Genomic DNA, 128,751 nt, shown 5'->3' with positions numbered 1-128,751 from the left:
ATGTGGTAAATTGGCCCATTTGACCCTTGGGAGGGGACCAAGTCAAGTGTGGTGATGTGGCTCCCGTGAGCTGTCCATTCTTGGGGTGGGGTGGGTAGTAGGGTGAGGTTGGTGGGCAGAAGAGGGATGGGACAGACACAGCTGCTACGGGAACAATACAATGAGACCCAAATCTCCTGGTGATCACATTACTCTGGTGTGTTTCCGTCATAACACCACTATCTGAGATTTTCTTGTTAATTGCACACTTCTTTACTATCTGTGCTCCTCAGTCAAGCACACACAAACACACGCACATGCATGCCCCACTCTGTGGAATTCTGGGTCTTCCTGGAACATAGCTTTGGAGGTGCCTATCTGCCTGGGTTAAGACCCCAGATTCTGAAACCGCAAAGCAAACATTTGTTCCAAACCACTGACCTGACACCTCCAAACTGTCCCATGGGAAACTTATGCCTAAAATCATCTCAAGTATATTTATTTAACAAACAATTAACATAGTACTTACTATAGGCCAGTTATAATTTCAAACTTTTTACAAATATTAACCTCATCCTCATACCGATCCTATGAGGTGGGGATATTCTTATCTTCACTTTATAGAAGAGGAACAATGGCAAAGAAGTCAAAGAGGTTTTCAGAGCCAGGAAATGGGGAGCTGGGATTTGAACCCAGGCCTGTGGACTCTAGTGGTCACACTCTTTAACCCTACGCTAGAGCCCTCTGCATTACAGTCAAGGGAGTAGTGACAGGAGCTGTGTAATGAAGGCCACTGGCTGTGGCTAGTGGGCTCTGAGTCCTTGGTCTGTTTTCTCCATAACTAGACTCTCACCAGCACCGGCTGCTAAGTGCAAAGCTCATCCTCTGGTCCCAGTGGTGGATCAGAGGTGAGACATCCAGAAATTCCGAAAGCACACACTGATCAACTGATATATTGACAATGATCAGAAAGGGGGCCTTTCAGAGCAGAGGATGAATCCATAGTGAGAAAGTTCAACCCTTTACATGTTCATGTATAAAATGTAAAAAATCTGACCCGAGGAAAATTAAGGGCTTATTAAAAAAAAAAAAAAAAAAAAAAAAAAAAAGGAACACTATATGGGTAACAGGACAAAACACAAACGTATGGGGTTTAAAAAAATGGTTTTTAGAAATAATTCCAGTTTATCTACTTTACTTCACAAATGAGGAAAGTGAGGGAGTCAAGAGTTGTTAAATTTTAATGTTCATGAAAAATGCCCAAGGAACTTTGTTAAAAAAGCAGATACCGAATATTACCCCTTACCCCCTACCAGACATCACAGATCAGTAAATGTATGACTCATGAATTCCAGTGTGGTCCAGGAATCTGATATTCCCAGATTTTAAGGCAGGAGTTGGTCTTTAGGTGACTCTGATGCGGGAGATCCAGGAATCACACTTAGAAATACACCAGCCTGGAGAAGAGAGACCTTGTCAAGCCTCGTATCTAGGTGCCTCCAAGCCGGCACTAGCAACTGTTGGATTATAGGCTATATTTTTTTTCATTAAAGATTTTATTCATTTATTTGTCAGAGAGAGAGAGAGAGAGAGAGACAGTGCATAAGCAGGGGAAGCGGCAGGCAGCGGGAGAAGCGGGCTCCCCACTGAGCAGGGAGCCCGATGCAGGACTCAATCTCAGGACTCTGGGATCATAACCTGAGCCAAAGGCAGACACTTAACTGACTGAGCCACCCAGGCATCCCTAGGCTATCTTTTAAACATCGTTTGCAGACCCAGAGCCACTTCTAAGAACATTATCTATAGCATGTATAACTTAGTTATCATACCATTACTTAATTCTTTTTCCTATGTTTCTGATTTAGAAGAAAGCTCAGCACACACGCTATTGTACTTCAAGGAAGCTTCTGTACTTTTTTTTTTTTTAACCATGTTATGATTAGCACTGAAAGGGTGAGATAGAAAGCATGAGCACATGGGTCAAACCCTTGTTCTCTGACCTATCTGTCCTTCCACAGAATTAATCTGAAAGGGAAGACATCTATTTCCAGAAATGGGGAAAAGGGAAAATAAGAGCCCAAACTCAAGTATTAGAATTTGTTCCATCTAGAACATTTTTGGAATCATTTTTAAATTTTTTACAACTTTATTGACATTTAATTTACATCCCATAAAATTCATTTGTCCTAAGTGGACATCCCTGTGAGTTTTAGTAAATTTATAAAACAATGCACCACAATCCAGTTCAAAATATTTTGTTCACCCAAAACTCCTCTTGTACTCATTTGCATTCAATCCTGCTTCTACCTCCCAAGGCAGGCAACCACTGATCTTTCTGTCTCCCTAACTTTGACTTTTCTAGAAATGTTCTGTCCGTGAATATAATAAGTAGTCTTTGTATCTGGCTTTTTCACTTAGCATCATATTTTTGAGGGATGTCAATGTTGTTGCACAAATCCCATCTTTTTATTACTGAGGATTATCCCACCATTTGGATACTCCACATGTTGTCGATCCGTTCACTAGTGGATGAGCATCGAAATATCTCCAGTATTTTGCCATCATGAAATATGCTGCTTGATCTTACTTATATGTGAAACCTTAAGATGTTGAATACTGTACATAGAAAGAGGGGGTAGAAAGTTACTGGGGTGGGGAGGTGGAGGGATTTGGGAAAATGCTGGTCAAAGCGTGCAAAGTTGCAATGATGTAATGTAGAACAAATAAGTCTCCAGATCTAATGTAGAGCATGGAGACTATAGTTAAGAAAACTGTATTGAGTGCTGGAAATTTGATAAGAAAGTAGATTTCAAGTGCTCTCTTCATACACTAAAAGATTACATGAGGAGAGGATAAGCTAATTAGCTTGGCTGCAGTGAACATTTCACTATGTTATACAGATATCAATTCATCATGTTGTAAACCTTCAATACATATAGCTTTTATTAAGAAAAGAAAGGAAAAAAAGAAAAGGAAAGAAAGAAAAAGAAAAGAAAAAAGAAAAATGCAGCTAGAATGATCTGTGTACAAGTCCTTATGTGGACATTTTTTTCATTTCTCTTGGGTCAATTTCTAGGACTGGTATTGCAGGGTCATATGGTAAGTTTAGGTTTATGTTTAATTTTTTTAAGTAAGCTGCTAAACCTTTTTCCAAGGTGACTGAACCATTTTGCATTGTCACCGGTGATGTATGAGAGTTTCAGTTGTTCCGTTGTCTCATCAGCGCTTGGTATTATCAGTCTTTTTAAACTTTTGTCATTCCAGTTGGTATGGAGTGCTATCTCTGCAGTGTCATTTTTCACTGTTGGAATAACAATGTTCTGCATCTTTTCTTGCACTTATTGCAGCCCATGTGTCTTCTGTGTGAAGTGCCTGTTTCAAATCCGTTGGCCATGTTTAAATTAGGTTGTTTGTCTTCATATTGAATGTAAAAGTTCTTTATATATTCTAGATACAGCACCATTATAATATACATTATTTGTACAATTTTCTCCCACTCTGTGGCCCACCTTTTCATTTTCTTAATGGTGTTTTCTTTAAAATAAATAAATAAATAAATAATTTATTTATTTGACAGAGATCACAAGTAGGCAAAGAGGCAGGCAGAGAGAGAGAGAGGGGGAAGTAGGCTCCCCGCCAAAGCAGAGATCCCGATGCAGGGCTCGATCCCAAGACCCTGAAACCATGACCTGAGCAGAAGGCAGAGGCTTAACCCACTGAGCCACCCAGGTGCCCCTTAATGGTGCTTTCTGAAATGCAAAAGTTTTTTATTTTGATGGAATCCAGTTTGTAAATGTTCTTTTCTTTTACAGATTGCGTTTTGATGTCATCTCTAAGAACTATTTCCCTAATCCAGGGTCACAGAGATATTTTCCTATGTTTTCATCTAGAAATTTTATACTTTTAGCTCTTAAGTTTAGGTCTGTGATCCATTTTTTATTAATATTTTATGTGTAAAGTGAGGCAGGGTCTAAGTTCATTTGTTGCATATGGATATCCAATTATTCCAACTTCATTTTTTGGGGAAAGACTATCATCCCCCCTTCCATTGAATTACCTCAGTATAAGTGGGTTTATTTCTGGACTCTGTATCCTGTTGCTTGGTCTTCATGCCAATACTGCACCATCTTGATTGCTGGAGGTTTTATAATAAGTCTTAAATTCGAGTAGTGTACCTTTGTCTTTTTTCAAAATTCTTTTGGCTATTTTGTGTTCTTTGAATTTTTATATTAATTTTGGAAATAAATTTCCCAATTTACACAAATAAAACCTGCTGGGATTCTGTAGGATTTTATGTTGAATCTATAAATCAATTTCAGTAAAATTATTATTTTTTTAAAGATTTTATTTTATTTTTTTTGACAGAGATCACAAGTAGGCAGAGAGGCAGGCACAGCGAGAGGGGGAAGCAGGCCCCCCGCAGAGCAGCCCCCCACCCCCATGCGGGGCTTTATCCCAAGACCCTAAGATCATGACCTGAGCGGAAGGCAGAGGCTTCAACCCACTGAGCCACCCAGGCGCCCCAGGAAAATTATTATTTTAATACCAACTCCTTCCAATATTGCTATGAAAAGGGTATGGATTTCTATTTATTTAGATCTCCAACTTCCCTCAGCATATTTGGTTGGTTTGAGTTCTCTCTCACTGCTTATGTTAAATTATTCCTAAGTATTTTTATGCTATTGTGAATTACATTATTTTCTTAATCTTATTAAGATTTTTGGATTGTTGTGTGCCTGGGTGGCTCAGTGGGTTAAGTGACTATCTTCAGCTCAGGTCATGATTCTAGAGCCCTAGGATAGGGTCCTGCGTTGGGCTCCCTGCTCAGCGGGAAGTCCTGGTTCTCCCTCTGACCCTCTCCCCTCTCATGCTCTCTCTTTCTCTCATTCTCTCTCTCAAATAAATAAATAAAATCTTTTAAAAAATATTTTAAAAAGGACTTTTGGATTGTTAGGTATTTCTTCTTGAGCAGTTTTGATCATTTGTGTCATTCTAGGATTTTTTGTTATTCTATATTGTTCAGTTTATTGGCATAAAGTTTTTCAAAATATTCCTTATAATATTTCAATGTTTAATTTCTGTAGATTCTATAGTGATTATAGTATAGTGACCTTATTCCAATTTTAATAATTTGTGTCTTCCCTTTTTTCTTGGTAAATCTTAAGATTTATTAATTTTGTTGATCTTTACAAAGAATCTACTTTCAGCATGACTTTTTTCCTGTTGTTTTTGATTTCATTAATTTGCACTCCAATCTTTATTTTTGTCTTTCTTCTATTGACATGGATTTTATTTATTCATCTTCCTTTGTTCCTTACTTCTTCCTTAAAGCTTAGATTATTGATTTTAAGTCTTTCATTAGAATATAGGCATTTAATGCTATGAAATTTCCTCTCAGCACTGCTTTAACTGCGTACCATAAACCTTGATATGTTGCATTTTTCTTTCAGTTAAAAGGTATTTTCTGATTTTCTTTGTAATTTCTTATAGCCTGAGACATTTACAAGTGTGTTAATTTCAAAATAGTTGCAAATTTCCAATTTTTTTCTGTTGTTGATTTTTTTTACGGAAGAAACAATTTTTATTTATTTTAGAATACATAAAGGTACATAGCTCTTTAATAAAGACTTTTAAAGTTGTTAGATTTTAGTAATTGAGATTTTAAGTGTTTGGGCACCTGCTTATTTGAGTCAATTAGGCAGTCAATTCATGAACTATGCTATAGAGTATGCAGGAATACATTTTATCAGTGAATGATTTGTCATACATTTATGCAACTGTAAATGTTATTTTGATATCTTTAAGAATTTTAATTTTTGCATTCTGCAATATACTAACTCTATAGACCCAGAAGGTGAAGTCAGTATCTTGGGTTTAGACATTCTAAACTTGCTCGATTCTCACATAGCCTAAGATTTTGATTACCTCTGCTTTTGTTTTTGATTTCAGACTTGTCTTGAGAAATTACAAAATTAGTGTGCCAAAATAAAAGTGTCACTACTTTTTCTAAAAATATATAAAAATATTTGACCATTTCATGTGATTAATAAAATGCACTGGAGATCAGATGTTAGAATATTCTTTCTAGAAATGAAATAAATTATCTAAGCATTCTAAAAGAAATTACATTTTTCTCATGATCTCAGGGTGCCGGGATCAAGCCCTGCATTGGGCTCCCTTGTTTCTCCCTCTCCCACTCCCCCTGCCTGTGCTCCTCTCTCACTGTATCTCTGTCAAATACATAAACTAAACCTTAAAAATAAATTTAAAAATTTTTTAAAATAAATTAAAAATTTCTTTCAATAATATGGACTTTAAACACTGTTGCTTCACTCTTTACCCAGTAAAGTTTAATCAGCCTTTTTTTTTTTTTGTCTATACATGTATGTGCAGTTGTATTGTATGTGTGTATGCATCTTTTTTTTTAAGTTTTTTTTCTTTTCAGTGTAACAGTATTCATTGTTTTTGTACCATGAGAGACTATGGACTCTGAAAAACAACCTGAGGGTCTTGAAGGGGCAGGGGGTGGGAGGTTGGGGGAAAAAGGTGATGGGTATTAGGGAGGGCACGTATTCATGGAGCATTGGGTGTGGTGCAAAACCAATGAATTCTGTTGTTGATTTTTAATTTAGTTATCTTGTACATTTATACTTTTACATTTATTGAGAATTTTTTTATGGCCTAGAATTGGTCTATCCTGGAGAATGCTCCATGGGTGCTTAAAAAAATCTACTTCACTGATGTTGGATAGAGTGTTTTATGAAACTATGTGTGTTGGGATGAAAGGTAGGAGAATGAAATGATGAATAAGACATGATTATTGCCCTTTAAAAGTTGAAATCTTGCAGGGCAGTGGTAATTTTGTACCCCAGGAGACATTTGGCAATGTGGGGAGACATTTTTGTTTGTCCCAACTGGGGGTGTGTGCTACTGTTATCTAGTGGCTAGATGATCTGCTAAACGGCCTACAATGCACAGAATACCTACAACAGCAAAGACTTTTCTGGCCCAAAATGTGACTAGTGCCAAGATTTAGAACCCCCGTTGCGGGGGATATAAAAGGCATTTTGTTGCAACTTAGAGCTTGAGACAGTAATCTTCATGCTATAGCAATTACTACACTGTGGCTGAAATCAAACAATACCTTAGCAGTTGCCACATCTCTCATGTGTTTGTTTGTTTGTCTTTCCCACTAGACTGTGAACCTCATGAGTGTTGGGATCCTCCCAAGTCATTACGGTGGTTAAAAGCAAAGAGAGGATCAAGAGTCAGACAGACTTGGATTTCAATCCTATATCTATATTCGCTAGATGTTTGACTTTGGGCTAGTTCTTTGACCTCTTTGAGCCCCAATTTTCTCAGTGGTATAATGTGAATGATATGCCTACAATAGAATTACTGGGATAACTAATAAACTAATCAAGGGAGGCAACTGACACAGTCCTGCCACATACAATCATTACCTTATTATTGTTATTATTATTGTTATCTCCAGCACCGAGCCCAGTGCCCTGAAAATATGTGTGAATACATGAATAAGTAATTGAGTCACCATCTCTTGCCTTCCTTCCTCCACCATAAGGCACTAGTTCTACAGTATTATTTTTACTGAGATGAAGACTGTCCTGTTCATTCCTGGACTGAGGCTCAGTTTCCACAGAGGAAGTTGTGTATGCCCACAGAACATGGGCAGGAGTCCAATAAGAGAAGCAAGTACAAGACAAATATAGACTGACCTCAGTTCCATCCTTGAGACCCCTTTTGGCCCCATATGAAATAGTCATATGGGGAGGCAGCAAGATTCATTCCCCAAAAAGCCCCCATGATACTGTTCAGCCAGTACCACTCCAGGCCATCTTTCCCAGTTTTGCTTCAGAGAAGAAGTTCTTTTTTCTTAAAGTTCATGCCCTGCCATGACACTCTCTACTCCATTCCTGAGTCTTGGACATTTCTTCCACACTAGGAACCTCTCCCATATATTCCCAATACTTTTTGATCAATGTTAAAAGCCTTTGGACCCCTCCCTAGGCACCTCATCTCCTGTCACCATCTACCTCTGAGAGACTCGGTAAAGATCACATCTGTGAAAGAGTTTGCTAATTTTTAAAATGGTAGGAAAGGGCATCTGATTTTTCCATGTGTTTACTTTTAAGGAGGAAGTTCAGGGAAAACAAAAAAACACCTCAAGCTTCTAAAGAACCCTATGGTATATAAAGCAGAACTCACATGGTTCCTTAACAACATGGAGGGCATGAGTCCATTTCACTATCCAGTTCCTACTGTGCCCTATCAGGCAGACAAAATCTGGAGCCATGCCCCTTATTAAAATTGGTTTATGGATCATTTATTGATCCTTAATATTCATAACCAAAAAAAAAAAAAACCCATTACTTCCTCTATGGAGTTTCTTTATATATTTATCTAGAAACTTGCCTTGCCTGATGACCATATACATCAGAGATCAAGGCTAAATAAGAACAACACGGTGATCTAAACCCAAAGGAGATAAAGCTAAGAGCAGCAGAGAGCATTAAGGACAGAGTGTCTTATTTAAAAAAAAAAATCATGAAAGGAATTTCCAAAATGGTTTAGAACAAGTATTTCTAATTTGTTAACTCCAAACATAACAAGGAAAATAGTAAAACTAATACTTTTTCTAAAAACTAACATTTTTGGATGCCGAATATGTAGTAGATTCTTTTCTAAATCCTTTATACATTTAAATTAATTTCATTCATTCATTCAACAAATATTTTTTGACCACATATTAGGGCCCCAGCACTGCGTTATGTTCTGGGAGTATAGCAATGAACAAAGTCCTCAAAGATCTCAGTCTTCATGGACTGTACACTCCCTTGGGGAAGTCAATAAATAAAAAGACTATAGAGTATGTTAGAAGGCAGAAATCAATGCTATTGAGACAAACAAAACTGGGCAGAGGGCTAGAGAAAGTAAGGTGTGGGGTGCTACAATTTTCAATCAAGCGTTCAATGAATGCTTCACTGCAAAGCTGTTATTTGACCAAAACCTTACAGGAAAACCAACAATTCATAAGACCAAATCCAAATAGTGTTGCTGTAGGGAGTTCTTGTTTGTTTGTTTGTTTGTTACTGAACCTTGGACCAACACCCTAAGCCCGGAGGCAATCTATATGAACCCCTACATTGTGTAAAATGACCAAGGCATGTCCAGGCACCACACAAGCAAACATGAAGTCACTCGTGCAGTCCCTTGTCCCACTTTGTGAGGATCTAAGAGCTGTTGATTTTCCAGGCTGCTTGGAGGAGCCAGAGGTCTGCCTCTGAGGGGGCATTGGCATCATGCGCATCTGGAGGGGTTTTCTGAAGACCCTTCTTCCCGAGATGGATCACAACATGTCTCCCCTTCTTGTAACCGCCCTATTCCCCAGAATTGGAATTTCTTACTGCTATATCTGGATAGTAATCATCATAGAGCCTCCTTGATGTAAGAAAAAAGAAAAGGATCAGGCCTTTCAAGGATCTGGGAAGTCCCAGTCCCTGAGCCTGTGAACTACCTATGACTTTGCTTCTGCCACTTTGTCTGCCTTCAACCTAAACTCTTGTTTTCCAAGTTCTTTCAGACTCCTTCCCCAAGTTTCTCAGCTGTGTCCCCTCCAACACCACCTCACTGACTGCCCTAAGCAAAACCAGCTTTGACAGATGTGAATTAGTCATGTATGTCTTAGTTTAACCTTCAATCTAAGGATCCTCTCTACCTTAAAGCTAATTGTGTTTTAAGACCCATTTTCAACTCTGTGAGTGTAATTTTAAAGTATCCAGAGGCCAATAAACAAATGAGAAACAATGGCCCTTGGGCAATTTCTGAAGTATTTCATGGATCATATTGACATTTTGTCTCTTTGATTTGCATGATGTGATAGTTTCTCTTTCATGCTAAAAAGGAAGACCCCAGTGCCCTAATCTTGTGCATGTGAATTGGACAAAAGTGCTGGAAGTGTACTCCATTATAAACAGACTAAATGGTGCTTTGTGGATTCATTTCTAGGTTTCTCCTGTAGCTTTGTGAGTCAGGGTCAAATTCAGCTTTTCCCCATCTTTCCATCAATGAGGAGTCTTTAAATAAATGTTCCCCATTCTCTGTTATTTAAAAGATTTTGCCTCTCAAACATTTTTTTCAGTAATAATCATATTGTAAGTTCCCGGAATGGAGTAAATACTCAATAAGTAACTCAGTATAATGGATATCTCCCTTTTTTTTTTTTTTTGTCTTTTCAGCCCCTTTCTTCCTGGGAATTACTCCATCTTATATAATAGGTAGCCAAAAATATGGTTCACTTCTCTCACCCCAGGCTGGGCAACTAAGTACCTGATCCCTCTAGCCCAGTAATTGATTTGGAAAGGTCATTTAATGCAATGCTGACAAATCAGAGCGATCCCCAGGAAGTTGTTGGGATTATTAGGATACAGGTACCCTTTCTTTTCTGGGTGACTAGTAGTAATAATTGTGCAAGTCAAGAGCTGCCAGTGATCATCTTTGCTATCAATTTACTTGAAAGTAAAACCAATAACCAACACAGAGAGATGAAGAGAGGGAATGATGACCAAATATCCCAGTTTTGCCAAAACTAAGTGGTTTTCCAAGATGGGGGACATTCAGTGTCCCACAGTAATCAGAATGGTTGGTCACCCTAGGCTGGAGTCCTAATGATATTTTTGGAACACCTGGATTTTGATGGGTCTGAATACAGTCTACCTTTGGACTGCTTAGCCACAGGAATCAATAAATTAACTTCATTTCTTCAGCAAGTCGGAAGAGGTTTCTAGCACCTGCAGTTTCTGGCTTCCCAAATAAAAGTGAAGTTGCTATTAACTTGTATTGTTTTATTACAATTTCCATTAGATACAGTCACAAGAGCTCAATGACCACCATTATTTTTAAAATTGATGGGACCCTAAAAACTCAGAGTACTCAAGTTGGAAATCACTGAAATGATTTCACCTTCTCCTTTTATAAATGTTGAATTTAAGTTTTACTCTACTACTGAGTCTTACAGTTTAAGTTCATTTACTTCCCTATAAAGGAAGGAAGGAAGGAAAGGAGGGAAGGAGGAAGGAGGAAAACATGGAGAGAAGGTGGGAGGGAGGAAGAAGAATTGAATAAGCTTTCACAAAAATATCTAGGAATAGAAGGCCAAAGTATTTTGGAGGAAGAAATCTGGAAGTAGAAATGGACTGAATAATTCAACCTTTCCTTTAGAATAAACACATATGGACTCTCCATCAAATAATTTAGCAAAGGTAACTACATCCAAGGTGCAGTGCCTAAGGCAAATAGTTCAATGGATGCCTAGTGTCCTGGGAGTCCGGTTCAAAGCAAATAAGTCAGGGAGGGATTTGAGGAATGTAGGTTCCACCCAGGGGCATTACCACCATTTTATTGTTTTTCTATCTCTCTCATTATTGCTAAGCACTGCTACTTATCTGGCTATTTCCCTAGGTAGGGCAAATACTTCAACAGATGTGAGCCATGATAATCATTACTTACAAAGAAGAAAGTAGAACATCCTCACCATAGTGGGAAACTTGAATGCATGTACTTTGCTAACAGAACAAGCAGAAAAAAATTTGGTATGGATATAGAAGTATGAATAAAATAATAGATAAACTTGACCTAGTTGAAGTATAGTATATTGTACCAGACAGACACAGAACACACATTCTTCTCAAGCATACACAGAATGCTTACTACAATTGACTATATGTTGTTGGGTCATAAAGGAAGCCTCAAGAAATTTCAAATGGTTGAACTACTATAGAATATATTCTCTGACCAGAGGTTGTAAAATGTTTTTAAAAGAAAAAAGAAAGGAAAAAAAGATAAAATGCCCAAACTGCTTGGAAATCAAACAATTCTTTCCAAATAGCACACGAAACAAAAAGTATCACAGTGGAAGTGAGAAAATAGTTTTAATGGAAGGATAATAAAAACAGTATGCATAAAAAACTTTCAGGATATAGCTAAAAGAGTGTTTAGGGAAAGATATTATCTTAATGAGTACTGTAGAATATAAGTATGGCTAAAAAGCAGTGATCAAAGTTTTCATAGCTGGAAAAAAGCTGGAAAAACAAATTAAACTCCAAAAAAGTAGAGAGGAGGAAAATTTTAAAAAATTAAAGAAGTAGAAAGCAAAAGTACAGTAGAGAAAATTAACACAATCAAATGTTGGTTTTAAAAAGATTAATGAATTGAGAAATTTCTAGCAAACTAAGAAAATAAGAAAAAAAACAAAAATTATCAAAGTGGGATTGAAAAGGGGTATATCATTATAGACATTAGAAAGACAATAACAATATCTTATGAACCACTCTGTTTAAATAGATTTGACAATATGATGGACAAATTTATTGAAAAACACAAGTTAGAAAAAACTAACAGAAGAATAAATTAAAAATCTAAACAATCTTATATAAGAAAATTGAGTCAATTATAAAAGCCCTTCCTTCTCATTAAGAAAACTTGGTATTGGGACGCCTGGGTGGCTCAGTTGGTTAAGCAGCTGCCTTCGGCTCAGGTCATGATCCCAGCGTCCTGGGATCGAGTCCCACATCCGGCTCCTTGCTCTGCAGGGAGCCTGCTTCTCCCTCTGACTCTGCCTTCCACTCTGTCTGCCTATGCTCGCTCTCGCTCGCTCTCTCTCTGACAAATAAATAAATAAAATCTTAAAAAAAAACCAACCAAAAAACACTTGTTTAAAAAAAAAAAAAGAAAACTTGGTATTAGTCTAAGTTGGTTGACCAATTTATTCTTCCAAACATTTAAGAGGCAAATAAACTAAACTTACAGAAGCTCTTCTAGAGAAGAGAAAAAGAAGAAAGTTTTCACCTCTTTTTAGGAGTTCAGAATAACTTTAGCGCCAAAATCTGATAAAAAATTTCTAACAGTTGAAAAATTACAGATTACTCTCTCTCTTAGACATAACTGGAAAAATTCTGAACAAAATAATCTCTTAGAATCTAATATTATATAAAAAGGATAATATACTATCACCAAATTGGGTTTATTGCAAAAATACACATGTAGTTTAATATTTGAATATGAATTTGTGTAACTTACACACTGTTAGAAAAAAAGGAGGAAAAGAAATCACATGATCATCTTGAAGATACAGAAAAGACTGATAAAATGTAAAACCAATTCATGATAAAAAAAAATCCTCAGCCCACTAGGAAGAAAATGAAACTTTCTCAATTTACAAAGAACACCTAAAAAGCCAATAGTAAACAACATAATTAGTGGTAAAATAATAAAAGCTTTCCCCCACGAGATCAGGAATGAGACAAAGATGCTACCAAATTTTTCTACTCAATACTGTATAGGAGAGGGCTATAACCAGTGCAAGAGAATTCCTACACGCTCACCACCAAGATATAAAAAATGAAGCTTAAAAAAAAAAATCACCCTTAACATTAGCATAAAAAAATCAAGTATCTACAAATCAATCTAATGACAGATCTCTAAGACTTCTAAATTAAAACTTGCAGAACTTTATTAAGAGAAATCAAAGACATAAATGATGGAATATAGCTTACTCATTAACTGATTCAATATTGTAGACATGTCAGTTCTCAGATCAATCAACAGATCAAATATAATCCCAAATCAAACACCAAAATGATTCTGAAATTTATGTTGAAATACACTGGGCCAAAAATAAACAAGACAATCTTAGAGAAAGAGAATGAAGATGGAAGCCTGACCCTACCAAATACTGAGACCTATTTTTAAAACTAACTGGTATTGGTAAGAGGGTAGCAAAGAGACCAAGGGTAAGGAATGAAAAAATCTAGAAATAGCCCCATAGATAATTGTCCAAAGGTGACAAAGTTGTTACTACAATGCCAAAGGGGAAAAGACGGTCCTTTCAAAAAGTCATGCCACATAAAAAGTTGTTAGAGAGCCAGATACATAGACAAAAATAAATCTGTCTCCAAGTACAGACAAAAATCACTTCCAGATAAATTTTTAGATCAAAATATGAAAAAGTAAAACAATAAAGCCTTTGGAAGGAAACAGAATATAATGTCTTCACAACTCAGGGTAAACAAGGATTTCTCAAGTATGATATAAAACTGCTAATCATAGAAGGAAGAATGTTTAAGTCAACATAGCTTAAAATTAATAACTTGTTCAAAAAAGACACCATGAAGAGTACAAAAGATAAGCCACCAAGTGGGAGAAGCATTTAATATACACACATACACAATACTTGTATTTTGATATGTAACAAGACTGCATATCCAGGAAATATCCACATCCCCATACCCGGACCGGGTCGAACAGAAACCTCATAGAAAAATAGGACTGGTTTACACAAATTAATTTTTAAAAGACAAATTTAAAAAAATCAAATAGGCAAATGAGTTGACTAGGCTATTCTTAAAAGAAGATATCAAGGAGGTTAATAAACACATGAAAATGTGTTCCATACTGTTCATCATCAAAGAGATGTAATTAACATAGCCATGTGACTCACTTGCATATCCACCCACAGAGATGAGCATCGAGAAGCTCATGCAGTCACAGAGGGCTCACCCTGAAAGAATCCTGTACTTGGTTTAAAGCTTTATGGTCACTGTATTGAACTTTCCAATAATTTTAAATAAAGGGTTCCACATTTTTATTTTGCAATGGTTTCCACACACTATATATCCTGTCTTGCCCTCTCTAATGGCTAAAATCAAAAGACAGACATTGGTGAGGATGAAGAGCCACTGGAAAGCTCATACACGTCTAATGGGTGTAGAAAGTGCTTCAATTACTTTGGAAAACTGTTGATCAAGGTCTATAAAAGTGAACCCAGATACCGCATGTAAGCCGGCACTTCCTCTCATGGACATGTATCAGACAAAATGTGTGCTTGTGTTCACCAAAAGATACGTCCAAAACAGTCATCGTGACACTATGCACTAGAGCCCCAAACCGAAAACAACCCAAATGTCAATCAATAGTAAAGTGGATAAATGCATTTTGCATATATATATATGTATATATATACATATATATACATATATATATACATATATATATATACACACATATACACACACACACACACACACACCGGATACCATACGTTATCAAGACAGCACAATAATATGGATGAATCCTACAACAATCCTCAGTGAAAGAAACCAAACACACAAAATATACAGTGTAGGATTCCAATTATAAAAATTTCCCAAACATGTAAAAATAGTTGGATTGCTTTTAAAAGTCAAAACACTGGCGAAGGGTAGATATTGGAGGAGGACTCGGGGAGGAGAGCCTCTTGGTCTGGGTACTGATTACACGACGCTGGTCACTCGGCAACGCCTCACTGATCTGTACAAGGGATTTCTACACTTTTTGGTATGTCTGAATGTTATAATGCAAGCTATTTGGGAAAGAACAGGTGCAGAAACACTAAGCTCCCCTCTATCTCCCCTGAAAGCAGTAAACAATCTCCCTTATGAAAAATACACTCTCCGTGTTAAGAAGCAAAAAAGACATCCTCATGACCAGAGATAGTGACTTGAAAGTCCAGAAAGCTGTAACATAAACCCAGCTACTCTTATATTAATGTCAGTCCAAATTCTGCTTAGAATTCCTCACTAATTAAAGCTCCCAAACACCTGCCTTCCTTATCCTGTAGCTTCCTCACAGATCTCCCATTTCTTTGTCTAAAATGTCTAAAAGACTGCCTGCCTCAGTCATTTCTCTGGGTCTTGATTCCATTAGTGGGCCTCGGTGTGTATGTAATTCAACACTGGGTTTTTTTCTCCCATAAACTTGTCTCGTGTAATTTAATTCTTAGCCCAGCTAGAAGACCTTGAGTGTAGAGGAAGAATTCTCCCTCCCCGACAAAATCAAATGCTTTTGTTTTCACTGCCATAAACCTAGTTTAGAAGACAAAAGCTGAGCATCCAAATCTCAGGCCTCCACCTTCCCAGCTCTTTGTTCTTGGCTAAGTTACTGACACTCTCTGTGCCCGAGTTTCCTGATCAGTAAAATGGGGATAATACTAGAGATCCTCTCATAAAGTTGTTGAGAATTACATGAGATGACAGGTGGAAAGTGGTCAGAACAACAGCAGGCACCTAGGAAAGTCTCAATAAATGTAAAATATTGCTGTTTCTGCCCATTTTGGTCCAACCCTCTTCAGACAATAGAGAGCTGTTGCTTGGGCAAGTAGAAATAAGAAATCATAATATATTTTTAAAAAATCAACTTGCTATATATCCTTAGAATCCAAGACCTGATTTTTATAAAATCTTCTTAGCCCTTAGTTTTGGAGATATCAACATTCAAATGCAGAAGAAAATAGAGGAGACCAAATGCTTGTGCCTTGGGGGAGTTTCCTCTAATCAATCAATCAATCAATCAGTAAGGTCCTAACCAACTGAATCCTAAATTAGAATGAAATTTGCTTTCCAATGGTCTCATCTTCAGAAAGATGGCTCTAAGTAGGCAATTTAGAGGGAAGAAGTTCTCTCATCCTTCGTGGAAATTTTTGTATCTGTGATGCAGTATTTTTCCTGGGGTAATTCTGCCCCTGGGATCACACCCTTTCTGTACTCTACCTTTTGGGAATTCCAATACCTAAAAGCTAGCCCTGTTCTTCTCTTCCTGGACATTTGCTAAGCTAATCTCCTGACATGGAAGAGTATTATGAAAGTTAAGCTGCATGAAGAGGAGTAATAATTCTTTCCTACCTATATGGCTTAGGGTCAGTACTGCCTTCATAAATTTGTGTATTTTTTTTTTTTGGCAACCGCCAAATACTTTATCTGGCCACCATGACTTTACCCCAGTGTTACCACATCATTGAGCTATTTATTGAGTTTAGTTAAATTGGCTGAGGACCTGTGCCAAAAATTATTAGGAAGCTAATCTTATTACCCCTAAGCAACTAAAGGATTCTCAGAGTGGCTCGCTCTCTCTCTCTCTCTCACACTCTGAATTTTTTTAAGCTTGCCTGAAGAAAAGTCTCATTTTTCCTTCTCTTGTTGAAGCAAGATAAGGAAACAGCGTTCCAAAGAAGTGAAGTCACTCTGAGTTGATGATGGGGCCAGAAGTAGAATACGCCATAGATCTCTGCATCTCTCATATTTTTAGGAGCTGAATTTAAGTGAAAAAAATTACCCAGTGAATGAAGCATCAAGAGTCAGAGGTCTGTCTTCGCTGTGAATCACACAGGAGTAAATTTGTTTTGCGCATGATTTGGTAATATTTCATATCCAGGAAAGGGGACGCTCCTGGATGCAACTCGGATGAGGGAGACAGACCATGACTGGCTGAGAAAGGAAAAGTTCTCCCTAAGCTGCTTTGAATACCAACATCACATCCTTTCGTTTGAATCCATCTTCAAAAGCAGGTTAATAAAGACTGTTCAGCTTCAGGGGTCAGATTGGAGTTGTGTGAGACTCCTTGGACCTGCCAACAAGAAGCTGTTAATAATTCCAGTAATTTGATGAGCATGCCCGAGGGGCTCCGGGCTCCTGGAGTCAATATGTATAAGGGCTGGAGACAGTGTTTCTCTCGCCAGTATGATGCCTTGATGTCATGCCAGCTCTGGTGACTCAATTTCTCTACATCATGGTACCTTCTCCTTTTTCCCTCCCAAGAGAAGACTTTCCTTTCCTTATTCAACCCCACTTCTCTGTGTATTAAAAAAATGTCCAGGGGCGCCTGGGTGGCTCAGTCAGTTATGCATTTGCCTTCAGCTCAGGTCATGATCCCAGGGCCCGGGAATGGAGTCCCACTTTGGACTCCTTACTCAGCAGGGAGCCTGCTTCTCCCTCTCCCTGTCACTACCCCTGCTTGTGCTCTCTCTCTCTCTCAAATAAATAAATAAAATCTTTAAAAAAATGTCCAAAAGATATGAACTATTGTTTTTCATACATGGCCTTTATCATGCTGACATACTTTTTTTCATGCCAAGTTTGTTGAAAGTTTTTATCATGAAAATTGTTGAATTTTGTCAGGTACTTTCTCCACATTGACTGATTTTTAAATATTAGATGATCTTTCAACCCAACAATAAATCCCACATAACCAAGGCATAAATAATCTTATTAAAATATTTGAAAAATTTTTTAAAAAGTCCCAAAAGTTTTCTTGATATTTGTTCCTATTCCAATCAGCAAAGATTTCAAGTCTGAAAGTGTAAATATTTCCTTAAAACTGAGGGGAATAGGTGGGTTAGAATGAGGGATGTTGATCATGTTTTGTCTTCTAGAATATCATTCCGAGCAATGGGGGAGAATTGATCAACTAAATTCACTTAGAGGGTCAACAGGTGTCCTAAACCATGAACTCTAAAGCAGAGTAAACCTTGATTTATTAGAAAATGTGTAACTTACAGCAAGTACTGAATATCCTGTAGTCTCAGTTTTCTCATCTGTAAAATGGATATACTATTACTACTAGTATTACCACTACTATTAATAATAATAATAATACTTGCTTCATAGGGTTATTGTAAGGAATAAATGAGATCATAGATACAAGGCAAATGAGTGAAGGCTACCTCTTAGTAAGCATCAGTGTCAAGTAACTATTACAGTGTAATTGTTCATTCTTCCTGAGATGGCTGGTGGGAAAAGAATAGAAATGTCTCCAGCTTCCAGGGGCAGAATAGACTGTGCTAGAGCTAAGTGATTTCGATTAACCAGCCCATGGAGTCTCAGATCAGGAGAAAAAGCTCACATCTTCAGATTCTTTATTCTTTTTCCTTTGATATAAAACCAAAAGCTGGCTGGGGCTTTATACTCCTGCCCATGACAGCTCGGACCCAAGTCCCCGAGGGCCCAACTAAACCATTTTTCAGCTCTAAAGCCAGATCACATTCCTCATTTCCACGTTTTAAATGATCAGAGAGCCAGCTTCTGCCCTTTTTTTCCCTAGGAATTGGCAAGACCTGATTTTAGATAGTCCTGCCATGAGGAAGGGATTTGCCTATAGAGTCAGGGGCCCAGATTTCCTTCTGAGAGGCAGCATAGCACAGTGTCTAGAAGCCAGATGTGACAGTCAGTGTGCTGTGTGTCCTGGCTTTTCCAGCACATTCTAGTGTATGTGTGTTCACTAATTAGTAGAAGCACTCACTTCCACTCTCCAAACTGTCCTAATTTGAGTTTTTAAATAAGATAGCGCCTTAACTCTAGAGTCAGAATCTCCAGACTCAAATCCTAGATTGACTACAAAGGATTTGCATGGCAAGTCACTCCACTGTGCCTCAGTTTCCCCTGAGGTAAAATGGAGATGATGATAGTAATAGGAACTACCCTTGAAACTGTCATGAGATTTAAACGTGTTAACACTGATAAAATGCTCCGAATTGTCATATACTACGTGCTACATTGGGTTGAGGCACTTTTAATCTCTTACCAGCAAAACCACCGGATACCCCAGTCCCATTTAAAAATATGTTAAATGAGAAGTGTGACATCTGCTGTCCTTATATTACAGAGTCCTTTAGGGGTCGGAGGAAATATTGCTGTTAAAAAGTATGAAACAATTTACGATTTATGGCATCATTGTTTTTCTAGGAGTACGAATGACACAAGAAGCAATAAAATAAGAAAGAAAAAGCACTGAACAGTTTGTGAGTCGCTGTGGATCCCTTTCCCTTGTTCCTTTTTTTTTTCTTTCCAAATTCTCTTTAACTTTTTTAATTGATAGGACATTTAAAGATTCTACTGATGTCCACATCCCACTCCCATTCTCCTCTCATTCCTAGACATCATGCTAACATCTTCTTTTCACAGGTTTTGCATTTTTGTGAAATATGTAGTTTTGTGTAGTTTGCGATTTTTAAGTTCATTGGTTATACATGATACTATTTCTTAATATTTTCATGAAGCACTATATATTTTTTTCCATGTGCCCTGTTTTGTTTCTTTATTATGTTCGTTAGCTAACATTTAGTACAACGTTAGTTTTGATGTCTTGTTCCACGACGAAGTAGTGCATTTTTAAGGTCCATCCCTATTTTCATGTGAATGTGTGAGTTTTTGCATGTTACACCTGCTTAACAGCCCACAGTGCCGGCCATGTTTTAGCAGTGATGGACACTGAGGCTGTCCCTGACTCTCTCCCACTATGAACAGCCCTGCAATGAACAATTAGCTCACAGATCCCCGTATTAGTCAGTTTTGCTGCTACAATAAAAGGAAAACAAAATACCTCAGTGGCTTACAACCACAAAGGCTCCTTTCTTGGTCACGCCACATGTTCCAGCTGCTGGCAACAGGCTCCTTCCTGTTCCACGTATCTTCATTGCAGCATCCAGGCTGAACGAACAGCCCTTATTTGGGACAAGTCCTACTCCTGGCATTGAAAAAAAAAAAAAAAAAAATAGCAAGAGAGCTGGAGAAACAACCGCATTTGAAGCATGTGCTCCAGTTGGCGCACAGAACTTCCACTCCTGTTTCATTGGCCGAAGCAAGTCACGTGGCCGACGTCCCCCCCCCCCCCGCCCGCTCCCCCTTAGGCTGAGAAGTACAGTGTCCTAATGAAAATCACTCAAAGATGGGTGGGAGTCCTTTTATGGGGAAAAGGGAGCAAATAATTGCAAACAATAATAAAATCTACCCCTCTTAGAGCTCAATAAGAATTTTTTCGGGATTTATGCCCAGGAGCGTGATTGATGGGATGATAGGGAAGCATGCGTATTCTCCATTGCATCAAATAACTCAGATTAATGTAGATACATTCTTATCAGTGTACCTCAGTGCACGTGGGTCCCTTTATCCCTGTACCTAAACGACACCTGCATTTTATAGTTTTCTAATTTTTTTTAGACACTAGGTTAAAGGGGCATCTTATTGCTTCAATTTTCATTGACTGACTATTTGTGATTTTGAGCATTTCTTCATTTATCTATTACTTTGTAAGGTTTCATCCTCTTAATTTTTGTAGATATTTATTTATTTTAAAATTTTATTTATTTATTTGACAGCCAGAGATCACAAGTAGCCAGAGAGGCAGGCAGAAAGATTGAGAGAAAGGAGGAAACAGGATCCTTGTACAGCAGAGAGCCCCATGCTGGACTCGATCCCAGGACCCTGAGATCATGACCTGAGCCGGAGGCAGAGGCTTAACCCACTGAGACACCCAGGCACCCCATCCTCTTAATTTTTTTTTTATTAGATTTTCTTTTCCCATTTTCCAGTGGGGGCTGCTTTTTCTTCTAGTTGGGTAGCAGGAAATCATACCTGCGATCTCTAAATCATACGTGTCTTTTCAATTTGAGATATTACAAATATCTTTATCTTTGCTCCATATACTATATAATCTGGTCTCTCCCTACAGAATTGTGGTGGCTCCTGTGTCATATATATTAGGGTCTAGATGCACATAGCTCTGACTCTTCTCTCTATTAGGATTTGCCAATCCATCTGTCTATTCTTGTGCCCATACCAACAACTTTTTCTTACTATCACCTTGTAATATGTCCCCACAGCTCCTAAGGCAATTCTCCCTTCTTTTTCTGTTCTAAAATTAACTTAGCTATTCATGGACTTATCTTCCTCCAAAGACATTTTAGAATTCATTTTTCAAGTTCCTCAAAAAGCCCAACTGGTCTCTGATGACATTTAATTTATTAATTAACCTGAGAATAATTATTACCATTACAATATGAAATTGCCCATTAAAGGGCAGAGACTATCTCCATTTTCTACTTATTCAGATCGGTTGTTACGTTTTTCATTAGAATTTCAATGTTTTCTCCATAGAAGTCACAAATATCCTAGGTTAAATGATTTCTAGTTTGCCCTATGATTTTTGTGGGTTTTGGTAGGTTCCTGAATCTGGATGAGACATGGGTTCTGATTTTGATTAGATATTTTGCTCTCTATACCGATTATGTTGTATGATTTTAGGCAAGCCAGTCTCTGCTCTGTGATGTCAGGGCTCTCATTCATTAAAAGATTAGATGGAGATTGTTGGCCCCATTGGTACCCCAGATAATACTAACAATGACAAACCCAGATTAAAATCTCAAAATGTGCCAGTCTTGGGATGCCTGGGTGGCTCAGTTCATTAAGCGGCTGCCTTGGGCTCAGGTCATGACCCCAGCGTCCTGGGATCGGGTCCCACATCAGGCTCCTTGTTCCATAGGGAGCCTACTTCTCCCTCTGCCACTCTGTCTGCCTGTGTTCACTCTCTCTCTCTCTCTGACAAATAAATAAATAAAATCTTTTTAAAAAAAAATGTGCCAGTCTTTGCTGATCACATGTGCATGGCTTAACATGCCTGATACACGTAGACACTGAGTGTCTGTTAGCAACCACTGTTGTCATACCCATATCAAAAGGAAGAAGTGGACACTCAGAGAGGTGAAGTAACTTTCCCAGGCTCACTCAGCTCATCAGGGGCTGGTTTGGGGTGCAGGAAGCACTACACCATGCAGTGGCCACTCCTTGGAATCAATGACGTGCCCTTACCTCATGAGCCTTCCAGCCTCTGAGGATCTGAGTTAGCAGCTCAGAACACCTGTATGTGAGCCGGATAGCTCGTGCCTCCTGGCTCCTGATTACCACGTCCATCAATAACGTCTGGGGTTTCATTGTGGGCACGGCTGCTGGAGTTCCCGTATGCTCTGGCCCTGTGCGTTTGCTCTTGTAGAACATTGTCTTTCCTAGAAGTCCGAGGTGTTCCTGGATGCCACCGGCTGATAGTGGAGTCAGATAACAGCCCAGGAAGGCAGCCCAGGTTTGCAGGACAGGAAGTGGGTGCCATCCAGCCAGCTGGGTGAGAATCAGTGCCTCTGTCAGGCTGCTCGTGGAGACGGAGATGGGAACTCTCCCAGGAAGCTATACTTCTCTCCCCAGAGGCCAGGGCAGTTAGCCCCGAGGCCCGTGAACCCCAGCCTGCAGCCAGGTATGGGAAGAGAATGTGGCGAGAGCCTCTTGATGGGTCATCCTGCTTCCAAATTATGGCCCCTGCATCAAGATCCTTCCAGCTGCAAGAGATAAGAAACTAATTCGAACTAGCTTAATAGAAACTAGCTTCAACCGGCTTAAATAAAAACAGAAATGTTACTAGCTTAGGTTACTCCTGGTGGTTTTAGGTCCGTTAGATCCGGGAAGTTAGAATGATTCCACCCGTCTCTCCCCCATCCCACAGCCCCATTCTCCAGGCAAGCTCTCTCTACAGGAGGAGAATATGGCTACCAGCTCTCCAGGTTTGCATCTAACTTAGGATGGAGTCTTATTCAGCATCTGTATCAATGCCCTGCAAAGGACGCTGGTGGCTCGTGGGTTGCAGGAAATGGAAGGTTGGGCAATGTCATTGGCAGACCTGCAGAGTGAAAGGCGCAATTTCCTCGATTCACATATTCTCCATAGAGCTAGTGGGCATGCAAAGCCCTAGCTGACTCCGTGATGTGTTCTGTATCCTTTCCTGCCATCCCGGTCCTCCTGCCATCCCTCCTGTGTTCTAGTCACCAGATCATGTGCTACTCAAATCATGTAATATATTTTCCTTCATATCTCCAGGCCCCCCGTGCTTACTGTTCCTCTCCCCGGATGCCTTTCTTTTACAGTGTGGTTAGCTGCTTCCCAGAACTTTCTCTGAACCTCTCAGGTGAGTCAAGTAACTTCCTACAGCTACCTGATAGATATCTCTTGATCATTTTGTGTAGTAGTCAAAATTTTGGAGAAGGTAAACATTTGTCTCTGGGTTAGACCTGAGGTGACTGAGAGCAGGAATTAATTCCTGTCCTACTGATCTTTGTATGAGGTACACATGACTCTCTAGTAGGTACTGTTTGTTCACCCAAAACCCACCCCTCCCCCTTGCTCCTGAGCCCTGACTCGGGGCACTTTGTACCCAGCGACCTGCTGACTCTCTCAGCCTTCCCTGCAGCCGGTGATGGACAGATGACACCGTTTCTGGCCCCGGAGATCTACTGGGGGACATCTTTTGGGGTGGGAGGCCATCTCTGAAATTGCTTTTGCTACCTTGTTAAAAGGGATGAGATGCGTGTGGCGCGACGGTCTCCTCCTCTCCTGCTTTGATCTGATACTTGGGACCGGAGCAGCCATCTTACAGACAAGAAGGGAAGGACTGAAGAATCACCTTGACAGTCTGAAGTTTTGAACCAATGCCTGCAACATCCTATGTCAGGATATTAGGTCAGGAGAGTTTCTTCCCAGTTCTGTGGTCCAGCATCCATGTGGAAGACCTTAGGGTGTATAATGGTCTCAATTGTGTGAAACTCACTGTGGAATAGGGAGTTAGGGCAGCGGCTTCCGATCGGATTCCAAAGCCTGAGAGATTGTGCAGGGCCTAAAGGGCACATACATCTCATTAGTAATTCATTACAATTATTTAAGAATGAAACTTTTTTTTCTTTCGATGTACGTGTATTATTTCTTCGAACAGCTGCTAGGTTGCTGTATGCTTATTAAATGTCTATTAAGTTGTATGGACCTAACTACTTAGCAACTGAACTGTGAGGTATCTCTCTAGGCTTAGGGCACTGAAAAGTTTGCTGAGACAGTAAGGGTCCCTTTCATGGAAGAGTTTGGGAACCTCTGACTTATGAAAGAAATGAATGAAGATACAGAGAAGGTGACGTGTGCAAAGTGGAGTGAAGAGCTTGTCTGAAGAGGAGTAGAGGGATTCTCTTTCTCCCTCTTAAAAAGGAGAGTCCTGCTCTTTGAAAGGAATCCTTTATACTGACCCCATATTATGAGCAAGACATCAAGCAGCTGAGTGACTTGCTCAAGGTCACCCAGCAGCAAGGGACTGGTGACTGGTGACTGGACGGGAGCAGTATTCACTGCTGGGTAAATATTCATTCAACCCCAACCACATGGTGGGGCGGAGCTAAAGCTTGGGACTCAGAGTTTCAGGGAGCAGGGGGAAAACATACCTCCTGAGGAGGCAGGTGAACCGTTCATTTTTCTAGTTCAGTTGGAACTTTCTGCTGGAACATTGTCTGGAATGGAACCAGGCACACAGAAGCACACTGTCAGGGAAGCAAATTAGCTCCTGTCCATAATACCACCAGAATCAGATCTATGATTTTCTTGATTTATCATTTGTTCTTATCTTTCTATGGTGGTTTTGGAACTACTTCTCCATTTTAACTATATCCTCTTTCACGTAGCTATTCAACATAGATTTATGAAGCCATTGCCTTAAAACCTGAATGTCAAAAGAAAGAAGGAAAGAAGGAAGGAAGGAAAGAAGGAGCTCATGTTCTTTGCACAACATGTGGGGGATCTGTATGTAAAACAGCCATTATGATCACACCATGGGAGGAAATCCAAAATCTCTAGCCAAGACCCCTGGGTACGTGATGACACAAGCCTGAGCCCTGACCCCAAGTACAGAGGTGCAGAGTTTGAATGAGAGCGCAGGTGCTGGAATCAAGCTGGCTGGGTGTGAGTTCTGACTCTGCCACTCACAAACTTGAGTGAGTCACTTAAGCAGCCTGGAATTTATGTAAAGTGGGATCATAAAAGTAAGTAACCCACAACAAGGACGAAGCTCTCAAGCATTATGCTAAGTGAAAGAAGCCAAAACAAAAGGCTACATACTGTACGATTCCACTTGTGTGACATTCTAGAAAGGCATCAGTGGACACCTGGGACAGTTGAGTGGACAGGACTGACTACAAAGGGCCGTAAACATACTCTTGGGACTAATGGAAATATTTGGTGTTTCGGTTGCCATATAGTTGTATGTATGTATTTATCAAAACTCTATATATGTACATCTGTAGAGTGTGAATTCTACTATATTTAAATTTATCTCAATAAAACTGATGTGAAAAAAGAAATAGGGGTGCCTGTGTGGCTCAGTTGGCTAAGCCTCCGACTCTTGGTTTCTGCTCAGGTCATGATCTCATGAGTGGTGAAACTGAGCCCTGTGTCAGGCTCCATGCTCAGCGGGAAATATGCTTGAGATTCTCTCTCTCTCCCTCTGTTCCTCCCCTCCCCCATCCCTCTCTCTCTCCCTAAAAAATGGTTCATGGATTCTTATTACCATCATATTAAATAATACCTACAAGGCGCAAGGAAGAGCACGAGGATAGAGTCAGCACTGGGTGTGCATTTGGACTTCCTACCAAGTCAGTTCAGCCCATCTATGGAAGCCAACAAGAATTCTGCAGAATGCAGCACGAGAAAAAAAAAAAAGAAAAATTTTTCATGAATTCTTGAAATTTGATATTTATCAAGAGGGATTTATTATTTATTATTATTTATATAAAATATAAATAATATATTTAATATATTATATATACTATATAATAATAAAATACAAAAATATTATTTTTATAAAAATAAATATACATAAATATTTATTTATTAAGAGAAGATGACAGAGCAAATCCTGAATTTGCTGGAATAACTGTATAACCATTTAAAGCACCTTTAAAAGACCAGCATAGAGCCCCAAAGTGAAACATACAGATGGGGAATGGATTAAAATGGCAATTTACCCTGTACTGCTTTCTGGCAGTGCACAAGTAACTACTTGTTTACCGGGGGGAAAACATATGCTCGGGCTGGTCACATATGCAGGCTACTCTCTCCCTTTTCCCAGAATCAGCTGCAAGTTGCTTGATTTCTAAAATTTCTTTAATTGCTTTTGTCCCCAGACTCTGGGGGACAAAATCACTCCAGGCACATCCACCTGACCCAGATGCTATAGTGGGATGGCTTTTAACTGCTCAGGAACCTCACAAAGCTGAGCTCTCAACCTGAGGTTGAATCCCACCTCCCTCCACCATCACCTCCTGGGTGACCCAGGACAAGACTCCCATGTCTCTGAGCTGAGTTTCTTCATCTGTTAATTCAAGGAGTAAGACTAGATGCTCTGTGAAAACGCTTCACACTCCAACTCTAGAATTCTACTGCCCCTGGAATGGAAAGGCAGACATGATTTGGTTAGCTTTCGATGTCTACCAGCTATCCAAATTCTCTGGGCCAGAATTCCTTATGTGTAAGATGAGATAACAGTGCCCACCTCTACAGGCTCCTTCTGAAGAGCAAATGAAATTCTACATGTGAAATCTAATAAAGTTTCTGGCCCAGTGATTTTGATCTTTCCTCTCTTCTATTTTTTTTCTTTCTTCCATCCTTCCTCCCCTCTTCTCTGTATAACAGACTTCCATGTAATATGGAAAAACTTATATTCTTGTTCTTTGATGTGGAAGCATATTTGATCTTGAACTTGTATGTTCATAGTGTTGTATGCCAAGTACTTTTGCCTGTGTTGGTGCTTGTTATTTATTAGAAGAGAGTTTAAATGAATTTGCAATGATAGCAAAAGTTATCATAATTCAATGCCAAAACTGGCTTATTGCTTTTGTAGATATCTCAACAGATTTTCTGAATGTTTCTTTACTCCTATTATGTACTTCACTCATTCATTTATTCATTTGACAATCAATTTTTGATTCCCTCTGTGTGACAGGCACAGTGCTAGGTATTAAAGACACAGAAATGAAACAGATATTGTTGTTAAGCTCAAAAGCTTCCAGGTTGGAGGGCCTGGGTGGCTCAATGGGTTAAGCCTCTGCCTTTGGCTCACGTCATGATGTCGGGATCCTGGGATCGAGCCCTGCATAAGGCTCTCTGCTCAGGGGGGAGCCTGATTCCCCCCTCTCTCTGCCTGCCTACTGTGATCTCTCTGTCGAATAAATAAGTGAAATCCTTAAAAAAAAAAAAAAAAAGTTTCCAGGTTAATGGAAGAAGGCATAGAGCTGTGAGGTAAGTCTGTTCTGGATACATTCGAGGTCTAAAGGAAGGTGTGGTGGGTTTTTTCAGGGAGGAGTCAGGAAAGGCTGCATGGAGCCAAGGGGCCTAGAAGATGTGTAGGTGTCACCAGATAGAGGTTGCAAAGAGAAGGACGGCATCCAGAAGGAGCAGCATGCACAAAGGCCTGGGTATGCACAATTGTCCTGTATAATCTGGAAACCACACCAAGGTCAAAGTGCTAGGAGTGTAGCATGCAGTGTAGTGACCCAATGAAAGTAGGAGCTGGAAGTCCTAGGCATGTTTTCTTTAAGCAAATGCTGATCTGCTTGGGAAGGAAGGACTTCAGATGCTGCACAATTGTTGGGGACAACAGAAGAGGAACTTGTTATGTCCCAACTCAATTGCCAGCTGCTCACGTTGGCAGATCATAGCTCTGTTGTGTGTGATGGGGTGGACGTGGTTCTCTAGGGCTTTCCAGGGATTCAGCTCCAATTGGATTGATTTCTTTCCAAATCAGGTCATAGTCATTACAGAGAGCAGAAGGTGAAAGCTGTCTGGTCAAGTTTTCCTTAGAAATGGCGTCAGATTTTTGACTGACTGTACGTTCATTGCTTAATTGCAACATTAGGAGTTAGAGATTAAGAAATTAAGGGGTTTTGTTTTGTTTTTTGTTTTTATAGGATGATGATCCACAATTTTTTTAGTGTGATAAAATGAGCTGTCAATAAGGGAACCAAGAGTTATCAAATACCTACAATGTACTGGGTGCTTTTTAAAGACCCCAACACCCACGTGATGTTCAGGTGTACACCTCTCTGAGTCCAAAGTCGTGATCTTCCCGCTACACCACCTTGCCTCTGAGTTATGTTCTCAATGAGCCTAGGGTAGATAGGTCTTAGTATTTGCTTCCAAGGAGCCAAAAAGGAAGGAAAGCGATGAGGAACAAAGTGGTCGTATCCTCCTCTCCACACATCTCATTGAGGCCACGGAGAGTTCCAGGTTTAGATTTAGGTGAGGAGAGAAGTCTGGGTTTGGGAGCTGAAGACAGAGCATTGCTAGACTATTCCAAACCTCCAACACTGACAGCAGCACCTCAGACATTTTGCCTCCTACTCTTCAGTGGGAAGAAGGACAGAAAAGAGCACACTTAGAAATGCAGCCATGCCTTGGAAAAAAGGCAGGAAAGAAAGTTGCAAATAGAGCAAATACATTTCATCTCTTTCCAATTTACAGAAAGACCCTTCCCTCAGTAAATGGAGCTATTCTCTTCCTCTTGCCTCGGTTCTTCTCCATATTCCTGCCTTCCATGCCTCTCTGCCCCCTCTTTCTTTTTCTCTCTTGCTATTGCTCCGGTTCTTTCAGTCTCTTTCTTAAAGTTCAAATTGAAATACCAGCCTTAATCCCTGAGAAACAGCTCTGTTTTCCCTGCCCCTGCCTTGCACAATTTGTGGTATGGCTCTGTGCCACCATTAGCTACGCAGCGAGGTCTGACGTGGCCAAGGGACATCTTGTACAATGCCACTTTTTATCAAAACCAAAGAGCATAACGATGAATCCAGGGCCCCGTTCACATCAACCTCACAAGATTTCATTAGGATAAAAGCAGTGGGGTTGAAATCTAAAATCCAGCCCCAGTAGAGTCTCTCCCTGCCCCATGCCCTTCCCAGGCCCTCTCCTAAAGCCCCCACACCTCCTCCACTGGTTCACCTCCCCACCCTTTTGTCATCAAGTGCTTCCTTTGGCCTCCAGGTGTTCAGGTTTCACCAGTCTGGTGACCCACTGGGATGGGGTTGCACCATACTGGGGTGGGGCATAAGGGGAGGGAAGGAAATGGCTTGAGTCGAAAGCCCCACTGAAGCCAGGCTCCCCTCCCCTACTGTCGTGGTCCCCATAATCCTGGCAAGGCAGGAATGTCTTAGAGATGAGTGTGCTCGTTGTGGGGATCAGAATACAAGAAAGGGAGAGGAATACCTCCACATGTAAGTTTCAGCCCTTTGTGCAAGAGGTGTTGGCCTTGCTCATCAGCTTAGAGGTACCCTTAGCCAGAGACCTCTGAAGAGAAGAACAACAGTCAGGAAAGCACTAAATGGACAGCCCAAGATCAAGGACACAGGGCACGTTGTCCCAGTTTTACATGGACATTAGATTAGGGAGGCATCCATGAAGGACAGCCTTTGCCCCCATGGACCCCCTCCCAAATCGTTCCCCAAAATAGGACTAAATGGGATTCAGATATCCCTCTGCCTACATATAATCATGGCCTTAATCCCCCAGAGGAATCATGGGTTCCTAATAAGAAGATTTCATGCTTTCTCCCTGAGCACAATGCAAGGATTTCAATGTTGGGTAGGTAGAAGAAAAGACTGGAAATGGGGATGACAGCTGAAGTCTAATGAGAAAAAGAAATCTCCCGTTAGAGTCCTTGGGCTCAAGACTGAGCCCTCCTACCTATCTAGTTTGTGCACACCATTCATTCATTCATTCATTCAAGAAACAGTCACTGGATTTCTACTCTATTATCAGCACTGTTCCAGGCTCTGGGGCAATGAAATTTACATGAGATAAAGTCCCTGCTTTCATGGCCGAAGAAGATGTATATCATAAATAAATAAGCAAAATAAAATAATAAGTAAATTCAGCCTGCATTCAGTGCTATGAAGGTTTATTTTTTCCAAAAACAGAATATGGGAAAAAAACGAGTGTGGAAAGTATGTGGCTACTTTACATTGGGGTGGACAGAATGGCTTCTCTGAATAGGTAAAGTTGAAGTGAGATGCAGGTGAGGAAAAGGATGCAGGGGAGGAACGTTCTAGATGTAGGGAATGGCAGGTGCAAAGGCTTGGAGGCAGACACAAGCCTATTATGTTGGAGAAATACAAAGAGGTTTCATTGAGGCTGGAGTGAGAGACAGGGGCGTGGAGGTCATGCCAGGAGGTTGTGGAGGCACAACCTCCTTCTTGCCACCCGACCCCCAGCCACAGTGCACTGCCTCTTACTGTGTGCCTGGGTCTATCTAGTTAAAGTCCATCTGGAGCTGAGTAGTGAGTCTCTGACTTCTGCCTCTGGAGGGGCTCTTGGCTTCCAGTGGCCTCCCCAGGAGAAACCCAGCCCCTCATATCCTTGCCCAAACACCAAGCACAGAGATTAGTGAGCGATTTCTCTGGGTGTCAGCCCTTGGGTGTGAGACTTAAACTCTTAATTCCAAGCCATTACGACATGGGTGTCCAGTTGCTGCGGATGACTCCGAGTGGTTTGCTTGTGTGTGCCAGACATTTTGTCAATGAAGGGTTTCTCTCCTGGCTTTGGTTTTAGGTGAGTCCGATGTTTGCTGAAGCTCCAGTTTAATTAAAAACAAACCAGAAGGATGAGAGCATGAAAAGGGCAGAGAATACCTCATTGAAGGTCTCCGGGAGAGGGCATATAGGTGCATTTAAGGGAAAGGGATATTCGAGTGTGTGTAACAGGGAAAGGAGTGAAACTGTTGGGAGCATGAGCTCTGGGCTTGGCTGCAGAGTTTCAAATCTGTCACTTGCCAGCCATGTGACTTTGGGTGTGCTACATTTCATCTTTGTGCCTCAGTGCCCTCCATCTGGAAAATGGGAAGAGAAACAGTACTTTTAGTGTGGTTTTGATGAAGAAGGGAGTCAGCGCAGGTGAAGAGCTGAGAACATTGTCTAGCAAGTCACAAGGATGCACTGATGGCTGGCTTTGTGTTGCCGAAGGGGTGATGTTGGTGAGCTCCTGGGTTTGTGCTCACAGAGGCTTGGTTCAGCCCAGTAGGGATGCTGGGGTAGAATGCGAGCGAGCTCAGTGTCTGGAATCACACCACATTCCCGATTCCAAATCTTTTATCTCACAGCCACAGGACTTTGGTCCTAGAAGGGAACAAAAAAAAGATGTAGAGAGTTCATCATGAATCCATTCTTCCTTCTGGATAGAAAAGCTCAAGGCCATTGTGGTGAGAGAGGGTCCTTCTCTTGCATGAGGGACAATGCGTTACCTCTTGTAAGGGAGTCCTCGGGCTATCAAGAGAAATCTAGTCCCTGGAAAATGATGTCCAGGTCTGTGCTTTCAAACATTTAAAAAATGTACTCTTGAAGCAATTGACCTTTTAAGTAAAATGCAGTCTCACCAGGAGCCCCAACACATAAAACCAATAAAAATGTTGAACGGCACTGCCTTCTTGGTTACCCCTTTTCCCTCTGTGACTGTCCCTAAAGCAGTCCCTAAAGCATTTTCCATAGAAAATATGACTTAAGTAAAACCAAACAAAACAGTACAAAACACAGGCATAGCTATCACTTCTCTCAGTCACTCTTCCTCTAGCACTTTTATGAATTTAATTTTTCAAAATAATATAGGTACATCATTTTTAAAAAGTCAGTCTTGGAATGAAAATCAACAGTGCCCTCTCTCCTCCTTTCTCCCCTTAAGTTGCTCTCCCGAAGACAAGAACTTTCAGCCTTTTTAGCTCTTTCTTTGGAATTTACCTCTCTATCTTGAAATGGCAGGCTTATCCTGCTCGTTCTTGATTTTTCGACCTTAGACATTTATCTTTGGTTCTTCTCTCATGGAGGAGCAGGACCCAGGCCTTTACACCTCCTTTCTTCTGCTTCTCCTGTATCCCTCGACAACACTCTCTTCCCCTTGCCTGTTCACTCACATAAGACTACACTGATATTTTGTTAACAAGCCAATACTAACTGTTTACCTGGTAACGTCGATGAACGTGTTTTTCATTGGCAAGCCACATAATATAACGTGGCTCTATTTCCTTTCTTGTGTATTTTTTCCCTATAGTTAACAATTGTCTCGTTTTTCCATTGCAGTTTTGTGTATCTAATATTAATTCAACCCCCAGACTCTCACACAGAGCTAGAAGCTTTATAGCTCTGTAACCAAAGGGCTTCATTTTCTTTGTGGAGAGCAGGGAGTGGCAGATATCTCCCTCCTGGAGACCCTGGGTCCTCCTCCAGTCTAGGCAGATGGCTCCACAAGTCCTCTGTGTTATCACAATTATGATTGTTCTTTCATTGTCATCTGAAGAATTCCCTGTCTCCTGGTCACCTGGGCTCCATCCCTGGATTCTAAACTCTATGGCTTGGTTTGTGCCGCCCTTTTTTCAGTAGAATGCTTCCTACTGTAGCTTCCCAAGAAAAGCTGCTTGGGAAGTGACTCTTTTGAGACCACGGATATCTGAAAACTCTTTTTTATTTTATGCTCACACAATTCATAGTTGGCAGGTCAATCTTCTTCTTTACCGCAAACCTAATGGTACTTGTTAGGACCATGCATTTTGCTCTTTGTCTGCCCAAGAGTTGAAGAATGGGCGTGTATTTAACTTTGAATATGAGGCATTATCTTCTATCTCTCTTTTGAAAGGATTTCTGGAGACATAAATATCTGACTCTGGGTGCATGACATGCCATCTATAGCAAGATAAGGCAAGAGATAATTACCAGTATCCTTCATTTACCATCCATATTTTCATTTAGCAAACCCTTGCAGAAAATACCTTATAGTATGTGCCATGTACTGTGCTCAATGCTGGGACTTGTTTTGATTTGGGATGATTAATTCATATGGATTTATTTTGACAGGTTCACATGGAGCCCTTAGGCCATAGAGCAACACTAAGACTTTTCTTTCAAGCTAGTCTCCTCAACTAGGTCAGCTTCCCTGACTTTAGTCAGCAGAAGCCAAACCCAATAGATGAGCTTGCCAAGAGAAGGGCATGATAATGAACACCAGACTCTTGCAGGTGTCACTGTGCAAACAGTATAGAAGACTTATTGTCTAGAGTTGAGGGGCTCTGTGGGGTCGAAAAGCTTACCTCACCTGCTTAGACAAGGAAGGTACTGGAATCTCTGTGTTACACTCCATGGGAGGGTCTGTGGGGCTCTCAGCAAATGGCCCGCTTCTCTCTCAGGAACCCAGCCAGAGGGGATCTCCGAGGAGGACAACAGCACAGAAGACAGTGATAATAGCAACAACTACAATAAAAATACTAGTCGTTATTGTTGCCAATGAAGGCAGAAGGGAAATACCACTCAAATACGGTTATTTGGAACACTAGAACCGTGCTAGAGGCTCAGAAACATTAACTTACAGCCGTCACTTCTGATTTCATTCGCAGAGATGTTTTTCATGATCAGTTAGTGAAATTACAAGAAAGGAAACCCACCAAAACTCAAGTCTACTGAACTTGAAAACGTATTTCCTTCTAGACCCAGCAACAGCATTGCTAGAAATTATCCCAAGGAACTAAGATATGAACTCTTGCTATTAGAAGTTATGAAATGATGAAAGACCTGAGAAATGATACAATCTTAAAGATATTTACTGAAACACTACTATAACATTAAAAACTGGAAATAGCTTAAATATCTCCCTGATCAAAAATTTGAGCAGCACACCCATTCAATGAAAAACCAACCAGTCAAAAATTTTTGAAAGATATGTGTGCATTGATGTGGAACAATTTTTATCACATATATTTTTGCATGTATGTGTACCTATACACATATGTTTATGTACATATATATACATGTATTCAGAAAAAAGATTGATAGGGAAAATACCAGTTGAGAGTGACTATCTCTGGGCTGGTGGAATAGTGTTTGGTTGGGTCTTCTTCTCCTTTTCCTTCTTCTCCTCTTTCTTCTTCTTCTTCCTCTTCTTCTTTCACTTATCTGTATTTTCCACCATAATCTTACTTTACTTTTAGAATAAGAAAAACAACAATAAAAGGTATTTTTTGAGTATCTTGACCAAAGAAGAAAGGGTAAATCTTCAAAGAGGCTTCCCCAAGAGGCACAATTTCCCAGAAGCCTCCTCTTTGTACTCATCACTCTAGAAACTTATGGTTTCTGGCTTTCTGTAGCGTAGGCTTGAACAAACCTGGCTGCAGGTGGCCAGGAGATTAAGTGTTGGCTGTGGCCATCAGGGTCCTACCCACCTACATAATGTTGGTGAGTCAGAGCTTGCTTGTGCTGTTGCAAGAAGCATCCAAGCATTGAGCCTGGAGGTCACAGAGAGGTCATCTGCCATTAGAAGCCCTTACTAAAGGTGCTGATTTGATAGAGGAAGATTTTCCCAAGGACAGATTCTGGAAACCACTCCAAGGTCCTGAAGGGCATTTAACCTGCCTTCCACAGTTGGTTCACAGCTTATGTGCAACCAGGCTCAAATCTGTGCGATGTGACAGATCTCTCTGCCCAAAATTAACTGCTCATTCTCTGAATGAGATGTTGTCACTGCCATTTTTAATCACCTACTCTGCACCATACATGATATTAGACTTTCTATTGGCATGGATCCCAATCCTTGGAATTCTGCAAATAAGACATTATTATCTCTGTTCTTCAAAGGAGGAAATTGAGCTCATTAATTTGCCCAGGGTCTCATACGAAGGAGCAGAGTTGGGGTTTGGACCAGGTCTGTGTCACTCCACACCTACCAGGCTACCTTTCAACCCTTCCCCCTTCCGTCGGTAGTCCATATTCGAGCATCAACCTTATACTACCCTGTGATGGGTACTACAGTTCTTAGCTATGTCAGAAGCTGTGTCTTCCTTCCTTTGGTTCTCACTAGGGGCCCAGCAATATACTCAGCCATCATGAATGAACGAAACTCAAGTTCAGTGCTAGTCAAACCACCTTAAGGGAGAATTGTAACTTTTCTTTCATCTCCTCCCACCCTTTGCCCCATCATCTCATATCAGCCTTGGAGTAGGAGTTGAGTTACTAACTGCCCATGGGAATATTCAAAATTTTTCCCCAGCTGGAGGTTGTTCGTAGGCTGTGATGGAGGAAGACACCAAGATCTCCTCTGGTTGTTTCCCTACCTGTCTGTTCTGCCTTGTCAGCCATCTTTCCTCACCTCAGTCCTCAAGGCCAGTCAGCCAGAGCTGCCTTTTGTTCCTGAACATTCCTACCTCCAAGGCTGTGTCCCCACCATGCACACTGTCTGCAGTGCCTGACTCTGAGGAGGCATTTAATAAAGAGTCATTGATAAATTAACACATGGTTAAGCGCTTCCCTTCCTCCAAGGTCAAGCTCCAGCCCCATAAGCTCTGTGAAGCCTTTCTCCCATTGCACACAGAGCAAGCTCTTCTCTCAGAACACTGGAAATGCACGTGATCGAGGCACTGGTTTGTTGCTCCTCGTGGGCTGTCTTACACGAGTAAGGTATTTCGTGTTTTCTATTTCATGACAGTATGGAATGTGTTGCATTATTCCGTGACTCTGGTGCCAGAGAGACCTGAGTTCAAGTCCCACTTCCACCACTTGTAACTGAGGGACCTTAAGAAGGTTGCTTCAACTCTCTGAGACCCAGTTTCTGTTATAAAGGGGCAATGCCCACCTTCTCCAGCATTACGAGAGCTAACTGCCCTTTCTCACAAATGTCACAGTCAAATAATAAAATAATGTGTAGAACATGATCCCATTTTCCTAAAAAGAGGTATCTTTTGGAGACTTATGTATTTATAGGTGTTTATGTTTGAATATATGCACAAAGTCTGGAAGGATGTACACACTAAGCTATACACACAGCTCATTCCACCATGACTATTGTGCACAACATTTTGTGTGTGTTTTTGACTATTTTGTGTGCATTTTTTTTATTTCCTTCCCCAACGATGGTAAGGATCAGAAAGGCAAAAACAACCTTTATCCATTCCTATGGGCTAAATTATGCTGGGATAAGCATCCCCAAATCCCAGAGACTGCACCAGTGTCATCTCTCTCTTGGGCTACAAGACCATCGTGGGTCTGGCCAGCTTTGCACGTCAAAATCGCTACTGGCTGCCAGCCGCCAGACCACCTTCCCCTCACAGATCACCAGGGAGCACGCTGAAAGGAAAAGAGAGGGTATTGGCTCATCGCTCTCGACGCCACCTATGATTTTTTTTTTTTTCACACTACCAAAGTGACAAGTCATAATTTTTGAATATACGAATTGCTAAGCAAGAAAAAAAATAAGGTTCACATGTAGACCCGCTCCCTCAATAAAAGCACAATTAATGTTCCCTAATGTCCTTTCTGTTTTATCTCCACACACACACTTTTCAATTTAGCCAAAATGCAATGACTTTGCACATCCGATCTCGAGAAAATGAATATTCATGAAGCACCTGGGTGTTCAGTCCCTGAACTCTTGTTTCCTTCTCTATATCTTACAAGCTATCTGTAAACTGGTATTATAAATGTAAACACATTCAGTACACATTGACAATTATCATTATCATAAACAAGAATCATAATTACTATTATCTTGCTTAATCATCGCAGCAACGCTGCCAAATTAACACAGATGAAAAAAAACCAAGGCTTAGAGAATTAAGTCATTTATCCAACCTACATAACTTGTAAGGGGGGAATTCAGGATACGAACCCATGTTTATTTGATTCAAAAACCCAATCCCAGCACGGCCCCCAAAGATGAACAAGGGGAGAGAGCAAATTTCCCACAGAAGATTTTTAGTCTAGGATAGACTGTTCGCTCCAGAATCTTCTCAGTTCATTAGCTGAACTGATTTGTAGCCAATAGTTTCCACCCAGATTCCTCCCCCTTGGATAAGAAGCAGGAAGGAAGCCACAACTATTCAGAATGGCTTTCCCAAACCCTGGGCACCCCCAGTCTTGCCTACTCTCTTGATTTCCAATTACAGCCAATTGCGTTTCAATAGTAATAGCTCCAGCGCAAATAAGACATCTTCCAGTAACCAACTGGCTCCTCTTAAACCCCTTGTAAATGCTTTGGGATTAGCCACTGCATCCCCGCGCCTCCCTAGCCCTGCATCAGAACCTGTGAGAACCGACTGTCACCGCCCTCTATCCACATCTGCCCTTTACTAGACTTCATTCATTTGGTTCCTAACAGCTTGGGTAGGATCCATGCCTTGGGTGGTCGCCTTTGCCTCTCTGCCTCACACACGGGCACACACGTGTACATGTGCACACATGCACGCATGTGCTTACACACACATATACATGCATGTGAGTCATGTGTTAGAGTATCCCGAAATCTGGCACCACACCTGGGCCGGCCCAGATCACACTAGGGTAAAGGGTGGCTTGGCACACAGCTTGGCTCGTGGAGGGATGTGACTTCAGCTGGAATTAACTAAGTGAGAACTGGCTTCCAGCTCTTAGTTTATGTGCTGCACCTGCTCCTTTCTAGTCCCTCCAGAGTGTGCCAATGACCAAGCCCCGGCATGACGAGGGGTGTTGGGGGGCAGCGCCAGCAAGACCCTCCAGCTTACCTGACCTGCAGGGTTGTGTGAGAATCTTCTGCCCCACAAAGCTCCATTGCTAAAGTGGCTTGTCTACCAATGGGGACAGGTGCCTGGAATTCTACCACCAGAACTTCATCTCTGTGGATTCAAGTTTTGGAGCTGCAGAAGACCGTCTCTTAAGATGCACATACTTGGGGCACCTGGGTGGCTCAGTGGGTTAAAGCCTCTGCCTTCAGCCCAGGTCATGATCCCAGGGTCCTGGGATTGAGCCCCACATTGGGCTCTCTGCTCAGCGGGGAACCTGCTTCCCTTCTTCTCTCTCTGCCTGCCTCTTTGCCTACTTGTGATCTCTGTCTGTCAAATAAATAAATAAAATCTTAAAAAAAAAAAAAAGATGCACATACTTGTGAGGGAGAATAAAACAAGGCCTATTAATTAGTAATGCAGGAATGTAAATGATTGCATTGGACTATTTCATTATTTAACATGACCCTCAGGGGGCCAGCACGTGTGAGCGTAAATGGGAGGCTTCACTGGGTGAGGGAAATGGGGAACAAGGCAGACCAGAGCACTGGACCCTGGGGAGGAGAGTGTGAGCAGAACTGACTTCATAACCTTGATTTCTACAGCCTGGTGAGGTGACTGGGCTGCAGACACTGTTGGGTGACCTTAGATCCCTAGCCTGACTTAGTGACTCAGCCACCCCCTGAAGGTGATCAAGGTGACCTACAGCTCGGGGCAGCTGGGTGCAGAATTAATTAAGGACATGTACAGCGTGCTTATTAAGTCATTAGGAGGAATGATTAATTATCATTTCAAAAGTTGCTTGTGGAAGGTGATGGGGAGAGCCTGGAGAGAGAGCTAAGAAAAAGTTTGGGAAATATGGAAAGGACACAAGGATAGCCCTCATCACTTGCTCTCAGTCCATCCTGGAAAACTGGGTCTTTCTATGTCCAGGATACCATCCCGTGGGACAATGATGGCCAGTGGTGGAGGTGTGAGTAGCAGCAGTCCAAAATGGCTTTATGGGCTTCTGGCTGGGCTGTTGTCTTTTCGCCAGGACCCCACATGGCCATTAGTGGCCCCAAGAATCGGGAATACCAAGCACTAACAAGAGGAACTAGTCTGTGATAACTCTATACCTCCCATCATTTCTTGTGTGGCCCCGGTAGCAGGTGTGACCAAGTGCTCTGGCGACCAGGAAAGGAAAACGAGTCCAAGAAAAGTGTGGCTAAACTCAGCCAAGAGAGGTATCTAACCTTGGGTGAAACCTCCTGAGCTGTAGCTTCTTTATCTACAAGACTGGGGATAACACACACGAAAGCTCTCTGTGCAGCATAAAATGCTAGTTGCGTATTATCTCTATTCCTGTGCTCTTCAGGGTCAAAATCTGAAACTCTCATCCATTTTTCCAGAAGCTTTCTCAAATTTTGAGGACAGAGAAGTCATTAAACTTCACAAGGAATAAATGAGGAAGAAGATATGTCTGGGTTGTCATGTGAGGAAGCCTTATTTGGTAAAGGGAATCTCACCCAACACACAGCCACAGCACCTAAAATTTTAAGCATTTGTCAGTGTTTTCACTAAAAGATTTTTCCCTCCCGAAGGTTCATTTTTAAAACACCTACATGATAGCCAACACAACAAGTGGATGGGAGAGGAATGGGGGAATCCATGGTGGTCTATAGATAGGTCAATATACATTGGTCCACCAAATCAGCTTGCTTTCTAGCAAGACCTTGCTAGACTTGGGGTGGGGGGTAAATTTTGATGAATGCGGGGGATGGGGACAGCTCAAGGAGGCAGGAGCCCTGAAATCAACCATAGAATGTTGGGTTCCAAAAAGTTGCGGAGTGGGAGGAATTGTTCCAAGAGAAGGTGACAAGTAGAAAGAAACATGGTGACTATTGATAGTAAGACTTTTTTGCATAACCCTTTGCAGTTTGGGGCTTTGGTGCATATTTTCTCGCCCGATCCTCACAGCAGCCTGTTTCATGATTATTTTCTTTTTACAGAGAAGAAATTGAGACCCAAGGAGCTTCAAGGACTTGCCGAAGTTCCAGATCCAGCCTGGGGTAGAGGCAGGACTCAAAGGAAGCTCTGAGTCTCCGCGCTCTTTCCGCCACACCCCCACTCCCGAGCTTCACATCTTACCTGCAGGGAATACTCTTTTCTAATTTGAATTTACCCAGCCCAAAGATTTTATCTTCCCTTCCAGAGTGCCTGAGATGTTGGATGGAGATGCTCCATAAGTAGTTGGCTCCCTTCCTCTCCTCTCTGCATTTAGTGGGTCCCTGTCCAGTCTGTTCAGTGGAACAGTCACACTAGCTGACATCCAGGGCACATTGCTGTGTACTGGGTGTCTTGCAAATCATATACCTATTTCTTGCTGTAATCTTTAAGATAGTCTCCTATCCACAGTCTACAGAGGCAAAGACCAAGGCTTAGAGAGTAGAAACAGCTTGCCAAAGGTTACTCAGGTGGTCAACAGGGAGTCAGGATTCAAATTCAAGTTGCCTGTCTGAAGCCCATGAAGAAGCATTGTCATCAACACACAAAAGCTACGAGTGGTACCTTTCTCCTTTTTATTTTTTTTTAAAACTAGCTATTATTCTCAAATTCCCATTCATATAAAAGTTAAGCCCTTAGGAACCATCCTTACTCAAAAATACTTTCATTCATGTTTTTGTAGAACCTATGAACAAAAGGTTCACTATATTATATACCTGGAAGTAGAATTTCTGTTTCCTGTAGTGATGGACACTTTCAGTTTTGTTAGGTAAAGTGGTACCAACATCCACAGCTCCCTGTGGCATATGGAAAAACCATTGCTTGCTCTACTTCCTACCCAAGAATTGGCATTGTGAGAGCTTAAAATTTTTTTCTAACCTAGTAATGTGAAATGGTATCTCATTGTGGTTGTAATTTGCATTGTTTTGATGACTAATGAGGTTGAGCACCTTTTTATAGGCTACTGGCCATTTGCATTCCCTCTGTGGTGAAATGCCTTTTCATAGCTTCTGACTCTTTTTCTATATTGGTTTATTTGTCTTTCTTCTTGGGTTTTGGAAGTTCTTTGTAAGATAGTCTGGATACTAACTCTCTGTGAGTTACATGTATAGCATATATTTTATCCTGATTTGTGGCTTGATTTCCACTCAAATGCCCTTTGGTGAATATATTTTGTTTATAATATACTGAATTCATCAATTTTAAAGGGTTCTACTTTGTTTGTGTTTTGTTTTAAAAATCCTCTGCTACTCTGAAATTATAAAATATTTTCCTTTGTTATCTTTTAAAAGTTTTAAGTGCTTACATACAGCAATGTTTTCAAACATTCTCATTATTTTTAGTAATTTGTTGGTAAGTGCTTTGGGTTTTCTAGTAGGCAGTCATATTGCCAATTAATAACATTCGTGTTTCTGTCTTTGAATATTTATATTTTATGTATGCATTTTTACCTACTGTGCTTTGCAAGATCTTGGAGCAGAATGTTCAGTAGAGATGGTGAGAGTGAGCACGCTTGTCTTATTCTTGATTTGACCATTGAATAAGATGTTGGCTGTAGGTTTAGATGTGATAAACTTTGTTTCAGATAAGGAATTTCTGGGATGCCTGAGTGTAAAGGTTGGTTTGGCGGCTGCCTTCGGCTCGGGTCATGATTCCAGCATCCTGGGATCGGGTTCCTTGCTCAGCGGGGAGTCTGCTTCTCCCTCTGCCTCTGCCTGCCACTCTGTCTGCCTGTGCTCGCTCTCTTTGACAAATAAATGAATAAAATCTTAAAAAAAAAAAAAAGATAAGGAATTTCCCTTGTGAGCTAAGTTTAATAAGATCTTTTACATGAATATATGTTGAATTATATCAGTGCTTATTCTGTGTCTGAAAGTCTATCTGAATTTCTTGGTTTTTAATCTGTTAATGTGGTGAATTACATTAATAATTTTCCAATGTTAAGCCAACTTTGCATTCCTGATATGAAGTCATGTCAATTTTATACAGGTGCTGTCCTGAGACATTACATTTATCTGAATGAAATTAGTTGTACTGCATTAATCTGACTGGAATTAACAGTTATACCAGCTACATAAAATGAATTGACAAGTATTACCTTTTAGCCTTTTCTCTAGAAAAGTTTGTGTGAAGATTAGAATGATGGGTCCCTTGACTATGTTTGACAGAACTTCCTATAAAGTCAACCTATATCAGATGTTTTCTTTGGGGGAGATTTTAATTCCTGATTTATTTTCTTTAAAGGTCATAGAGCAATTCAGATGTTTCATTCTTGCAGAAACTGGTTTCGTAGGGGCACCTGGGTAGCTCAGTCGGTTAGGCATCCAACTCTTGGTTTCAGCTCAGGTTGTGATCTCAGGTTCATGAGATTGTAGGGCTCTGTGCTTAGCAGGGAGTCTGCTTGAGATGCACTCCCTCCCTCTTCCTCTACCCCTTCCCCCACTCTCTCTCTCTAAAATAAACAAATAAATCTTAAAAAAAAAGACATTGGTTTTATTATTTGTATTTTTTTGTTATTTATAATTTTGGTCTGTGTTGTCTAAGCTTTCACCTTTATTTATCTTCTCATCATCAGAGCTTTTGCTGCATCTCAGTGTGGTCCCCTTCTGTCATTTCTAATTTCTTATTTGGGCTTCTTTCCTATTTCCTTCATCCTCTTGTCTTTTCTTCTTCCTATGTGCTGTGCAATTTACCACAATGACCTTAGCTTGGTTGATTTCTTTAAATTTATCCTGTTTGTGATTTTCTGAATCCAGTAGTACATAATTCTTAAAATACGGAAAATCATCAGTTCTCAATATTTTCTCAATATTGCTTTCTCTAAACCCTTCTTCTCTCCACTTGTACAACTTTGGTCAGATGTATGTTAGCACTTCCCCAGTTTCCATCACTTCAATTTCCCTTCTCATCCTTTCATGTCTTTTCATAGTTATTCCATATTTTCCATATTTTGGTCTCTGCTCTATACCTGGGTAATTTCTTGAGATCTATCTTCAGATCAAATAATTAACTCTCCAGCCAGCTTTTGACTCCTGTTACTATTTTTGTTTTCATTTCTTGAAGTCCTATTTGGATATCATCTAAATCTGCCTGGTCATCCTGTTCACTCTTCGTTGTCATCATATGTTTAATATTCAGTTTTCATTCTGGATCTGGATCTATTCCTCCTTTATTGTGCCTTGTTTTCTCATGTATATTGGGATTTTTATTTATGTGAACATAAAAACATTACATATGGGTATTCTTTGTGGTTGGGTTTAAATGGCAATCCATGAGAGAGGATTAGTATTTACTCTTGCCAGTTACTTGAGAAAACTAACTACCTTTTTTTTTTTTAAGATTTTATTTATTTATTTAACAGGCAGAGATCACAAGTAGGCAGAGAGGAAGGCAGAGAGGGGCAGGGGAAGCAGGCTCCCTGCTGAGCAGAGATTCCCGATGCGGGACTCTATCCCAGGACCCTGAGATCATGACCTGAGCTGAAGGCAGAGGTTTAACCCACTGAGTCACCCAGGCACCCCAGGAATTACTTTTGATATTTGTGTTGAGGTATTTTGTACTGCACAGGTAGTATGTATTGAGGACTTGCTCATAGATAGGTACTTTTGGGAGAAGCAATTTTTCTCTCTACTGAAGTCCAAAGCTGAGACACACCTCCTTCCTTGCCAACCCTCTTCTTGAGTGGATCTTATTTTCCTAGACATTGTTTCACTGACAGAACAACCTTATCAGAGGCCCAATTTATGTAAGAATCTCTGTTCTGACATCCACCTTGAGCATTCTCAAGTCCTGTTCCTATCTTCAGATGTTACAAATGCACTTGTCAAAAACACAAAAGAAAACAAAACCAAACACTGAGGGTGTAGGTTTTTGGAGAAGCTGCCATGCTTACCTCTGTCTATGGGTTTGTATTCCAACTTCGGGTTTAGGATCTGAGGGGTTCTCTTCTTTTCTTGCAATATTGGCTAGGCTCCTTGAAAGATTTCTACTTTATTTTTTTAAAGATTATTTATTTATTTAATTATTTATCTGGGAGAGAGTGAGAGAGGGAGGGAGGCAGGTCAGAGAGAGAAGTAGACTCCCTGCTGAGCAGGGATCCAATGTGGGACTCAGTTCCAGGACTCCAGGATCATGTCCTGAGCTGAAGTCAGTTGCTTAACCAACTAAACCACCCAGTCGCTCGTAAAGATTTCTACTTTATATTTTATCCAACATTTAAAATTTTTTTCCCTTTTTTCTGAAGGATTTTGCACTATTCAGTTCTCTGTATTGCTGGAAATATAATGTTTCTATAAGGTTCTTCATCCCAACTTTTCCCACCAAAAAAGCCCTCATTCATACTCAAATTCCTCACTGAGATGTTGATTCTTCTGGGGAGCATTCACTGTCCCACTCACTGCCAAAGCAAAATAAATTAGTCCATTATCTGTGTTCTCGCATACTTGGAACATCTAATAAAGATCTCCCACATTCTTATTTTAGTTATTTGCTTATCTGCTTCCTCCTACTGTTCTGCAAGTTCCTGGCAGAGTGTTTTAATTATCATTTTAGGTTCCATATTTAACATAGTGCATAACATAACATAAAATGAACAGTTAAATGTGTATTTATTTGGGTTTCAATACAGAAACAAAAAAAAATCATTGTTTACCAAATGAAGTCCAAACTCATTAGCATTTCACTCAAGTACCTTTACAATCTAACTGCAACCTCCTTTCCCAGGTTTATTACTCAATCATTGCATTGTTAATTAATATATTAGCTATCTATCATCATCATTCATACATTTCTTACTAAGTATTTTTCAAGTGCCTATTATATGCAAGACTCTATGCCGAACAGTGGGACTATCTTCATGGATAAGACAAATATGATTCATGTCTTCATGGAGTATGTTAGCAAAGGGGGACAAATATTAAGTAATTATATAATTATTTAGTTATATCGTGATAAGTATTACAAAGAAAAGATAGAAGCCCTGAGAGATGCTCAGCAAAATACTTTGATGATCTGATGGAACAGCAGCGTCCTCAGCATATGGAACAGCTCATCCTCTCATTCATTCTGTGTAGCAACAAGGAACCAATCATTGTCCCTTGAATGTGACCATGATGATGTCTGGGCTCAACTGGTTTCGTCTGTCTGATCTGTCCTATCACTCACCTGTCCTCCAACACCTCTGTCTGTCAAAATGTCAAGATCCCACTTCTTTCCCAAAGGTTTTGTCCATGAAGTCTCCCTTGGTATAGAATGTATTTGACTACCTTTTTTCCCCACTTGATATCTTCATTATGGTGTTGACATCCTATGGTGTATGATATCCACATTTATATCCTATGTATGTGAACTATATGAAGGCAAGTGATATATTTTATTTAGCTTGATAACTTTCTGCTATGTAGAATCTCAGTTTGAACACTATTTTCTTCTCTTTTTAAAAATATTATATTTACTTATTTGAGGTGGGGGAAGCAGACTCCACGTTGAACAGAGAGCTTGATTCGGGGCTCAATCTCAGAATCCTAAGATCATGACCTGAGCCAAAGGCAGATGCTTAACTGACTGAGCCACCTTGGTGCCCCAAGACCACAGTTTACTTCTATGGCAAAGTTACAACCAGACTGTGCCAGACCAGAAACCGCAATGACGTCAAAAAAAAAAAACTACAAACTGGTTTACCAAGAGAATTTTTGAAAAATCAACCATGCCAAACCACAGGTTCACAGGGTTTTGGACAGGTAGCCAATACCCAGGACCTTTTCAAGCTTAGTACTGTTAACCTACCAATCTGGCACAAAATAAAAAGCCCTGAACTATATAACTTGATTTGGCCATGTTGGGTAAAACCAACTGTCTAAGCTCTGCAGGTAGGGAGTTAGTGTGGTATCGTTAACCCCTTCCCTGCTCTTTCCATAAAGAATGGATGCCAAGGACTATTGGCCCCAAATCATTCTGGGTTGGAAGACAAAGTATCTGGGGCCGGAGGACACTCAAGTGAGCTCAAAGCAAGAGTTAAAGTGAAGGCCCACATACAATATTTCCAAATATTTAAAATTTATAAATTAAGTTCACACATAGTTACAAAAAAAATATGTTCCATTCTACCACCTTGACAAATACATCCTGAGAACAATATATATATATATATATATATATATATATATATATATATATATATATAACTAGGTTTTAATTTGAAATTCACTAACACATTGCAAGATGGTGGCTCAAGAAGAACCAGGGACTCCATTCTCCAAGAATGCTTCTCCTTCTCTTCCCACCTTTGACTCCATCCTTCACCAGAAGTGCCTTGCATACATATATAAATATCCTAACTCACATATCCAAGCTCCATCGTACTTCCAAAATCAGTACCCATTGGCTTCCTCTCCAGAGGCACAGTCTATCCTCAGGAGAATAGATCCAAGAAAGAGACCTATACAGGCCCCTGAAGCAAGTTCAAGGCCATTTGGGTAGGAAATTATTGGGTCTAGAAGCATAGTCTTGAGGGAAGGCTAGGGCTTCAGGTGAGCCCTTTCCTTTGGTCCCATGGACCCTTTACCTTACAGGGAGAGTCTTAGCCAGAGAAGATTCAGAGTAGAGTCTCCTGAAAGAATGAGCCTGGATCAAGAGGCCCTCTCACTTGCATCCTAGGACAGTGTCATGGAAAGGACCTAGGATTTTGTACTAAATAAAGTTAACAAAGAGGAATTTCCAACACTTCAATATGATACCCTTTGATGGCATGTGAAGAGAAATACCCAAAGAAACAACCATGTAATGATGGAGGCAGAGACTGGAGTGATACATCTATTAGCTAAGGGGTATCAAAAATTGTCAAGAACCACCAAGAACTAGGAAGAGGCAAGGAAGGATTTCTTCTCTAGAGCCATCAGAGGGCATGGCTCATCTGACATCCTGAATTCAGACTTCCAGCCTCCAGAACTGTGTGACAATAAATTTTTGTTGTTTTAAGCCATTCCATTTGTGTGTGGGAAACTAATATGATCCTTATGCATAGTTTTATTACAGTAAGTCTTAAAACTTTGTATGAGTCATGTGGGTTTGATTTTTTTCATGATTGCTTTAGACATTCTAAGTTATTTACAATTCTATGTGTATTTTAGAATTCCTTTGTCATTTTCTAAAGAAAAAAAAGCATGCTGGGATTGTACAGAATCAATAAACCAATCTGGAGAACATTGTCTTAAAAATGAGATTTCAGATTATGCTGAGTGAAATAAGTCAAGTAGAGAGAGTCAATTATCATATACTTTCACTTATTTGTGGAGCATAACAAATAGCATGGAGGACAAGGGGAGATGGAGAGGAGAAGGAAGTTGAGGGAAATTGGAAGGGGAGGTGAACCATGAGAGACTATGGACTCTGAAAAACAATCTGAGGGTTTTGAAGGGACGGGAGGTGGGAGGTCGGGGAAACCGGGTGGAGGGTATTAGAGAGGGCAAGGATTGCATAGAGCACTGGGTGTGGTGCAAAAACAATGAATACTGTTACGCTGAAAAGAAATTAAAAAAAAAAAAGAAGGGAAAAAAATGAGATTTCAGTCCATGAACATAGTATATAATTCCATATACTTAGTTAAGTTTTCTTTCATTTCTCTCAGCAGTGTTACACAGTTTAAGGTGTAGAGATCTTGCACATCTTTTGTTAAGTCCAGTTCTAAGAATTTTATGTTCATGTATTTGTTAATACATTTTTTTCAATTTTGTTATCCAACTATTTGTTCTTACTATATAAAATAAAAAATTTTGGGGTATATAAGCCTATTATCTTGTGACTTTGCTAATTTCACATTAATTACAATGGTCATTTTGTAGATTTCTTTGGATTTCCTATGTAAGAAAATTTTTCATTTGAAATGCAGTTTTCATGACTTCCATCCACTCTTTATGCCTTTTATCTCTTTTTACTGCAAGTTATTATCATTACATGAGTGCTGGGTACAGATTTCATTCTCTCAGCTCAGTGCATGATCTTGAAAAATGGTGAAATTTCATGGGCTTACTTGCCTCTCCTGATATCCTGAGATTATGCAGAGGCAGGCAGGGACTTCTTTTCACATTGATGTTTCACATTACTTTCCTTAGACTGTCTTGCACTGACTCAGTTTGCTTCTCCCTAAGTCGAAGAATCATGGCAAAAAAAAAAAAAAAAAAAAAAAACCAACCTAAGAATGTGTCTGTTTATGTTCAGGATTGTTTATTTAGGTCAGGAGAGACATTAAAAATGCTGATGAGCTGTTCAAGATTTTTTATTTCTTCTCTTGTCTTTCCCTTTTACATTGTATAATGTACATTTTTTAATATAATGCTATATTCTTTATTTAGTAACTACTGAATTCTGAATTTTTTTTGCTTCCTTTAAATTTCCTTTGTATTCATTTTGTTGGGTATTTGGAGGAGGATAGTACATGATATGGCTTCATTTTTCTATCTTTATCAAGAAGTTCCATACTTTGCCTTCAGCATAGGGAACTTAAACTCAAATACTAGAGTCTAAAAAATAGCATATAAAAAAGAAATGGGCTGTATGGACCTGTAGGGAAGAGAGGTCCCAGAATTTGTCTAGAGAAGCAGTTACTACTCTTCTTGTTCCTATAAAATGTTTTGTAGGGACATGCAATGAGGTCTCAGGATTTTTAAAGAAAAGCTAGAAATCATATTTTTAAAATTTTTTTATTGAAAAATCTTGCAATAAAATCTTGCAATAAATCTTGCATCTTGCAGTAAAAGAAATTTTTTATTAACATATAATGTATTATTAGCCCCAGGGGTACAGGTCTGTAAATCGCCAGGTTTATACACTTTATTTTTTTTTTTAAGTAAATCTCTTTCTTTTTAAATGTTGGCTACTAACTAAAAAGAAAAAAAAATTCTGAGGGCAAAAATAAATATTGGCAACCTGGATGTAGCTGTCATACTACCAGTACCTTTTAGAGAATCACTTCATGGAGGGCTCAGCCAGTCCTCTGGTGCTATTGTAAGTCAGAGCAGAATTTTTACTTGAGTATTCTGAAGCAGTTCAACAAACAAATGAGCAAGTCATTAGCAATATTGATTTCCAAAAGCATTAGTACAATCTCTTCAAACTAATGAGGAAAAATACTTGTCTGTTAAAAGTTTTATAACCAGTTAAGCAGTTAGTTAAGAGGAGGGCAAAGGGGCACTTGGGTGGCTCAGTGTGTTAAGTGCCTGCTTTCAGCTCAGATCATGAAGCCAGGGTCTGGGATGGAGCCCAATTTGGGCTCCATGCTCAGTGGAGAGTCTGCTTCTCCCTCTCGTTCTGCCCCTCCCCTCCATGCTCTCTCACTCACTCTCCCTCAAATAAATGAGAAAATAAAATCTTTTTTTTTTAAGTGAGGGCAAAATTAAGACTGCCTTTTCTATTGGTTTTTAATATTTTTAGTTACCTTTAATGTTATGAAATTTTACCATGTTTTTTAAGCATAAAAGTACCAAGAGAAAATACATTGCAGACTCTAAACTATTGAAAGACATGTTTCAGTAAGAAGAAAATCAAACTCCTATCAAGGATGTGAGAGTGATGATGATCACAAGACTGGAAGACATGCCAATAAATTTAACTAATTATCTGTTAATTTAAAATTGCATTTTGTGTATTTTAGAAGGTCAAAGTAGAACTCAGTCAATACAAACAAGGTAAGGATTTGCAATAATTAGGTTTATCCTGTGCTAAGTTCTGAGTCTTGGTATGAAAGGGTAGACATATAATGTGTTGACGAACTTTAGAATTTCTTAGAAAACAACCTTCAGTTACATATGTGTGGCAAGTTAAAATTCCATTCAACATATTTTTTGTTTCTGGTGAAGTTGGCTTTCTTTTGAAATAACAATACTTCTCTAAATTGTTACCATTGGGTTTGGTTATTTGACTTATGCAGCCATTGAAATATAATTGGGAATAATATGTGTTATGGTCAAATGGAAGTTTTCAGAGCTTTTACCAAGGATTCAGTGTGAACCTCACCATGATCTTTTTTCTTGTGCCTCCAGACTGGGGTTGTCAGATAAAACACAGGATATCCAATCCAATTTGAATTTCAGATAAACAACAAATCGGAAACCATTGTTAGTATAAATGTGCCCCATGCAATATTTGTGACATACATACACTAAAACTGTTGCTCATTGATTATCTGAAATTCAAAGGTAACTGAAATAAATACCCCTCACAAAAATTAAGCTCAAAATGCATTACAGACTTAAATATAAAATGCAAAGCTATAGGGCGGTGAGAAGATGAACAACAAGTTCGATGTATTGAAAGATGATGACAGTGGGGACCATGATCAGAATGAAGAAAACAGCACACAGAAAGATGGTGTGAAGGAAAAAATGGAACGAGACAAGAATCAGGGCAGCAGTAAGAGGAAGGCTGTTGTGCCTGGACCAGCAGAGCATCCCCTGCAGTACAACTATACTTTCTGGTACTCCAGAAGGACCCCTGGCCGTCCCACCAGCTCACAGAGCTATGAACAGAATATCAAACAGATTGGCACCTTTGCCTCCGTGGAGCAGTTCTGGAGGTTTTATAGCCACATGGTACGTCCCGGGGACCTGACAGGCCACAGTGACTTCCATCTCTTCAAAGAAGGAATTAAACCCATGTGGGAGGATGATGCAAATAAAAATGGTGGCAAGTGGATTATTCAGCTGTGGAAGGGCTTGGCGTCCCGTTGCTGGGAGAATCTTATCCTGGCCATGTTGGGGGAACAGTTCATGGTTGGGGAGGAGATCTGTGGGGCTGTGGTCTCTGTCCAGTTTCAGGAGGACATTATTTCAATATGGAATAAGACTGCCAGTGACCAAGCAACCACAGCCCGAATCCGGGATATGCTTCGGCAAGTGCTTAATCTACCTCCCAACACCATTATGGAGTACAAAACCCACACCGACGGCATCAAAATGCCAGGCAGGCTAGGCCCCCAAAGGCTCCTTTTTCAAAACCTCTGGAAGCCGCGGTTGAATGTGCCATGACCCTCTCCCTCTCTGGATGGCACCATCATTGAAGCTGGCATCACCGGAGTCTCTTGTTCTGTTGGCGTGCTACCTGGAAGATCCTTCTGTCCTGGACATGAGGAATTGGAAGAGCATTTTATGTTTTAAGAACAGACTGACACGCAGCAGCTACAACAACAGCTGAGATCATTTAATAAATGGTGCTAAACTAAACAAAAAAAAAAAAAAGCAAAACTATAAAACTCTTAAAAAATAAAAGAGGAGAAAACCTAGATGATCTTGTATATGACAATGACTTTTTTAGAACAAAAGATATAATCCATGGAAGAAATAATTCATAAACTGAACTGCATTAAAATTTAAAACCTCTGCACCGCAAAAGACGATGTCAAGAGGATGAGAAAACGAGCCACAGAGTGGGAGAAAATATTTGCAAGAGACACATCTGATAAAGAACTATATCTAAAACTAAAAAGCAAGAGAACAAATAACCTGATTTTAAAATGGGCCAAAGACCTTAACAAACATCTTACTAAAGAAGATAAACAAATGGCAAATAAACATATGAAAAGATACCCCACGTCATATGTCACCAAATACAAATTAAAACAAGATACCCCTACATATCTATTAGAATGACCAAAGTTCAGAATACTGACAACATCAAATGCTGGTAAGGATGTGGAGCAACAGGAACTCTCAATCTTTGCCAATGGAAATGCAAAATGGTACAGCCACTTTGGAGAACAGTTTGGTGATTTCTTACGAAATCAGCATATTCTTAGCATATGCTCCAGTAATTGTGATGCCAAAAATGAACCCTAAAGTCAACTCTAGGCTTTGAGTAATTGTGGTATGTCAGTGTAGGTTCATCAGGTAGAACAACTCTATCACTCTAGGGAGGATGTCAATGGTGGAGAACGCTATGTATGGAGTAGGGATGAGGAATGAGGAGTAGAAAAGAAATTTATGTCTTTTTTGTGAAGTTTGCTGTGACCTTAACACTGCTTTTAAAAAAAATTAGGTCTTTATTTTTTTAAAAAAGTCAAGTCATGTACTAAGTATAGAGCACTGCAATGTATGTAGAAAAATATGGTCCATATCTACAGAATATTAAATATTCTTGCAAAACAATAAGAAAAATAATAAATTCAAAGAAATGGGGCAAGAATATCCAGAGGCAATTTTCAGGTAAGAACAACTGCAAAGACAATAAATATGTGAAAATGGCACAACCTCATGAACTTTTGTGGAACACAAATGCTAATAATAATGAGATACTATTTCACAAGCATTACATCTATAAAAATTCAGAATTATGGTAATGCCAAGTATTTGTAAGGACAGGGAACAGTGGTAACACTCATGCCTGCTCTTGGGGAGCTAAACTGATATCATTGCTTTGGAAGACATCTTGGCAGTACTTGGAGCATCAAAGGTGCTCTTACTCTCCAGTATACCATGCTGAAGAAATTCCAATGCGTACTTAAGGAGGCATGTGCAAGAATGTTTATTGCAACTTTTTTGTGAGAGCAACAGTTTGGAAATTATTTAAATATCTATCAACCAAAGAATGTGTAAATTGCAATCTAAGTATATAATAGAATACTATTCAGCACTTAAAATGAAGATGAATGAGCAGCACTTACCAATACTGATAAAAGATAAGTTATGGAATGACAGTGTAAGGCCATCTGCATAAAATTTTTAAATGTGCAAAACTTCTGCTTCTAGCTTAGGGATAAAAACATAGATAGCAAGAGTAGCAAATGGATGAATGGATAAAGAAGATATGGTCCATATATACAATGGAGTATTATGTCTCCATCAGAAAGGATGAATACCCAATTTTTGTATCAATATGGATGGGACTGGAGGAGATTATGCTGAGTGAAATAAGTCAAGCAGAGAGAATCAATTATCACATGGTTTCAGTTAGTTGTGGAGCATAAAGAATAACACAATAGACATGGGGAGATGGAGAAAAGAAGTGAGTTGGGGGAAATTAAAGGGGGAGATGAAACATGAGAGACTGTGGACTCTGAGAAACAAACTGAGGGTTTTGGAGAAGGGCAAGTGTAAGCCTGGTGGTGGGTATTAAGGAGGGCACGCATTGCATGAGCACTGGGTGTGGTGCATAAACAATGAATTCTGGAACACTGAAAATAAAATAAAATAAAATGGAAAAAAAAAAGAGTAGCAAATGAAGCAGGGGAAATCAGGAGAATGCTTATCTCCCTGGAACAAAGGAAGAAATTAGGACGGGGTTCCGCCTGTTATTTGTTGCTGTAAACTATTTCTCAAAAAAAAATTTTTTTTTCAGAAGGAAAAGTAAAATCAAGACTTTTAACGGCAATCATCTCTGGGTGTGTGAGTTTATTTTGTGCTTGTTATTCTAGGATTTCTTTCTCTTTTTTTGTCTCTGTTGTCCAAAAGGGCGATCTTCTCCTGAATAGGAAATAATTGGGCTTTTTCTCTACCTGAATATTGTGGACGTGTGTGTCTGTGTGCATATGTGTGATATAGCACACTGTCCTCCAGTAACAGTAATGGCAGTTACAACTGGAGAAATTTTTTCTCCATCAATCATCAAGAACGTTCAGTGGAAAGGTGATTTTTCTGGACTATGCTGATGGTAATCTCACAAAAGTCTTGGCATGTGTGGAATGACCTCACCCACGGTGGTTTCCAGGGTTTGGATGGGAACCAGTTTCTGGCTATTTCACCATCTTCGGAGAAGTGAGAGGTGTTGCTTCAGGGACACTCGGTCAGCACTGCATCTCCCGAGAGGCCCTGCCCTGCCATGCAATCTTTTCTGAAACTAATGAGATCAGCAGCTTTTCACGAAACCATGAGTCATCCCTATCGGTGAGGATTTCCAGGAGCCTGAAGAGTGCCTTGAAGGGCAGGCTTCACCAGATGTGCTCGTATCCCCAGCCCTTCTCCTAATGCCAAGCCCGGCATCCAGCCCATGACCAACGGTCACAAGGTCACCAAGCGCCTGAAACACTACTGGGCTTCAGGTAAGGACCTGTAAAATTAATGCAATTCCAATTACAATGCCAGTTGGACTGTTTTTCAGGAACTTGATGATCTGATATTTATGTTGGCCCACAAGTAATCAAAACATCATTAATTTTAAGACATATTAGAAGACCAGTAATAAAAACAGCATGGTATTTGTTCAGAAGGAGACAAATAAGGCTATGGAAGAGAAATTATATAGACTGATAATAGAGAGACAGATGATAGACTTATTGATAAATTCATAAAGACACTTCATTAATAAATGGCATTGGGAAACTAGAAAACAGATTATTATGGGAAACAAATCAAAGCTAGACTCCGTCTAACTTCATAAATAACAGTAGATCCTAGATGAACTAAAGACCCAAATGGGAGCGGTAAAACAATAAAATAAATAGACTTTTAAAATGCAGAATATCTTTGTAACCTGAGAGTTGGAGATGGAGAAGGATGGGAACATGGCAGATAATAAAACTTCCAGAATACACATGCTATGGCAAAAAGAGGAAGGAAGGAAGGGAGGAAGGAAGGAGAAAGGAAGGATTTGACTGTAGCAAAATCAAGAACTTTTGTTCATAGAAGGACACCATGAACAAAAGTAATAGGTAAGTGATGGAACTTGCAGTCTCTGAAGCCAAAACCAATAAAATTTTCAAGGAAACTCATTATAAGACAATAGCCTTAATAGAAAAAATAGGCAGAGGGTATAAAAAGGCAACCTACAGAAGAGGAAACAAAAGGTTACTTAGTATTTGAAAGACTCAAAATTATGAGTGACCAGGAAAAGCAATGTAGGAAAAGTTATCACTTCACACCAAATACTTCTTCCCAAAGCTGGACGTTGGCAGACTGGGTGGGGACCAGGAACCACTAGAATCTTCATGTGCACTGTGGGAACCTTTCCCAGCGATTCCATTCCCAGGTATATATCTCAGATGATTTTTTAACCTAGTCCCAGAAGAGCCCAGGTACCATAATATTCATTGCTGTGTGATTGCAGCAGTGACAGAGCCTTTGAGACAACTAGCAGGTCCCTCAGTAAAAGAGGAGAGAGGGTAATTATGGGAGAGACTTACCCTGGGGCACTGTGTAGCAATGAGAAGCAAGGAATTCGGTGTAATGACAGTAACATGAAGAGGCTTTTTTAAAAAAACGTTATACTTAGTATTAAAAAAATTAAAAATGGAACGAGATATATAATGGAATAGAAATTATATAACATTGAAAAAAGCACAAAAAAACACATTTGAAGAACATATATTTAAAAAAAAATTAAATGTGTACCCTAACAACAAACACATTAAGTAGAATAGAATGGTTGCCCATAAAAGTGGGACTGAAAATAAAATACAATAAATAAGTAAGTAAAACCAGAAAGAGATGTTTAGGGGACCACTAATAATTGTGTTCAACAAACTGCAGAGTGTGATTAGCTCATCACTAAAGCTATCCTTACCAAGGGCTCATAGTCTCATAGGGAAAATGATACTACAAAAGTCAGACATTTTTTATGCATTAAGGAATTCAAGTGACAAAGAGAAGATGTTTATTATACAGATGTTCCAATCAAGCCAGGTGGACTGTGATGAAACCATATTACAGAATATATTAGAAAATAATATGGAATGGCCATCTTTTTTTTTTTTTTAAAGATTAAACTCCCTAGACTTCTCCTTTTGGGAGTATGTAATGGCACAGTTCATTCTGAAAATCTGAGCAGAATTATGTGAGGCAACCCATCACAAATGCATGTGTAGGGATGCATGGGTTTGCATTAAGGGTACTGTGTTCACTGCAATTCTCATCAGCACTTTGGACTATGCATTGATAATTAGGGACAGCAAGATGAACATAGCTATTGTATGTAATATCAATAAGCCATTTATTATGCATATCTGTCTATGTTCCTAGATTTTAAGATGACCCTGTAGAAGTACAAAGTACTAGCATACAAATGAACATTTCCTCCTGCCCTATTCTCTCCCCACCCCCGCAACCTGCCGAGAATTCCTCCCCCATCATCACTGAAACATTGAAATAACAGAAATGCTCAAGGACAACTCGATTTCTCCCCCATGAGTTGTTTTGCTGTATCCTAGGGATTTGTCTCATCTGCTCTGCAAGCACTGTTTCATTTAATGAAGTCCACACCTCTACCAACCCTTTTGGAATTCAGAATGATCATTGCTGACGATGGCAGGTCACACATGGACAAAAGTATACAATAACATATTTCTGCAAAACTGATCGGGTGCGGGTGTAGAGCTTTGTAGAGGTATAATGCGTAATCCTGGTATAAAACTACTAAATTTCATCTATGCTAATTGATTGTAAGATACTCCATTATTTTATGTGTCATTAAGTAAGAAAAAACACTGTCAGTTACGCTATGGCATAATGGCATCCTTTAAAAAAACAATGCGTGTGCAGCAGCCTGGAGAGCCAGGATTTACACGCCAGCTCTTCTGTTTCTAGCTGGGTGGCTATGAACACACCAGCTAACGTCTCTAAGCCTCAGTGTCAGCTCTTATAACAGGATCACCATAACAGTACCGGTTAATAGGGCTTGTGCGGGGATTAAATGAGATTGTGAATGCAAAGTATTTACATCATATCTAGCACATACTAGCCCTCAATTCTTAAAATATATTAGCAATTTTAGGATTAACAGAAAGTTTGTAATAGTATGGAATGTTCTCATGGCATAATGATAATAAAAAAGCAAGATATAAAATTACTATTATTTAATCTCAACAATATTCTTTTTCTTAAAGATTTTATTTATTTATTTGACAGAAAGAGACACAGCGAGAGGGAGCACATATGCAGGGGAAGTGGAAGAGGGAGAAGCAGGCTTCCCGCCGAGCAGGGAGCCTGATGCGGGGCTCGATCCTAGGACCCTGGAATCATGACCCGAGCCAAAGGCAGATGCTTAACCAATGAGCCACCCAGGCACCCCAATCTCAACATATTCAAAAGAATTAAAGCATAGAAAAAATGCTGCAGCAAAATATATGAATATTAGCATGTGTTAACATATATAACACGCATTTGAAGCAAAACTGTGAATTACTCTTTTTTCTTTATTCTTTTCTTATTTTTCTAACTTTATTCTTTTCTTATTTTCCTAACTTCTTTCTTATTTCCTAACTTTATTTCCTAACCTTATTTCTTCTTTCTTATTTACTAACTTCTTTCTTGTTTTCCTAACTTTATTCTTATTTTCCTAACTTCTCTATGATAGTCATTTTAATGACTATACAAACAAAAAAATTTTGACTATATTTCGACTTACTCCTAGATATTTCTTTCACACTTGAAAGCTTCTTTTCACACATTTGCCACTGAATGAGTAAGGAAATGCTCTTACTGTTTAGTCAACAAATGTACCTACTGAGCATCTGTCCTAAGACTTCTCCTTCCAGCCCAAGAAGGACGCTGCTAATCGGGCACAGCCCCTGTGATTCTCCCCGTGAATCCTAACTGAGATGACAGTCCTTCTCAGTACAATCTGCCAGCCCTTTCTTTCCAATCAAATGAAAGAGCACTGTGGGGGAAAGGTATCTCTGGTCTCATGCGTCATTCCTCCCCCAGGATATTGACATCTTAACTGTTGCCATATTTCATCACTAGATCAAAACTTCAGTCTAAACACAAGGTGCCTGAGATTTGGGAGAGGAGATTTGGGAAGAGGGGGCTTTCCATCCCAAGAACTAAAACTTTTCCTTTAACAAAAGGCTGTAGAATTAATGGCAGAGTTTCCTGTCTTAAACCTATCACAGAATTCCAGATCTTCCTAAACAGTCATAATATTGAATATTCTATGACTTGTGCTGATCAGGCAATGGGTTGCAACCTCGGTTTTGCCTCTTATTTTTTATCCCTTTCTATATTCCAGGCATCTGGCTCTCAACAGGTTCTAAATCAACTGGTTTTCTGGTGACCAATCTCTCCTAGAAAAAAAAAAAAACAAAAACAAATGGAGACCTCTTTCTTTCCCGGCAAAGCCATGAATTCTTCTTACTTTCAGACTTTGTTCTTTACCTTTTCAGATCTACTCTACCAGGATGGCACAGTGCAGGTGACTGATACATGAACAAGTCCTCCCAGGCATGTCCTAAAAGCCTGTTCCCCAGGAGACAGAACAGGTGGTCAGGGTAATGCCATGCCCAAGCTTTGGAAGTGACTGGTAGATGAGTCATGTGGCTGTGTCACTGTGTTTGTTTACAGGGACCAAAGCTACATTTGTATCTAAGCTTGTGGATTCAGAGAAGAAACAGTCTCATGGGGAAAAAAGGAGGGGGTCATATTATTCGAAATTACCTGCTAGAGATGAGTGTTAGGCTGCCCTAAGGGGAAGTAGGTTAGCCCTTAAAACTCCATTGAAAGGATGAAGGGTCCAGTATAGGGGGTAGTTTATAGGGACAGATGTTTATCTCTGAAGCAAAGAGGAGATTTCGTCCTTCCGTATACCCAGAGTGGGCATGGGAAGCATGGGAAGCATGGGAAGCAGCTCCAGGACAGCCTTTGGAAATGTTGGCTGGTATGGCAGAAAGAACATATGACTTGGTTTTAGAACACCTGCATTCAAGTTCTACTTCTGTCACCTAATGACAGTATGATCTTGGGTGAGTCTTAACAACACTGAGCCTCAGTTTTATCATCTGTAAAAGGGTAACTATAATTATAGACTGTTGATATGAACCATTGAGGTAGCTTATCTGGATCTCCTGGTGTGTAGTCAATGCTCAATGAACATTTCGTTCCTTCTCCAGCTTTGTCAGCTATGGATAGTAGGGCTTGGAGAGATCTTATAATTTGCCAAAGGTCTCCCCCATCAGTGGTGAACAACACATGTTGTTCTCCATGTGGAAAGTGGGAGAGCTGGGACCCAGTTAGTATTCCGGTTTAAGATCTAATTTTCTGAAAATTCTTTGTGCCTTCTTATCTATCAATGCTAGCTGGTGGGGACCTTGTTGGAATTGAGGTTGAGGAGGGGCCAAGAAAGGAGAAACACTATTAAGAAGAGTTCACTGAGAAAAACCCTTTAGCTCTGTGGTTCACTAATGTCACCAGCACTGCTGAGCCAACCATGTCACTGTAAAGCAATAACCACATAATGACAACTCCCACTGACTGGTGGCTTCTTGGGTAGCCAGTCATAGGCCAAGCATTCCCACCTCACAAATTTGTTGAGAAATTGTAATAAGGCAACCTAGCTGAAACTCTCAGCAGAACTCACAGCATACAGTAAGCTCTCAATAAATGGTAGTTGCTGGCACTTTACATACCTGGTCTCATTTTACCTTTCCAACAACTCGATAAAACATTTATTACTACTCCCTCTGTTTTACCAATGAAGACAGATAAAAATAAAGGGACTTGGCCATAGGTAAAAACAATCCATGGAAATCAGGTCTTAAACTAGGTATGTTTGAGTCCAAACCCTACACTTTTAGCCATTAGGATATACTGGGTCTCAGTCTGCTAGGGGAAGTTGTGACCTGCTAACTAGTCTCAGTTTAAAGTTGCCTGGTTTTACCATTTCCCATGGGGCCTGAGTCCTAAAACTGAGCCCAGCAGGAGGGCAGTGATACTGCATCAAGTCAAGGGAGGTCTGGCTCCACACTCACTCATCATGGCCAGGAGCCTCTGAGACTGAAGACTGATGGCTCAGAAGGAAGGAACTGGAATAGGTTTGTGTAGTAGGAACCTTAGAAGTTTTCTAATCATTAAGGTCAGTGGATCTGTTCATTCTACATGGACTTTGCTGGCTTTGGAAAGCTTTGCTCAAATGAAATTTTATAGGAAATCACAAAGTGTAAAAGTCAACAAAAGTAGAATCAGTCTGCTAAAAAATGAGTGGGAGATCCAGAGTCTCAGCATCTCCAAGGAGCCCTGACGTATTCACCTCTTCATTCAAGATGGTGGCCATTCAGCTGGTGGCAAAAGAACTACGTCATCAGCACGTGCATACAGACAGTGTGGGTAGTGGGAAGTGCCTGGGCTTTGAAGTCCCTCGTTCATATCTCAGCTCTTACATTTCTGATGTGCATGGTATGGGCAAAGAAAACAATCTCTCTGAGCATATCTCCTCCCATGTAAAATGGCACTCTAGTCCCAACCCAAGAAAGTTGAGAGGAAAAAAAAGAGGCAGTAATAGATGAGAATGGCCTCAGACAGTAAACAACACAGAGAAGAAGATAAAACAACTGGGGCGCCTGGGTGGCTCAGTCAGTTAAGAGTCTGCCTCTGCTCAGGTCATGGTCCCAGGGTTCTGGGATCAAGTCCCACATCAGGCTCCCTGATTCTCCCCTGCCTGCTGTTCCCTCTGCTTGCACTTGCTCTCTGTCTTGCTTACTCTCTCTGAGTCAAATAAATAAATAAAAATCTTTAAAAAGATAAAAAAAGAGAGAGAAGAGAAAACAATTGTTCACTATTAGCTCACTGAACTGAGTTTTAGTTTTGGTTGGTTTTTGTGGTTTGTTGTCTTTTGTTTTTGTGGAAGGAAGAAGAAATTTGTAAAGGTTAAAATGAATAAAGAAAACATATCTTAAAACAAGCATACATAATCACCAAAGCTGAAAAATGCACATCCTCACCCTCACTCAACATTTACCTTGTGACTAGAACATGGGATAGACAATAGGACTATTACCTGTCCTAGAGGAACTTAGAGCCCACTGTATGCACAATTGTACACACACACACACACAGGAAATTTCCAAACTCCTCTCAGTGTGGCAAAAGATGACAACACTGCAGCCCTGAGTCCTGGACTCTGGGAGTCTCTACCCTGATTCTTAGTGAAGCAGGAAAAACACCAGAGGCTTCTTATATAGGTCTTCTCCACAGGGTATTTTTCCTTGATCATTATCAACATCTGCCTTGATTTTGCCCAGGTCCAGTATAAGGGGATAACCTGAAAACCTTATTTTTTTTTTCCCATATGTGCCTCTTCCACCCCAACCTACTCTCTGGAAAGAAATATGAAGAACAGAATGGAATAATTTTCAAATGTTGCTTCTTTCAGGAGCTCAGACATAAGCTTTCTGTTAATGTATTGAAATTTGAGATGAACACAAACCTGGAGGGAAATAATTCCCATAGTTTCTGGGTGCATAATAAGGTCAAAATTATTCTCTCATAAGGAGAACAGGCCCAGTCATTGCAGTGGAGAAGGACCAAGCCGAGTCAAGGGACCCACAATCTAACCATCTCGCCCCATCTGGTTGCAGGCAGGATGTGAGCAGGAAAAAGATCTCGGGAAATGCCATGATCAAGAAACAAGAAGATGACTCATGGGTATGGAAGAGGCAAGTGTGGGATCTTGGGAAAGTTACTGAATATGTTGAACTTAGGATGAGAAACCAAATATAGGTGCATTAAATTATTCCACAAATATTTATTAAGCATGTATAAGGGGTGTTAGTATCTCTAATTATAGTTACTCTATAATTTAGCATCTTAAAATAAGAAACATTTATATTCTCACGCAGTTTCTGAGGATCGGGGGTCTAGGAGCTGCTTAGTTGAGTAGGTCTGGCTCACAATCTCTCATGACATTGTAGTCAAGTTGTCAGCCAGGGCTTTAATCATCTGAAATCTATGTTGGGGCCAAAGGATTCATTTCCAAGCTCACTGATGTGGCCATTGTCTGGAGACCTCAGTTCCTCATTACACAGGCCTCTCTGTGCTGACTTCTTTTGGAGGAATTAGTCCGAACAAGAAAGAAAGAGAAGGGAAGGCTGGATCTCTTCTGTAGTCTGTTAGAAGTGACACACCATTACTCTGCCATCGTCTATTGCTCCCACAGACCAAACATGGTACATGGATGGAGCAGATTATACAAAGATATGAATACCAGGGAATGGGGAATCACTGGGAGGCCACCTTAGAGGCTGGCTACCACAAGTTTTTTTATAATCCTCAATGCCTTTGCCCCAAGGCAGTGAACCTGACTATTACTGTCCCAATTTAGACAACTGTAGAATTCTAAGACTTTGTCTGAACAAAGGAATTTTTTTGTTGTCCTTCATCAAACAAGATTTTAGATGAAATCTAGTCATAGTGCAAGTATCCCTTGCATTTATTGAGTGGATGCCCTATGTCAGGCAATGTGCAAACTTTATATAGATTACCACTGGGCTCTAAGCATCTTCAAGAGTAGGGAGTCCTGTGCTCCCAGAGACAGAGGAAAGGACCAGATGCTCTTTTGAGGCCCTTTCTAAACTGGGATAGTTTTTCCTTCTTCCCAGAGAACGTTTTTTAGTATTAATTTTATAGTAGGTATGTTAGTAGCTCATTCCAGTAATTTTTTTCTGTCTGGAAAGTCATTATTTGGTTTTAACATTTGAAGGATATTTTTGATGGGTACAGAATTTTAATTTGGAAAACTTTTTCAGAACTTTATAGAAGCTACTCCGTTCCAAAGTCTTCTGGCTTCCATTATTTCTGAAGAGAAGTCATGGAACGAATTTTTTTCGCTGTTTAAAGAATTTCTCCTTGTCTCTTGCCTTTGTTTTTTGTTTTTCAGAGTGTAAAAGTGAAGCCTAGGTGTGATTTTCTTTTGCTTCTTTCGTCTCAGAGTTTGCAGAAATCACTGACCTTGTGGGTTTCATCTATTTTGGAAAATTCTTGCCCATTACCTCTTCAATGTTGCTTTGGTTCATTCTCTCTTCTCTCATTCTGGCACTCCAATTATATAATTTTTAGACCTATTTACTGCATCCATACATATTTTCTATTACTTAGTTTTTTTTTCTAGGTTTTTGTCTTTTGGTCCTAGTAATGTTTTATTGAAGTATGTATGAAAAACCATCAAGACATTGAATAATGTTATCTTCCTCTTTTTTTTTTAAGATTTTATTTATTTATTTGACAGAGAGAGAGAAAGAGCACAAGCAGGGGGAGCAATAGGCAGAGGGAGAGGGAGAAGCAGGACCCCCGCCAAGCAGAGAACCTGACTTGGGGTTCCATCTTAACACCCTGGGACCATGACCCAGGCCAAAGGGAGATGCCCAACCAACTGAGCCACCCAGGTATCTCTCTTACCCTCCTCTTGAAAAACTTCACTCCTTTTTTTTTTTTTTTTTTTTTTTTTTGGTGAGCCAGACAGATGAGGGGCTATCAACTTCCACCAATCAAGTAATTAGCTGATGTGAAGTAGATTTACAATTATGGCAAGGATTCACCACTTGGGTTAACTCCACCTTCCGGAATTCCCAATAAAAGCCTCAGATGTTTATTGAATATTTTCTGCCTGCTTGGTCCTGAATCCTAATCCTCAGCCCTTTAGCTTTATGACACTAACAACATTCCATTCTGCTTTTCAGAGCCCAGGTTTATTCATCTCTTACCATAAGCAGTTTCAGAATTTGGCAAATTGTGAGGGGAGGGGAATCTGATGGAGTGTTGGGATTAGTTCTTCAGTCCTCTCTTCTCATGGTTATTCTAATTGCTTAAGCGTCCACTTTTTTTCTCACCAGCCCCACAAGACTATCAAAACTTCTCTGGTTTCTCTGTCTCTTGGTAGTTGCCTCCTACCTGAACTTTTTGTCTCAAATCCAAAATTGAAAATGACCTGAGATTAGAAAGTCACTCAAAATGTCAATTCACCTGGCATGATTCCATCTTCCTTGGGACTTTGTCCCCTCAACTCCTGGTTGCCTTAGGAGCTCTCAGTGCCTTTGAACCTTTCTAGTCCTCCTGCTATGAGCTACTGTGTTCTGGTTGAAAGTAGAAGTCTATAGTATTATTTAAAATTTGAAAAAAAATAAAAAATAAATAAAATAAAATTTGGAGAGTTGGACCATAATTTTCATCTATTTTTATGAAAGGTAAGAATGGAAATATGCAGCTAGAGTTTGATTTGTAGATAATAGGAAGACTTTTTAAAAGATTTTATTTATTTATTTATTTAAGAGAGAGAGAGCTCAAGCTGGCAAGGTTAAAGAGGGGCAAAGGGAGAGAGAGAAGCAGAAGCAGACTACCCACTGAATATGGAGCTTCCATGCAGAGCTCGATCTTAGGACTCCAGGATCATGACCTGAGCTAAAGGCAGGTACCTAACCAACTGAGCCACCCATGTGCCCCCATAATGGAAAGATCTTGAAGGTGTTAATACCCAGTGATTGCATGACTGGAGCTGTGTATTACATAGTTTCCTGGCAAGAGTGTATGAAATAGAATAGAGGTGAAAGAAGCAGAAAATGGAGAAACTGGCCATTGTTTCCCCAGCTCTTATCTGCTTGAGAAATGACCCAATCTTGTAGGCTCCCATTACTTGCTCTAGAAAAATCAGAAAAAGGTGTTTTTCTTGCAATAGTGAGCTTATGGGTGACTTCTAAGAGAAGCGATAAAAAAGTAAATGGGGGGTAGAAATAAGGACTTTGGAGCCTGATTGACCCTGGTTTAAATCCTATCTGCCACTAACTAATTGTATGAGTCTCATAGCATCAGAAGATTTCGGAAACTCTTTTGCAACCTGTACAATGGGGGTACTAATATCACATAGAGTTATTTTACAGGTTAAATGGGATTTTAGGACCATGCTTGAGCCAGGATTCAAACTCAAGCAATCTGGCCTTGGAGCCTAGTGTTTAAGTACTACAATATTCTGCCTCTCTAAGAATCAGAGATTGTTGAAATTCCCCAAGTCAAATATTACAAAGGCAATCTTCTCCATCATGCAGGTCAGTTTAGGGACAATAGAGATCTTGCACAGTCACTCAAGTCCTACTATTGTCCTGGCTCATAGTTCCAACCAGATTAGAGATCTGTGGCTCAAAAGCTGGACTCTTTCAGGAGGTTACAAAACAGGACTTTGTCCTGTAGATAGACAAACTGCAATCAGAATTTCTGATAAGAAGTTGTCAGCTTCATTAATATGAGGGAAGGTTGCTCTTACTCAGGATTTTGTCTCTACTTGTCCCAGGACTGAACTGTAACGAATGCCTTATAACATTCCATAAGAGAATGAAATGAGTTTCATCCATTTGGCAGGACAATTCCTTCCCCTGTTTCCCCACCTCCCCACCAGGTTCTTGGCTCTTTTACATTTTCCCAGCACCAGGTAAGATCTTCCCATAAGGAGGGAAGCCTGGGTGGCTCAGTCAGTTAAGGGTCTGACTCTTGATTTCAGCTCAGGTCATGACCTCAGGGTCATGGGCCTCCATGCTAAGTGGGGAGTCTGCTTAAGGTTTCTCTCTCTCCCTCTCCTTTTGCCCCTCCTCCCACTTGGGCTCACAGGCGAGATCTCTCTCTCTCTCTCCCTAAAATCAATCAATCTTTTTTTTTTTTAAAGACCTTCTTAAAAGGAAATATTTGCTGTAATAGTCAAGTCTTCAGTCCAAGGTTCTACTCCTCTTTAACAAGAATAAGGCCCCCTGTAACTTGAGAAAAAACTAAGCTCGCAAAGACCAAGCCACATGTTAATAGTTCTCTGGCCTCTAAAGCTTTGTTCATGCCCTTGCCTTTAAAGGAATGCTCTTTCCATCAATTCCTGTCACTAGCTATCTTCATTATTTCATTCACTAGTACTCTTCACTTTGCAATCAACAGAAAAGTCAGAAATCTAAAAGAAGAACTTATGTTCCTGTAACTGAAGTCCAGGTGCAGCCTGATCTAGGATTCAGGATATCATCAGGGATCCAGTATCAGTTCTCTGAAATTTGATTTGTTCTACCCCTCCCCACTACAGTAACTTTATCCTCAGGCTAACTTCCATTATGGAAAGAAAAAAATAGTTGCAGTAGTTCTATGATTCATATCCTCACATCATACAATCCTGAGAAAGAGAGTTCTAATCCCCACCTTCCCAGAAAAATCTACTGAGAGTCACAGAGCGCATGAGCTTAGATCATAAAGATATAGAATACTCTGATTTGCTCAGCCTGGGTCATGGGCTCCATTCTTGGAGCTCAAGGAAGAGCTAGCTTCCTCAAAATGACGTGGGTCCCCGGTGGAGACCAAGAACTACTGGAAAGAGAGAATAGATATACAAGAGCGATTCAAAAGAATTCACCACATTATGAAACCCAGACATCTGAGAGGTGAATCCAAATAAAGAAATATGTAAAAAAATGGATAACCAATGTAAAAGGACTGGTGACAAACATTTAACACACTTAAATTTAGATCTAAGACTAGACAACTTTGGGAATCAGGGTTTTGATTTTATCAAAAAGAATGGAAGTATTTAATCCTCAGCAATAGCAAAATGAAAAAAAAAAAAAAACCCCACTAACTTGAATCAGTAAATGGGGGAAGGGAAATATGAGGGACAACACAGGTTAATTTTATCACCTTTCAGAGTAAGGATTCAACCAATCCCATCTAAAATGGCCACATGTACCTTTAGAAAGCATAATCCCTCCAAGGTCAATATTCTTACTTTATTGTCTTGAACATAGAAGTATCTTTTTGAACTAAATGTATTTTATATTAAAGAAATATTTATTTGAATTCAGAGATCCTTTCTATTTCTTTTTCTGTTTCTTTTTCTTCAAACTGAGTTCAAGTCAAATTGAATGATTTTTTTGTTAAATAATGTTTAAGGTCATATTTTATAAAATTCTTTCCATCTACATACCTATTTTTTATTGAGTAATTAATTCATTAATATGGTCCAGATATAAAGTTTCACAGGGAAAAGTCATGCTTTCCCCCATATCCTCTACCCTCCTAGTTCCCAGCTCTCAATTCATCTATCTTTTTATTATTCTAGAGACCCAGAATGGATGTCTACCAAATGTGTACACTGGTTATTTTGAGTGTGGGAATTTGATGTTTTTTTAACTTTCCTCTATATTATATAACATATACGTAGGTGTGTATATGTATATATATATTTGGATATGTATGTATTATATATATGCATATATATATTAGACATCATTTTTTAAAATGATATTAAAAATGAAAATCCTGGGGTGCCTGGGTGGCTCAGTGGGTTAAAGGGTCTGCCTTCAGCTCAGGTCATGATCTCAGGGTCCTGCAATAGAGCCCCACATCAGGTTCTCTGCTCAGCGGGGAGCCTGCTTCCCTTCCTCTCTCTGCCTGCCTCTCTGCATACTTGTGACTCGTGATCTCTGTCTGTCAAATAAATAAATAAAATCTTTTTAAAAAATGAAAATACTTTCTTTCCTGCAATGGCCAATTAAATCCCACTCTTGTGAAGGCTTTGAAGGTGGTCAGGACCAGAAATTACCTCTTATCTCCATAGTCTGCATCCCTTCCTCAGCACCACTCACGCAGCACACACATATTCCCTGAGACTAACGTTGTTTGTGGACATAGAATGCATGCCTCCTGCAGGAGCTCCCTGGGCATCCAATCTGTGGTTCCACCACTAGCATTACTGGGATCAATCAGACTCAAGAAAAGGTGGTATCTTTCATGAGTTTTGTATTTCAAATTTACTCAATACCTCAGGGACCTGCTTATTTTTTGCACTTTTGGAAAATTCTACTTTCTAATTCTAAGAAAGCCTACTCAAAAAAGGGACTTCACCCAGCAGTTGAAACCTCAGGTGGTTCTTTCCTGAGTAGTTTAGGAATTCATGCAGTAGAAACATTGTTGCAAGGGAGCTAGGTGTAAGTCCTAATTCTGCCACTTGTCAAACGCTCTAATCCTTCTGGTCCTCAGTATCTTCATCCGAAGGGGAAGATGGTCATAATGATATTACCTGCCTCATAGGATTAAATGAGATCCTACAGCAAAGTGTATGGTACTTTTCCTGATACAGTCAGCACTAAATAAACATCAGCCATCACTGTCACTGATGAGCCTTTTCCCCAGGGAGCAAACTCACCAGGTGGACACGGTTCTTAGATCTGGAAGAATGGCTTCTGCTGAAACTGGCTATATACATCCAGGGGTCCAGACTCTGCTGCTTTGTCTCCACTCCTCTCCCACTGCTACGGTCCTATAAAACCACCAGAGATGCCTCCGTGTTCACTTTAGCAACCCAACCCACCCCAGGGCAGAATCATAAACATTTACATGATATTTGGACTAGACTCAAACTTATTTTCATAAATTCCTGGATCTTTCTATTTGCAATGACTCTGGAGATGATATAGTCCAAACTGCCAATTTACAAATGAAGAAACCAAAGCAAGAGGGTCGAAGAAACTTCCTGAAGGACCATGGCTAGTTGGTGATGGAGCCATGACCAGCTCCCAGAATTTACCTTCCTGCATTCTCCTATTATTGAGCATACTGCAATGTCATACCCAATTATTTGTCTTCCCCAGAAAGCATAAGCTCCAGCTTAGGAACTCCTGCTTGTTTATGAGGAACTCGAGTTTTAAAGAGAGAGGTTAAGTCAATTGGCCAAAGTGACCCAACTTATAGTAGAAGGAATGAGATTCGGAGCTGGAGTTGTTGCAACTCAAAAGCCTATGCTTTGTACTCTGTTGGCCTCTTTTTCAGTTCCAGTGACATAAGGGTATCTCCTTCCTAGAGAAAACATGGACATTGATGGACACAGCACAGTGGAGTAGAACCAGAAGTGACATGGGCTTCCACACTAATCTGCCTTGTAAGCCAGGACCAGTCACTTGATCTTGACTTGAGTCCATCGTGTGCTCTGAGGCAGCGCCTGGTACAGTGCCTGGCACCGTGGCTGTAATCATTATGTACTTGGAAACAGTGAAGTACTTTGTCCTCTGTGCCATGCTGCCACATCCTTTACTTCTTGCCTTCCATCTCACCAGGAACTCAGTGGAAAATCCAACATGGCCCCAGAATCCTATGTATCCCCATTCAGGTGAGTCATGTCCTCAGGTCAAACTTAAGAGATCACTTCTGTTTTCACAGCTTTGGCAGGGATCACTGACTCTATCAAGTGTGAATACACTGTTTGTTTTCCTTCTTCTCTTTCTGTTTGCCATTGGAAAAGTCCATTAATGCTGAATGACATGACTAAACAGTCAAAGAGAGAACAGTTGATGTGTTAATAACTCTTAGGTAAATACCATTTGTTATTGTCACCACTGAGGCTTTCAGAGAGGTGGCACCAATCCTGGTCCAGGACTGTCCTCTTGTCAGCCCTCCATCTTTCAGCAACCTGGAAAGACGGGTTTGAGGCGGGAAGGAATCTGAAAGGGACGGGTGAGCAAGAGGAAGGAAAGGCATGGGAAAGAAGTGAGAACTCTGAAAGAGACATAGGGTAAGAGCAAAGAAGGTGTGCGCACGCGCACATATACACACACACACACTCACACACACACACACACTGACGCTGAGCAGAGAAGTCGGAAAGCTGATGATTCATCACATCTTTTACTTGATTCTGTATTCTCCATGCTCCCTCCTCAGCAGTGCCAAGGACCCTTGCATTTATGGTTTCTGAGCAGCTCTAACTTGGTCTCATCTGCTCTTCCACTGACATCGAAGAAGTGTGGGTTTTCCTCCCAGACCAGGCTAGGCTCCAGAGGGAAGATGATGTTGACTGGATTCAAAGAATCAGCATAAGAAATTTGCATGGCATCGCCCTGGAGACAGAGGAAAGGGAGGTTCTTGAGGATGTCCCCATGTTGGGGACGGAAGACCCCTGTGATTATGAGAACCTGTAACGTGTACTTGTAAGGATTCATGAATGGGAAAACAAGGGAACTGGCTTCCCCTCCTAGCTAAAAGCCTGTGTGACCTTGGATCTATGCATTAAGCTCTCTGTGCTCTTAAGACAGGGTTTTGCACCAAATGATCTTCCAGCTCTAACTGATTAGGAAAGGAGGCTTTTTGAACTGAAACCCACATGACTGGAGGTAGGCAGCCACATGACACAGGGAAGAGGGAAGAGCTAAAGCAAAGCCCCTGAGGCAGCAGTGAGTTTGGCTGTGACCTTCAACAGAGCATTTTCAGTGACTTGATGTGCACAGAGACCGGATCACGCTAGTTAATGGAAAAGCATTGACTTACAAGGCAATAGCCAATAATGGGTAAACGATGATTCAAAAAGTGAGTCTTGAAAAAGAGGAAGAAAATGGAATTAGTATCATTTGTGGCAGACAGTGGGAGTTCCCAGGCATTCCCGCTTACGGACCTTTCATTTCCCTGCCCATTTTGGTGATCTTCCCTCAATGCCAATATTCCCAACCAGAAAGCCGCATCCTTAGAACACTCGTATTAATGACTGTAGGGTATGTGTGGGGTTTGGAGATAAGAATAATAAAATCCTCCCACTCCAAGTCTCCACTGACAGCATCAAACTTGTTTGCACTGGTAGCTACTGTCACCATTCCAGCAAACACAGAGAGATTTGCTCTGGATCTTTATTTTGATTGTTCTCTACAATTCAGGGTCACCTTTAGTTTCCAAGGCTCCCTGGATCTTATTTCAGCCTGGGTTAGTTTTGTTCACTACCTCCTCCTCCCAGTCAGATTCTCGATCCCGGCTGTCCCTTCGATCTTTCTCTGGTTATGGAAATGTTCTACGGCGACACCATCCAACACAGGAACCAGTGGCCATATGTGGCTGGGCAGCGCTTGGAATGCAGATGGTGTGACTAATTTCTGTAATTTTAACTCATTGATGCTTCAACAGCCACATGCGACTAGTGCCTATAGTTTGGGACAGATAGTCCTAAAGATTTAAAAATTCAGGGGGGTTCACAGTTCCCCAAAAGGAGTCAGTTGGCAAGTCCACTGTGATTGCTGGCCAATGCATCAACGCAAATAAATAGCACCCAGGGCAGAGAGGGAGTTTCTTCCTAATGAGAAAGAAATAGAATATATTCGAAGTTGGCCAAGTGTGATATGCATGAATATTACCAGCATACTAATTTGGCCCAAACAGGAAAATACTGCTTCTCCAAAGTCAGCGAAGTCATCTCTACATATCATCCTTTCCCTGGGTGTCCCTTGATGAAAAAGGTCCATTTTGCGTATATTTGGGAAGTTGGGAATGCTTTCCCTCTCTTACGGGTTCACAGTGCTTACGATTATCATAAAGGCTCTAAGAATTCTTAAAGAATAACTTCATAAGATTTTGTGTGACTCAGTCTTCCTCCAATATATTGAACCATGAAGCCGTGTGTGTGCATGTGGTATAAATTAGCATCCCAATGAACTAGAGAACATCAGAATTAGGAAGATGGGTTTTGGGGAACTGAGGTCTGGGTGCACAAGGATAGCTTTACTGCTAATTTCTAGCTGTGTGACCTTAAGAAAGTCATTTAACCTTTCTGATCACTGTTTCCTTCATGTGAAAATTGGAGCTCATATCTATATATCTGAGACTTGTGGGAGGATTTAATATAATTATGTATGTAAAGCACATCTCATGGTTCCGGCAACAAGAGGATCTTCCCCAAATGCTCACCTATTATTATTTTCATCTTATAGGCTATGAAGTTAAGAACTGAATGAGACTTTCTGGGCCCCAGGAGACAACATAGCTCTACCTTTGTTAGGAACAGATAGAACTCACTGACTACCTTGAAATTTTTGTTAAGCATTGTATGGGAAGCCTGGGTATGAGTGGGAGCTTTTCTACCTCCTTCTGTTCATCCTTCCATAAGAACTATGCTTGGCATTGAATGACTCCCTGCAATTCATTTGCAACACAACAGCCAGAGGGGTTCTTTTAAACCAGAGATGAGAGCATGTCACTTCTCTGTGGCTCCCCACCTCACTCAAAAGAAAACCTGGAGGCTTCATAAAGTTCTCTGTGTTCTATGTCATCTAGGCTGCCAGTGACTAGTTTACATCATTTCCTACTATTGCTTATTCTGCTCTGGCAAATAGACTTTCTCGCTGCTCTTTGGACAGGTCAAGAACACCTGAAGGAAACTCAGGACCTTTGCACTTGCTGGTCCCTTCAGTATGTGACCATTCCCCCTTATCTGGAAGGTTCCTTTCCTTTCATCTTTCAGGTCTTCACTGAAATCCTTCCTCCGTACCCCTGGTGAAACTTGCATATATCCCTATATATCCACAGTCCTCTTGGTTCCGCATTTCTTTATGACACCTCTGATATTTGCTTGTTAGTGCTTGGTTTCTTGTCTGTTTCTATCCAAGAGACATGAACTTCATGAAAGTCAAGATTTTTATCACTTTTATTTTCTACCATAGCTTAGAGTTTAGGATAGTGCCTGGCACATAGAAGATGTTCAATAAATGCTTACGGAATAAATATGTGCAGGAATTGCATGTGTTTTGTTGCTGTAGACCAACTGCATTTCCTCTGGGCGATTTGCTGAAGCATGAAACGCACAATTACAGGCTGATCTCTGTGTTTTTTATTCATGTTTTCTAGGACCCATCGAACAAAAAAAAAAAACCATACTTCCAAAAATAAAATTCTTTCATACAATAAAAATACTCAGTTTGAATTTCACATAGTTTAAAGAATAAGATTTCTGATTTTTTTTTTTAATAGTGGCAGTAGGATTGTTTCCCAGAAATTGTTGACCCAGAAGCCAAATGGAAGAAAAGCAAGAATTGTGCAGATAGCTACAGAAAGATTAATCCCAATTAAGCTAAACTTGTGAGGGCTTATACGTTTCAATGGTTCATAAGGCACAGTCCCAATGGGTTTTTATTAAATGCTCTATCTCCTATTCCAGAAAAGGCATCCTGAGAACCAGTGCTGAAGCTAATCCAGTTCTGGTATTGTGACTACTACGCTGTTCCTTCTTTCACACTGCATGTATCCATGCAACAGCGTCCTGTGGAACATCTCTTACATTCTGTAGAATTAGACACTCCTCACATAGATGGCTCCATTCTGTGCCCACAGTAGGCACTCAACAAATGATTTTTTTAACTATAAAATAATAAGATAATTGCCTCTCCCTCTTACTATTTTACCTTTTCCTCTATTGTATAGATTTGAAAAGCAACACACTTGCAAAATTAAAATCTAACATGCACGACTAACCTTATCAAAAGATCCCTTTTTTCAAAAAGACAAATATATATATATAAACCAACCCCTAAACACTAGAACTGCTTTACACTTAAATAGCAATATACATCATATAAACACATTCATAACCTTCATTGGTTAAAACAGGTCAAATGTCCATTACTGGCTTCTCGTACCAGATAAGTCTCACAGCTCCTAACAAGGGAACAGAATTCTCATTCAACATATGTTGACTGGTGGAACCAAACAACCTGACTGTTTGGTTTCATTTCAGGACAAGTAGGAAGGCAAAGTAAAAAGTCTCACAGTAGAATGCTCATCTAATACATAATATGTTCTCGAAGTTTTGGCCATTGTGCTCTTATTCCAGTAAAGAAATGATTCACATCCCGATTGTGGATATGGACAAGTCTTCCAGAAGACGTTCATTTATTAAGTCAACACATACTTACCAAGGACCGAGCCCATGCAAGGTGCTGGGAAACAATATGGATAAGATCTAGTTCCTGTCCTCTAAGAGCTTACAGTCTAGAAAGGCATGAACTTTGAGGAAGAACCAGCATGTTCAAAGGAAAACTCATCACCCGTATCTGCCCTGTTCCGAAGGTACGTTCAAGAATCTGTGGGTGTATGTCTCTGGGATCCAGGATCTTGCTCAAATTTCAAGAAAAATATCCAGGAGACTCAGATTATGTGAGTCTGGTAAAATCTTAGCAACACCTTTCTTGCCTCAGAGTCCCATGAAAATGGCAAAAAGGCTTAAAGCCTAAGCTTTGGAGCTCAAGGAGACCAGGTGTAGGGATGTTGCGAACATCCAGCAGAGCTAAGCTTCTTGAGCGAGAAGCTGTGAGTCCCCAAGAGACTGGGGTTTGGGGGGAGGCTTCATTTGATGCTGGCTTATCTTTGGGATTTTGCTCTCCCTTGCAACACTGTGGTGGGAAGTACTCTGTTCACACCCCAAGCTGGCATGGCTCAATTCCCTTGAGTTCTCCAAGTCACGAACAGTACATAGAAAATGCATCAACTCAAGCCAAGACAATAGAGAGATATGCTGAGAACTTAATACTCCAGCCTATTTAAGCAGGAACTGGGTGCCAAGAAACCGTCACTTTCAACAAATAGCACAATCTGTTAATTATCTGCAGAACTGTTCCAATCAGTACTCCCCAGATTTTCTTACTGCCGAGCAGAAATTGCTCTTCAGGGGGAGGGTGCAGAAAGAGCCAAGGCCAATTTGGAGGAATGTGAGAAACTTGCAGGTTTGGGGAAGCTCAGGGAAGTATCTAGCGCCTCCCCTGCCCCCCATGATGAATAGGCAAAGCCAGGGAAGAAAGAACAGAGAACGAAATAGCAGATGTCCCTAATAGCTCCACACAATTCAGATGTACACAGACATGCAAACATTTATGCATTTATACCAGTTCAGATGTTTGGATGTTTAATTTGTTCCAGGTGAAACATAGTAAAATGCTGGAAAAGCCTCAGAGTCCTTCAGCTTCGCTGGGAAAGCAAGGTGTGTCTTTTAGGCAGTGTGCTTCGGGTCTGTGTGGCTCATTGTTTTTTCTCTCAGGTCCCTCGGTAACTGTTACTTGACAACACCCAGTAACACCTCTGTGGAAGTGACCAAGCCAGGCAGAAGCAAAAACGGACTTGGTTGTACCTTCAGAAGATCATCTCGCTAAGCTGCCGCTCCAAGGTCACCGTCCGTAATGGTTCTCCTTATGATCAGGACAAATTCTGAATTCTTACTTCCAACCTTCTGAATACATTACAAACACTCCACAACCTTCGACTATGACTCGTTCACCTTCGTTGGGTGAGACACCGTGGTAGGTGTTCTCTTCGTGGATGACATTAGCTGTCTCCATCCCCATATTATTGCTCAAAATAGAGAGGCAAAAGGGGGGAGAAAGTGAAGGATGTGGGGAGCCAAAAAGAAAAGGTGCAAAAGGGATCTCAGGATTCAAACCCATTTTCAAAATGTCTACAGGCTCATGTTCCTCCCAGGCTGCAAGGCCCAGGATTAAGTCTCCAGGCAGCCCAGAGCAATGCCACTGGAGAAATCCCCAACTCCTTACTGACCATAGCCCCTGAACTGAGCATTCTGTTTCTCTTCCATCTACCTTTCTTTTTTCTGTCTTTTTAAAAAAAAAAAAAAATCCTCTGGACACAAATCTAGGCAACACACCATTCACTTTGGGATGAGTCCAGATAAGACAGGAAAGAAATTATCCAAAAGAACAATGATTTTCCCTGGACCGATCTCTCTCTCTCTCTCTCTCTCTCTCCCCCTCTCATTCTTCTCTCAGCATTTCCTTTTGCAATGTAATTTTTACTCTGCTTTGTCATTCTAGTGAAATGTCTTCTAATATAATTCTTGGTACATAATTCTGTTTAACTTCTCTGACTTTGGTTCTCATCTGGGATTCTGAAAATCCCCTCTAGATTCCCCATTTCTACCATTCCCATTGTCCCTAATATTTTAAAACGTAAAAATTGATTGACTTTGATGTCTTACTTTTACTTCACTCTGGGAGCTGAAAGATCTACACATATGTTTGTTCTGAGAGTAAATCGCCATCTTTGTCTCGGCGGGCTGCCTCAGTGGTTCTCAATCAGGGACAATTTTGCCCTTTTTCAAGGGAAATGTGGCAACGTCTGAAGATGTCACAACTTTGGGGAAGGGAGGATAACTGGCATCCAGTGGGTAAAGATCACGGATCCCGCTAAACAACCTACAAGCACAAGACAGCCAAATAATGCACAAAAAAGAATCACTCAGCCAAAAACATCCACATTTTGTTCATCGAGAATCGATGGGCTGTGAATACAAGAGCAAACTCATCACCACTTCCTTTTTCCCATTTATTTTCAAACAATTGGGATTGAAAACAACCAAGGCTAAACTCTCTCTTAAATACCTAGAAATGAGCAGAGACAGCATTTGAAGTTTTTTTCCCCCAGTCATCGATGAGAGAGGGAGAGAGACAGCCTTGGCATCAGGTAAATCATTCTTGAATGAGTAGAAAGCCTTCACCATTATTCTGCTGATTTAAGCACAGCAAGTCATGTGATTATGAAGTGATTATAGTCCACTTGGATTTCGGAAGTCTTCATGCTCCCCTCACTGGCTCCAAAAGGTCAGGTTAAACTTCCCAGCATCCTTGGGTTCATCCTGTCAATCTGAGACCTTGGAGTTCACCTTAGTGACCTCTCCCGCCTCTCCCGATGAGGCCACGTGGATGCTTACACGCAGAGGACATGTCACCTTTTCCTAATATAAAAACATTTAATGCCCTCTAATTTTTTTCTCTTTCTTTTAGCAAGAAGCACAAGGCTACAAATCCTGCCCTTCTTGCCGTGGAAAGGAACTTCACAATAGAGGCAAAAACAAATCACGACCACATACAGCATCATATTTCACAGAAAACTGTGTACGTTTGTCCCCCATATAGGACATACTTCAAAGTAACAATTTTATCAACTGTAGTGTTCCTTCTTCCCATTAGAAGTAGATGGTTTTCCCCCTCAAGGTACATAAATATCAGAGAAAAGTAGTCTTTGAAATACTTATGTCCAGGAGCTCTTTGCTGGCTATCATTTGGGGGAATGTTTGGGTTCGTGCTCAGTGTTGGCAGGTTCAGTTTTCATTTTCTCGCCATCCACGTGCATTCTTCCCAAATTTGTATACGAGTCTTCTTCCATCTACACGTTCCAGAATTTCTCTTTTGTAGTAATATCTGTAACAAAGGACATCACATAAGGTGGCCATCAACAAAGACCACCAGGGGAAACAAGCGGTGATGGTCAGGGCTGGAAACACCTCACCTCATCGCTCGGCTGAGTTTTTCATAGGTCATGCTGCTGTTGTTTTTCTTTTTGCCCCATAGCTGAGCCACAGCCTCTGATTTCAAGAACCTGAAGATGCCCTCAGACCGGTCTTCCCACTTGATTAACCCTGGGTTCTTGTCTGGGTTCAGGAGGATGTCACGGATGAATTCCCATAAGTGGGTCCCTCGTGGATCTGAGGACAAGTTGAAAAAGGAATTTATAAAGGGCCTAAGCAAAGAAGGAGGAGAGGAAGCATAGAGTTGCCACATCTTCTATCAAGGAGAAGAGTCTCAAATTTCCCCTATCCACCGGCACAGTCAGATCACAGAATCACCAAATATTATATCTTTTAAAAGGGCATTTGAGAACAAACTGGCACAATTGTTTAGTTTATACATCAAGAAACGGAGACACAGGGGTGCCTGGGTGGCTCAGTGGGTTAAAGCCTCTGCCTTCGGCTCAGGTCATGATCCCAGGGTCCTGGGATCGAGCCCCGCATGGGCTCTCTGCTCAGCGGGGAGCCTGTTTTCTCCCACCCCCGCCTACTTGTGATCTCTGTCTGTCAAATAAATAAATAAAATCTTTAAAAAAAAAGAAAAAGAAAAAGAAAAGTAAAAGAAACGGAGACACAGAGAATTCAAGTGACTTAACCAAGATCACCCAATTAGCTAGTGGCAAATCTAAGACAAAGGAATAGATCTTAGACCTCCTATGCCAGGGGAGTCTCTTTTAATTACTGGAGGATTCCTTGCTCAGGATTCCTTGCGCTCTGTCCTTTCCCAGAAGAGCAAACTTCAACCACTTTCATTTAGAACCTCAGCCCAGGTAAAGCACTCTCACCCAGCAACTATGGTTCAGTCCAATGCACATCAACAGGGCTCTAGAACTCGAGCTCCTAGATTATACTGGGACAGGGTCTGGTAGGAGTTGAGGGGGCCAATTTGACAATGAAGCAGCTACTACAGTAAGATTAGCAACCAAATCCTACTTGACCCCCATAAGACCTGCCCTACACAACCCCTCCCTGCCATTTACTGTGCTGTGTTCTTTCAATTCTCGGGAATGACATGGAGTAACAAATAGTTAACAATGTCCAATTGATTTCTTTCTGAGCCCTCCCCTTCATGGCTCTGACAGCTCCTATATTTTCTTAAGGTTTTATTATCAAGGGAATGACGACTTCCCAAGAACACTGTTGACTATTATTAAGAGTAAACAGTCCTTTCTTGGATCAATCACTCAACAAAGGTAGGAAGCCAACAGTCAACAAAAGAGAAAAAGAATACATCTCCATTGTTTCTGCTCATTTTCTCTTCCCATCCACTTTTCTGGAGAGAGTGAAATGGCTAGCCTCGTGCCTGCAAGCAGTTCTCACTCACTGGGTGTCTCAGTTTGCGAACAAAAAGAACAGCACAGGGAGAAAATATCCAGGGGATCTCCACTTCGAGAAACTATAGAGAGACTCACCGTGCCAGCAAGGGGTGCTCCCACTGACTCACCCTAAACAGGCTGAGATAAATAAGAGGAGGGGACAGGCAGAGGCAGTATTTGCATAAAAACTAGAGGCCTCCAGTTACACCCACCCTGAAGGGAATGGGCAACCGCCACCTGAAAGCCAGCCGACTTACTGTGCTTTTTGGTGTGGGACTTTGAAGAGTGGTCTTGCTCCTTTTTCATCTCAGGTGACTCTGCTGAAAGGAACAGTGAGAGCTGCTTAATTTACCTGTCACCTACAGTCATCCATGCCACTCATTCATCCAGTCATTTAATTGATATTTATTGAGCACCTACTACATGCCCGGCACTGTTTGCGTGTGTGGTATATGAGCAGAACAAAACAGATGATATGTACTATGAAGAAAAATCTTGCAGGGTATGAAATGGGGATAGGAGTGTGAACGTGGAAATAATCTGCCATTAAATATAAGGCAGTCACAGAAGACATCTCAGAGAAGGGGACCAGAAGATGTGAGGGAGAAAGCCAGCCATGCAGAGAGCTTGCAGAAGAACTGTCAATGAATAAGAACAGTAAATGCAAAGGCCCTGAGGTCAGTATGTGTTTGGTACATTCAGAGAATAGAAGGATGCCAACGTGACAGTAAACAAGGGGCAGAGGTTGAGATCAGTAAGGCTTTGTGGGACTCTTTTTGGATTTTAGCTTTTATTCTGAGAGAGCGAGGAAGCCACTGAAGGATATAGAACATTGAAAGAAGTATGTGTGTGTGTTTTTACATAATACAAAATGTAAACACTTATAACAAAGAAAAATGGCTTTTAAGCCAGAGGAGTGCCCTTTTTTGGCATGCAAAGTTATATTTTAATCAGTCTGACAAAGGGGCCATTGACTGGTCTGTACTCAGTACAGAGGGCCACCAGTGGACTATGGAAACACAGATTAGTTAACAAATGACTCATTATGGTAACCCTTGTGAATATCACCAAAGACACAATGACAGAGGCAGATCTGGTGAAATAAAACTTCTTAAAAAGAAAAATAAGTGGTCTGGCGATGCCTGTGCACACGTGTGTGTGTGTGTGTGTGTGTGTGTGTGTGCACGTGTGTGTTTGTGTGTGTGTGTGTGTGAGTGGGCACTTCAGGCGTCAGGAAGACCAGGGCATAGTTTACCAAAAAATCTCTCAATCAGTAACCCAGCAATCTGAATACAGAGCAGTCCCTAAATGCAAGCCAATCCGGTTAAGCAACCGGGCCAGTAAAATGCATCTCCCAGTGCATAGTACATCAGCGCTTCCTAAGCTAGGGTTCACTGATTCCCATGTGGCCTTCCAGGGCATTATGAACTGACTGAAACTGCATGTAGATGGAGAGGACCCATGGCATTCACTTCATTGTCAAGAGTGGCTGATGATTCGAAAAAGTTAGAATAACCATTAGGTCCTACTATGACGGTTAAGAAGAAGAGCTACTATTTACTGAGCCCTTACTATGTGCCACCACTGTGCTAGGCTTGGTACAAGAATAACCTAGTCACCTCACTCAGTAGGCTTCTGAGGTGGGGACTATTACGAACCAAAGATCTGACACAGAGAGGTCAGGTGACTTGTCTAAAGTCACACAGCCTGAAAGTGGCGCCACGATGTGAAGACACATGATTCAAATCCAGAGGCTTTGGTCACAAACACCATTTGGAACCAGTCCCAGAGACGATGGCACCTAAGAGATTTCACAGAAGTCTTTCCTGCCGAGAATCAGGCTCAGTTCTCTAATGCCCGAGTTCGTGGGAAAAAGTAATTCCAGCTCAGTGATTCTGGATTCCCCAGCATGCATGGACACATCCTCACACACAGTCACCTATAGGAGCACCCGGCTCATCACGGCTCAGCGTTCCCGGCTGTTTCTCCGTGAGCCGTGGTAGGAGGAGGACAGGGATGTCATAAGCTCTGGTCAGCTGAGAAACCTCTTCTTCAGGCGGAGGATCTCTCCCCCCGCACTGTCGGCAGATGGGCCTGCACCTGACTTGGGTCTCTCTGAAATCTGGAAGGGCAAATTCGCAGGAAAGGCAAGGAGACTCCGCTCTCCCGCCCTGTAGGTTTCAGGGTGAGATTGCGACATCCCGTCAGGATGTGACAATATTGCGACAGGTCTGGCACTCACCCCGGTTTCCAAGTGATACATCACTCTGACAGGGCCGCGTTGTTCTGCGGACAAAGGGTGGCATTTACCCAGGAGGCCACAAGCAAAGTTCATTTTCCAGAGGCATCCAGAAGGGATACAGGGCCATTACTTCAGAGCCAAGGTTGAATTCAGGAAAACTCAAGGGTTTTCAGCAGATTGGCTTCCATCACTGTTCAGGTGTTTCAAGCTGGTATAGAATCAGTTACTTTGGGGGCTCAGGCACCTTTGTGACTAAGACGGAAATCGTGGGCCCTCTCCCCAGAAAAACGCACGTATGTGTATCCTCGTGAGAATCTGTAAGCAACTTCAGGGATCTAGGCTTTCTCAATGAGTCCATGGACTCCAGACTTAAAGACCCCAGACCAGACAGACCATGAGGGAATGTTCTCTGTGAGATGCCAGCCATTTACCCAGAATGGACCTCCATCCAGCGTCAAGAAAAACCAAAGACAGAAAACAAAATAAATCCCCCAATAAAAATGTTTCCATCATCACATGGAGGAATATGCAGCCAAAGGCAAAAGAAACTCAGATTTCTTCCAGCCTCCTCTTCCCGTCCCCAGTGTGTGTGGGCAAGCTGTGGGATCACCGACCTGCCTTGGCACTGAAGTCTTTTGATCTGAAACCTCCCCTTAATACGATGGCCTCTCCCCCCGTGTCTTCCCCTCACCCTAAAATAAAAGCCAAAAGCTTTGAAGTTAGCCGTGTGGTTAACTGATTCACTCCTGTAAAATAATGGCTTGCTCTGGGGAAGTCGTCCGGCCCGGCTTTCTCTCACTCTGCTCCCAGGCACCTGAGGCCGAGGTCCAGTCTGGGCAAGGGGAGCATCAAGCCACGGGTGTGTGACGCAAGTGCCAGGGCATGACTTCAGCTATGCCGCTTTGCAAGAAGCGAAGATTAGAAGCATTTGCATGTGATTCAGCTGTGAGCCATTTCTTTACGGGATATACAAATGTCAGTGTTATAAGAGACCATGACACCCTAGCTCTAGGCTCAACAAGTCAGTGAATAAACACATCAAGCCCGAGTTGGCGTGATTGGCTCGAGGACTATCGGGCAGATCAGGAACATGGGCAGCGGCCATTTTGTGAAATGGGCAGATGACAGAGAAATCAAAACAAAGCCCGCTTCCCCACCTGTGTTTATCACAGAGGGCATCAGTTTATGCCGAGCCTCGCCTGCTTGGCTTGTAACTTGCTTTAGAGCATAGCAAGATGTTTAACTGCACCCGATTTCATGGGAACTTGAAATCTACAGACTCTGACAAATGACAAAGGTCCTTTTTTTAGGCAAGGTGGTGTTCTGGTCCCCTCCAGTAGAGATTAAACCTTTCCGAAAGGAATGGACCCCCAGGCAAGGCTGTAATTAACTAGCTTTCTGGAGGACCCAGGGCTAATTAATTACTCCAAAGAAGCTGCCAGCCCCAGACGCTGAGTTGACTCTATAAGGAATAATTCCAGTAGAGGTCCCCGGTTTCTTTACCGTGTTACAATCCAAGGATAGGAATGGGCGGCAAGGGAATCCAGGGTCAAGGGACATAAAGGAGTGCCGATCTGCAAAGCCCGTTTTAAGGATTATGTAAAAATGGAATCAGGGGACAGTGAATTCCCTATTCCTGCAGATATGAAAACAGAATGGTCCGGTGTGGACTGTGAAATTCTAGAGGGTTAAGTCAGGACACAGAAGAGAGAAGGGCGGCCAGGCAGAGAGGGCAGGAGAGTTGTGACTATGGCTTTTCTGTTTTCCAGGCACCTCAGGACCCAACAGGCCCCGAGGCTCAGGAAGTGGTTGGTGCAAGTTTATTCTAAGCTGCAATTTTTTTGCCATAAGCCAGAGACAGAACGGGAAGGACACAGGAGGTGCCACCTGACGAGGTGGGAGAGGAAGTCAGTGTGTGACCTGGTGGTTTCCTCGGTTCTGAAACCCTTGGTCTTGACTGGGTGACAATGATTGTTGCAGAAATTCCACCCCGTCCCCGATCGGCTCAGTTCCCCCAGAACAGCAGACCCACCTAGAGCCTTCCCAGTATCTGATCTGTTTCCAAAGTGGAACAAATACTAAGAGTGACACCTAACACGGTACCCACTGGGGGAAGTCGAAAAACGAATTGCCCCTCATTCTTAACCTCAATTCTAGAACCACTGACATTGGTTCCCATCCCTGTTTCATTCAAAACCTCAAAACCTCATGATTTCATTTCTTAAAAACATACTGAACAAAAGCAAAAACAAGGGAAGTTTTCCAGGGAGGAGAGGCAGTGTGATTCCATGTTCCTTCACAAGCATGCGTTTAAATCCTGATTCTGAAGATGCCCCACCTTCAATTCCAGGAAAACAGCAATTGACCCATGACAAGTCTAAGCTCCAAATCTCATAGACCCAAGCGGTTTTACAAGTTCGCACCCAGGTCAAGGGACACGAGAAAACCCTCTGTTCACCTCCCCTGTGCGCTCATGCTCACAGGGCATGTGCCAATGGGCTTCTTTGTAAGGGGAGGGGAGATTGTCATCTGAAAGTCCCTCTCCGAACTCCAGAGGGACCAACCGTCTCAGAGGAACCTTGACTGGGAGTCACGGATAGCCCCCACTGGCATCCATTTTTAACCAAGCACAACTATCGCCACAGTAATTCATAAAGCACAGGGGTTCTGACTAATCAGAGTCTTAATGAACCATCAGGGTTCAGGCTTAAAGGCTGATCTGTGATGGACAGGGTTCTAGAAATTTCCGACAGCTACCCCACTACCCAGAGATCATCCCTTCAGGTTCTCTGACCTTTGAAGGCCACTTTTAGGTTTTCTTTCTCTGAAGTCAGACTAGTTTGTTGAAGATTCAATACAGCCTTCTTCCCCCATACTTAGACCCAAGTCCGAACACTTTTATCAGATAATTCCCTAAGAGCAAGCTTTTGCTGAAAGGATTTTTTGTTGTCACAAGAGAGTGACTTGATTTCACAGGGGACAAACACTTTTTCTAGAGGCCTCCTTGCTGGTCATTTTCAATGTACAGATATTGGCTCAAAAACAGACCTTTTAAAAATAGTAACTCCATTCCCTTCCCAGTGTTTTAACGAGAAAGACTCCAGCAAAGTGGAAACATAGGGTATTATGATTCTCATTAGTTTTCAGTAAGCACTTGCACGAGGCACCCTCAGCCTCTGATGTCAGGACAGCTTACCGACAGGAAGGTGACCCGTGCTCGTCATGGAGATCTGGGCCCGACAAAACATCTTGCTGTCCAACAAATCTGTAGCAATGAAATGACAAACGACATTAAGAGCCCCCTCCTTAGAATGTAATTCTGTGGCTATTAGAAAACAGAATAAAAAGAATGTCAAAGGCCCTTAAGTGTTGGGGAGTTAGTTACCTACTGTGCTACCATAGTTGGTGTCATATAAAAAGTTTTCTTCTTTCCAGGTGTTCATGATGGAAGGGTCTACAAAAGACAGAAAATGGGAATGGTCAGTCATCATATTTTCCTAGGTGATGAGTTTGCCTTTTCTAACTCACTGCTCATCAGAGAGGAGCTGGACCTTGTGGGTGGTCCTCTGAGAGGCAGGAGAACGTTCTGCTTTTACCACATATTATTTTATAAGAATCTTAACTCATTTTTCTCCCAGTGTCCAACGGGAGATGGGCTTTGTTTTGGCCCCAACTGTGTGTTCTACACCTATGCCTCTTTAGAAAGGTGAAGGGAACACTATAGTGAGACCCTGTCCTAGGTCCATGCTTTGGCTTCCTGGGGATCTTCCCAGCATGCACACAGCAGGCAGTGGGCTCTGGAGCCTGGCCTCGTCCTGCCTGCTATTGTATAATCACCGGAATATTCTTACAGTAGAAAAAGAAATTATTATGGTCAAATAATTCTTAATTAATGATCATCGTTTCCTAGAAATATCTTCCTGGGAGAACTAATGTTTCTCTCAGGAAAGTCTAGTCAGTCTTGATCATGGTGTTTTCATGACTGAAATTCTGGAAGCTCTCCCTCCAGTGGGGTGACACCTCCCTTCCTTCAGCATTTCTCCAATTAACTCAAGCGATGACATAAAATTCTCAAAACAAAACAAAGGAGAAGGCAGAGAGTGTTACCAAATCAAGCAGACAACTTTTAAGAGGGAAGCCCCATTGCCTCATCTCTGAAAAAGAAGAGCGCTCCCTCTCCCCCCACCACACCCCTGCAGAGGGCTGGGGAAGCATGTCTGACCCTTTGGATTTTGGATTCCAAGGAAACTCCCGTCCACCTACCCCATATGAAGCCCAGCTCCTACACAACCCCCACGTCTGGGCTGATCTCCAACAGGAGCATATTCTTTCCTGGCCAAAAGCTGTGAGACCGGGCAGGCGTTCTCACTTCGTCCCCACCAGGAACTTCCTGCTTTCCCCCCTTCACAGACGGAGGCTGCCCTCAGCTCCCCTCCTATCTGCCTTCTGAATTTCAGGGTCAGGGTGGTAAGCCACTGGCCGAGTTTCATTTTGTTTTTATAGCATAAATAATATAAAGCCTGACTCACCGGCTAAGTCCTCCTGTTTACGACATAGGGATTTAGCTGGTATTTTAACTAATAGCTACATGTTTGGGCACCCCAAGCCCAATCTCTTGGGGCTACACCCTCTCTCCTCGTTGGGTCACCTCGTACACCTGTTGTTGTCTCTGAAAACAAACTGAACCAAAAAGGTTTGGGGGGTGTTGGCCCCTCTAAGAGCCTCTTCTCCCCTCCTCCTAGGGTGGACCTTCTTCTCCACCCCTTGGCTCAGCTTTTCTGAACTGGCAACACGAGAATGTCTGGATGGTCAAGGAGGAATTACCGAGTTATTTGGGCCCTCTCCAACACCAGCAGGCTCCTCCAGTGGGGCTATCTGTCAGGTCCCGGTGGGAATGGGGGTGGAGTCCCAGCCTCTGGGCCAAATCCTGTATCTGCCTCTAGGGCAGTCAGACCCAGAAACACAGGCCATCCAGGGAACCCAACCCCTGGCTTCTGTGGTGGGTGGGGGTTGGGGGTTGTGCAGGACGGGGTGGGGGGCAAGGCCAGGAAGACCTAATGAACATGCTTAACAGCTGTTGTTTTTTCTTTAATAATGGTGACTAGCCCCTCATAAAAGAGTAAATAACTGCATGGGGCCAATTTCAGCCCCTAGCAACTCTCAAACCACCCCGGGTCAAATTCTGTCCATGGTGACCTGCATGCATGCCTCAAGGAGGCCTGTGGCGACCTCGGCCATCCGACATGGCTCCCAGTCTCACTGCTGTGGATGTGGGGAGCGACTCTGGGGCAGCGGTGGTCTTATCACAGCCAGGGGACCCTGGGGGACTTAACAGAGCTCTCCCCAAACTGAGAGGTCATAGGTCAAAGGTCAACATGCAAGGATCTCTGATGGATGCAAGGCGAGGCCCTCGGGCGCATTTCTCCAGGCAGTACTGCCTGCCCCTCCCCCTCACAACCACCACCACAAGTCCAACAGGTCTCCAGGAGAAAGATTTGGGACAGAGAAAGGAGGACAGATTGGATCGGGAAAGGAGAACAAAAAATAAACGTAGATCCTATGAGACCGCAGACCCTACTCGGAGTCCAGAATAGTGTCATTTGTCTAAAAGTGCACCTGAGGTAGGAATGGGTTCCGCAGCTGCTTTTGGATGTCCCCCAGACCCTCCAGAAGCTATAGAATCTGCAACAGCGAATCTGTAGTTTCCTCCTTTTTGGGAAATGCACTCCCCCCAAAGGACGAGCGGGGAGGAGACGCTGGACTTTTCTTGCCCCTTGTTTCTCTAACTTGGCCCAGCCCAGGACCCTGACTCGCTTCGTGTGCGAAGGAGGCCCTCCCAAACCCTGCATTTTCCCCAGCTCTTGGACTCCAGCCTGGAGGATGCCTTAACCAGCAGCGGGAGGTGTGGACGGAGGTGTGGACAGCTTCAGCCTAGATAGGAAATAGTTGGCAGTCCCTGGTCCCCAAGGCAAGGAACAAGACTCACAGTAGGGTGGCCCATTGGAGAGAGCCAAGGAGGAAGCACCCCTTGGCTTCCTGCCAGAGCACTAGACTCGCCCTGCTCCCACTTTCTCCTGATGCCCTCCCAGCTGTCCTCCCCAGGCTTGGCCTCCCAAGTTGCCTACTCACCACTTTGTTCTGTCTTGACGATGACATTGTGTGTGGACTGGAACAGGTCACTGCTGCACTGGCCTGTGGAGGACAGATGGGGAAAGTCAGAGCCGGACCATATGAAGCCAGAACTAAAACCAGCTGCAAAAGATCCAACAAAGACAAAGCTAGCCTTTTGGAAGGGTTTCTGCCAGTCCTGCCGCCTATGCACCTCTGTGTGCTTAGGTCAGCGGGCTTCCCTCTCAGCGTTTATAAACTGGAGCCTGGAGTCCCTGGCCCCGAAAAGCAGGAACTAGGGCATCTACATCCGATGCAATTATTTGACCTTGTCGAGGGAAGCTATCCCAGGATGGTGGAAATAGAACTTAAGAAATCAGAAGGCCAGTTTTCCCACTGATAGTCACAGGCACTTGGCCTTTGTGGTTCTTGGTTAGCTCGTCTGGAAAAGGAGGGGATTAAACCAGATAAAGGCAGTAAAGGCCTCCAAGGTGCTTTCTCCTACTAACATAGGATACAGGAAGAGAGCAAAAATCCAGGAAGAATCATTTTCACCAGCTTGATTCTTCTTCGATCTTAAATGTAATCAAACCCATTTTGATTAGATCCAGTCTATGAGATATATCTGGATAAATGAAGCAATACTCCTCTTTTATGCCTTGCAACTATATATATATATATATATATATATCCATATATATTTATATATTAAATATAAAAGCATATATACATTACACATGTGAATGAGTTTAGCATATTTTTTCCTCCCCAGCCAGATATTTTTACAAATATCTCAGGAGCAGAGTCATAACTTTAACCTTTCTGACCTTCACGTTTCCCATCTGTAAAATGGGTACAATGTTTATTTTTCATAAGGTCATTAAATGAATCAATTCACTTAAAGTGTCCAGTATTAACACTCAATGAATATAAGCTAAAAGAATGTCTGCAAAAAGGCAAACAATGAAACAAAGGAGAGAAATCTGGTCATTAGACACTCAGAGGCACCGACAGCATGAAGTGGGGACAAAGAAGTTATGGAAGGGCAAAGAGGGAAGGTCAAAGATGGCCACCACCCTTTTGCTCTCTGCCTCCTAAGCCTCTGCCCCTGGCTTCAATCAGGGCTTTGAAGGAGTGGATCTAATTGAAGGTAAGGAGGTAAGTATATTTACATCTTCAAGTGTAAGTCTGCTCCTTCTGAAGACTCCTGGGGGTTATTTATAGAGCCTTGTTTGGTTTGGTTCTAGTAAAAGAAAAATGAGCAACCATCTCTGTGAGGTGGACGGGAAGAAGGGAGTGCCGGGGAGCTGAATGAGGTCATCCAAAATGGCCGCCCCAGCTGCCAGCTTCACGGCCAGACCCTGGGTCCTTCTTAGTGTTGATGCAGCTATCAGGGTCCGAATCTGGTTCATAGCCCTGGACCTCACGCTTCCCAAAGTTCCAGCTACCTGCCCAAACGTAGGTTCTGCTCAGACGTGCCTGTTCTGATATGGACAGACCAGCGCACTACTCCTGTATAATATTACTGTCTTCCAAGATGCTCAAAGCACCCAGAAGAACTTACTTTTTTTTTTTTACTAGCATTGTCAGGAGAACCTTATGTCAGTGTCAAAGACATTCTGCAAGACTGGTTGTTTGCCCTGTCGTGTCTTAGAAGCCAGGATAAACGTGTGTGAAGAAACTACCGCAGACGAACAGCGTTTGAGGCACTAGGCTGCCTCTGCTCTAGGTGCGGCCTCCAGAGAGACACATAGGGGGCTCTAGGGCAGCACTAACTCCAGAAATCTGCAGAAATGACCCACACGTGTCAAGACCACTGGTTCTAACCTTTTCCTTCCCTCTCTTCTCTCTCTCTTCTTGAGTTCTGGACTCTTTAAGAATCTGCTGAAATATTGAGAGCCTTCTCTTCCCCAAAACAAACACAGACTTAATTAATCCTCCATCACTTCTTACCACATGTAAGTCCCATCTTAAGAACCTTGGTCTAGAAGTTTAAAGAAAAGAAAAATCACCCATGATGATCTCAACAAGCAAGTGACTGGAAACTAGGCTATCCAAACCTGTTTGTAGAGGTGGGGCAGGGGGCAGAAGAAGAAAAGGTTTTCTTTTTTTTAAAGATTTTATTTATTTATTTGACAGAGAGAGATCACAAGTAGGCAGAGAGGCAGGCAGAGAGAGAGGGGGAATCTGAGCAGAGAGCCCAATTCGGGGTTCGATCCCAGGACCCCGAGACCATGATCTGAGATTGTGACCTGAGACCGTGACCTGAGCCAAAGGCAGAGGCTTAACACACTGAACCACCCAGGCGCCCCAAGAAAAGGTTTTCTGAGAGCAAGTGTTCTGTGAATACCCAGCTAGCCTTGTCTCCTTAAAAATTAACCAGAGGAGAAATGCAATGACCTTGAGTTCCTGTGGGCTTGGACACCTGGAACCTCAGATTGCACCTGTTCTCTCGCCTCCTCTCTCCTTCCCTCGCTCAGGAGACAGTGATTTGGATGTGAGACACACACACCCCCACCCCAGCCCTGGATGTCTAGTGGGGTAAAGAGAGGTAATCACCATTCCACTTGAGGTGCTGCAGGTTGCCGTAGAGAAGCTGACCCGCAGCCCCCGCTGCCCGCGTGAACTCCTGCAGGCTCATGCTGCACAGGTGCTCGCCGTTGACATCGAACTCCTGGAAAGGGATGCAGGTGGCGTCCAGCTGGTTGGTGTCCAGGAGGTGCTGGAGCCACTCCCACACCTGGTACTTGGTCCAGTACTGAGGATGGATTTCATGCCACTGGCCTCCGAAAAACCCGCTGGCAACTGTAAAACAGGGGGCGGTCCCGTGAGTGACCCGTGGTTCTTCCGGGACATAATCTCGGACATAGGGAGGCACTGCTCGGCTGCCAAGTGTGGGCACAATGGCAGTGGGGGCGTTGGAGCATGAGACGGGCTCTCAAGAGGAGGCTGTCTGGAATGTGCCTCCCTGACTCTTCCCGCCCTCCCTAGCAGAGTACTTAGCCCTGGACGCTTCAGGAGGACACAAACCTGAAATGCCCCGAGATTAGGAGCACATCCCACAAAGTACAGAGAAGGCTAACACATTGTTATAGTTTCACCAACCTATTACCTATCATCCACACCCACACAGTTCCCTTCCTCTCTTTTCTCACTCCCATTTTTAACTCGTACACACACACACACTCATAACCCCAAATTCAGACCATTTTCAACCAAAACCGAGGCCTGAGAGTAAGATTCTTTTTCTCCATGATGCCTTTGCTCCTCCCCAGAGTGGTCCTGCTTCGCCGCCAGCTAACTGTGCTGATCTACCCCAGCCCCACACGGGCTATTACAGCCGCTGTGATGTCACTTCCCTACTCTGCTGCCTTCAGGAGCTTCCCGTTATTCACTGAAATTAGGCACAAAATGGCCAAGCCAGGCATTGAGGCTCTTCCGTAATTCTCCTCCAAGTGACCCATCACTTCTGCCCTTTTTCTCTGGTTCTTTCAGCCTGGTTTATATTCTGCCAGTCATTCCCTGTTGAATACTTACCCAGCTTGCAGAGTCTGGCCACCCCAAAAACTCATCACAGACCACCCCCCCAAAAAAAATTATCATTCAGGGCTTGATGTCCCCTGATTCTCCAACAGATGTTCTTGGTATTTCTCCTAACGGCTTTTGTCATGTTCTGCTTTGCTTTACGCATCTCTAGGTTTTGGTTTATTCTCTTTTGTAAATTGTAAAGCCAAGGTCATGGACTCTGTCTTAGTCATCTTTGCCTCTCCTACAAAAACCACCTCAGAGACTATGCCATCGTCATAGGTACTCTCTGTATATTTCTTGGTGGAATTTTTTGCCAAAGAAGAGATAATGTAGAAATCTAGAAGAGTTCCAGATGCATTCACAACCTGATTAAATTAAATACCAGTGAAGAAGTCAAGTTCGCCCAAGCTAATCGATATTGCTGAACCGGAGATGGGTTAAACTTCTACATAAGGAACTTCCCCGTGCTCCCTTCAGAGAACATCATAAAGTTAGCCCAAAGTGCTGGGAGAGGATGGAGAAGAGAGAGCCACCCTCTGGGCACATGGTAACGGACCTGAGATCTTACCGACCCCTTGAAAACAGAGGTCACAGGGAGGAACTCGCATCCGGGAATGAGGAGGGGACAGGGATGAGGGGAAGACACTACTGGAGCCCACTGAGCTGAAGTAGGGAACTGAACTGAAGGATAGACCAACAGCGGAAAACAGAGGGCAAGAAAACTGTCCCTGCTTTTTTTTCTTCAAAGGCACGTTAGATCAGTACTTCTCAAAGTCTAATGTGATTGTCAATCACCAGGGAATGTTGTTCCAATGCAGATTCAAATTCCATAGATCTGGGGTGAAGCCTGAGTTCCTAGCAAGCTTCCATACGATGATGATGACGGTGATGATGACGATGAAGATGATGGCCCATGAATATGGTTTGAGTGCCAAGGAGCTAAAGAGCTCCAAAGGTTTGAGTCTCATAATGGCCATTCCCTGGCCCTCAGCACCCCCAGAGAGGCTGAAGGGGGAATGTGTCCAGCCCAGTCCAACTTGTGCTCATCCCCTCTGAATCCATCCCCTGCTTGCAGACCTCAGGAGCACTAACAGCAGGAGATGGAGGTCATTTAGGGATGAAGATGAGTGCCATGGGTCACGCTTACCACTCGCAGTACATCTTCACTCCTCATACATCATGGCCAGACAAAAGCAGCCCTAAAACCCTCTTCCTGGGGCCTGGAGGGGAAGCCAGTTGTGGTGGGGAACAGGGGCAAGGAGCGGAACAATTCTTGTAGAAATCCTACAGAAATATTCCCAAATACACAAACACACGGAACTCAGACTGAAGACTTCCATGTCCCTCCAATTTTGGGGTGTCTCACAAAAAGAGCTGTTTAAGGATGGGTTGTGGTTTTACGGCTCCCTGAGGCTTTGATCTTTTTTTCCAAAATAATTACATGAACTATGACAGTACAGCTCTGAGTCTGCCAACAAGAGACAATAACTCTCAACAACCCAACAATAAACTTCTCTATTTCCTCTTCCAACTTCACATGATCCAGACTAAAGGACAGTTCCCGATATCGTATCCTGTTAGAACCTGGGAGAACCAGAGGATTTTGTCTCAAATCGACCAGGGGATTCTTTTAGCTGCTGGGGGGCTCTTTACATTCCCTAAGTTTTAGGAGAAGCTGTGAAATGCCTCTGAGTTCAGCTCTTGTCTGTTGATCAACTTACCTCCCTCACCGCATCAATCATGATTGGGAGCTGGGCCTTCTTTGGGGCCTCTGGAAGTTAAAACATACAAGTGGAACCCAACTTCTACTCCCTGACAAGCACACTGCCCCAGCTTTCTCCAAAGCACGCAGGAGGAACGCTGCCATGATCCAGGGCCCAGACTGGGAACGCCAAAGGCTTTCCAGTCTGAAGAAACTTCCTACCCAATTGGGAACCCTCCTTTGAGAGCCTCACAAGGAAGCTGAGGCCTGCCACAGCAAAGTTCACTGCCCAGAAAGGACAGCAGTTTTGTGGCTAAGTGACCAAGTAAGGGAAGGTCCCTTGACCACACTTCCCAGCCCTGTTTGACTGGGGTTCTGCTGGAGAATACAACCCTTCCATTATCCTCCGCCTCCTGCTTTACAGACTCCGCTCAGCAGCAGGTCCTCTGCTTTCCTCAGGAGAAGCAGGAGCAGCAGGACCTCCTTCAAGGAGATCAACAGCACATATAGGGCAGGAGAGGGCCTGGAGCTCCTTAAACCCAGGGCAGCCTGAGGCACCGGAGTCTGCCTAGACCTAAGGCTTTCACGGCAGGGGGTGGGGCCAGATTGGGCAACATCTGAATTCTGCTCGCATCCACAGTAAGCCACGGCTTGATCCCCAAACCCTCTATTAAGCCCCAGAAGCAGGCCCTCCCTTTTCTGACCCAGGGCTCTGAATGAAAGCGCTTAAGAGAGGCACATGGTCTCCTAACAAATCTCTCCCTTTACACAGGGAGGCCACTGGAAGATGAAGCAGAAAGGATAAAATGCTGACCCTGTCTTCCCTAAGTTCCATGCCTCTGCACAACACACACGCACGCAGGTGCACACGCACACATGAATGCAAACACGTACATACATGCACACATGTGCACACACATACACACCTTCCCCCCCCACACACACCCCTTTCTCGATATCCTGTCTTGATATCCCAGCCAAACACTGTTAAAAACATCAACAGGTGGCCTTCCCTTCTGGCATATCTTCTAGCACCTTCTCTGCCAGGCTGCCTCGGATACTGGGAAGAAACGATGGAAAATCTCCAACGGGCTTCTGTCTGGAGCCCCAGCAGCCCTTGGGGACCTCCAGCATGATGTGTTCTCCATTTCCCTGCATCTCCACAACCCTGCTGAATAAAACCTGTATTTTTCAAACATGAAGTTGGGAAATGAAGCCTAATGAGAGCAGAAGGGGGGGGGAGTGACACTGACACCCATTAGGGCCCCTTACCATTGCACGTGGGGTAGCCGTCTGTCCAGGCTGGCTGCTGGTGGAGGAGGTTGTTGCTGGGGTTGAGATTCATCACACCACTTCCTTCCAGAATCATGATCTGTAAGGGGACCAAACAGGGCACTCAGTCAGGGCCTCCTGGACTAACGTCGTCTGAGAGCACAGATCATAGAGTTAACTCAGGAAGAAAAAAAAAAAAAAAAGAATTTGTCCTTCTATCCATTGCCTCCAAAGCGTGTTACCACAGCGCTTTCAGTAAAAGCAAAACTCCCCGGCAATTAAAAATTTCCAGGTTCAACTTTCATATGCATGAGGCAAGTTTTTACAGCCCCTTATTCATAAATGAATAATCTCTGATCAGGAATGAAGCAGAGGAAAAGGCAATAGCTGCTCGCAGGGCGAGTCTGGCCAGCAGCCACGGAGCTGGTTTTTGGGTTGGTTTTTTTTTTTTTTTGGTTTTTTTTTGTTTTTTTTCCTTTTTACAAAAGTGAAAATGCCAAAGAGATTTTGTGTGAAGTGGAATTACAATCAATAAAAATCCAAGCCTGTAGCGGCCAACCCCGAGCACCTGTGCGGGAGCTCGGATCTGAAATCCGACGTTCAGAAGTCCCCACAACAGAGCAGCCCTGCACTCAGACACGTGGACACTAAGATTCCTTAGTGCAGACAGCTTCCACGGCCCAGGGCCATGGCCATGGTCATGGCCACACCTCTGAGGACTTGAGTCCTGTGTCCCTAGAGCACCTCCAGTATTGGGCTCCATGATAACATCAGGGATCAGTCGGTTTCTCCAACAAGACACTGCCCCTGTCCTTCCTTCCTGGTGAAAATTCTGACAACTTTCTCTCTCCTTTTAGAGCCCTAGAAGAATACCAGAGGCTTCGAAGCCAAACTGGACGTGACTTTCTCATCTCATTTTTGCAGGAAAGGGCATGGAGGAAGAGCCTTTCTCACATGGGGCCGTTTGGATTTTTTCGAAATGACGGAAAAATGTTACACTTTAGAAACAGTCCCCTCTGTCCTCGGAGTGTATATTGTTCCCTTCCCTGAGGCCGGCCACCCTTGTCCTTTCAGACTCAAGCCCTAGAAATGTGTTCAATCACTCAAAAGAAGAGTTGCCTGTTTCCAGAAGGCGCCCGAGCGTCCCTCAGGGCCTGTAAAGATAACCTCTTTTTAAGCTGTTGGGGCAGGGAAAGGAGGGAACCTTACAGCAGCAGCTCATGGAAATTTTTCTGCCTGTTTTGGGGAAATCTTCATCCTTGGGTGTCACCAATGTCCCCAGGGTTGAAATTGATCAAACAGGGCAGTTCCAGCCCCCCAAAACCCTCCCTCTAACTTAGCTCTTACTTCTCTTGGTTCTATGTAGGGCTTCAGAGAGAGGAAGAGGGGTCTGGCAGAGGTATAAAAATTCATTCGTGTATTGATTTATTCAACAAATATTTACCCGCTTTACAACAGGCTGGGTACTGTTCCAGGGACCAGGGACAGAGCAGTGACTGGGAGTCAAGCTAGTCCAAACAGGACATTTGTGATGATTATTAACAGTGTCATGGTTGTTAGGCAAGTAATTAGGCCTGAATTGTGCCTAAGTAGCAGGTAGAGAAGGAAAGATAGGACCCCAGCAGACCACGGGCTGGGAAGAGGGCAGAGCCGGGTTCTGGGTGGTGGCATCATCTATGTGAGCTTCAAAGCTAGAAAGAGCTTCATTCCAAGCTCTACCCCTTACCAGATGCTTAGTACTAACCCAGACAAGTCACTACCCTCTTTGAACCTGTTTCCTCCCATGCAGACTGCAAGTCACCGTGCCTACTGTGTGCTTTGGCTGGATGGTTAAGTGGATCTCTATGACTGGAGTGCTCAGCACGAAGTAAGGCACAGCTATATGGCCGGTGTGATGAGAAGGAGACTTGCTCCCCCTCTGGTAACTCAAACCAGAAACAATCACAGGCCTCAGTTTCCCCACACAAAAATGTAAAGAAGGTGACTACTTCGATTCTTCCGTGCCCGACCCAGGAGCCTCTTTTTCTCAATCCCGGAGAAGGGAGACCAACCCAAATCAAACCTTCCTCTCCTTTTTCCCATACAGCTTTCTAGAACACTTGCCCTCAGCTAAGCAATCCGATGGGGGAACTCCAGAGCAGAAGAAAACCCGCAGGTCCCCCAGAGAGGTGGCTGGGGGAGGGGAGGGGCATGGCCTGGTGTCCTGTTTGCTCAAGGCTGGGCTTGTTCCTTGCCAGCGTTTGTTCAACCACAAGCAGTAGAAAGGTTACTGTTTAACCCTGAAAGAGCTGAAGCTCGGAGCCCTGCCCATCTGTAGAGAGAAAGGACCGGCCTTTAGGTCTGGGCTTGGTGGGGGGGCAGGGGGAATCTTCCCTGAAACCCTTTCAGAAGGGTTTGCCTGCAGAGCTGTTTCCAAGTGGCCGTTCAGTGGGAGCAGGCCGGGCCCTGGGCCAAGCCCTAGCTACTCCTCAGCCAGTCCAGGGTTTCCATTCCCACCCACCCCGCCCCCACCCCCGCCCTCCACATCTAGAAGGCAGGCTGATATGAGCGCTAAGCACCCCAGCTTTGGATCTAGGGAGAGGTGGGCTTAGAGCCTACATCCCCCACTTGCCGTGCATGAGGTCAAGCCAGTCCCAAGCCTGTACAGCCCCCAAAAGTTTCCGATCCTCCCTCCCTTTCCCCAGCCATAAAATGAGAACAACCCCAGACTCAAAGCTGAGAGAATCAAACGAGGTCATGCGTGTGGAAAGCTTAGCAGGTTAGAACAAGGAATTCAATAAATGTCGCAGGACAGCACGGGCCACTTCTCCACTTGTGACCAAACGCCCACAAGCCCCTTCCCTTGGGGCAGGTGCTCTTTTCTCTCTGCCATCTCCTGAAGGCATCTGGAACTACTCTCAACCCACAGAGAAGCCTTTAGGACCAGGAGGTCCCAGCAGCCCCAACACTGCCCCCCCCTACAAACAAGAGGCTGGCCTATGTGCAAGAGCACTGCTCCCTTCTGCTCCCCTCCCCCACCCCGTCCCCCTCCACGCCACCCCTCCCCCGCCCAGGGAAAGCAGCCAGCTCAATGAAGGGCTCTTTTTTTTTTTTTTTTTTTACAGGGCACAGTAAATGGTTACTACTCATAAAAGAGTTTTATGTATCTTAACCCTTACTGAATCAGAGTTCACTTGAGCTCACCCAGGCTCCTGAGAAAAGCAGGTCAGCCGTCATGGCGCTGCCTGGCCACGGCCCTGGGGTGGGCCCAGAAGGCCCAGGGCTAGCATCCCTCCAGAGCCTCTCCCCAAGTCCTACTCCCTCTGAGGCCCAGTCCCTCAGGTGGAAAATGAGGACATTTGCCCCCCACCAACAGCCTCCCAAGCGTCTTGAGGAGATCAAATGAGATAATAGATAATAAATGTCCCTGGAGAATTGTAAAAAAGCATGATTATAACCAGCTCACCCACACTCCCATATACTAAAGTACACTTTCTATGACACGTAGGGATTACTTTATGGGGTATAAAAAGTGATCCTTTTAATTACAAAGTAGGGGGATTTTTTAATGCTCCTCTGTAAGCTTCCCAGTTTACCATCAGAGTAGTTTTTATTGTTTCTTGAAGAAAAAAGCATCACTTAGATACAGGTAGAGAGCAGACGTCCCATCCACACACCACGTGACCTTGAACAAGATAACCTTTCCAAACTGAGTTTCTTCTCTGGCCTTCAACGGGGCATGGAGGGGAAGGTCGATGTCCTGTTTTGAAGGATGAATAACCTACTGGTCTGAAAGAGGGCTAGTCCAGCACGGCACACGCGTCCTCCAGCAAAAATTAGTTTCTTTCCCTTTCTTTAAACATCAATTCTGAAGGTGTTTCTCCACCACATTTAGCTTGTTCCCAAGACTGGAAGAAGTAAATTCGGAGCCTCAATAAGAACGATTCCACCTTTTGAATCAAACGCAAGCAGAGAAAAGAATCCTCGACTCCTCATCTCTAGCTCAACGGGGAATTCTGGCAATGACCCTGGCCTCGTGCTCAGGGTGAGAAGCCGACTTTCTCAGCGTCTGTGAAACTGACATCCTGGGCTGCGAGGGCTCCATGGTCGTCCTGCGCATCGCGGGATGGTAACCGTCTCCCCAGACTCTAGTCACTGCAAGCCAGACACAACCCCTGCCAGGCCCCTCCCCCCAAAATGTCCCTGGGGCCACATCACCCCCCACCACCACCCCTGGAGAACACTGGTTAAAAGGGAGTCTGTGGTGGCCACAGGCTTTGATCATGCTGGTGTGGTGACCTTGGGCTGTCCCCTAACTTTTCTGAGCTGCTAAGAGCCTCTCCTGGGAGGCCAGCATGGCATTAGGACCTACCACAGAGGTTTGCTAGAGGATTAAAAAAGATAAGGAGCTTTAAAGCCCCTGCCCTATGTAGTGCTTGGTACAAATAAAGAGTAATTGCTTGGTAAGTGGTGGTGAAGAAAATGCAGGGGCATCCGGGCCACCTTTGTCTCTTCCTAGGTGCTGTGCGTTCTGGGAACAGAGCAGAAACTTCTTTCAAACCCAAAGTGAAATGAAATGTGGATTCTCCAGAGGTTTTTTTCCATCTGCATTCTCTTACGCCTCCCTCCCTTCACAAGAGGCATCAGGGAGAATGGTGTTTGACTCTGTGCCCCAGCGACTGGTCCCACACTCAGCCAGGACCTCGCCCTCTGCATTGCACTTCCTTTCTTTCTCCCTCCGTCCCTCTCTTCTTTCCTTCCTTTTCTCTCTCTCTCTCTCTTTTTCTTTCTTTCCTTCCTTCCTCTCTTTCTTTCTTTTTAAAGATTTTTAAAAATTATTTTTTAAGTAATCTCTACACCCAACACGGGGTTCAAACTCACAACCTGGAGTTGGAGAACCACATGCTCTTCCAACCGAGCCAGCCAGATGCCCCAATCTGCACTGCAGTTTCTAAGACCAACACTTTTGGAGACAGAAGCCTGCTCTTCATTTGTAAAGGGGAAGGCACACACGCGGCCAGGAGACTGCACCGACGCCTACCTCTCGCGCCGGGTTTCCAATCAGGACCTATTTGACCTTAGGCATCAACTCCCCTACAGATGATGAGCCGCTAGAGTTTGGCCAATTCCAAAGGCATTTTTGCAGAGAGACAGCGCTGCCGTGTGCTGGGACAGCCACAGCCCATGTTCTGGGGGGAGAGACAGGCCACTTCCTGCTCCCCCCACCACTTCAAAGCTGCAAGTTACACACAATCCCCACAGTGTCCTAGTCGATAAGGACTTGGACCACGTCTGCATCACTCACACAGAGAGACGAGCCACCATCCTCGTGGCCAGTCCTCCTCCAGGCTTCCGTCAAAGCCTGAGTTCCCATGTAATACCAGCTTGACCCCAACGCAGAGGATGGGGTAGGTGGTGGGGGTGGGGGAGACAAAGGGTTGATGGGGTGACCCAGCACCTGGCCTGGCCCTGAAGTTTAAGAGTCTCACACTTTGGCTACTGCTCAGGAACGCAAATGGGAGATGGTGGAGCCTAGCAACAGAGACTGAATGTCCCTTATATAGTCAAGGTGTGGGGAGCTCCAGACCTCACCTCGCGTTGCTCTGCCTCTCAAGAATGGCTCGTTAAGAGGAAGAGCTCATGCCTCCAATGGTAAGGGTTGAAATCTTTTTTTTTTTTTATTTGACAGAGAGAGACATATGAAAGAGGAAACACAAGCAGAGGGAATGAGAGGGAGAAGCAGGCTTCCCGCTGAGCAGGGAGCCTGATGGGGGGCTCAATCCCAGGACCCCCAGATCATGACCTGAGCTGAAGGCAGACCCTTAGTGACTGAGCCACCCAGGTGTCTGGGGTTGAAATCTTCATTCTGAACCTTGGCAGGTTGTATTGACCTCCAGGAAGTACTATTTTCTCCAAAGCTTCAGTTTCCCTATATGACAAAAAGTGGGGGGACATGGTGCTGATGTGTGGGGAAAGTGAAAATGTTTGTAAAGTTCTCATATATTAGCTTGTGAGTGACAAGTGCCCCCCACGCATCAGCTATTAGAAGTTCTGCCCGTGAGTTTCTCTTTAAAGTGTGCTGGTTGGCTTCAAGGACAGTCTTGGGGTCCTGGTAGACCCTTCCAAGATTGGAGAGTGCAATTGTTGGGAGCGCCAGGCTCTGGGGTCAGACAAACACAATTCACATTCTGGCTTTGCCAATTTGCTAAAAGGGCAAGTTTGGACAAGTTATTCAGTTTCTCTGGGCCCTAATTTTCTCATTTATAAACTGGAGATGATATGAAAAGGGTTGTTGAAAGACAAAATGAGATGATGCCTATAAAATCCTCGGAAAAGTGTTCAACACGTAGTAAGGACTTGGGGAATGTTAGCTGGTTTTTATAATAATAATAATTATTATTTATTTATTGTGTTATTACTAGGATTTTATTGAATCTCCAAGGACGAAATTGACAGCCAAGTTTTTTCAAGCAAGGCCTGGAACTTCTACCATCTACACAATGTTTTGCAATTCTAGCTTTAGCTGGCACAGTCAAGTCTATGTTGGACCTCGTGCCTCCCCACCCCTCGTCTGGGGCCTCTGTGTGGAAATGCTGTTAGGCTCAGCTGTGAACCGCCCCTCTTGGCCCCGGTTCACAGAAGCCGTGCTATGGTCCTCTGGGCATGGTCTTTGCTCAGGGACTAACAGCCATTCCTCCTAGCAGACACTCCATCCTTGGTACTGCCAGGAACCATGGGAGACCACAGCCCCACAGGTTCTGTGTTTCGGCCTCCGCATCGGACTTTGACCTGGTTTGCAGGTGCAAAGGACAGCAGCATGTCTAAAATGGGGGTTCCTGGCAGAGGGTGGCCAGAGAGCTTCTCTGTCCTCCAGGTTCCCTTAGCACAAGGAGCCCTCCGTCACTGCAAAGCTGGGATTCCAGCTCACAGGGACAGAAAAGCAGTGGGAAGGAGGCACCCCTGAGACTCTGGCAGGTTGCTGGAGCCATTCACTCCAGAACCTAGAAGGTTCTGCCCATCTCAGGGCCCCTGACAAGGCCAAGGACTGCTCGGCCGCTCTCTCTTCTTAAATATACAGAGAGAACCTGCCAGCAGAGACAAACACAACCAGCTTGGGTCGGGAGGGAGGTATGCCTTTTGCTTCGTGGTGTGGAGGACTGGACGCTTTAAGCTATAAAAAATACATACGTACATACACACATACATATGTAATAACTATACTATAGAAGCTGGGGTTTATTGAACATTTAAGATGTGTGAGCTCTGTGCTGAGTATTACATGCATTATCTCAGTTAATACCCACAATAGCTCTGTAAGGTCTGATATCATTAAACAGATGGCCTATCTAAGGCTCAGAGAGGCCAGGTAACTTGTTCAAGGTCACACAGCTTAGCAAGAATTAGAACTAGAAGAGATTTCAAACTCGGACTGTCTAGCAACAAACCGTGGGAAATGAGCCACTTTCTGCTGAGAAGGGGATCCTTTGTCAGAGCACAAAGTCGCCTTCAACCCATTCTCACCCCCACCTGCTGTCCACACATAGTCATAGCCTTCTCCCTGGGCCATCTGGGGCCTCACACCTTTACCAAGCTTCTCAAAAATTACAAAACTCTCTGGCTCATTCAATTATGCTGGGACCCTGGTTGAGCCTCTCTTCCCTCTTTGTCAGATCAACCTGAAGTCATCTCTCTTGGCAATGTATCAGAGAGAGCCTTCAGAATGAAAGAATAGAAAGTCGCCTTCATTTTGCCACTTCATGATATGAGCAGGTAGGAATGCGTTAGTGGCTTAAAAGCTAGGCCGTGATACTCCTTTAGCCATTAGAATAGATCTCTGCATATGTACAGTTTATGTGCATACATATATATGAACATATATACCATGCATACATACATAATATAAATACTTTTCCTATGACTCAAAGTTATTTTTATTTTATATTTTGGAAATAAACAACCCATAATTATTTTCTTCAGCTGAATTAGACCTCAGGACAGAAAGCCTAGTGTTTGCTGTGAAGGTGAAAATACACTGGGAGCAATCAGGGTCACAGAGCAGATCTTAAGCAAGGCTTGGCCTGCATTCCCTATCACCAGGCTCAGAGGACTATGAGTCAAAGTCACGGTCTGCCTTCCTCCTGACTCCTTTATTCACTCAACCACATCATCCCCGAACTGCCACAGAATTGGCTATCTTGTGGGTATTTTTACTCCTCAAGCCAGAGAAGCAATTAGGCATTTTAAATAATTACTTTTATGATGACAGCGATATACAGACCATTCTCAGGCCTTAATCAAAGTTACCAGCAGGTGAATTCACAGTATTTGCCCTAAGGATATTGCAACAGCATGCTGACTTCCTGTTTCAATATGACTATAATTTCAAAAGAACTACTCACAAAGAGGAGAAAAGAAAATCCACAAACATGTGAAATTTAACTGGATTAAGACAGGCAATAATTCATGCTTTCCAAATGAATCAAGATGTGAATCAAGCTTAGGGAATGCATTTGATCCTCTCGGGATTACATCACAGGTAATTTCATACCCTCATAATGTGTTTTGAAATAGACATTTCATGTTCCCAGGGGCAACATCTGAAGTATTATTCCTGGGCTTTCAAGCGTTTTCGTGAGTGATGATGTTGTGTAGGGAAGCCAAGTGTTGATCCATGATAGATACACTTTCCTGACGGTAAGCCATCTGGAAATATACATGTTATGCCAATCGTTATCATTCTTGGTGCCAGACCCAGACAAGATGCAGATACTGACAGAGGGCAGGCACCAAAGTCGATCCAAAGACAAGATCGCCTTACATGACTTTCAGGGCCTTTATCAGTCCCTTTCAGATGTGGCAAACTAAGAAGAACGAGGCAAGCTTGACTCTAAAAGGTCATAGAGCCTTTTGACACTGGAGCACTCATCTACACTCATCCGTACCTTGCTTTGCATATATTCTGGGGGGTGCTGGGCCCTCTGAAGACCATCTCTACAGATCATTGACCCCTATCTCTTGGATCTTTAAGAAATCTCTCTTACATCCAAGTTGGATTGAAATCTAAAGAAAATTTTGTAGTGGAGTCAGGTTTAGGAGATCTAAGTTTATTCCAACCTATGAGAGAAAGCCTCAGATTTTATTCTTGCCCTCTCTCTTAGCATGGGTGTGGCTTATTCCCCTACAGTGACACCGGGAAGAGCCCCACTGTTCCTCTTCATTGACAGGTGAAGCAGGAACCAGACTGTGACCAGCAGGGCCATTCTGGACCTCTTTTTGGTAATGCAGTAATGAATTCACCATTTTTCCCACATCACTGTCTCCCTGCTAATCCCCCTTCTCTAGTCTAAAACCAAGTAATCATAAAATAGAGAGGAAAATGAATAGGAGAAGAAAAAGAGGCCTTGCTTCCTGTACACCCTTAGGTCTCTGTAGGTCTTTGGAAAGGCACAGATATGGAGATAGGAGCACCCAAGATTCCCAGGATGCTTCATTTCCATCCAGGCTGAAGAGACCATACAGGGCTTCTCAAGGTTTGATCTATAGACCACCACCACCATCATCATCACCCAAGGAGGGGCAAAACGTCAGGTTTCCTGGGGTCCCACCCCAAACCTCTGAACCAGAATCTTCATTTTTTAGAACCTCCCTTAACCAAGCCTCAAGCATTCTCATGGTTGAGAACCTCACCTTCTCACCTTCCCTCGATGTTCACAAGAAGATAACCGCCTCCAGGAGATAGTATCCTTGAAGGAAACACCTATGAATGGAAATCCATGTAAAGCCAAAGACAACACATCCCATCCAGAGAATGGGAGCTCCAAACCAGCTGTGGAGACTCCGTCGATGTATTATTCTACATCTTGAAATAGATCAGCTCCCAGGGCTCAGTACCACCGAACTGTGAAATTCACCAGCGCTGGGTTACTCATAAGTACGGGACTCTGATCACTGAGTGAGCAAACCTAGCCTCAGAACACAGCATTTGTCAAGGATTTCTATGACCATCACTTCCATCCAGAGAATCTCATACCTGGCCGAGACAGCCCTTCCCCAATCCCACCCCCATCTTAGACCTTCAAAAGATGACTTAGCCTCCCTGGATTGCAGGCCTCATACCCCAACAAAATCGACGTCTTAGCCTTCAGTGGAGAGAAAGGGTCAAGGAGACGTGCTTGTCTTGCTAATATAAATATTCATTCATCCCCTCCAGTTACTGTGTATTTATTCAATGTCTACCAGATGCTGGGCAGTCTGCTAGGCCAGGGGACACAATGATGAACAAAATACAAAGCTGCTTGCCCTGATGGGACTAATTCAGCAAAGACACCGCTTCCCAAACAATGGTGGCTCTTTCCAAAGTCTTCTGAGCTCATTCCCCACCTCCTGCTGTGGACAGAGTGAAGCTTGCCTGGAGGGGGCCAGGCCACCTGTTGGTATTTGGAATCAACCAACCTTGGAAAGAACTGCAACTATGTCGAAAAGCAGGTCCTCTTCTGTCCGGTAACCTCAGGGCCTTGCCTTCACGGGAAACCCTTACTGAGCTGTCGAGTTGGCGGCCAGGATCATGCCCCAGAGTTTCACAAAGCAGCCTCAGCCAAAACCAGTCTCCACTCAGGGCAGGATAAAGTAGTTAGTTGTCTGGGTGGCTGATTGTCTCTCCCCGAGACAATGGCGTGTTTATGTGTGGGAGGGTAGGGAGCACGTTGTTAACACAAAACCCACCGTAAACAGAGCTGTTAATTCAGTTGCTGGCAGGGTCTTCTGTTATCTTCTGAATACCTCCCAGAGGGTATAAGCCCTACCTTTTCATTTGAGTTGGCAGCAGAGTTATTTTTTTGCACCTGTTGCTCTGCTCCAATAACAACGCAGTTAAGCATTGATTTGTTGGAAAATAAACAGAAAAAAGCAAAGAAAGGCATCTGCCCAAACAGCCTAAGCTGGTTCGGCTAAGCATTCATGCCAATTTGTTTTTCCTATAAAAACCGAAGAAAAACCTGTGCTTTCAGTTTGGATGCTACCTTCCCACTCCCTCAGAAGAAAAGGAGGTATCGAATTGACCCGCCAGAGCTGGCAGGGCCAGGAAGCCAGAAGACACTGTACTTTTCCATTGGCTGGTCCTGTGAGGGCACCGAGGGGTGTCTAAGATCTGCAGAATGACATGGCCAGGCTCCAGTCAGCCTAGGTTAAGCTCATGAATCAGATCAACAGGGGCAGAGAAGGGACTGCCGGGATATGATCAAAACCAAACCACACCCTTCCCAATGGTTGACTTCCGAAAGTCAACACGGCCCAGGGAGTAGGTGTGGTCTACAGGTAACCTAGAGCAGAGACTTAGCGTGCTGTGCCGAGTCCCAGTCCAGCCTCTCCCACAGACTTCCTACGTCCAGCCCTGGGCAGCAGGCATAATTTGAAAACCTCTGGTCCCTGGACCAGTTTTTCCATCGGTGAGACGAGGCTAGCCATACCTACCTTGAAGGTGGACTGTGTAGACTCGCTCATGTCCGCTAAGTGACTTGAGATCCCACGTCCCAGGTAAAAAGGGCTTGAGATGTCCGGGTTCAGGGTGTGATTTCTGCGTTAACTCAAGCCTCACCACACTCTCTTTCTCATTGGTTTGTCAATATCACATGATGAGCTCAAGCCAAAAAGGGCCACAAAGTGCTAAACAAATCACTCCAATGCAGATCACAACAACACTAATTAAGCAATGGTATCATCATGCAGCCTTCAACAGACACACAGTCGGAGAAAGCCTCCTGACACCGCTTTGTAAGCCCTGAGAAGAAAGCGCAGGACATGGCAATGTGCGATGTCCCCCTAGATTGCCACCTTTCCCCAGCTTTCTCTCAGCCGTCGGGTCTTCGTTACCACCAGACCACTGGCTTAATGGGGGGGTCATGGCAGCCAGGGGAGGTCTCCGAAACACCGCTTCTCAAGGAGCGTGAAGAACAGGGTGTTCCGACAGAGGAGAGATATGGCTGGCTGGGCAATCCCCGGCATTCTTATAGTGAGCAGGGCAGGGAGTGGAGAGCCTCAGAACCAAACTGGGCAGCCAGAAAAATATGAGATTTAACGACACCCTCCATTGACTGAAAAATAAACAAGACCAACTGTGCAGGAATGCGGGAAGGGTGGAGAGAGGTAAGAGGTGGGGACTGGAGCCAGGGAGGGGCTGGGAGGGCCTGGAACAATGGATTTGACCATTTCGAGATTGAAATTTCTTTCCAAGAAAAAATCAAGATGTTCCAGCCAAAGAAACATCAATAGCAGCTACATGGCCTCTCACGGACTAATGGCAAAATAACAACCAAAACTACGACAGCGATGATAGTTTCTATTCTTGGAGCATCCCCAGTGTGCTAGGAATTGATTGAGCTAGGCTTTACATGAATGATCTCATTGAATCCTTGCCATACTCCTGGACACGGGTACTCATATTATCCCCATTTTACAGGTGAGGCCCAAGAGTTTAAGTGACTTAGCCAGGGACACAGAGCTAGTAAAGGGCCTGGATATATTACAATGAATGTCCTGGGGAGTTGGGGAGGATGGAAATGACAGGAAATGCAACATCGTTCTCTGTCACTGAAAATGAACCCTTGTATTTCTGAAGTGGAAGAGGGTGTCTTTTAGAACTTCACACTTCTGTTTGGGGAACTGAGATCCTTTTAGAATGGCTCCCATTGTTTCTTTCCCTAAATGTGAGTAGGAATCACACCTTTCCTCCTTGTGCCCAACAGCAAAACTTCCTTTAGGTGTCCAACTGTCCCAGCGTTCTAGAAAGAGCAGATCACGGCCACTCCAACCCACCTGTGAAAACTTTAGTCTGACTTCTTGTTGAAAGCCCCAGATTGACTCAGAGACTGGGCTTGGCTGCTTGAAGCCACCTCAGACTTATTAGCCAGGATAAAAGAGCAGTAATAATAACAAGGGGGAAAAAAAAAACTGTTGAGAAGTGAAGGGGAAGTTATGGCTCCTCTAGAAGAGCTCTGGACATCTGAGCCGTCACACAGGGATCCTGATGACAGACCTGCTGTGTCGTGTTGTAGATATCACACTGGGGACAGACAGACTGTGGAAGTGTCATTTGGGAGCCTGAATTCCATCACTCTGACCAACAGATCTAGGAAACCTCCGCCCCCCCCCCTTCTTCCACCATGTCCATGACCCTGGAACAGTTTGTAAAAACATAGCTATAGAATACAGACGGAACCTCACAAGGCTTATTCCATGATCATCTTTGAACTTGAGAAGCAACTACTATCTGAATTTCCACATGGATTAGAGGATCTCCTCTTTAGAAGAAATAGGGTCTTCTTTCTGCACAGATAATCATTAAGTGACAATAGCCAAGAAGGCCAAGTTCATGCACATCACCCTCTTAACAAGAATGATAGTCTCTCATTGCACCCAGTCTCACTTTCCCTTCCAGTAACACGCTTTGCTCTGCTTCTCCTAGCTCCCTGTGTATGTAGTAAACACCCTGGAGAATAAGAAATGAAAAAAACCATAGGAAGGTAAGCAACTCCCTACCAGAAAGACTTTCCAAGGAACCAGGTACCTTCCAGCCAGTTATTCAGCCTTTCCTCCAATTGTTTTGGAGGAAAGAAATCTTTATATTAAAAAAAAAAAAATCACAAAATTCACCAACTCAGAAAGTACAGCATCCTTCAGCTTTTCACCAAAGATCAGCTAGATGAGTAAGGGGGATCTCCAAGCAGATTCCCAGCTTCCCAGTATCAGGAGCTGTTACACATTACCACAACTTCATCACACGCAGGAATGGACCAAGCTTTGTAATTCACAGGGCTCGGTATCCCGCATTTGAAAGCTTTTTTTTTGAGAATTTCAAGACCGCAATAGCAGAGCATTAAACCGTGCCCAAGACCTTTCTAAGTGTGGAGCCCTGTGCTCCATGGGTTTGATATCCAGGACACTGACCCTGTTCAGGGGGTCAGTTCCATCCCTTCCCTTTATCTGTAGCAACACTCTGTCACCATGGGGAGCAGGGGGGAATCTTTTGTCTTTGCCCCATAAATGACCTCCTGAAGTAGGTGGTAGTATTAAACAAAGTATGACATTGAACATGCCTGTAATAACACCTGGCTTACAGCAGGCACCCAGCAAACGCTAGCTGTTATTACTATTATTATTATCATTATTAATTATTATTAATCATTATCTCCATTATGCCAGGATCCCTCCACAACTCCAGAGCCACCCATAGGCAAAAACAATGAGTGGGAAGAACATATACCCTTGTTTTAACAGAGACCATCTATTAGCTGACATCATTCACAAATCATTTCAATGGCCCCATGTAAGAGAATGATATAAATTAAGGGTTCCTCGACTTTTTTTTTTTTTAAAGATTTTATTTATTTATTTGACAGAGAGAGATCACAAGGAGGCAGAGAGGCAGGCAGAGAGCGAGGGGGAAGCAGGCTCCCCGCTGAGCAGAGAGCCTGATGTGGGGCTTGATCCCAGGACCCTGAGATCATGACCTGAGCTGAAGGCAGAGGCTTTAACCCACTGAGCCACCCAGGCGCCCCAGGTTCTTTGACTTTTAATTATATACATGGACCCATTTTTCAGTCTGCTGAGACCTATTGACCCCTTCCCAAAATAATGCTTTTAAATGACAAATTAAAATTACAAGATTAGAAAGGAAGTTTATATTGAAATACGATTATGAGTGTACTTCTTAAAATTAATGTGTGAAATCATAATATTATAGGTGCTTCTTTATTAAACATTAAACATCGCATTAAACAAGAATATCTAGTGCAGGTCATATAACATCCAGGAAACCAAAGTAGTGATGAAAATTGATATTGTGAGACATCAGCAACAGGCATAATGTGATACGAAAATGTCTGTTAATCTCTCTTGGGGACAGTCAGTCACAGCTAATACTATCCTAGATTTTGCCTATATTTATACTGAGAGAAAATGTTAAATTTTAGTTAGGTTATTAAGAATAAAAACATCATTCTCTTACACGTCCAAGTTCACCAACTCCCTGAATTTTTTCTACGGACACAAGGAGTCTCTTGGATCCTATGTTAGAATCTGGCACTTTTATTAACCGCAGGGACTGTTTGTTCAACTGCTAGAAACCACGTCCCCATGACTAAAACAAACTATCAGACACTACACGTGTCATTTGAACAATTTACCAAGAGGCAGACCCCATGAGTCTTGGTGATTTTTTTTCAAAGCCTGTAGAACCCCGGGGGTAGTAGTCAGTATACATCTGGAGACCCTATTAAGAATTTTAAGGTTGGGCAATGGTATATGATGTTGTGATTAGTCAAATGAACTGCCTGGAGGGGAATCAGTTTCTTCTGGAAGCCCCTTACATGCCAGGCATCAAACGCACAGACAGGAACATGCTGGGTGCCCACATCAGGTCTTCCGTGGTACTCCCCCAGGCTGTGGTTTGCAACCAGCTCAAGACAAGCTCAATCCGGAGGTCCCCCATTGAGATGGTTCATCCCATGTCCCTGCTGCCTGTCTTCCTCGGTGAAAACCTTATCGCATTTCTTTCCCAAGGTCACAGTGCAGAACCTACGTCAATCACCTTGAAAAACAGAATCCCAGAATTCTATAACCAGTCTGACCCAAATGATGTCCTCTGAGAACGCCCATATTGAAGACCTATCCTCAATTTCCACTCTACAGATTACGAATTATTTACTCACAAGCATTTGTCCGGGTGTTTTGAGATTTTTCTGTAATAATTTAATCCTGACAACAGCCATGGGCAGATGCCATTAACCTCGTTTTCCAGATGAGGAAACTTATAATCTAGAGCTTACATAACTCACCCAAACTCACTCAGCTACTCGGTGGCAGAGTCAAAACTAAACCCAGGTACTCTGACTCTAGACCTGGTATTCTCTGTAACACATTCCAGCTGCTTCCAGGCAACCAAAATCTCATAGCCTCCTGCCTGGTTCAGATACACAAGCGGCCAAAGTCTACTACTGTTCGTCAACATCTTTCCACCCACAGCCTGCCAGCTGGTGGAGTTAAGACGGGTGAAAGGTGAGCTGAGATGTTTGGCTGAACTTGGGGCCCAGTCTGAAGCCCCCTGCAAAGACAGAACAAATCTCGTGAGCAGTCATCATGAAGACTGCACCGAAAATAGCCTTCACCTTCCAGACCTCACTAACCTCATCTACCAGAATCTATTGTTGGTCCTCCTGAGGGAGTATTTTCAAAGGTTCCTGAGAGGGATCACAAAATAATCTCTACAAGACAACCGTATTCTCCAAACTCCGTTGTCATATACAAAACATAGAAAGCCCTCTCTGTATTCCATGAAAGACCCAATAGGCTCTTAGAAGACGTTTGTATCAAGTTGAGAAAGGACAGGCAGGCTGGCAGAAACTCCTCTTATCCACGGTTGACCCAATGAGACCCAGCCCCCAAGACTGTTTGTGGTGTGACCATGATACAGAGTGAGGGGGAAGTGACAAAAGATGTAATTTTAAGGTCACCACAATCACAACAACTTCAAAAAAAAAGTGGGCATCTAGATGAGGTCAGGCAAAAGTAAAAATAAGCAGCTATGGTAAAATAATGGGGTTAATGAGGAGGTGTCTAAAATATTATGATAAGCATTTGGTTCCTTTTTATTTTTTGGCTTTGTTTTCCTCAGAAAACATGTTTTAAATAAATAGGTAGATACTCTAAATAATGTTGAAGATGCTTCTAAGAAAGACAGAGATGGAGGCTCTAAGGGTCTGGGTGTGCAGGAAGATAGGAAGAGGAGAGATAATGTGAATCCAATGAACCAGAACAGGGTGCCCAGCCCACAAAACAAACCGAAGACAGAATGTGGTTAGGTGCTAGCGAAATGAATTTTTAAAGGAATATTTTACAGGGTATCTCTTTCAAAACAAGACCAATTAACCCCCCTGGAGTCTCCTTAAATGGGCCACCCTGTTGCCAGGTCTGGTTACTTCAGATTCAGGCTGAGGCCCTCTGAGAACACCAAGTCTCCAGGGGGTCTGTCCAGCAGCTGGGCCAGCCATGCTCTCCTTTTGCTTGCGTCTCGGCTCCCCTCTAGGAGATGGGAGTCCATCTCTGGCCAATCATCGCTGGGCAGCCAGTCAAGCAAGCTGATCAGCACCCCACAAACGGAGTGGGCTCCTCTGGGTGCCCGAATGTTTTCAGCGGGCTACTCTGGTGTCCTACAGAAGACAGCATCAGAGCACCCCGTGGCCACGTGCTTTGGTCCACTTGCACACCCACACCCACCTCGGATGCCCGAGGCACACTGATAGAGATGAGACGTTGTCACGCAAGCAGACGCTGACACCCTTAATGAAGACTCCAGGAATCTGGGCTTCGTACCTCCCCCAGGGAGATCCCTTCAGCCAAGTTCCGAAGACCTTAAGGAAGGGCTCCCACTGACCTTCTTGCCTGTATCATCCTTACCAGGGTATCCCCCAGCCCTTCTCAGCTGCTGCAGACTCAAGCAACACCTGCTGACTGCTAGGCTTAACCTGCCTTCTCCCAGCATCAGTATCTGAAGGTGGAAACAGATCTTTAAAATAATCAGGTTCAAATGCCTTTGTCCGGACGAAGGAACTAAAGCCCAGAGAGGTGGAGTGTGCTGCCCTGGGCACCCGACTTTGCCAGGACTAGAAAACCAGGTCTCCTGATTGGCAGGTCTCCTGACTGGCAGTCTGGTGGACTGCCTTATGCACACTCCACTCCCATCATTCCAAAAGTCTGAAATTCTTTGGGGGAAAATTCTTGAAGAAATATCTTTTTTTTTTACCTTCCCCTCTGCAGCCCGATACATTTTATATCAAATAACTCTGAGGGATCCATGGAAATTTCTACTCTAGCACCTCTCAGCATCTGACATTAATGTCATTTGGCTTGAACATACACCTCACCCTAATATCAGCTGCTGTGGGAGCCAATATCTCCACTGCATTATTTGTTCCCTGCACACCCCAGTAAGTTGGTCTTTTAAAACCCCATCAAACGAAACAAACATGATAGTCACCTATGTCTAGCGAGAGCCCAATCACCTGCATCTTAAAACAGATCATATTATTTAAAATCATATTACTAAAAATAAGACAAGAAAACACTAAATAAAATTTATTATCGTCCTCATCTCTTCCCTTGTTCGGCAACAGATTTAAGACAACACTGGCAAGATTGTGCCTGACGTCCTCCCTCTGTCTTCGGAGGGCAACTCCCTACCTCAGACTCAGTTTACTCAAGCTGAAAGCCTCGACGCGGCATCAGTTACCTGGTAACAAACCAGGGTGGCAACACGCAGTCTCTAAACACAGAGCCCAAGGTGGACTCCATGCCTCCTGACCAGAGCCCCACCCAAGCAGGAATGACTATCACTTCAGTTTTACCAGAAAGAGATCTCAAACTAGGGAAATGGGCTGAAAGAGCCACCAAAAGGTGTCACTGATATCAAGTTCCAAGTTCACATTTGGTTTCCTACAACCGTGGCGTTACTCCTCAAATGTGTTAGCCGGTTCTGCCATGATTTTCTTGGTATCCCCCCCACCCCACCGCGCAGAGTTCTCTGAAAATCACATCTGTTGGAAAGGAGGTAGAGAGGCCTCCACCTGGAGAAAGAGGAACAGAGTGGAGGGCTTCCAAATGATTTGTTTAACCTTTTCTGTCTGTGTCTGATGCTTTGGCATCGAGCAGAGGCAGTCTAAAGGATACAGCCCAGGGCTAAAATTCCATAATTTGCGGAGCAGAGGGAGAATGAGAAGAATATAAAACATTACAAGAGTCCAGAAAGCTAAATTCTACTTCCTAGAAGTGAACTTTGGCCCAAAGCACTCACATTCTGACCTGCGACCCAATCTGAGTTTCTTCCACTTTCCAATTAGCTAATTGAATACAGTTGAGTAAATATTTTAACCTCTCAATTTCCTTTTTGTCTCAGCGTCTCAAGGGTCAAAAAGATATTGAAAGAGGTAATTTAATGGGAGCCGAAAGGGCATGGAACCATTAAGTGTGAATGTAGGGCTTCTCAGAGGTCTAGAAAGATCCAAGACATTTCCGTTTGGGGGAGCTTACAATATATTAAAAAATGGAGCAAAACTATCAAAAACTTGTTGTTTGAATTTAACAAACAGATGCTTTCTAACACGAAAGGACAAATAGAATTGAATTTGCAATCTTCCATACATACAAGGCCTGAATCAAATTCCTTGCTCTGCCCACAGTCATTCTAGAAGGGGCCTAATGCTGCCATCCTGAACAGCAATGCAAGAGAACCTACAACAGTCATGCCCTCCAAGTTATTTTCTTTTAAAACACTTCTATAAAATACTTCAAAAACATGAAGAAGGATTGTCTCCATTATATTTGTTATTTTTTCCGTTGTGATCACAGACTTCCCAGGGACCCTCATTTCAGGTTCCCATGGTTTTTCACATCCATCCACACCAGTCATCAGCAGTTGGTGTAGAAATGACGGTCCTACGCCACGCTGGATTATAAGAACACAGAATGGATGACTTATTTCATAGTCTCAGAATGCTTCATCTCCAAAAGAGGACAAGTGAAGCCTTCTGTCAACTTCAAATACAGCTGTTAAAATTACTCTTGAAATCTCTGAAGAGCCTTTTTCTGGTGGGACATCTTACCCATGAAGTGCTTCCTAATGACCTCATCCTCCCTGGAAATCAACACGTCCCTTGACCTCAATGGCGTTAATGCGTGGCCACTTACGGTTCTTGTCTACCCTTTTACACACTGAAAGTCTCTATCTGAAGACATCTTCACACCCATGCCTGCAGAACCAATTCCTGAATTAGTCCTCCCATCGGAAAGTTCTCAATCCAAAATCCCCCACTTTCTCCCTGTGACTGAAGTCAGCGCAGATGACTAGCAGAGACACCTGTGAACATAGATGCACGGGGTCTCCCAGTTCATCTTAGAAAGACACAACCTTCCACAAAACTCAAAGGCAGGCAGTGAAAATGTTACTTTCCTGACTCGATGTTGTTATTTACTCCCAAGGTAAGTCCACACTGTTCCCAGTTCTACCCACATTGAGACCAACGATGCTTCCCTTTGGTGGTCAAACAAATGAAAAGAGTCCCTGTTTTGGAAGGCATTTGGTGCTGCTGACGCACGTCCGCCTGTCCGGTGTTAGTAGCCCATGATGGCACAAACGAAGGGTTAGTCTGTCCCCTTGCAATGTGGCAAAATCCTTTGTCATTTTTTCTGAAAAGAGCCATTTTTAAGTGTTCCGCTCTCCCCAGGGTCCTCGCCTCCTTGGGCTGCCTGACCACTGTTTCCAGTGTGAGTGCCTACGCCACCACCCGTTTCCAGCCATTTTCCAACAACAGATTACACCAAAGACAAATCTGCCTTTCTCTCTGACCGATGAGTCAGAAAAACTACCAAGAGAAGACGTCTCTAGAAAGTGAGAACATGTGCTCTGAGCCCCAATGGCTATTCAGCCAACCCCGTGTTTCACTGAGTTATCGCACAGTCACCTGTCCCTGTCTGTTTCAGAACTCAACCCAGGGACACGGCTTTGCCACGCAGAGAGAGGGAAACCAGGGAGCTCTTTAAATTTGTGGTGGTTGGAAGTCCAGACTCAATGCAGCATATTCACAGATAATATCCGAAGAAGCCCAGCTGCCTCCCAAAATAAGACTCCAACCGGCCCCAGTGAGGTAAGCACAGGTGAGGCGAGCTGCACTTCCTGCCAGCTGCCTCCGGGAGCCTGTTTTATTTTCATCTGATTCAAGGCAGCCTGCCCTTTCCACTCAGGTGTTTGAATTCCAGGTTCCAAAGAAGGTTTAAAAATAAAAGACTTACCTCATTTACCTAAAGATTCTGGGTGGGAAATCCAATAGCTGTGGCTAATGGAGGGGAGGCAGCAGCACGCACGCCAGCTCCCACGGGGACAGGGAACCACGGGTGTTATCACGTCTGAGCCCTCATCAGAGTGAAGATAAATGCATATGACAATAATTTTAAATCATTTTGTAGGATGTTAAGCAATAAGCCACCAACCGGGAATTCCCTAAGTCACTTCCCCCTCTTCTGATTGGCTGCTGGGCTCTTTAAAAAAATAAAATAAAGGATTACAAACATTGGCTCATTTGCATTTGGCCAACTCACACGTTAGTGTTCAAACAAAACAGGTCTAACCAGGTTATGCCTGTGTCTCAAGAACAGAGAGACGACCTGTTAATGGATGAGGAATTGATTTGGTGGTGACTGTTCTTTTCAGCTTAGAGACTGTTTCGGGTGAAAAGCGCCGTGCTAGCCCTCCAAAGACACCGTCTCCCCCCAGACACGTAGAAACGAACTAAGTAGAGGTTCAAACATGGAGGATATATATGATGGTACTGGGGAGTGGGGGCCCTCTTAAACACCTGTCTCGTGTACTAATCTGTATTTAGTCAACTCTACTTTGGTATTAAGACCTGTGTCCTGGCTGTGCAGGTATCAGGGTCTGATGGGGCTCTCCCCGGGCGCCATGATGACGTCTTTGACAGAGACACTTGGCAATGTCGATGGACTTGGAAAAGTCACGCTCCCCCCGACCCCAGCTCCAGATAAGAGCTTTGGGAAATCTGAAGAAAGAGTCCTGAGAGGGAGGGTCCACTCTGAGCTATTCAGGCGGAACAGTCAACCCTCAAGGGCTGACGATCCAGTTGGAGGATCACCCAGCTTCTTTATCCCTTCTTGACACTTAACATGGTTTTTTTTACGTTGACACTCCCTATAGGAAGGAACTAGAGAGAAAAAGAGCTGAAACTGGAAATAAAACAAAACAGTGTGGACAATGGGGCGCCTGGGTGGCTCAGTGGGTTAAAGCCTCTGCCTTCAGCTCAGGTCATGATCCCAGGGTCCTGGGATCGAGCCCTGCATCGGGCTCTCTGCTCAGTGGGGAGCCTATTTCCCCCTCTCTCTTTCTGCCTGCCTCTCTGCCTACTTGTGATCTCTGTCTATCAAATTAATAAATTAAAAAAAAATCTTTAAAGAAAAGAAAACAGTGTGGACAAGAACTATACAGTCCCAGTCTCCACACGGGGGTATCCTGGAGAGGATCCATGAATTTCAAGTGCCCTGGCAACTGCCATTCCCCTGGGCCAAGGGCCTGCTTCACTGGGTCACAAATGCATTCCCGCCCCGTAGGTGAGTGACGGCTGCTGGCAAGGAAAAATACCACCCCCTAACCATTAACTTTCTCTCTTGGGTCTTCCTGGACACTGGCCTGATATGAGCCAAAGGTCCATGCAGGCTTCTTTAACTCATCAGAACTCCCCTTTGTGGGAAAGAAAAGGGAAATTGAGTTTTGGCAAAGAAACAAAATTTTGTGATCAAAACCAAGAAGTTCCTTGTATAAAAAAGAAAGTGTGTATGTGGGCAAAGACTGAATAGAACAAGAAGTAAGTGTCTGTGCTATTCAGGTGGAATGGTGAGGGGAAGCAACATTCCCTCCTTGCCTGTCTTCCTACTTTATGTAATCTGAATGCAGAGGTTTGGGAATGTGTGAAAAACTTGGTGGGAGAGCAGGGGTGCATTGGGGAGGGTCTTGGAACTCAGGCAGGTCTCGGATGTTTGGACGGTTTGGGGAGTGCAATTTAAGCAGCCCTGAAAAGCCCCTTTGCCTCCTAGCCTCCACCAAACATCTCCACCCTCCCCTGTTGTCCACCTGTGTGTTTCCCAAGGGCCCTGTTAAAATGCAAATGTCTGATAAAAACAGTAAATGTCATTAGTGCGCATTATCACATTAGCCCCAATTAGTCTATCAGCTCCAGATCTGAGAGCAGAGCCCTGAGGGAACAGACTGGTAATGTTTAGCTTGAGAGATGAATCAGGAGCAATCTCAAGGAGCACCTCCACCCACAGGGGAGTACTTGAGCGTGTGTGCGCGTGTGTGCACGCACGTGCACATGTGTGTAAGGGTGTGTGTGTGCGTGTGTGTGTGTATGTTGGGGGCAGGGTGCTGTGGGCTGTTATTAGTGCTAGTGTGACTCCAAGAAGTGAACTTGGCCTTCTTTACGATTTTGCCTGAGATGAACCTGAGACCACGGTGGGGCAGGTGGCAGCGAGGGGCTGTGTGGTCAAGAGGGTAGACTTTAAAGACAATCCCAAAAGTGGTGTGGCTCACTGTTCCAGGCCCAACCACTTAAAATTTACATTCCCTTTCATTCCTAGCTGAAGAGTTCCGAGTACCTCTGCATTCCTTTATTCACTCTTCTCCTGCTATTTTCCATCAAAGGACTACTCCCATAAGGCAGTCCCCAGAAGAGCCATTTGGGGATGGTGGCAGTGGAAGGGGGTGGAAAGATGTTACCTCATACTCACCAGCTATTCTATTTGTGGAGTCTTCATGTATATAAAGTACCTAGCGATGTATCTAGTACTGGGTTCTTGTCAAGTATTGGTTCTTTTCTTTACCTGGATCTTAGCTGAACCTTCTAGAAGAAGGACAAAAACAATACTTCCTCTCTCCCTCCCCCTACCCAAAAAACACCCAACCTGGATTTTTGTTGTTGTTGTTGGCATGTTAAATCCATAGAGAAATTTCTTCAGAGTAGAGTATAAGGTCTTTCACCCTACCTATGGTCAGTTTCAACAAGAAAGCACTTGCATCAAATTAGACGATTAACTGATAGATGATAGATCAATAGATAGATTGATAGAGAAAAAATGGGTGGAAGTCCTGATTTTTCACTGAGAATGCTACAAGTTGGATTTAGGGCTGAGAGCTTCTGTTGCAAGAGTCTCAAAATACATCAAGCACGTCTCTCCTGGATATGAAATTTACAAGTGTAACCACAAAAACATCAAGTGCACCAGAGCCTTTACACAGATACGTCCTTTGTTTCCTAAAAGTCATAACCTTCTTGAGAAGGAATCAGGCAAGGTTCTCATTATCATGTCAGACCTCCAATCCTAACACAGATGCCTTCCATTCTGTGCTCCCAGGACTGGGATGGGGGGGTGGTGGCGCGGGGAGAGATTGAAGAAGACACAGGAATGTGAACAGAGTGCTGAGACGGAGCCGACTGCCCGAGCTTTACAGATGGGAAATCTTAAAAGAGATTCCTTAAAAGAGAGGAAGAAAATGTAGGTTGCTCTCAGGTCAAGATCCAGGTAATACTGGGATCGAGAACCAGCTCTACAAACCCAGTTACTCTTCCTGGTCTTCCCTGTAGACCCAAGGCCCCATCTCCCTGTCCCAGATCTGCACAAAGCCACTCGAATCAGGTCCTGATGCTGGTTCCCACAGAAGAAAAGAAAGGTAGAGCACACCAGACCAGGCAGTGGGCAATAGCCCGGGACCCTGAGTTCAGTTGGGTTGTCTACTAGGAGACTCCCCTTTTCTAGTAGACATAGAACCAAAGAACCCCAGGAGACCTTACTTCCTAAAACAAGGCCAAGATAAAGAATCTCTCCAAGCCAAGTATAAAGCCCTAAGGGGTCTGAATTTTAATACCAACACAGGCTGTGGTTACAAGGTTAATGAGAGTTCCATGCTTGCTTTGCGAGAAAGAAGATGCTTGCTTACTTTAGAAAGCACCTTTTAACTAGAGGCCCTATATTTATTTTTGAAGGCAAGTGTGTGTTTGTGTATATTTCTATCATCCCCTCTTCATGACATGGAGTTACCTCCAGGGCAGAACCTGACAACTGTGTAGTGAGAGCCACACAAGAACATCACTGTAGGACAGACAGCAATGAGAAGTTCTGTCTATGATGGAAGGAAGGTTACATAGAGCAGAACATGATCACCAATTATGCTGGCTAGAGTCAAATAAAGAACTAGGATTCATAAATAACGTCTTGCCTCTTAGCTTACTCCCCTCTAAAAGCCATGTTCCCCAAATCCTTACATTTTGACTTAGATTAGATTCCCAGGAATCTTCGAATGCCCCGAGGAGAAGGTTCTGTCTAGGAGATCTGACACTGACAGTTGTCCTAACAGATTTGCATGGCACCTCTCTGATCATGCCTTTTGCCATCACTTCTGTGCCTACAAGCTGAGCAAATCCTCCACCAATGGCACATACCATGAGCCTCTGAGGTGGGGGACAACCCTAGTGCTAGAGAGGGACAGGGTGGCTTACCCTGTCTGGAAAGGATGACCCATTTCCCACCGGCATGTATGCACACACACATACACACACACACAGCTCCCCTTCGGGCTACGGAGTAAATCGCCAGTCTCAACCATGCACAGACTAGAGTTTTCAGAACTCCCCCTTCATATTTAATTATTCTCAACATACCCATTCTTGCCTGACTTAAATCACCCTGCTCTGTTCCTTCCCCTGCGAGGTATCGTGCTCTTTCTTACCTTATCTTTCCTCGCGAACAGCTCTACACTCAGTGCCAACTCCACTGCTGAGATAAGCACTTCGGTTCTCCAACCCAACAGCTTTGAGTGTTGAAACAGTATGCCCATCAGCGACTTCGAGAAGGCACATTTCTCATTCTCAGAGCAGGAGGGGAAACGAGGCAAAAGTTGGCCACTTCCAGGCAACCTGCTTGTAGCCAGTATTTTCTTTTTTTTTCTTTTTTTTCTTTTTCTTTTTTTTTTTTTTTTTTGTTGTTTGGGGAGGTTTCTTATAATTATAGCAGGTGTTTCATATTGCTTTAGCTTAAGAATCCTGTGTGCCACTCTCACGGAGCCCCCAGACAGAAAACAGAATGAAGAGATGCCGCTGTGTGTGAATGAGGGGGCACAGCTGGCCTCTCCCCTAATCTATGGCCCTTCCTGGCTTCCCCCGGCAGCACACAGCTCTCTGCTAGATGGTCCTTCTGACTCTGTTCCTCGCTCTAAGCCGACGGAGCCTCAGAATCACCTTCACAACTCCAGAGGCTCTCTCCACGCCTACCAGAGTGACACCTGCAGGGGTCGGTGACAGTAGAGACAATAAGCAATTTTTTGTTCATCACAATCTATTTATATTTTGTGGGCTCCCATATTATTCCATTCATGATAAACCAGAAGAGTGGGTTCCTATCATCTAAAAGGATATTTTAATGGACCTGACCTTGGGTGAAGGTCTCCCTGCTTGGTCTCTTTTACCCAGGGACGATGAGAGACAGCAGACTCTCAGACCCAAGGAGAAAATGTGTGAAATCACTGCCTAGATGCCTAATGATTTGGGAGAACCCCTCAATTTGGAAGGCTGGTGCTCGGAACCTATTCTCTCACCCTAAAAAAACAACATGGCTCAGCTTTCTCAGGAGAGGAAATGGATTTTGGAGTCAGAACAACCTTGTCACATCTACTTAAACTTTAGGTCTCAGTTTCCGTAGATGTTCTTTGGGAATCTTGACTTCTGAGGGAACTGTAGGGAGTTAAGTGAGAAATTGTGTAAAGCATTAGCAGAGTGCCTAGGACTCAGTGGGCTCTTGGGAAATGTGTACTGTCTCCTCTAAGTAGGAACCTTCAGTCTTCAGTGATCCCCTTAATGATACATGAGGCTGTGTACAGTGATCAGCAAACTAATTTTCCATGTTTCAAAAGACAAAAGAGGAAAAGGGAGTTGAAGATGGAAAAGTCATAAGAACAGCGAGTGATAATAACTACTCATATTTATGAAGTTTTAACCATGTCCTGGTCACTAGACCAAGAATTTAATTTGCATCTGCTCATTGAATCCTCATAAAATTCCATCAGAAAGGTGCTATTACCAGTCTTACTTCGCAGATGAGGAAATTAAGCCTCATAAGGCTGAGAAGTAATTTGACCAAGGTCACACAGTAAAGCTAATGGCTAGAGCTCAGACCACAGTCAGTGTCATTCCAAAACGAGATCTCCAAACCACAACCCTCTACCAAAAAAGAGAAGCTTAACAGCTTGTTGAAATTTGGACTATAATAACTTACTGAGGCAGGGAATGGAAATGTGAATGTTTCTTGGAAGAAGGAGATGGTAAAGTTGAAATGAGAGAAGTATGAAATAAACAGGTCTGGATCCTATTATGAAAGTTCTCAGCCCCTGCCCTTCAGTACCAAATACGTAAAAAGCTAAATGCTCAGAGTAAGAGTAGAGGGGAAACCCATTGGAAAAGCTGTGACTTGGTCTCGCCTGGGAAATCATGAGACTCTTTTGACACAAAGGTCACTGTGCCACCCACCAGGCTTAATAGCAATAGGCAGGCTAAATACCACAGTGAGAAGCCCGTAGGCATCTTGGTCCACAAATGGCAGAGGTGTAGATCAAAGAGTCAGTGCAGTGATGAAGCCATTATTATGAAGCTTGAGTGGAATCTAGTCGAGGGTACGAATTGCTATCAATTCCTAGTTTTCTTCCATCCCCGTTCTCCATAAGCAGTTGAGAGTGAGTCAAGGCAATATTAAATGCTAATTAATCAGATTCTGCCCCTAAATGCATTCCAGATAGAAATTAGGTGGAGAGCCTGGGTGTCAGTGGGTTAAAGCCTCTGCCTTTGGCTCAGGTCATGATCCCAGGGTCCTGGGATCGAGCCCCACATCGGGGTCTCTGCTCTGCGGGGAGCCTGCTTCCTTTCCTCTCTCTCTCTGCCTGCCTCTCTGCCTGCTTATGATCTACTGTCAGTCAAATAAATAAATAAAATCTTAAAAAAAAAAAGAAATTAGGAATTCTGGGTCTGCTCATGCCTCTGGAAAGAATGCATCTAGACACCTCCTGGAAACAGTATCTGGGAGTTGATAAGCACATCCATTGGGACTGTGCAAAAAACTCATTTGCATAAATAAATTATCCATTCAGTCCATTCAAAACATGTGCACCTGCACACTGGTGGAATGTCAAGAGAGAAGCCCTCAGAATTATTTCTGAATAATTATCCCATATTTGGGGGAAGTCCAGATGAAATTTTCCCTCGTGTATCATGGCATATCTATGATTTTTCTCCCCTCTCTCCCTCACCCCCATTCTTAGCAACTACATGTGAGTCCAGGGTTTGAAATTACTCAGTCTGTCTTCCTGGACAAGGACAGTGTACCACACAGTCATATTTTGAGACCTAGTTTCTTTTATGACAGTGCCCCAGGAAAGTTTTATGAGAATCTCGATTTAAGGTTTGAGGTTAATGGCTCCGAAATTCTGAGAATCAAAAAATATTGTGTAGGTGGGTGTACAGTAAAACTGAAATGAGGAACTCCTTCTCTACAAACTTAACCCAAAATCTGTACTGTTGGTTCATCTGAAAACTTCTCTGTCAGTGGGCGGGGGGGCGGGGGCAGCCCTACTTTAAAAGGGACCAGCCACAGTCTATCCACTTCCTTACAGTGGAAAACATGGATGCCATCGAGTTCTATTGTGCTAGAAGGAAGGGGACACAGAGGGTGAGGGGCAGGAAAAACCTCTGACAAGGTAACTGTGTGAGAAAGTCACGGTCATCTTCCTGGGGAGGTTCTCAGTAACAGCAAATTCGGTATTGATGGACTTTTTCCAAAGGACTTCAAGGTCTGCCCAAGGCTCACCATCCTCAAACTCACCAGTTTGTGGGTCGCCACATTGCTGTTGCAAAGCCACCAGAGTAGAAAGCCTCAGGGACTCCAACCCCAGATCTCACAATTGTGTGGGGTTGAGGTGGAGGGGGGGTACCCTTGGCAAATGTCTGATTTTTGCTGATGTCTTTTCTTTCCAGCTTGGCAGGTCACCTTAACTTGGAAGCTGAACGCACAGCTAGGGAAAATAGGCTGGTTAGGGGATGGGTCAATGCTCTGCAAGCCTTGGCTGCGGGTAAGATTCTTTGAACAACCAGGTAAGACAAGTCTAAGGAAGTCACAACACCATGCCAGTGTGGATATAGTCAAGAGGCTTCCAGACCCACCACGGATCACTGCACGGCCCACGGCCTCACTGAGAGTGCGCCATTCCCCTAACTGCAGGCGTCATTCTCCAGAGCTCCCGGCAGCCAACGTTAGGTCTTAGGGCTGAGCTGCTAGGAAAAAGGGTGTAGCGAGACCAAGAAGGAAAGAGACAGCTGCGTGTTTTATCCTGATGCCCGCAGACAGACTGGGAAATACCCCCACAAACTCACCCTGGTAATATTTCTTACCATTTTTGTCACAACTGTACCAGAATTTCATGCCCACGCTCCCATGCTTCATGTCTGCCGCCTTCTCAGAAAGCCACTAGATCCTTCCCTCAGTCAGCAACCTTTGCCACCTCTCCACTCCCTGGCTCCTCAGAGAGAAGTCTACCGTACAGAGGGCAGTAAGCGAGAGATGACTTTCAGTGCAAATCATAATTTTTATTTTTTTAACAGTTCTGTGTTTTTGACGTGAAGTCAAATTTAGTAAAGCATAAAGGGGGTCCACGTAAGTCAATGTGAAAACTATGAAGTGAATAAATAGGGAAGTACACAGACATGGCAAAAATAGTGTCAGAAAATATAAGATGGAAATTGGGAAAATAGTGGCTTTAAGATGCACAGTCCTAACTCCCTGAGGGCAAGCCACTTACCTGCCCTCCCCTACTTGGTCTCCACTGATGCCTGAAGTCCGCGGGCCCCCAGCTGCACCTCACTGGGCGCCTCCCAGGCACGGTGGCCTCCCACCACTCCTGCGCATGCGTCCCGAGCTCGTCAGTTTCCAGCATGTCCCACCCCTGGCCCCATCCGGTCCCCATCTTCGCCCGGTGGGACGCATCCCATTTCCTCCCTTCGGTCTCCTACAACTGCTTCATCGAGGTTGAAATCACCCAGAACAGTTGGTTTGTACGGATGGCCCCAACTTACCATGGTTGAGTCAAATAATTTTTCAACTTCGTGGCGGGACAAAAGTAATCCACATTCAATAGAAACCATACTACAGATTCTGAATTCGGATCTTTTCCCTGGTTAATGATACGTGGTCCAACCCTGTCTCGTGATGCTGGGTGGGGCAGCCACCCCATCATCCCCATGACCCCAGGAGTCCACAACCAATACACCCAAAACACTCGTGTGCCCACCCAACAATTCTGTCTCTCACTCCCAGTACGGTAGTCAAGAAATTACATGAAATATTCCACACTTTATTATAAAATAGGCTTTGTGTTAGAGGATATTACCCGACATGGGCTAATGTATGTGCTCTGAGAACATTGAAGATGGGCTAGGCTAAGTTAGGAGGTTTGGTAGGTCAGGCTTACGAAGCGCATTACAGACCTCATCATTTTTCAATTTACATGGGTTTATCAGGATGTAATCCCACCATGCATCAAAGAAGAGCTGTACTTGGGACCACTCAACAGCCAACAGTGAGCTAAAGTTTACTGAGGTTCTCCCATGGGCCAAGTTCTGGGCTGGCAATGGGGACGCAGCTGTAGGAGGGGGAAAAAAGGTACAAGTCCTGCCATCACAGAATGTAGAATCTGATGAAGCAAGATGTCAGGACGTTCCCTATTCTGTTCTGCGGGGCCACTTTGGGGTTCTGCTTTTCCCCTCCCCCAGCCAGCCTGCCTTACGCAGACAGACAGGGTTTTCACTGTCCTATCCCCAGAAAGACTGAACCTGACTCCCTCTCAAGCAGCAGGACTTTGAATTGGCCGTTCCCAGAGGTTGAAACTCCAGACCTGGGGCTCAGCGTTCTAGAAACAGTGATATAACCCCCACACCCTGTGGATGTGTGGTGGTTTAGAAACTGTTCCCTCTGTGTATCTCTTTAGAGCCTCCCAACATCCTGGGGCATGTGACACACCCAAGATAGTTGAATTGATGACCCTATGGGGGTCTTGAGCCTCTCTGTGCAAAGTTCTTTAGCAACTGCTGAAAAGGAGGACCCCCCCCCCCCAAGAATCCTGTCGGGAGCAGGAAAAGCCCTGGACATCCTTCCAGAAACAGTGCGAAGTTGCTCCTCCTGTTCTCTCCCTGCATCTCCCTCTTGTCCTCTGTCTCACCACCCCCCCTCTCTTTTCCAGAACCACGGCCAAGCCTCGGCAGGGAGGCTGCAGGTAGAGTAACCCATTCATCCTAGACTTCCCCCGGGGTTTAGCAGGAAACCCTGTGAGCCCAGGAAAGCCTAGCTGAATGTTACACAGACATTCTGCTCTTCTCTAATGGCTGTGTGACCTTGGGCAATTACTCCCCATCTCTGAGTCCCTATTTTCTCAGCTGCAAATGGAGATACCACCCCCAGATCTGCCACAGGAATTAAAGAGGTGATGTACGAGGTCTAGGGAGCCACCAGTGCACCATAAAGTGCTGCCATGAATGCCTTTGCAAGTGGACTGGGAGCTGTGTAAAAAGGGATCACTGCAGTTCAATCAAAGGACCTATGAGCCAGTGTGCCAGGGACCTTGTGGCCAAAACAGATAGCATCTCACCAGGGTCCCTGATGGAGCAGGAAACAAGAGACTTGCTGGTAAAGCACTGTAAGCCAAACCCACAATCCACTCGGCACTGCCTTATTCTTTTTCTTAAGCACTTACTATGTGCCAGATATGAAACATTTTATTTCCATGCGATTTCTCACTTAATCCTCAAGGTAGCATTATAATCCCCTATGTTAAGGATGAGGAAGCTGAAGCTGAGAGATATTTAGTAGCTGGCCCAAGGTCATGGGGAATAGCAGCAGGAGAGGGAGAGAAGCAGATTCCCTGCTGAGGGTGGAACCTGACCCAGGGTGCGATCTTAGGACCCAGAGATCATGACCTGAGCCAAAACCAAGAGTCAGACCCTTACCCACTGTGCCACCCAGGCACTCCAGACACAGACAGTTTTCATCCTAACTCTACCACTTAATAGCTATGCCACCTGGGACAACTTGAGTCTCAGTTTTCCCATCTGCAGAGTGGGTGTGAACTTTGCCCTTGGATTATCAGCAATAACATCATCCCTCATGGAGAATTCACACTATGTGAAGCACGATACTGGCATCTTAACCTCAACTCCTCCCAAAAACGCTTTGAGGCAGTCACTGTTTTTTGGGGGTTTTTTTTGGTTTTTTTTTTGTTTTGTTTTGTTTTTAATTTATTTTTTATTTATTTTCAGCATAACAGTATTCATTATTTTTTCATCACACCCTGTGCTCCATGCAGTCACTGTTTTAATCTCCGTTTACAGTAGAGGAAATCGAAGCTCAGAGAATTTAGGAAATGGAGCCAAAGTCAACATGGAGTAAACGAACCAGCCTGGGTGTGAAAGCCAGGCCACCCAAGACCCTTGCCCTCTCTCCCGCTTTCCCTCCTTACCCTCACATCCTATCTCTTGTAGCATGTCCCTACCCCATGGCTTTCCATGAAGTGACCCATGTGAACGTGCCCCACTCACAGGCCCCCTGTGGTCACGTCCTTCTTCCCCAAGTTCTCAGCCCTGCCTCCTGACAAGTGCCGAGAGAGAAGAGAGGGGTTCGCCACTGGAGCACCCTTGCCGTGGGAGCACCTCACTCTTTCCCAACTGCATCACCCTCCCCAGTGGCAGTGAGGCACTGACTCCTCAGTCCCAGTAGGTACATCTGAGCCTGGGAGTGACGGGAATCCCAAAGGACCTGCATCTCAGGGATGAGCTCCTCACTGTAGAGGAAGGCCAGGCAGCAGCCTATGGCAGAGCTAATTAGCTAATTACAGTCAGGAGAGGCACCATGAAGGCCAAGGGCTCTACCTGGCCACTATAGACCCCATTGGAATTTTAAAAGTGAATCCTCCCCCATCCTGACCAGTACACCACACAACCCTCTTGTGTCTCTTCCCCTGGAAGTTGGTGCCAAAGAATCCAATGCCAACCACCCCTCCCCCCCCACACACACACAACTTCACCCAATATTCTCAGAAAGTGTGGGAGGATGTCTGGGATCGCACTGTTGGGAGTGTGACAGAATTGTCAAATACACAAAAACCAGCCATGTGGTTGAAAAACGGAAGTCGTGGTTCTTCGTGCGGCCCTACCACCGGGCAGAAATAGATCCTTTTTCAAAATAGAAAATGAAAACCTGCCGCTATCATATCAGGCAATCTGGGACAGCATCCCCCACCCCGCCAAGTGAGCCCTACCACACCGAAATAGAGGCTCTACCAGGCATTTTGGTTGTTAAGTCTGACAGACATAAGTTTGGTTCCGGAGCTGCTATTTTCAGCTGTGTGATTCTGACCAAGTGACTTGACCTCTCTGAGCTTCTGCCTCCTCATTTGTTAGATGCAGACTGTAACAGTACTAACTGTGTTGGGTCACTAAGGGAATTACCTTAGATAACCTATGTAAAGAGCTACTTTGTCAGTTATTTTCTGCGTTATTCCTATAATGCTGAATTCTGCCTCCTTATTCCCGGTACTTAGCCATCCATCTTCCACAACTGCCATTGGTCACTGTCTCCCCATAGACCACACTGGGCTTGACTCCCTGCCCGAGTTGGGTGACTTTTAAAATGGAACCAATTGAACTGGTCATCAACCCAGGTCTCGGGTTGCTGAGTCTCTGGTTATCCCAGACATGCCAGCCATGGGGCCTCTGCTATTGGTAATCCAGTCCTGGAAATTTCCAGTGGCCCCTTGTTTTAGGTTTCACAGACTAAAGACTCCCCGTTCTCCCCCTGCCCCCACGCTCCTGCCTCTCCCCTCACTGTGAGTGCTCACTCCCAGAGGTCATGGGCTCTTTCCATGGAAATGCAATTTGGTTACCTGGTGTTTTGCATTTTGTGACACCCCAGGCCTGGATGTGACCAGGACACGTGACCAGCACAGCTTGACAAAGTGACACTTTTCAAAAATTAACACCTCAGCCTCCACATCTTCCTCTTCTAACTACCATCCCACTGAGCACAACGGAGATCCGTAAGTCAGAACTTTCTAGAATAACAGAAACCATCCTGACCAGGTACTAAGTGCCAAGTACTTCAAGTAGATTACCCTTTGCTTCTAGACTTTCTGTTTGGAAATGGAGATACTCCATTTAGCCCTAAAAGCAAGACTTCCAGATAAGCTCAGGCCTGGTGCCTACCATTTTATTGGGTGACCCGTTGTCGCATGCACTTGTCCTCAGCTGTCATATAACACTCCAGCAGAGGAGCTAGGAATATTGCTGGCCAGTGGCCACAGGACCAGTGCAGGGAGCAGGAAGGTTTCATTGCTTTAAAACCCCCAACAGAACAGGCAGCACCCAGTGTTGATTCGAGCAGGGAGAGGCAGGAACACTGTAGGAGGGTATTTTTGTGCAATCTTTATAAAGAGAACTTTGGGGGAATCAAAATTATAATGCTTACATCCTTCGACTCAGCAATCCCATTACTTAGAATTTCTCCCATAGAGACATGTACATAAGTCCACAGAAATATATGATGGAAAATCGAAAATAACATTAGTGCTCATCAGTAGGATACTTAAATAAACTATGGTCCCTTTACACCATGAAGTCCTGTTAAGAAGACAGAGCTATATGTTATGACATGAAACAGTGCAAAAACAAAGCCTGAGCATAGAGCTTAAAATATGATGCATTCTTTTTGTTTAAACACATATATTTTTATCATTGGGTGAATATGTGACAAATGCAGGAACAGTGGCTCCTGCGGGGGTGGGATTGGGAAAAAGTTCACATTCGTCTTTGTTTAGATTTTGTGACAGGTGTATTTATGTCTACATGACAAAAATATCCCAACACAATGGATCTCAGCTTTTCTCCCCACCATCCCTCTGGTAGATTCTTCTAGCAAAGAATGCATAATCACGCCCAAATAAACACTTCCTCAGTGCTTTGCAGTTTACCAAGCACTTTCACGAACAAAATCTCCTTGGAATCTCACACTATCCCCATCTGATTATCCCCATCTTTCCTAGACAGGCTTCTAGAGGAGAAGAGGTTCAGCGGCGTGGGAAACAGCTAGTAATGGGTAAAGCCAGGGCGAGAAGCCCAGGTTGTCCTCCTCCAACAGTGGCACCTTCCCAGCCCTCCCAGCTGAGACCAGCAATACTCCTTCCCTGGCCCAAATCAGATGATGCTGGCCTCCCATCTTCTCTAGCACAGGGTGAAAACCAGAGTACCTTGGCATTACTAACAAAGCTGAGGGGGATAGTGTTGGGGGTGGGGGAGGGGAAAAGCAGAAGGGGAGAGATTAAAAAGGTTTGAGAAGGACAAGATGCTTGGCATCCTGTTTAATTATCCTGTTTAATAATTCCTGTTTAATAATTCCATCAGCAAACCAGGTAAGCATACCCCAACAGGTGCCTCCATCCCAGGACAGCTCCGTTGTTTGGGAATGAGTCATTAATCCCCACCTTGCTAGAAGCTGAATGGAGGCAGACCTAAACCCCAGTGTGGTGGTGGGACCACTGCCATCCTAGGTATGCCACATGAACTGCTGCTCAAGACACCCACAAGGGTTTGTCCTCAGAGGGACCGTAGGAGTAGAGATCTCAGAGGCCTTTCTATAACAAGCACCTACTTGTTTCACATGCTTCAGTGGCCCCATGCCCTTTGGAATAAAGTCCAGCCTCCCCAGCATAATTCGTAAGATCTCTTGTGATCTGCCATCCCCTTCTAAGCCACATCTCCAGGTATTTTCCCCCAGCATTCTGCGCATTGATGTCACTCAGTACCCCCAACAGGCAGGCCTCCCTCCCCTGCTCTCCCCTGCTCCGTCTTCCCTCCTTCCCAGACTATTCCATAAACTATACCATCTGCCCAGAGCATTTCAACTCCCCCTTCTGCTGGCTAACTGCTCTGCGTGCTTCAGACTTTGCCTTCCTCTGGGGAGAGTTCCAGATAGGCCTCCCCTGCCAACATCCCCCCCCCCCATCCCACTTACTAAGTGGTTGCCCCCATTCCCCCTGAGTCTTTGTCTCTCAAGCACTTGCCACACTGCATTTGTAATGACTTATTTGCTTGTGTCTCTCCCTGGCTGGACTAGCACCGCGTGGCTGATGCGTTATAGAAATCCCTAACTATATAATT

At 43.1% G+C, this 128,751-nt stretch overlaps 2 protein-coding genes across 4 annotated transcripts; one reads left to right on the top strand and one right to left on the bottom strand.

Moving 5' to 3' along the window:
• The first annotated feature begins 50,243 nt into the window (after positions 1–50,243).
• Positions 50,244–51,181, top strand: LOC131822113 (eukaryotic translation initiation factor 4E type 2-like). The gene has a single exon (XM_059158507.1). The coding sequence runs from the start codon at positions 50,250–50,252 to the stop codon at positions 50,985–50,987; it is 738 nt and encodes a 245-aa protein (XP_059014490.1). The 5' UTR covers positions 50,244–50,249; the 3' UTR covers positions 50,988–51,181.
• A 21,039-nt stretch (positions 51,182–72,220) lies between these two features.
• Positions 72,221–113,900, bottom strand: EHF (ETS homologous factor). 3 transcript variants are annotated; one of them, XM_059139565.1, is made up of 10 exons: positions 113,741–113,895; positions 102,593–102,662; positions 92,927–93,026; positions 88,984–89,229; positions 86,446–86,508; positions 83,702–83,770; positions 83,513–83,581; positions 78,332–78,394; positions 76,701–76,896; positions 72,221–76,612 (listed from the first exon to the last, which is right to left on the bottom strand). In XM_059139565.1, the coding sequence occupies exons 3-10, from the start codon at positions 93,021–93,023 to the stop codon at positions 76,513–76,515; spliced, it is 903 nt and encodes a 300-aa protein (XP_058995548.1). In that variant the 5' UTR covers positions 93,024–93,026; positions 102,593–102,662; positions 113,741–113,895; the 3' UTR covers positions 72,221–76,512. The 3 variants fall into 3 exon arrangements, with proteins under 3 accessions (XP_058995548.1, XP_058995539.1, XP_058995530.1); XM_059139556.1 differs by lacking the exon at positions 102,593–102,662 and having other exon boundaries at positions 113,741–113,900; XM_059139547.1 differs by lacking the exons at positions 102,593–102,662; positions 113,741–113,895 and adding an exon at positions 104,375–104,394 and having other exon boundaries at positions 78,332–78,391.
• Positions 113,901–128,751: the final 14,851 nt, after the last annotated feature.

Source organism: Mustela lutreola, chromosome 1, assembly GCF_030435805.1.
Source record: "Mustela lutreola isolate mMusLut2 chromosome 1, mMusLut2.pri, whole genome shotgun sequence".
NCBI lineage: Eukaryota > Metazoa > Chordata > Mammalia > Carnivora > Mustelidae > Mustela > Mustela lutreola.
The sequence above is the reverse complement of the archived record's forward strand: the minus strand, read 5'-3'. Positions and strand labels throughout refer to the sequence as shown.

Bases quoted from the DNA above. Each gene is read 5' to 3' on its own strand.
- LOC131822113 (XM_059158507.1), top strand. From the start codon at position 50,250: ATGAACAACAAGTTCGATGTATTGAAAGATGATGACAGTGGGGACCAT.
- EHF (XM_059139556.1), bottom strand. From the start codon at position 93,023: ATGATTCTGGAAGGAAGTGGTGTGATGAATCTCAACCCCAGCAACAAC. The intron at 86,509-88,983 runs GTGATTACCTCT...TGTCCTCCACAG, and splicing joins GCAGCACCTCAAGTGGAATG to GCCAGTGCAGCAGTGACCTG. The intron at 76,613-76,700 runs GTGAGGTGTTTC...CCTTTGTTACAG, and splicing joins AAACTCAGCCGAGCGATGAG to ATATTACTACAAAAGAGAAA.